We start from the raw sequence: 124,691 nt of genomic DNA on the forward strand, positions 1-124,691 counted from the left end.
ACCCTACTTTCGATCTATACTTTAATTTTTTTAAGCATAATAAAATGATTATATTAATTAAATCTTTTTAGTACACTAATATTCCACGCCGTAAACATTATACTGAGGCGCTAGATTCTCTGTGGCTACCTCCAGAAATTACATGGAAGGCACGGCGCATGAAAGACCAATTTTTTTTTCTTTTTTTAAAATTTTTTTAACTGTGGTAGTGTGTTTTTTTGCCTCTTTCTAAAAGCTCCTATCTTTTTAGCTTTCTTGATGATTTGAACTCATAATCTTCAAATTGAAAGTGAGCTTTGGGTGCAAGTGAGGATGCTTATCATCCGAACAACTCACTCTTATCTAACTATAATAGTCGAATTTGAAGTTCCAAGTTAATTACAATTAACAAAATATACTACTGGAAATAAAGGTTCTTCTATCACGAACCACTAAAAATTTGTGTTGTTGAATGCTCTCTGATTTTTTTACTTATTTCTAGTGAGCCAATTTACTAAAAAATGCATGAATGAGAATTGATTCTTATTGCAATAGTGAAAAACTTCCTAATTTTTTCCGTATGAAATATTACATTTTTTTAATTTTAATATCTATAAGAATATACACCAAACATTTTCCAGTAATAACTTTTAAGTAAAATAGTGATTATGTCTATGTCTAGGATTTGTTTGGTCCCTAGAATACTTGGAAAAAACATGGGGAAAACTTGTGAAAAATTTGGGAAAAACTTGAAAAGTGGTGTTTGGTTATATAACTAGACAAATATATTTAGGCCAAGTTCAATATTTGGGAATTTTATAAAATTCAAAAATCACCCCAAACTTTAATATTTTATAAAAATTATCCATTATTTATTAATTCCAACTAATATTTGTTACTACCACCTCCGAAAAAGTTTGAGTTTTAATTTAAGTGATAAAATTTAGAAAAAAGAACAATTTGTGTTTAATGAGTTATAATTATAACTGAATTAGTGACAAGTTTGAGTATGTGATTAATGTATTGTCTTGCCTATATTGTTATTTTGTTATCAATTGTATTATAGAATTATTTTTAACGAAACACATTCATTATAAAATGATAATATAAATTTATGTGTATTTTTAATAATTTTTAAAACTTATGGATATAAGTCATATTTTTTCGAAATAGTCAAATATTTAGGAAAAAATTTGGGGCCAAACACATGATGAAACTTCATCAAAAACTTCTCCAAAATATAATTTACCAAGAATATTTGAGAACGTAGGGCCAAATCGGACAAAAGTAAGTAGCTTCCAGCTCATTTATTGTCCATGTCCCAACACCCAACTCTCACCTATCATACTCCTCTCGATGAGAAGATAGAAAAAGAGAAAAAGAATCAGCAAATCATCATGTCCAAACAAATCTCTTTTTCTCAACATCTGCCAAACACATTCATTTGTACGTAGTTTGATATTTGCTTCAGCCATAAAATCTCACAAATAAAGTAATGTTCAACTATTTCATATTCGAGGTGGTATTTTAATCAGAATTTATATAAAACTTTCAGTATTAGTAAATAACATATTAGCGACCAACAACATTTTGATCATGTTAATCTCATTAAGCTATGGATTAATAATAAATTATACGAAAATTAAATTAGCTATAAATTATTTAGCAACGAATTATCTAGGAACTATCAATTAAATTCCATCATTTTTTGTACTGTTTCATTTGTAAAGAAATACTCCTAACAAGCAAACTTAAACTTAAAGTGAGTTAGTTACGTGCCATACAACTATATAAGAAATCTTAGTAGCTCAGTTGATTGTCTATCTAAACTCGTTAAGGGTTCAATTCCTGTGAAAGAAAAAAAAAAACTTAATTTACCTTACCATAATTAGGGCAAGCATCAATTCGAGTCTAGAAACATGTTTTGTTAGATAAAAGAGATGAGTCATGAACAGCTAGCACATTTCTGATGTGTCACAAACTCAGCAGTCAGCAAATATTATCAACACAATTACATGCATTAAAAAGTTTGGCAGTGAATGACTCATTATTGTCTTCTGCCAAAACGTGGAAAGAGCCGTTTATATTTTAATTTTTAAAAGAAAAAACTATATGAAATCTTAGCCGTTATTTTTGTTCACGGTCAAATTTATTCTAAATACTGTTTTACTTGAGTCATCCAAAAATATATATATATATATATACTACTTTTCTTTTAACTAAGGTATAGGTTAACGATTATATTTATGTCAATCCAATAGCTTTTGTTGAGATTTTTTATTTTTAGTAAAAAATTACATGATTGGTTATTATTATATATTAACGTAAAATCATTATAGGAATCCGCCTTTTAACTTGAGTTAAGTTTCCTTTTTGGGAAAATTAGCAATTAAGTCATAATACCTAACATAATTAGTTAAAATAACAACACTTTAAAATATTTATTTAAAATGGCAGAATGACAATATTTTTATAAAATAATATGTATTCAGATTTTAGTATTTAAAATTAATTTTATTTATGGAAAGAGTCTTATATTGGGCTAAATTATGTACCAATAACTGTTTAAAAAGAAAAATAGAATTAAATCAATACCCATTAACCTTCTTCTTCACCATTCACGTTTCCTCCCCACCTTTCACGTTTCTTCCCCTCCTTCCACATTTCAAGATTATCTTTCTTCAAGGTGCTCAATTATTGTTCATCAAGAAATTTTCTCTATTGTTAAACGATATCTATTTATTAATTCAAGCAGATTTCTCGATTGGCAAGGTAGTTTCCATTATCTATTTTGATTTATTTTGATTTGATGTTTAAATCACCGATTCTATATATTACGAATTTACAGTCGAATTTTTCAATTTTTATGTGATTTTGTTTAGATATTCATCAAATAGTTATGATATTTTACATATTACGGAGTTATTGCTCTGTGTATTTGTGGCTACTTGCTGCTAGTGAACTTGAGGCATAAGTTCTTATAATATATATTTCAAACGTAGCTTTGGGCTTCCGTAATAGTCTATATGGACCTAATATATTAGTTGGGTTGTAACAGTTTTTTGGACGAATTGTACATTTAATCAAACATGTTGAGATACAAGAGTGGGAATTACGACAAGAGAATACAACATGACTCACAAAAAGTCTTACTTTATTCGGGAAAAAAGAGTTTGAATTACAACTTGTGTTATGGAGAATATAGCTGAAAAAAATAGTTTAAATTGAGTAGCTTATTGGGCTGACTGTATTCATTCTATCTATATATCAAAAAGTTTCACATTTTTTGTTTTTACATTGTATTTCAATCTCAATTAGTATACCAACATGTTTGTATTTCCTTCTTAATTTGTATTCATTCTAACGGTATGCTAACAATTTTGTATTTTATTGGGTATTCATTCTGTATTTCAATCTCAATTTATATGTGAACAAGTTTGTATTTCTCTTTTGTTTTGTATCCAATCTAATTGTATACCAACAAGTTTTGTATTTTATGTGCCTACTTTACCTTTCAAAGTCACTTTGTATTTCAAATGAAGAGAGTATTTCTTTTGTATTCACAACTTTATATTCAATCTCACTTTGTATTGTCATCTCACTTTTGTATTCATTTATTGTTTTATTCAACATATAGTTCATGATCGATTAGTTTGTATTTTACCTTTCAAAGTCACTTTGTATTTCAAATGGAGAAAGTATTTCTTTTGTATTCACAACTTTATATTCAATCTCACTTTGTATTGTCATCTCACTTTTGTATTCATTTATTGTTTTATTCAACATATAGTTCATGATCGATTAGTTTGTATTTTACCTTTCAAAGTCACTTTGTATTTCAAATGGAGAAAGTATTTCTTTTGTATTCACAACTTTATATTCAATCTCACTTTGTATTTTCATCTCACTTTTGTATTCATATATTGTTGTATTCAACATATAGTTCATGATTGATTAGTTTGTATTTTACCTTTCAAAGTCACTTTGTATTTCAAATGAAGAAAGTATTTCTTTTGTATTCACAACTTTATATTCAATCTTACTTTGTATTTATTACTTTGTATTTTCATCTCACTTTTGTATTCATATATTGTTGTATTCAACATATAGTTCATGATCGATTTACATTAACTTAATGGGATACAAATTATTGTATGCATTCAAACAGAAAAAAATAGCTACTAAACTAAAAAAAAAACAATTTCATTCGTTATACATCATAATTTGGATACAAAATGTCCGAAAAAAACTATAAATCCCAATACATACAAAGATTTCACTGATTCAATAAAAAAAAACTCTTGTACTCGACATATATGAATATCTCACCCAAACAAATAAAAAAATCAAAAAAATACTTGATTGTTTTTCGATTGTTCACTGGATGCGACAATTTTATATTCGTCCATTTTGAAAAATTATGTTTAAAAAATATGCCGTATTCGACTTGAAGAAGCTTTAGAAGTTATCAGATGAATGATTCGGAAGACAAACCAAATTATTTTAAAAAAAAAATTTGATCTTCTTAAGAAGAAAGCAAATAAACGCTCGACAGAAAGATGACTATTTATGCTCTTTTCAAAACGTAACTAATTTGTATTTAAAATCTTTTTAACCTTTTTTGAATTTTTTTGTTCCATGATTTTCTCTAGTCTGTTATTAATTATTTGTATTCTTTCAAATTAATCAAAATAAAATAAATACATAACTAATCCCTTAACAAACTAAAATAATGATATTTTTAATAAATAATGAAATTGTTGCTAAGGAATTAAAGCTAAAATATTGTTATTTTGAAAACTTTCCCTTTATTTTTTAGGTTAATAGAGACCAGGAGTACAGATTTGAGCTATTGTGGGCTTGGACTCTTTTGTTATTTTCAAGAGTTGAGCTATTACGGGCTTGGACTAAATCATCTATTGGGCATAGAAGTGGCAAAATGAGTAATTTATAAGGAAAATTACGAGGTTAAGCAAATTTATACTACATAATTACTTATCATAGCTATAGTTTGCTATAATTACCACTCACGACTAACATTATACATTAATTACGCGGGCTGACTTCGACTTTGTATAATTAGTCATTTTTGTATATGTATAATTCGTCAGAATATACAAATACATATGTATAATATACAATTATCTAACCTATATACATATACAATTCACCTCTCTCCCCACTCTCTGCCCTCTCTCGCTCGCCTCTCTCCTCTCTCTCCCAATCTCGCTCGCCTCTCTCCTCCCTCTCCCAATCTCGCTTGCTATATATACAATTGCATATGTATAATATACAATTATCTAACATATATACATATACAATTCACCTCTCTCCCCCTCTATGCCATCTCTCTCTCGTCTCTCTCCTCCCTCTCCCAATCTCACTCGCCTCTCTTTTCCCTCTCCCAATCTCGCTCGCCTCTCTCCTCCCTCTCCCAATCTCTCTTGCCATATATACAAATATATATGTATAATATACAATTATCTAACTTATATACATATACAATTCACCTTTCTCCACTCTTTGCCCCCTCTCTCTCGCCTCTCTCCTCTCTCTCCCAGTCTCGCTCGCCTCTCTCCTCCATATAACATGTAGCTACGAATTGTAATTATCAAACTATAACTATGGAGAGTAATTAGACTATTTTTGAGTGGCTATATGTGAAAGTTCCCCTAATTTATATGGGTATTCATTCATATTTATCTGAGTAAATTACATAAATTCTATAATTTAAATATGAAATTACAATATATCTCTAATAAGTTTTTAATTACATTAATCCCTTAAAGATTAAAAAAAAACGGATACAATAATTAAAGCTCTGATACATTACATTAAAAACTAGCTCGGATACATAATATGTAGCTTGGATACATTAATATATAGCTCGAATACATTAAATACTGGCTCGGATACATTAAACAAATAAGGGATTTTGGAGATTTTTAAAAGTAATAGGGTATAATGGAAATAAGTGAAACAAAATGTGTGTATTTCTGTAATTTGTGCTATTTATCTATTTTAAATGGGTTGGGTATCCAACTCATTTAAAAAATGGATAAAAACGAGTAATACTCATATTTACCCATTGAAAAGTGGATAGTTAAATGGGTAATATAGGTAAAAATTATTCATTCATAAAATTAAAAAAAAAAGTGATTAGAGGTGGGTGGTAAAAAAAGCTTTTTAATTTTGTTTTAAGATAGGGGGAAGGGGGGTGGGGTGGTAATTTTTATTTTTTTTATGTTTTTTAATAAAAAAAAATTAAAAAGATTTCACTTTTTTTTTTGGGATGGGGGTGTGGGGGGAGGGGGGGTAAAAAAGATTTTTTAATAATTTTTTTTAAAAACTTTTTAAATAAAAAATTTAAAATTTTCTTACATTTTTTTGGGATTGGGGGAGGGGGGCGTCGGGTTTGAGGCTGACTGGAGGAGGGTAAGTGGTGGTGGGGGGTGATCAAAGTAGTAAAAATAAATTCAATTTCTTTTAAAAATAACAAATAAAAAATAATAATTTTTTAGGCGTTGGGGTTGGGGGTGGGTGGTAGTGGTGGTGGGGTGATCAAAGAAGTAAAAAATAAATTTATTTTTTAAGCGTTGAGGTTGGGGGGTGGGTGAGTGGGTGGCAGAGTAGTAAAAAAATAATATTTTTTGAGGCGTTGGAGTTGGGGGTGGGCGTGGGCAAGTAAAATTTAAAAGTTATAAGTATTTTTTTCATGGGGATGGGTGGGGTGGGATGGGGGGCGTAGGTTGAAGAGTATTTTTTTTCTTTTGAAGTTTTTAACATGATCCCTATAATAATATGGGTAAATATGGATACCCATATTATTCATTGGGTAACTCGTTTTTACCCATTTGAAATATGAGTCGAGTCGAGTATTTTACCCATTTTTTATTGGAAAAATTGTATGAAATAACAAACAATTAATTCAAATTAAATGTTATAGCCATAGTTTATTTTAATTGTAATTCGCAGTAAACATCCCATTTTTCCCCATCTGATTCAGTAAACAATTAGCCATTTTATACATTTCGGTATAAAATGTGTTTGTGTTTGTATAAATCGAGAGAAAGTGTATATACAAATACAAATACAAATACATATATTTTCGTCATATACACTTATAATTATACAAATATAGATCTTATTATACAAATTACAATGTATAAATAAACTGAATAATTTGTATAAAACTGGATATTTGTAGCGAATTATACAAATCAAAAGCTCCATAACAAACAAAAAATTTGTTATGAAACGCAATTATTCAAATTGTAGCTATAATATACAAATATGATTTTTATATTTGCTATATGTGAAAGTTGCTCTTTTTTATTTAACTCATTTTCGATCGACTCATATTCGACTCGACTCGCTCGTTTGCCACTCCTAAATTTAGGCCTAACTGGTTCCTCGACAGTAATATCGATCACCAGCCCAAATAATTCAGTTGGGCCCTTGCCAAGCCCAAACAAATGCCTTAAGAAATTAGATGACTAATGATGTATCAAAATATAGTTTTGAAAGTAGCCTAAAAATGTTCGATAGTACAGTCAACCAATGGTTGTTATCTTATTTAAATATATATCATATTTTTTTTGTTCTTGATGAGCAAGTAAGTAATCTAATCAATTAGTATGACACGCTTGTATGTGTAATCTAATCTTCAATACTTTAGAAAAGAGACCATGCATCTTTATAGAAGTTTCAAACTTACAATTCTCTATCCCTTTATATACACCGTTGCTAGAGTTGTCACAATCTCTTTTTCAATTTTATTCCACTCGAATACCACTCGTTCATTTCTTTCTTTAGCTGCTCTAATACTAACAAAATATTATCATCCTTTTCCTTAAAAAGAAATCATCACATGGTCTCAATTTTTTATCCATCATATATTCAAAAATATTAATTAGAAAGAAAATGGACATCACCCACAAGGATGACTGAGTTGGTGCAATAAGTGGTATTCCATAAAAGAGTTGAGAAATCAATTCCTCTTATCAATGCATTTTTAGTCAAACTCATCGTTACGAACTTGTCTAATACAATTTACAATTCTGGTTTAATTTGTGTTGGTGTAATATACCACAAATATAATAAATTACAGTTGAAATAAAATGAACAAAAATGTATAAACAAATCTTTAGGATGAGGCACAAATATTTCGCTCTCTTTAAGGAGATTCAAGCCCACTGCAGTATAATCTACACCGATCCAGCAGTATCACTCTTGACTTGTCCCCTCCAGGATACAACAGCCCAACAACGTCGTACAACTCAAACAACTCCGAATTAGTTGAAGAGTCCAAAGCTCCACATAAGAACATCTTCCTTCAACATATAAATACTATCTTTTATATATAGTGAATATAGTTGAAGACTAAGAATATTTTCTTTTGTCTTAACTATTTCTTTCACTACACTAGCTCAATATACACAATATAACACTCTTTATTTTGTATCTCATATATTCTTAGCAATCCAAAGGAAGACATCACCATTTATAGGTGAAAATTCTTCCTTACAATGAATAGAAAGATACTGAGTAGTGAATTGGCTAAATGAATAGCCCAAATGTTATATAAGTTACAACGTATAATGAGATAGAATAATGGGTGAAATTAGTGGTAGTTCATGGTAATAGCGGTTATAAGAGTTACATCACAGTAATAACTACATTTTTATCAACTTATACCCACTAATATATACACTTAATATTTTAATGTTAATATTAAAATACATAAACACCAATAATTTGCAAACGAACGAGTTTATCCGATGTCCATATGAAAGATGATGTATTTCTTGGAGTTCTAAAAAATGAAATAAAATGAGTGTCTTTGGAAGAAGCCATCTGGTAGAGGCCAATAAGTACAATAACATTGTCAGTTTTTTTTTTTTGGTATAAAAAGAATTGTCTGGAAAGATAAGTAGTCTCGTGAATGGTAGGTAGAGAAGAAAAAGGAAAGGGGTAGAAGATGCTTATGATAAACGTACACGTAACTCAGAAAATAGGCATTAGGAGAAGAATTTTCAAAAGGTCGATAAACGCCCACTAAAAAACAGAAAATTTAAGACACTTGAAATCCCAATTTGAACAAACCTATTTACTATTAATCATTCATAGATTCTAATTTTACTTCTTATGCTATTTACTAATAATATTTAATTTTGAATTAATTAAAATATATACTTTAATCCCATTAAATATGAATTACGCTATATATAAATCACATTTTCAATTATATAATTCAAACCTTCTTATTTTGTTGATCTTTATTTGATTCTCAAGAAGAATTCGATCATAACTTTATCTTTTTATGAATATTTCAAGAATTTGTGAGATTAAATACTTTTTCAAGAATATATATTACTCTTTATTACAAACTCTTTATATAAACCTGATTAAGATTTAAAGTTGTATAGTCTTCAAGAACTCTAATTGAAATTGGACTCGTCCTACAAAAGTTGAATAACTATACTAACCTTCAAAAATCTAATTAAAATTAAACGTGTCTTTAGAGTCCCACGAAATAGATAATCTTATTTAACTTGAATAAAGTTTTACTAGCCAGTGATGATAAATAATTATAATAGTATTATTCACTAATATAATATAGTATTAAAATAAATATAATAAAGTTGTTTGGAAGTGAGTGGTAGAGTCCGAATGCAAGATACAGGTGGTACCGAGTCCTGCGTTGTCACCACGCTTCTTACTCACCACACGAAATATCTCTGGTTCACATTCGTCACAATTTTCGAGATAAAAACGAGAGGCCACAAATTTTTCTAAATTACACGTGTCAATATCTCATTAAACGCGTTTCGGCTCTAGCTCTATATAAATAAGATCAACACCCCTTGATAAAATTATGTGCTTCGTTCCTTGAAGAAACAAAATTCTAGACCTAATAATAATTCTCTCTTCCCACTTTTGCCGATTAATTCACAAATTCAAAGCTTTCTTCTGAAATCTCTTTTTCCTTTCGAAATCTTCTCCTTCTATTTGCATCGTCAATCGAATTAAACAGTAAGATTTTATTTTTTCTTTCATTGATTTTTGTTTGTTTCTTGAATTTTCAGATATGGTTTTGAATTTTGATTTGTGTTTTCTAGGGTTCGGTTGAAGAAGCATTAATTCATCTAAGGAGGTCTCTCATATCACCAATTTTTGTACGTATCTTGCTTTATATTTATCTTCTTGCTCTGTTGTTTCTGATTTTGATAATGCATGGCGTTGTTGTGATTAAAGTTCTATTTTCCCCAATTTTTCGCTGCTTTGTGTACATCCAACTTCTTTGTCATTGTTTATAGAATTGGTTTCTTGATACGAACTCACCGGCCTGTCAACTTTCATAGGTTTTCTATGGATTCTTTGACCATCCCCTTTAATAATTTGGTTTTTCTTTTGATGTTACTGAAGCCCTTTCTTGTTCTTGTTTTAAAGAAAATAGGTATTAGTGTTTGTTTGGTCTTTGAGGTGTTATTTTATTCATTTATAGGTGCTGATCTATTTGCTGATTGTGCATAGGGATCCATAGAACAATCAAGTCCATAATACTTATTTATTCTGACCATCTGCTCTATTTTCAATGTTTTAAGCAGGTAGGAATCCATGAACTAATGGAGTCTAAAGGTGGGAAGAAGAAGTCTAGTAGTAGTTCCTTATGTTACGAAGCTCCCCTAGGTTACACTATTGAAGACGTTCGACCAAACGGTGGAATCAAGAAATTCAGATCAGCTGCATACTCCAACGTGAGTTTATTTATCCTTTACCTTATGGCATTCAAGTTGTTTGTATCTTCATTTTTATATATACTGACTGTTTGCTCTATTATTATGTCTTTTTCATATGCAGTGCACTCGCAAGCCATCCTGAGATTTCCCGTGATTTAGAATAAACCACCAGAGGTGGTTCCAGTAAAAAGTAGTTTAAATTTAGAATTCTGTTCTTCTCAACTCTTTTTCTTCATCCCTCATCCTCGTTACGCTCTCCAAAAAATTATCCTTCCTGAACACACTCTTTCAAGCAAGATGGAATTGCCGGTTTCTGCCATCGGATTTGAAGGTTATGAAAAGCGACTTGAGATTTGCTTTTTCGAGTTAGGAAATTCTTATGGCCCTGGATGTGGCCTACGGTCCCTCTCCAAAGATCAATTGGATGAAATTCTGACACCTGCTGCATGCACCATAGTGTCTTCATTGGCTAATGATGAAGTCGACTCTTATGTCCTTTCAGAGTCCAGCCTCTTTGTCTACGCTTACAAGATCATAATCAAAACTTGTGGCACCACAAAACTGCTGCTCTCGATCCCGCCCATTCTTAAGTTGGCTGATGCACTTAACCTGAAAGTGAAGTCTGTGAGGTACACACGAGGTTGTTTCATCTTTCCTGGAGCTCAGCCATACCCACATCGCCACTTCTCCGAAGAAGTGGCCGTACTTGACACCTATTTCGGCAAGCTTGGTGCAGGCAGCAATGCATATGTGATGGGCAATGCTGATAAACAACAGAACTGGCATGTCTATTCTGCTTCAGCTGAATCTGCCGATGCCAATAATGTGAATCCAGTTTATACACTGGAGATGTGCATGACTAACTTGAACAAGAAGAAGGCATCCGTATTTTTCAAGACTCAATCTAGCACTGCTGCTGAGATGACTGAAGTTTCAGGCATTCAGAAGATTCTTCCAGAATCGAACATATGTGATTTCGACTTTGACCCATGTGGTTACTCTATGAATGCTGTTGAAGGCCCCGCAATCTCCACAATTCACATAACCCCTGAGGATGGTTTCAGCTATGCAAGTTTTGAAGCAGTGGGTTACGATTTCAGAGCTGTAGACTTGTCTGCAATGATCGAAAGGGTGTTGTCCTGCTTTGGACCTGCTGAGTTCTCCGTGGCATTACACTGTGACATTCCCGGGAAGGAACTTTACACCGAGTCTGGCCTGGATATTATTGGATACGTCTCTGGAGAAAAGACCACTGAAGTGCTTGGTAAGGGAGGATCGCTTACGTACCTCACATTCAGCAGCGGTGGTAGCTGCGGATCCCCGAGGTCAATCCTTAATAACTGTTGGAGTGAGAACGAGGATGAGGAAATTGAGAAGATATATTAATGAGAAATATGTCTAATTCTCCTTTTTAGTATGCTAAGCTATACTATAGTAGTAATATCTGTTTTTGGTATTTTAATTCAGTTCTGTGGTGTGGTTATGAAAAAAACTCTCTGTTGAGTCATAGCTTTATTACGTTTGGTTTTTTTAAATATTCAGTTGTCTGGGTGTATTGCAATAAACCTTTTGGGAGACTATATATAAAATATTGTCATTTTGAATATATTTTTACTCTTTATGTTCTTCTGGTGTGTAAACTCTTTGAACATTCATTCACCTTCCGTATTTCTTTCCCTTGATAAATCTTCCATTTGAAGGTCCGTCCAGATACCGGTGAACTAAATCTCTGTTGTGTATTTAAACACTCTTTACAACTTATGCTTTGCTCTGCTTCAATCGATTGTAATACTTTTCTTCCGACTTGGTTCTTTGATTTTATTATTAGTATTTGTTTTTTCTTTATTTCAGTTAACATTCAGTATTCCTTGATACTTCTTTTAGCATGTGTTTCACTATTATATTTTATTTTCGTACTTATATAATAGTTACAAGCCATTGTTGTTCTTTGTTCTATTGATTAGTATAACCAGGATATAGTTTGCAGTCTGTTACGAAAAACAAACGTGCATCACTGTCTTTAAAAGTGGTTGCATTTGCCATTATTAATTTGTCCATTGTTTGCACACACTACTTTGCCACGAAAAATACAAAATTCAAATATATCATATGGTCGAAAAGAAAAAAGATATGCTAATTTCCACTTCCCTATTCTTTATGCAAAAACTGAACTCTCTCACAGAGAAACAATATGTCCAACTATATTATCATAATACTATTGAATCTGGAAACTCACAGGCTTTAATGATCAAACTCTCTAGGAAATACTGTCATTAAGATAAATAGAACATAGAATGCTACAACAGAAAAGATGCAAGTCTTTAATTTCCCCGGCAACAAGCTTGGGATTCAACTATGAGAGAATCAGACGATCAATCTGAGTTGTAACTGAAATTCCTACCATTAGAAACATAAAGCATAAGCTTCAGTGAAAAAAGATTTGGCATCTACTCAACTACAACCAAATTGGGGACTACATGCAAGAACAATAGTTCATTTCACTCATCTCACGCGTATCATATAATCTTATCAATCACCCTCTGTTGTTAGCTAAGACGATTCTCAAGGAAGCAGAATTTGAACTGAACAATCTTGACACCGGTTCTCTGTAAAATTTGTGCAGCCATAACTCTCTTATGGAGAACTTCTCTTCGTTCAGTAAGGTCGAAACTTCCTTGCAGCCCTCAACTGTTGTATCCGCTTCTTATCCTGCTCAAACTTGCTCTGCAGCACCATGATCTCTGTACACAATACACAAGTCCACAATGATAAGTTACAAACAGAAGAACCAGAAAATAACCATATTGAAATTCAATCTAGGAATTTATTGGCAGTCAAACCAATGAGAATTCAATTAGTAAGATAGATAGTTGTCAAAGCATGGCATGTACTTTAGTCAAGAAAAATTTAACATTATTGGGCATAAACTACAAGTATAATTACAGAAGAGAAACCATTGCTTTTAAAACCAACAAATATAAGCTACTGAAGCAGTCCAACTTTTATGCAATTGAAAGATGGGCCACAGTTCCATGATAAAAGGGAAAAGTTCACAATCGCCATCACACACTGCATATACACAAGTAAGAAGAAGAGAGTGCTGGGACAACTCAATCTTGAAAATAGAAGATTCCAAGAACAAACATGTGTGAAGGTAACTCTTTTTCTCTCTCCAATAAATTCTTTCTCCATAAAAAAGGGGTGAACTCTTTAAAACTTAAACAAATTGAAGCTGCTTTTTGAGGCGTTTTTCAAGAGATCAAATATACTGCTGTTTCAGGATTATCTGAGGCTCATTTTGGCTATCTACCATGAATGACACAAAATTTTGCTACACTAATGATATAACAAATAACCAAAAACACGTCAACCCTTTCAAGCATATCCTATATTGACTAACTTATCTATGACCTTATCATTTTTGATTGATTGATTAGATAAATTTAAACTTTCGAGATTTCAAATTTACCTTTTAGAAAAATTTTAATTGAGGAAAACAAAGTCAATTGGATACATATGGAGGCAGAAAGTATTAACAAAGGCAAAGATACAATAAACAGACCGTTTCTCTTTGCTTCTCTTTTCTGAAACCGGTAGAAATCTAATCCCACGTCTTTATTTTTCTTTTTGGCCACATTATCCATAACTGCAGCCTGAGAAACAGAACCGACTGCAATTCCAGTTTCAGAATCTGTGGTCTTTTTCCTGCCTTTGTGATGTACAACAACAGTCCATCCATCTTCAGCAGCAAGGGCTTCTTTTTCTTTCTTTTCCTGTATGTACCAAATAGAAAAATATGAAAAGGTAAACAATATTTGAATATATACAACATGATTAGAAGAATATGATTAGTAAGTTTCTTATTGCTCTAGTTCGAGAGTCCAAAAGAACTAATCTTGTACTTGCTATACTTGGTTCAATACATATTTATTGTTTGACCAAAAAAAGAACATGATTAGTTGTCGGAAAATAAACAAACTTTTATGACATCAGTATGAGGGGTGGCCACGAGATACGGGGAGAACTCTTTAAAGACTAAGTCCAGCAGTTTTTTTTCAAAATTAAAAATAACCTACGAAGTACTACAATGAGAATTTTTCCCAACCACAAATATGAAAAGGTTCATCAACATACAAGCATTTACACATACTCCAAAAAGGATCATTAACATCAATAAATGGCATGATAATCTGGAAACTAATGTACCTGTTCCTTTTTCGCCTCGTAGTCAATTATAAACTCATCAATCCTTTCTTGCAACACATCTAACCCTGGCCTATTCTGATAATAATCAGCAACCCATTCTGCACCCAGAAAAAAAGAGGAAATTTTCTATTTATCAATGTATACTTGTGTTCTCATATACAACATTTCGCACTGCAGTCTATCCAAAAAAATCATTTCTTTGGTGTGTGCGAGCTAGCCTGGACACCAATATTATCCCCGTAAAAAAAATGAACATTTCAATTCATCATGTCTATGAAAATAACTGGCCAAACATTAAAGTAAAACCAGGCATGTGTTAATCAGGTCTCAAAATAAGAAAAAGAAATATTCAACAGCAAGAACTATTAATATGTTGTGAGTAATTTGAACGAGTTTCTTTGGAATATTTGACGAGGCAAATCTCATATCAAAATCACAACGAATATAACACTAGAAGCAACAAGTATCGTTATCTTTTTCTTTTTGAAATAATATTATATTTTTTGAATTAACAAGGTAACAGGTATTTCGTATATATATATAGAGAGAGAAGATCATACTTCTCATTCCGTTGGAGTAATCCTCATCCCCTGAAGATAGTTCATAAATCTCTTCTTCTTCAACTTGTTCTCTCTCCACTGGAAAATTATCCTTAGCGATTGATAATGGATGATCCTTCTCTACAATGTCATTGGTCTCTTTTAAATTGCCTATAGGAATTAGACAGCATTGAAGGGAAAAAAATTCAAATATAGATCTTAAACATAAATTGTTGTTTTTTCACGATCATACGCATCAAAAGACTGTCGGTAAATCAAAGTGCATGATGGCCATTGGGTATAACTGTTATTACGACACCACATGCTTGTACAATAAGTATGTTGCATTTAACTGGAGCAATGAAATTCATTTCAATTGATAGAAGTGTCATGTCACTACCTTTTAACATTTAGAGTCTTAAACTATATGGTTTAAAGTCTATATCTTCTACCGCGATTTCCTAAAATAATTCATAGTTTCCTAGGAAAAGTACGAATTTCTTACTGTTTCCTGGAAATAAATATTTTAGGAACTGCAATCAGGATTCACTTCATTGTGTTCAAAAGTGAAACTTTCCAGTAGTTTCAATGCTGTATGATTATAGACATAAGGGCATGCTAGCAAGTGCTATAGACTGCCCCCTAACAAGATTTTTTTTTTTTTGAGACATCAATTGCTTAACATTTTTCAAAACCTTAGATATTTTAAATTTGAATACATGATCAAGAAATAATAGACTGAAATATTGCAACTCAATAATCTTTCTCTCTAACCTCTTTGTCGTTTGGGGACACCGTCAACTTCAGCTTTGCCAGCTTTCTTGTCACTTTTTCTCTTCTTTCTCTTGGATTTTCTTGTCTCCTGATTATCAGGCTCACTTGATATGGTATTTTCTCGACCAATTTCATCCTCTATTTCATTAGATTGATTAACTCCACCACTTTCAGCAAGTGTGTTACTTTTCCTCTTCTGCTTTGATGATTTGCTCTTTTTCTTTTCCCCATCTGCATTATTTGATTCATCTGCTAAAAACCTTAAATAAATCATCCATATAAACCAACAATTGATGCTCAACATAAATTATTACTTAACTTTACCAATTCATTACCTTTATGATATGCGATATGACATTCATCTATATCATCTTTGCTTCTTCTATTTTGCATATTCAAGTTCTTCTTCTTCCTTTTCTTTTCTTTGGTTACCTTGGGAATATTTTCCTCTACAAAGAAGGCATCAATCAACATCTATATTCAGGAAACATATAGAAAAAGTAAGAAGTATTGGCTGAGTGAAGAAGTCCAGAAGATCTTGGTAAGCACATTTTTCTTCCAGTTTACCCAACTTTCAGGATCCTTTCCTGTCACATCTTTTTTTGAGACAAGTAACAATTCTATTCCGTCAATACTTAGCCACCCCAGATAAAGGTGCTAAGTTGGAAACTTTACAAGCATCGAAGGGTGCTTAAACCCGTGCCCAAAACCCCATGCCAATTCAATATACTAATTCTCCTACTCCCCCCTACATATTTTGTTTACACCAAAAAAAGAAAAAGCTAAAGACAATTCATCCTAATTTACTCGATAGAACTGCTAGTGCCTTCAAAATGTCTATCATTCCTTTCTTTACATATTATCCACCAAATGCAAGCAGGAATGATCTTCCACCAGTCCTTCTCCCCACCTCTATTCCCAATACTCCACCAATTATTCCATGCCAAAGTAGAACTATAATATTATAGACAATGTTGAACCCTAGATCTAAAATTGTCCTTTTGGGGTATCAAGTGTGCTGATAATTTTGCATAAAATACATTATCTTGATTGACATTCATGTATTTTGAGTGCCAACAAAAAGACATTGAGAGATATTCATTAAAATGAAAAGAGAAGCCCCCTCTAAAAGGAGATAGGCCCAGATTGCAGCTGAATGAGTGAATCACCTATTTCTCCATAAGACGACCTCAATCAATATGAAGAGCTGAATTAAGTAAATAGATAAACTTCACAGCAATGGATAACTCCCAAAGAATAACTGATGTGAGCAAGGAATAATTCATTGTTATGGTCAGTGCATTGGCATAATGTTTCTCAGTTTGCTGTTTCTGGCTCCTTGCTCTTATAATAGCTAACTTATTATGGCAGTTGACAATTCTAAGGGAACGCGGATTGCTAATGATGAGATGGTTGCTAAGCATTACATTTAATGAGTTTAATACTCTGTTTGAAATATAAGGCCCGTCTACTGATGGAGTTTGCTATGAAAAATCAAAAGCAATTAATTTATGCTTTCAACATATACAACAAGATACAGATCATTTAAGCACTAAACTGTTAAACCTGTTAGAAGGTGGCTATAACTCTGCAAAAACAGCCAAGAATAGAATAATTCTCAACAAACTTAAACAAGATTATTTTTTTTCACAGACATGGCTGAATATGTATCAATTGTTCCCTTTTCTATTTGTACACATATGGGCTGATATGAGTGAGATTCAAACTCAAAATGTATCCTTTTTGCCACTTGAGATTGATTTATTAGTTGGAAGAAAAAAATAGAGGGGTGTATTGCAATGAAAAGTAGGGCAGTTAAAGAGAGAAACATTGAGGCAACAATAATATACCATTTTGAACAAAGTTAGAGTTCATTGTTTGTGATTCTCCATCTTTATTCTTCTTTTTCTTTTGCTTCCTCTCCAAGCCCTTAGCGCCCATCTTCCTCTCGAGACCTCTGTTAATGGAAAACACAACAAACAGGGGAAACAATATATTTGTATGTTTTAAAAAAAAAAAAACAGAAACAGATATTTTAGCCTAGAAAACAATTTCAAGTATAAATTGTGCGTCAATATTAATCAAAAACCGTACCAAAAACAGTGTAAGTAGAAGATGAAGTATTTGAGCACTAAATTCAACTACAATATTGGATAGAGGCGGCGAAGCAGTTAACGGAGGAAGCAATTGCGGCCTCTTACAGCCGCCAAGGAGCGGCGAGGTCTCTGAAAGTATAAAGTTTACTTGTTTGGCGACTGGAGACGAAAGAGACGATACAAACGGACAGGGTATTGGAAATAAAAAACAGAAAATACTAAACGTACCTCTAAAGTTTTAATTGCTACACTTTAACCCCTCATTTTTTAACATACCCTACATTTTGCTTTTGAGTTTCGGCTGTGTTTGGTATGGATAAAAATATTTTTTATTATTTACGTGTTTGATTGATTGAACAAATTACTTTTAAATTTTTTTTAATTTCTATAGAATAAAAGAAAATATAAATTACATTTTATATTAGTTGTCTCTTCTTCATTTTCAAACACATCATATTTTGTTTTTACGGTCTTTTATCTTAATTAACATCAAATTCTTTGGAAATAATATATTTTTTTTGCAAAAAAACAAATATCTAAAATAAGTTAATAAGTAATCAAATAAAATATACCCTTCTCCCTTTTCTTTATTCTTTTTGTTTTGTCTTCAACTAGCGAAGAGTATCTAGGGTTAGAAATGCATTTTTTTTTATAGAAATACATTTCTGTGTAATGAATCTAGTAGTGTTAAAGAAACATACTTTATATTCATATAGAAAAATAATTTTACAAAAAAAATTATATCTATATAGACATAGAGATGTCGAAAGCTTTGTTAGTATATCTTACACTAGTCACCTAATGGAAAGAGCAAAATGCACTCTCTTACGGTTAACACGTCTATTACAATCAACATGTAAGTTAATAATTTATATTTTCTCCATTTTAAATAATTTTCATTTTTTTTAAGAGTCAATTTGACTAAATTCTCAAAGCTAAATAAGATAGATTAATTTGATATTCTAAAATTAAAATTTAGATATTAAAAAACTATACGAAAAATATTATAAATTACATTTTTTTTCATATCTTAAAAGATATATTAATCAAAGTTCATATATTTTAACTAATGCAGAAAAATTGTTACGAGTATATGGGATAATGGGAACGAATGGAGTGTTAAATAATACTTTATGATTCTCACAACATAAATTTATAACCATCAAACAAATGCTTTTAGTATTTGAAACTTATTTATATGCAATTCAAACGTAGTGATACTAATTATTACTACTATAAATGGTTCTAAATGTATTGATGAAAAATTACAAACTTATTCCGAGTCTTAAGTTTCTTTTTTGTGTTTTTAACCTCATAATAGACTAAGTTTATGCAATTTCTTCCTCATAATTGAGGTCTAGAATGTGTCTTACCCTTCAACAAAAATTAACAAATGTCAATCACTGAATGGGTATCAAGATTTATAAATACCCCAATCTTCCTAAAACAATACATCAACAAACAATTTCAAGTTCTTTCAAGAATAATTTGATTTCTCTAAGTTTGTAACATTATTTGCTCAATTTTAATCAGAAAATCATGGATAACTCCCAGAACACAAGCTACAAAGCTGGCCAAGCCAAGGGCCAAGTCCAGGTAATCTATGTGCGATAAATTATAATCATATGCATATTCATTTCAACTTTAACATGCTGATAGATAATTGGCGGAATTGAAATTTTTAATAAGTGAATTTTAATAAAATATATGTAATGCAAATTAAATAGGATTGTCATATTAATATGTATGACTCGAACGTGTAACATAAAGCAACTGTCGAGTCACCTTTGTGGCTACTCTAAAACCTTTTCTTAAGTCAAAAGGGATTCAATAAGTTTAGCATGTTTGTGTTACAATTCTCACATAAATAGAACTAGTCTTATATATTGTGATCATATAGCTTTGCCTCTGATGACACTTGATATGTATTGTTATGTGACAGGAAAAGGGTAATCAGATGATGGACAGGGCTGCCAATGCTGCACAATCTGCTAAGGAATCATTACAGGAGGTTTGACCATTGATATCTCATTATACATACACATCACTAAATTTATTTCGTTTTTCAGCTATTGATAAGGCCAGAAAATAATGTGTTTGTGTTGTATTTGATTGATATATATAGGCGGGGCAACAAGTGCAGGCCAAGGCACAAGGGGCGGCAGATGCAGTTAAGAATGCCACTGGCTTGAACAAATGAAATTCTATTCTTGATTACAGCCAGACGGGCTCATTTTTTTTATCCCCTCTTGAATAATTTGAAGTTTTTGTTTTCATTTCAAATTAAGAAAGCATTTTCGGTTACTTAGGTTGAGATTTTTTTTTTCTGAATTAAAGACAAATAAGAAGTTGTGTGTAGGTCATATTGTCACAACTTTTTTTAATGTCATCTTTCTTTCAATCTAATAATTATAGTGTTTGGTTCTGTTGAATTTTTGAACTTTGCATTGTTGAGATGATATGATTACAATTTTGTTTATTTAAATTTTTTTAAACAATTTTAACTTATCGAAGTTAACTTTTATAAATTCTTTCAGGCGAAAATAAAGTACTAACAATTAAAAAAAATTCTTTTAAAATCCAACAAAGAATTATAGTTATACTATATTATATGATTATAAAGTTAGTGTGATCAGTCGCAAACTAATTTTATTTTTTTTAAAAAAAAAAACACATATCAGCAGCACATTGTTCATCATCCTGAAAATTTTATTGATCATACTTGCTAAAAAGATGATGGTACATACCCCAAAAAAATGCTAAAATTAAGAAAGTGAAGCCAGGTACATAGAAAAGAAAAGTAACACTTGAGAACGGAATATTTCTTGCATTTATATTTTTTTTCATGTTATATGTTAGTTAATTTATAAGCCAAAAATGACGAAGAATAAAAATGATAATCTTAAATGAGAGCCTCCATTAACAAACTATGAATTTATATATGTAAAGTAGAGGAATACAATAAAATTTCACAAACTTACAATTTAAAATTTAAATTTGAGGGTTATGAATATGAAAATTATGGGAGTTATTAATATTATTAAAAGTAGAAATTAAAGATGTGAATTATGGATAATTACTTCTTGAAATACATTAAATAATAAAAAAATACTTAAAATATTAAAAATATTGTATTTTATAATTAAGATAGGGTCAAAAAATTAGAAGAACAAAGAAATTTTTTTTTATAAAGAGCAAAAATTACAGAGGTGTGAGTCACAGATAGTAGTTACTCATTGTAAATATTAACATGTGAAGAGTTTTTGTTTTAAATGTTCTTTCACAAATAAAATAAGTATTTTACTTTTATAATAAATAATTAATTTGAATATGAGCAAGGCCAAAAGAAGAAGAAAAACGATACATGAAATTGTAGGCCATAAAAAAGTGTCACAACATCTTAATTAAATAGAAGTTTATACTATATATATAAATATAAATATAGGTGTTTATTGAAAATTTGAAGTTAGACGTTAGTAAACCATATGATAAATATTGTGACATATTGAGGTTAAAACTAAGTGCTTATAAGCACTTTTTAAATTTACTCAACCACTCTAAAAATGTTTAAAAGCTATTTTAACTTAAAAGCACTTAAAATAAGTCAATTAAATAACCTTTAGATCTAAAGATATTAATCAAAGCTCAATCAATTTGAAGCCATGGACTTCAAAAAAGAAAAAATATTAAAAGTGGGTAAGAAATATTATCATTTTTCAATATACCTGAAATCATAAATAATCTTTCAACCTCCATAAGATGGTGTGATAATATTTGTGTGAATTCTACTACTTTCAGATCCAGATTTTATTAAATATACTATTGTTATAATATACACAAAATAATTAACCTCAAAATAGACTAAGTTTATGCAACTTCTTCCCCATATTGAGGCCTGAAATATGTCTTACCCTTCGACCAAGATTAACAAATGTCAAGCACTGAATGGATTTCAAGATCTATAAATACCCCAATTTTTCTAAAACAATACATCAACAAGCAATTCCAACTTCTTTCAAAAATAGTTTGATTTCTGAGTTTATAACACTAATTGCTAAATTTTAATCATAAAACCATGGATAACTCTCAGAATTTGAGCTACCAAGCTGGTCAAGCCAAGGGCCAAGCCCAGGTAATCTATATGCTATAATTATTTGCACATTCACTTTTTCTTTAACATGTTTGTACATAATTGTCGAAATTAGATATTTCAATGAGTGGATTTGAAAAAAAAATAATTATCATAGCAATATGTATGACTTGAACCTACGACATATAAAAGCAATTTTCGGATCACCTTTGCGCATTTTCCTTATGTAAAAAGGGACTCAACAATTTATGTATATATAAACAAAATTATTTATAGTCTATTTGTGTTACAATTCTCAAACAAGTAGAATTCGTTCTCTATATAATGATTATGTACCTTTGCCCATAGTGACACTTAATATATATTGTTATATGACAGGAAAAGAGTAACCAAATGATGGACAGGGCTGCCAATGCTGCACAGTCTGCTAAGGAATCATTACAAGAGGTTTGGTCCACTGAAATTTCATTATATATGTACATGTCAGTAAAGTTTTATTCTTATATATTTTTAGCTATTCTTAAGATTAAAAAAAAAATGTGTTTGTGTTATATTTGATTGATAATTTTGTAGGCGGGACAACAAGTGCAGGCCAAGGCACAAGGAGCGGCAGATGCAGTTAAAAATGCTACTGGCTTAAACAAATGAAATTCTGATCTCCATTGCAGAGCCAGATGGGCTTATTTTTTTTAATCCCCTCTAAAATAATTAGAAATTTTGTTGTTATTTCAAATTAGGAAAGCAATTTCTCTTATTTGGGATTTTAGTATTCTTGAGAGGATTCTTATTTCTGAATTAAAGAAGAAAAAGAAAAGGTTGTGTATAGGTAACATTGTCACAACTTTCTTAATTTCTTCTTTCTTTTAATCTAATAAAAGTGTTTGATTTTGTTGAATCTCCAAATTTTGGATTGCTGAGATAATATGGTTATAACTTTGTTGTTTTAATTTTTTTAATGCTTTAATTTATCGAAATTAAATTTTATCAATCTTTTCAGCTATAAAGTTTAGGTTAGACATTCAAATTGAAACGCAATTTGTCTCCTATTAAATTAAATTATGAAAAGGCTAAATATACGAATGATTAATCAAAGTTCAGTCAATTTGAAGTTTTGAACATCAGAAAATGAAAGAATATTAAATATTTGGATAAAAAATATCATTATATCGCAATATATATGAAATAATTAATGTAGAATATTTCAACCATTATCAAACCTTGCTCTCATCACTTTATCGTATAAAGATAATTAGAGTTCCCCTTTATATCAAACAAGTTTTTTTTCCAATAGTAATTTTTCTTTCTAGAAAACTGTTTTTCAATTCTTCAAACATTGAGTAAATGTAGATTCTTTTTAGTTGCAACTTCAACACCATATTAAAAAAAATGTTTTTTAAGTTTTGCAAATATTTTAAATTACGTTAAAATGCTTTTCATTTTTGCAAAATAAATTAATACTTGAAATTTGATATATTTGGATTGAACACTATAAAGAATCACTAGAATAGTTTTAGCACTCAACTATTTTAAAAGGTTATTTGACAAATTTAATTAGCTATATATGACGTGAAGTGCTTTTATAAAGAGAAAAAGTTAAAAGAGGTATAAATTATTACTCATTATAAATATTGACATGTGAAAAGTTTTTTTTATAAATATTTTTTCATTAATAAAATAATTATTTATAATAAATTAAGTAATTTATTTTTATATAATCCAATAGCTCTATAGCATATGTAGAAACTACTAACAATATCCTATCAATGGTCACTGGAGAGAGGAGACGCTACTAGAACAGGACAATTTTATTTTTTTTAATGCAATTGGATTAGTTCCTAACCCAAATGTAAGAATTAGTTAATTTGAATATGAGAAAGGCCGAAAGAACAAAAAAGAATAATGCAGTTGAAAGCCTTAGAAAAATATTACATCATTTTATTTATATATAACTTTATATATTATATATATATTGAAAATTTGAAGTTAGACATTCCTAAATCACGGAATTTGTCTCCTATTAAATTATGGAAGGACTAGATATATAAATAATTAATCAAAGTTTAATCAATTTGAAGTCTTGCACATCAGAAAATGAAAAAATATTAAACATTTGGATATGTTATATTATCATATTACAATATACACACACAAAACAAACCTCTCTATCTCCATAAAATAGTACTAATAAAATTTGTGTGTGTGTGTTTTTTTTTTTTTTTATCATTTTCAGATCCATATTTCATTGAATATATTTTTGTTGTAATATACACAAAATAATTAACCTCAAAATAAACTAAGTTTATGCAACTTCTTCCCCATATTGAGGCCTAGATGTCTTACCCTTCAACCAAAATTAACAAATGTCAAGCACTGAATGGATTTCAAGATCTATAAATACCCCAAACTTTCTAAAACAAGTACATCAACAAGCAATTTTAAGTTCTTTGAAAAATAGTTTAATTTTTCTGAGTTTGTAACACTAGTTACTCAATTTTAATCACAAAATCATGGATAACTCCCAGAATTTGAGCTACCAAGCTGGTCAAGCCAAGGGTCAAGCCCAGGTAATCTATATGCTATAAATATTTACACATTTACTTTTTCATTAGCATACTTGTAGATAATTGCAAAAAATATAAATTTTTATGAGTGAGTTTGAAGAGAGAAAAAAAGAAGAAGATTGCCATATCAACATGTATGACTCAAACAAGTAGAATTCATTCTCTATGTTTGGATCGTGTAGCTTTGTCTCTGATGACACGTGATATATATTATTATGTGATAGGAAAAAGGTAATCACATGATGAACAGTGCTGCCAATATTGCACAGTCTGCTAAGGAATCACTTCAAGAGGTTTGATCATTAATATATCGTTATATATATACACATCACTAAAGTCTTATTCTTATAATTTATTTAGCTATTCATAAGATCAAAAAGTAATGTGTTTGTGTTATATTTGATTGATAATTTTGTAGGCGGGACAACAAGTGCAGGCCAAAGCACAAGGAGCGGCAGAGGCAGTTAAAAATGCCACTGGCTTGAACAAATGAAATCCTAATTTCAATTGCAGCCATATTGGCTCTTTTTCTAAATCCCCTCTAAAATAATTTGAAATTTTATTGTTATTTCAAATTAGGAAAGCAATTTTTCTTATTTAGGATTGAGTATTTTTTTTAGAGGATTCTTATTTGTGAATTAAAGAAGAATAAAAAAAAAGTTGTGTATAGGTCACATTGCCACAACTTTCTTAGTATTTCTTTTCTTCTTTTAATTTAATAAAAGTGTTTAATTTTGTTGAATCTCTAAACTTTTCAATTCCGAGATGATATGATAATAATTTTATTGTTTTAATTTATTTAATGCTTTCAATTTATCGAAGTCAAATTTTATCAATCTTTCAAGCTACATCGCATCAAAGAAATATAATTTAGCTCCTAAATTTTAAGTTAGACGTTCATGAATCATGTGATAATATTGAAAATTAAAATGCAATTTGTCTCCTAAATTATGGAAAGACTAGATATAAGATGATTAATCAAAGTTCAATTAAATTAAAGTTTTGGACACCAAAAAATGAAAAAATATTTAATATTTTGGATTAAAAAAATATTATCATATCGTAATGTACATGAAATAATTAATATAGAATATTTCAACAATTATCAAACCTTGCTCACATCATATTGTAGCATAAAGATAACTAAAGTTTCCTTTTATGTCAAACAAGTGTTTTTTTTTCGAAGGTAATTTTTTCTTTCTAAAATTCTGTTTTTAATTCTACAAACATTGGGTGAATGTATTTTTTAAAGTTGCAACTTCAACACCATTTTTAAAATTGTTTTTTAAATTTTGCAATTATTTTAAGTTACCTAAAAAGTGCTTTTCATATTTGCAAAATAAATACTACAAAGCTAATATCCTTTACATCGATGGTTAACTTATCCATGGTCAATTTTTACAAACTCTATTTGTTAATAAGAAATAATGTATTTCAACCGAAATAATTTGTTTTGGTAGCATTTTTTTGTAAAATTATTTATTTCTATTTTTTATAACGAGCATGAACGCTAAGATTATAATTGATGAAAAGCTTGTTAGCACACAATTATATCAGCTTAAATGAAAAAAAAGAAATGGAAGAATTGATATTTCTGATTTTAAAAAATATCCGAATAACAAAATCAGGATCAAAGCAAAATATAATTCAATAATTTTATACAATAATTTCTTGATAATTGTTTGAATGGTTTGAAGCCATAAAAATCATTACTAATAAAACATTAGAATTTGCATGTGGACTTATGCATAGTTGAAAAATCAAAGGAAAGAGAAAAAAAAATGCATTTTCTTATGTTTACTTGAATGAAAATCTGAAATTGTACATAAATAAGACTTTATTATAAATTAGAATAATTCATATAAGCTTTTGGGTAAATGTTTATCAAAATTGATTAATAATTTACACTCTCATTTGTATTATTAATAAAATAATTTGCGTTGATCTAACTCAATAATAAGTGACAAAATTAATCGACATAACTCATTTAAAAGTAAAATTATTATAAAATCAAATTTGATAGGATGTCTCTAAATTATACTTGTATTAAAATATCGGTAAAAATTGTTAACGTTGGTATTTGTATATATGTGTCGATTTCCAATTTAAAAGAAATCAATTTTCTAGGACCATAACCCTAATTAATCCAAATCTAAAAAACAACATTTCGGATCTTGGATACACTCCATTTGACCCGAATCTGTTCGAACTCATTCCATCTGAGTTTTCTCTTCTCATCCCTAAAACCCTACCAAAATCCTCTTTGTTCATTCCCAAAAAACCAGCCGAAACTCTCTTCAGTTTTGATCAATTAAGCAATCGGAATCTACCAAGAAGAATGCGAAATCAACAGCGATGGCTTCTCCTTCTTCTCCGGCACCATTCTCTAGCTCAGCCTCACATTTCCAGGCACCTCATCAATCAATCTCCGTTTCAGGTAAATCGATCTGTTAGTTCTATCGCTTCTTCAACTATCTACTCACGTGCATCTCACATGCTCCCTTACCAATCACTCACCGTTCGTAGTTTCTCCACATCTGAATTGGCTGTCGAACCCAAAGATTCAGATCAAATCGCTGTATTAACTGGTATTTTCTCTAAACCAAACCGGAGTAATGAAGAAATTAAGCTTGATTTAGTGTCTAATAATGTTACTGTCACGCATGATTTGGTTATAAGGGCGTTAAGGAGCTTTAATACCGCCCCTGATGCGGCACGTAAGTTTTTTAACTGGGTTAAGGAGAATGAGAGCGATAGGTTGAGTTCAAAGGTGTATAATTATATGTTGGGGATATTGGGGTCTAATGGGTTTGTCAAGGAGTTTTGGATTATGGTTGAAATCATGAAAAGTAAAGGGTATGGAGTGTCCAGGGGTACGTTTAATCGGGCTATTGAGAGATTTGAGAAGGAGAAGCTGAGCGGCAACCTGGAGAAGCTAAAAAAGTTGTATAGTTCTGAGCTGGCCAACAATTCGAGTGAGGAAGTTTGTTCTAGGGTTTGCAAATTGATTCGAGGAAATGTATGGGGAGATGATGTGGAAAAGCAGCTGCGAGAGTCAAAATTCGAGTTCTCGAGTGAATTGATCAGTATGGTTTTAGAGAAGCTTGAATGTGAAACTAATAAGGCTTTGATATACTTTAGGTGGATTGAAGAGAGTGGTCTATTTAAACACAATGAGCAGACATTTAATGCTATCGCAAGGGTCTTAGGTAGGGAAGAGTTCTGTGAGAAGTTCTGGAAGTTAGTTGATGAAATGAGAACTGCAGGATTTGAAATGGAAAAAGAAACATATATTAGGGTTCTGGATAACTTTGTTAAGAGGAAAATGATTAAGGATGCCGCAGACTTATATGAGTTTGCAATGGTTGGCATAAACAAGCCATCCTCGGAGGACTGCACTTTTCTATTGAAGAAAATAGTTGTTAGCAAGGAGCTTGATTTGGAATTGTTCTCAAAAGTTTTAAGGGTCTTCACAGAAAGTGGCAATTCATTGACTAGTGCTAACCTCGATGCCATTCTCAAGTCTTTGACCAGTGTTGATAGATTTGGCGAATGTAACAAGATATTGAAAGCAATGGGGGATGCTGGTTTCACACCTAGTCATAATCAGCAGAGGAAAATTGCTTTTAATTTGGGTAGTGGTGGGAAGGATAAGGAATCCAATGAGTTTATGAATTATATAGAATCAACTGTCTCTACTCCAAATTCTAAAACATGGACATCTTTAATTGAAGGATACTGTGAAGCGGGTGATCTGGCTAAAGCTTCAGAAGCATTTGAAATGATGATCGAAAAGGAAGGGTCATCCCATGCTGGGTATGCTTTAGAGCTCTTAGTGTCCTTGCACTGCCGCAAGAGAAGAGCGATTCATGCATTCAATCTTGTTGAGAAGATGGTCAATGAGAAAGAACTACATGTGTGGCATACCACATATAAGTTCTTGATAGGAAAATTATTGGCCCAACGAGGTTTTGAGGAAGCTCTGGATGTTCTACATTTGATGAAAAGTCAAGATTACCCACCTTTTCTGGATCCCTTCATCAAGTACCTTTCGAAGACTGGAAGTGCTGATGATGCACTTGAATTTACTGCAGCAGTGACCCTGAAGAAACTTCCATCAACTTCTGTGTTTCTTAATTTGTTTGAAGCATACTTTAAAGCAGGAAGGCGAAGTGAAGCACAGGACTTCCTTGCAATATGTCCGAGATACATTAGGAACCATGCAGATGTTTTGAATCTTTTTTGTTCCAAGAAACCCCAGAAAGCAACTGCCACTATTCCTGTGACTGCATAGGCTCAGATGGATACGTCGTCTAGTTTTTTTGTGCTGCAACATGTTTGGACATTTTTTCCTAATGTTTTCTTATGAAAGTTTGCAACCGTCTCTGCTTTCTTTAAATATTGGGGCTTAATCCCTTAGAAACCATTTTCCAATTAGAGTTCACTTGGTGAATTTAATCGACACAATAAAACATAGTTGCATTGGACTCATCAAAGTTATGGGTGAACACTTCATCATGTTACCTTCATAAAAGTTACTGACTCCACTGAGTTGTTCATTTTATGGTTCTCTGAGTAGGCTTGAGGAAAAAGGGACCTGTAATTGGTCTAGTCTATTGGATCCATCATACATATTGTCTTAATTCTGACTTTACTGGATTATGTAAACTACCTTGGAGAATTTCATGTTCCTTCAACTCGTAGCCATGCTCTTAAAGTTAAATGTCTGTTGAAGTTTATTATTGTCTTCACTTTGTAAATTTTTGTTTGATGACCTTGGAGAATTTCATGATTACAAGGGTTTGCTATTTCAATTGAATCCAACTCTGAAGTTTTTCATTTCTTTCATCTCTAGATACTTTTGGATCACTGCAATTATTGTGCTACATTAACAAACCCAAGTTTTTGTTGGCCCTATTCTTATAATTCATCTAAATTTTTTTTGTTCCAACATGGGAATGTCTATTTGGTCCATCTTGAAGAGGAATATGATAAAAATCTTAGTTCTTCTCTGCTATTGCACATGTCTCTTCTTCGAACATAACTGCTTCAGCGAGGGGTATTTTTGTCTTTCCATGTGTATCTACAAGTGCCCTTTGTTGCGTTGCTTGATTTCATCGGAATTTCTCAGCTTGAGCTTCTCCTCATCCCCTGCATGAAGCTTTTCTGTAGTGGCTTTGGAAATGGGCTTCTGGGCTTGGTGTAATAATTTATTTTCCTTTCTTTGGTAGGAATGGCACCAGGTATCCGCTTGTGATGACACTGTTTAAAACATGGCCCATTTTATAACTTATTTGAAGTTTAGCCATACTTCACAGTTTACAACCTCCCCCGCTTCTTCTTCTGAAGTTATAACTTCAAACCCATCTTTACAACTTTGATTCTGAGGCGACTAAATTTAAAACGTTGTAAATTTAGGCTATTCAGGGAATACTATTTCGTGTTTTCTCCTTGGGTCAATTATCAAAGAGAGATGGCGTCAGTTGACATTTATAGCCATGTTGATGACTTATTCTACTATTATACTCATTGGTTCGACTAATTTAGATATACATTATGTTGGACCCATTAAAAGAGAACATTCTTTACTATAAGTTTATTTGTTTTCAAAGTCATTAAAATTCGAGATCTCTAATTTCATCCTTTGTTTTTTAATGTGTCGCATATTCACTTGAACATTATTTTTCCCTCTAAATTGGAGACGTCATCATTATTTCACTATTCTAAGTTCATGAATCTCGTGATATTTCTAAGGAACTTTAGACTACTTTGTGGTCTTCTGTACCGGTATTTCACATTACAGAAGAAATTAAAGTCCCCACCAACATGAGTTGTACAAGAAAAAGAAAAAAATATTAATCAGCAGTTAAAAAGAAGGGAAGAAAAAGATTTTTAATATATAGAAATAGTAGTAGTATTTGTTTGTTGGATAAAGGTGGACAGAGATTGAGATTAGTCTATACACCGCATTAAAGATGTTTGGGAGTATTGTACCAAGAAGGAAAATGATGCATCAATACTCTACCAGACAAATCTCCTTATGGACCTTATTGTCACTTTGTGCCTTTTTTCTATTTTCCTTCTTTAAATTATTATAGTGTACTCAAGATATTGCTATTAAAATTTGAATTTAATTACCTTGATATATTCTTTCCAATTATATATCAACTTATTTACATAGACAATTTTTTCCCATTCTGATTCTAGTTGGGAGTGAATGGGACATTTCAATGAGCAAAACGCGATGAGAATGACCTAACAAAACATATTAATGAATTTTGTTCTTTTTTCATCTCATCAATATTTCAAATATATATTTGAGCTGCGTATATTAATACTTTATAGTGTAATTTAATTTATATACAAGAATATATGACGGTGAAAATAAATCTCAGTTGGAGGCTTCTATTTGTCATATTACAAATGGAGTTTTGGAATTTAGCTTCACAAATTTGTAGACACTAGACAAGTGAGGTTCTTACACTACATAAGACAATTTTGTCACCAACTTGTCATGATTAATAGCTGTTACATTTACCTACTCCTCCACCTTTGCTACTATTATTTGGAACATTTAGGGCAAAGTAAGTTTAATTAAGAATATTAAAGATGCAATTTTCTAGCCAAGTTTAGTTTAGTATACAAGACCAATCCCCTATAAGGTGAATTGCTTGTAGTACCTCTTCTCTAATACAGAAAATTTAATTTAGTGGGACATATCCTTTCGTTTATTCATTACTCATCTAATTAATTATTAATATATATACTTTGGTCTAAACATACACTGATTTTTTTTTTGAGTAATAATTTTCAGCAGAAATATAATTGAGCACCACATGAGGTATTAAGTTAAACTCATTGATCTTGAAGTTTGTTAGCAAATTAATTTTAGTAGTAAGATAAAAGTGATATTTGTCCTAATTTCGATCTCTATCTTATATTTAATTAAAGACATCAATTTATTATTTTTATTGATGCTTTCATTTTCTTTTTGTTGGTGAAACATCAACAAATAAAGGAAGAGGAAAGAGCAACGACGACGATAAGCCTTTTGTGTAAGGGACATATATGTACGATTTTGTGTAAGCTAAGGGACATACACGTTTTTGTGTACCTAAAAAAACTTGAGGGACATGCATGCTTTTGCAATTTATTGGTACCATCTTAATAATTCATGTAGCTATATAGCCATCTTGGGTTGCTTGCATTTTCCGTCAATTATGAAATTTATGTACAACAGATCAAACGTGATTTGACACAAGTGGAGTCTGAAGAGAGTAAAGTGTACGTATAATTTACCCTCATCTTATGTAGGGTAGATAGACTGCTTTTGATAGATCTCGACGTGTGTGAAAAATACTAGAGTATGATTAATCAAGAAAAACATTTTCAAAACCAGTGAAGACGTGTTGGTGCCTGTGCAAATTCAAGTAATTTGAATCATGATCATCATGACTTCACCCATTAAACATATAATGTTAAGACTAATTAATCAATCTAACATAACTCTAATTATATGTTTAATTTTCTTTAGTTTGTCAGTTGTTTCTTTATTTACGTCTTGTATTCAAAAAACAGAAGAAGGGAATTTAAGGATAAAAAGATAAAGCCAAAAAGAAAAGTTCATTAATTTTGCTAAAGTGAAATTTCCACTTAGGTATGGTTCAAATTGAGAAGGCGGAAGCTTCGAAGAAGAAGGACCACTACTTACTAACGTTCCAAGCCTTTAGTTTCGGGAGATTTAGTTTTATAGCCTTTTATAAATTTATTTTTAATTTTATGTATTGTTTGAGATATTCATTTTTACTTCTAAGAAATAGAAAATGCCATTTTCTTTCCTTAAGAATATATTCGATCGACCACTTTAGTACCAAAGGCAAAAGAATTAATGAATTCGAAAATTAAAAATTAATATGAAAGCAGAGGAGTAGAAATCAGAGTGCAAGTTTTAAATTGTCTGGCGTGTAAATTTTTATATACTCATTATATCTTTTTGACAAATTATATGGTGCTATTATACATACATATTTTTGGCAGCTGAGGTGCAGCAAAGGTTACTTATATATATCGTGATTATAATTCTATTAAGTTATTGAGTTATAAACTAATGTAATTTGTGTATATAGAGTGAATAATTCTTAAGATCACAAATATAGAGTTCGGACCAAAGCTATTAGATTCGATCAAACCCGTAAAGTTTTGATCCTTAGCTTTGCCCCTGTTTTTTTTTGGTATGTGTGTACTTGAATATATATTTATATCTGATCAAACCTAGGTAATTACGTATTTGTATTTACGGATTTTTTTTAAAAAAAAATTGTTGCGATTACAAAGCCTTAACAATTTGTAATCAACACTAGTGTATATATATTAAGTGTATCACATGTATTATAATTATTTTTATTTATGGATTTTGTTCGAGATGAAGTATGTTTTGAGAAGAATATGAAAATGTTTGATTAGAATGCTAAATATAATGGTCCCAACTTTGAAGCAAGCAAGTAAGAATATAGTAGTGAACAAAGAAAGAGACAATAGATCCAGCTGTGATTCAAATTCCTCTTAATTCATATCTATTTTCCTTTTGTCGACTATATAGTATAGTATTATATGTTTTTTCTTCTTCACACGTTTAGTCAATTCATATTCCTATTGTTACAATGCTGTTGGTCCATTTCCTTGCATGTGTTTCTATCCATTTCATAAAATTGGCTCTTGCTTATACACTTCTTCTCTTCACATACACCTAATTATACCAAAAGGGAATGAATAAAACTTGCCATCAATATGCCTTTCTTAATATTATTATTTTTCTATGTTATGTCTCGTGAACCTTTTCAATATAGTACGAATTGCTAGTTTCCGTTCATAATTTTGTTAGCTTGTTTTATTGTTACATAACAAATATGGCTAGCTAGAAGCATGCATGTTATGAGGCTACAATGACACTTTTTTGCCCTCTCTTCGTTCGGGACAGGAGGGCTAGTGAACACGGGGAAGAAACAGGTGAAAAGTGTTGTTCATAATGGAAATTAAGATATCATTACTTTGCCTCTTTGTTGGACTACTAACACGAATACAATAGTCTTGGTCTCCCTGATCAGGCATAGAAACCAATTTGAATTTGAATTTGAATCTTGCTATGACAGTGATTTTCAATCGTAGGCATTTTGTTAGAAAGTTGATGTGCTAGTCAAGAATTAGGTCGAGGTGGTCTGTTTGGGTGGACTTAAAAAAAGTAACTTATAAGTCAAAAGGTAAAAGTCATAAGTAGATGGTACCCGATTTTTGACTTATTTTAAAATTATTTTGGCCCAAAAAATGAATGCTTAAAAACACTTTATAACTTTTCCAAACACTTCCAAAACTAAAAACTACTCAAAAGTCAAAAACACCTAAAAATAAATTAATCCAAACGGCACTTAATCCCATAAGAGAATGCTTTTTTTATGCCTTGAGTTTGGGTGTTAGCCACAACTCATATTCTTTCAGTAATTCTTCCCCTTGTTCATTCTTGGACGTACCCACATCTTTTCTTTAGTGTCCAAACGAAAAAAGAAAGTAAACGGTTGAAAGTATCTATTCTTTTATTGGTTCATTTAAATTTGTGATCATCACATTAGAATACAGTGTAGGTTCTCATTTTCCATTAATTAAAACAAAATTCTGACAAATAAACTATAAGGAAAAAGGAAAAACTAGAATAAATAAAAGAAATAAATTCTTTGAGTAATAGTTCTCACAGTCTGTTTGGATAATGTAGGAGGGAAAAAAAAGTAGCTAGGAAAAATGCATTATTCTTCATATTTACTTTTCCTCCACTTTCACCATGACTTCTACAACTTTTATTTTGAATCAATAGGGTAAAGTAAAGGGAAATAAAAGAAAAAAAGTGAAAAGGGTAAAAAAGAAAAGTAAAAAAATATACAAGTTTACAAACTTTAGGTTCCAATTATGTGCATGGAAGCAGACAAAAAATAAGAATCTTGATGAAAAAGAAAAACAACATAGTAAGAAAGAACAAGCAAAGTATATATATATGTACTACTACTTTAATTTGAGTACCAATTAGGTAAGGTTAACAAAAGAGTACAGTGAACTCAATTGAATTATTTTAATTATATGATATTTAATCTATTAACTTTATATTTTATTTTAGCATTATTAACATAGTAATACCTAAATCAAACGAAAAAATGTGAAAGATAGGAACATGTTTTACCCTCAGCAAATATTGACTGGTCCAATTAACGAAGCAATACGTACAAGCAGCAGTATACAAAACGATCACGTCAGCAGTGTACAGACTCCCATTACATAATTTGCACTTTCCCTTTGTTTCTTTGTTAAGAATATTAATAAGACCATTCACAAATGTCTCTAGTTTGGGGTGGGGTGGTTATTAATTATTTCCCTTCAGTATTTTAAATAAAAAGTAAGTGATAGAAAATATCTTTGCTACCAAAATAACAGATAATTTTAGTTGAACATTTATATTTTCGTATCATATGATATAAATTATGCTTTTAAAATATATCACGTTTTATGCTTAATCCTAGTTAAAGAACTTATGTTGATAAAGGCAAAAGTTCAAGTAAATACCCACAACTTAAACTTTTATGTTCAAAACTTATATATATGATCAACAAGACAAATTTTTTTCTAAACTAATGCCTAGCGAAATTATAATTAGTTCATAGAAATACTACACATTTTATGCCGCAGAACTTAATTTCTGCAAAACTTGTATCGAGCGCGAGATAAAATTTCTCTAAACTTATGTCTAGCGAAATTAGATCATAGATCAATAAAAGTAATTTGATCCACAAATTTTTATTAAATGAGTAGCAGAGACAAAAAATTTAAAATATCATATTTATGGGCAAAATCATGCAAAAACTTCTATTAAATAAAATAATGCCAAAACCAAATAATGGTTACCTAGTACCCCAAAACACACACGTTATCCTTTTGGCAACTAATATTTTCAAATATGCATATATGGAGAAAATACTCAAAAGGTGAGAAAAGTAATTTGATTATTATTGTTTAATTTTTTAAAATTGGAAAGAAAAGGAAAAGGTAAGCAAGAAAAGGAGAGATGCATGATATTGTCCACCCACAACAAATTGAAATTCTTATCAATGATGTTTAGGGAGCATGAAAGGATGGAGGTGGGCAGCTTTAGCTTTATCAACTATTATAGTACTACTTTTCTCTTTTATATAAAATATATATAAGTTTGTTTCTTTGGAATGACAGTCTCATGAAGCGTGTAAAATCATGTTATTTTTAACTACTCCAAACAACATATTATAGTGTGCTACTCCATAGTGGAATCAATTAAAGTACATTCATAATGCCCCTCTTCCCCAAGCAATCAATCATAAAAGTAGTAAAAAATGTTGTGTGGGTAAAAAAATATACTTTTACATAAACAAAGTTAACTATATATAGCTATCCATAATAATAAGTAGAAATAATGTTCTTATGAAATAATTATTTTAAGGTTGAATATATTGCCAATCCTTTATATTTGTAATTAAATTTTATTTAGACACAATTCAAATTATATTATTTTTCATTCAGTATTTAAACATAAGATAAAGTGTTTTTATGAGACATTTTTTACTCATATTTTGAAGAAGTGTTTGCGCCTGTTCACAAACCTCTAAGTTAATCACATTAAACATTCCTTCTATTTTAAATTATACACATCAACATTAATAGGAACATGTACGAGGTCTTACAACTTATTATGTCTAATGTGTATAATTGAAGTGTGTAACATATTTTAAATGATTAATGTGTCTATGAAATGGGTACTTGAGAATATACACAAAAGCTTCTTTAGAAATTTGAATCGGGAATATCTAATATGAACATTTTATCATGTGTACTTCATGTGCTCTATTGAAACACATCACACTAATTTACCTATAAATTTTAAAAATCTTGAAATATTATTTCTTATTTAAAATAGATAACGTGTTATAACATGTTAAATTACATTTGTAATAACGCAAAATATATTTATCTGGTAAAAATAATTGTTATAACCAACAAAGATACCCCTCATCATGGGCGTGGTCTAGGGTCCCTAGCCTATGTGACTGGTCAGTTCACCAAACCCATTATCAATCTCTAGCCTAATTTTCTTGAGATTCCCACATTCTTAGCCTCTTTTTAAAACAGAGAATTTTTAAAAACAGATAAGTTTTTGGGATTTTGTTGAATGGCCAAACTCAGGGAATGTTGGATTCCCTTGCAAATCCAACTCCCATAGCCATTACTTGCACTCTTACACATCCCAAATGTTTGTTCCCAATTTTTTTTATAAATAAAATATTACTACTATTGCACATAATAAAGCTCATATGATAATGACAAAAAATAACTTATTTCTAAGCCATAAGTTAGCTAGTGACTGACTCACCCATGAGGAATTTTTGGTCTTATTATAGCTGCACATTAGACTAATGCTTTTGCTTATTTGTCTTCAAAGAGTGATTTTGATTTAAGCTTAAAAGAACGGTCCATTAGAAAACTTGTCATTTCTATGTCTATACTTCAAGACAAAGTTCTTGATTAAGATAGTAGCAATTAGATTTCCATTTAGACTAATGGTAAAACTTAAAAGTATATTCTTTTTATTAATGTGGTTTTCTTAACCCCTCCCTGACGAGTTACTATCTTTGTTTCCTTGATGACTCGAAATCACAATCTTATGAAAATAGTTACTATCCAAACAACTCCCTCTAATTTGTTTTATTAATGTTTAAATTTTTTTAATATATTCTTTTCCTCACTAAGGGTCTGTGTCCCCAGTGACAGGCATGCTAAGTTCTCCTTTTTACAAAGACTGTTTTTCTTTTCTTTCCATGGAGACTGACAAGACAGTAATAAAATGATTTTCTGGCATACAAAAGCTATAGTTTTGTTCTCAATCAAAAAGACTATTAGAAGAAAGAAAATCCAATAGAGGGGTTTGTCTCTCTGGTATTCATTTGAGTTTCTGTTTCTTTCTTGAAATTTAATGGAAAAGAAAAGAGAGATAAAGGTTGCATTCTTGTATGTGGCTACATTCTTGGCTCTTTGGAGTTCTGCAGCAGGATTGCTTTCTCCTAAAGGTGTCAACTTTGAAGGTAATTAGTGTTATTTTGATAAAATTCTTCATAATGTATACTGAAAATACTAAAATTTCATCTGGGATGTTCCTCTTTTTTTTTTTTCCCCTCAGTGCAAGCTTTAATGGCCATAAAAGTTGCTTTGAAGGATCCTCATGGGGTTCTTGATAATTGGGATAGTACTTCTGTTGATCCATGTAGTTGGGCTATGGTTACTTGTTCTTCTGAGAGTTTGGTTATTGGCTTGTAAGTATTTCTTGCAAAGATGAAATCTTTTTCTTTGTTTGTGTCTTTGCAATTCAAAAGTTGAATTATTTTTTTTACCTTTCTGTATTATGCAGAGGGGCACCAAGCCAGAATCTGTCTGGTACTTTTTCTCCTAGCATTGGCAATTTGACAAATCTTCAGATTATGTGAGTTACTAAAATCAGTGATTTCAACCTTTCTTGATTGTTTCTGTTACTTTCTTGAATAACCATTTTTTTTTTCTTTTGAAACAGATTGCTGCAGAATAACAATATAACAGGACCAATCCCAAAAGAAATTGGAAGGCTCTCCAAACTTCAGACTCTTGATCTTTCTGATAACTTCTTCACTGGTGATATTCCTGTTTCTTTGGGACACTTGAGTGACCTCAAGTACATGTAAGAATCTTAACAGAGAGCCAATTCTCATACTAAACTTCAATTTTTATGCTTCATTTTTCTATCTTCCAACAGTTCCAATATCAGTTTCCCTATAATAATTTGTTCAGGAGGCTCAACAATAACAGTCTATCAGGAGAAATTCCAGTCTCATTAGCCAACATGTCACAGCTTACTCTAGTGTAAATCCTTATTGCTTTACTTATCTTTTTCCTTTTATCCTTTTCAAAACTTGAGATTGATTTTGGTATTTAACCTTTTGATTCAGGGACTTATCCTTCAATAACTTGAGTGGACCGGTACCTAGGTTCCCTGCTAAGAAATTCAAGTAAGCTAATTAACAGTTTATTCATGTCTTGTTAATAGAAAGCTGGAATGTTAAGAATAATTTATGTTGTTCTGTGATTGTAGCATTGTTGGAAATCCATTGATCTGCGAGACGGGGTCTGAGCCAGACTGCTATGGAATGCAATTGCTGCCAATGTCAATGACATTGAATGGTTCAGAATGTATGCATTATAGAATGTCATTTTCCAAATCTAACCATTTTTTCTTACCTGTAATTTCTGATTTTGCATTTCTTCTGTTTCACCTCACTTTATTGCTCCGTGTTTGTTATCCAGCTTCGCCTTCTGGGAAGCAAAAAGGTCATAAAATCGCGCTTGTATTTGGCTCGACTCTTGGTTGCATTTTTTTGCTCGTTCTTGGAATTGGACTCTTTCTATGGTCAAGGCATAGACACAATCAACAAGCCTTTTTTGATGTTAAAGGTTGGTCATCTGTTCTAAACTCAAGCTCAATGTTCTCATGAAAGTTATGATCATTGCTTCATACTCATTTGTATAATTTGCTATTATTAGATCGGCATCATGAAGAAGTTTCCCTTGGAAATTTAAGAAGATTTCAATTCAAGGATCTCCAAATTGCAACCAACAACTTCAGCAACAAAAACATTTTAGGAAAAGGTGGTTTTGGTAATGTTTATAAAGGCCATCTCCCAGACGGTACTCCTGTGGCTGTTAAGAGGCTAAATGATGGCAATGCAATTGGTGGTGAGAAACAATTCCAAACAGAAGTCGAAATGATAAGCTTAGCAGTGCATCGTAACCTCCTCAGGCTCTATGGATTTTGTATGACACAGTCGGAGAAGCTTTTGGTTTACCCTTTTATGTCCAATGGTAGTGTAGCTTTGCGTCTAAGAGGTAAAAAAAACATATGAAATTAGCAAAGTGGCATTTCAGATATCTTATTTGTCTTTTGCTGAAATATAGTCCATGTTACTTTCTATAGTAAAACCTGTGTTGGATTGGGGAACAAGGAAGCGAATTGCTATAGGAGCTGCTCGAGGACTGTTATATCTTCACGAACAATGTGATCCAAAGATAATTCATAGAGATGTTAAAGCAGCAAATATATTGCTTGATGACTTTTGTGAGGCGGTTGTGGGAGATTTTGGGCTGGCAAAGCTTTTGGATCACCAGGATTCACATGTCACAACTGCTGTGCGCGGTACAGTAGGGCATATAGCCCCTGAATACCTGTCAACAGGACAATCATCTGAGAAAACAGATGTGTTTGGATTTGGGATCCTTCTACTTGAGCTGATCACAGGAATGAGAGCTATAGAATTTGGAAAAGCAGCTAACCAAAAGGGAGTAATGCTTGATTGGGTAAGTATCAATTTGACAAGCCTCAAATAAGTTTAACACTTTCTATATTTGAAAACTATTTAACTTTAGACTTCTCATTTTACCCTTAACAACATGCTCTTATAGTCAGATGGCATGTTTTGCGACATTGTATATATCCTGTAAAGTGTAACATTTGGTTTACATTACATTATATCAGGTTAGGAAAATTCATCAAGAGAAGAAACTTGATGTCCTTGTTGATAAAGATTTGAGAACCAACTATGATCGAATCGAGCTAGAGGAAATGGTTCAAGTTGCTCTGCTTTGCACACAATATCTTCCAGGACACAGACCAAAAATGTCTGAAATCGTTCGAATGCTTGAAGGTGATGGACTTGCAGAGAGGTGGGAAGCATCCCAAAAATTTGATGGTAGTAACAAGTACAAAACTAAAGAGCTATCCTCATCCGAGAGATTTTCAGATCTCACCGATGATTCTTTGTTACTTGTACAAGCCATGGAGCTGTCTGGTCCTAGGTGAGCAAGTTAATTACACATATTTATAACTACAAAACGTAAAATTTCACACGTAGAGAGGTAATTTATTAAACTATGTGGTAATGTATAGTAATGAACCATCAAAGATTCAAAGAACTTTGATGTGTTCTGTTATTTTTTCGTTTCTTTATTGTATATGTTCATCTAATTTCAATCGAGAGTTCGATTTTTTTCACCTGTATTTGTAGTTTAGACAATGTTGTAATTTGAAAAATCTGAAATGAACTTTTAAGCATTATAGTGTGCTTTTTACGTCATTTGACTTAGTAATTAGTAGTACTAATTAGCATGCCATAATAATGATTAGCAACGCCTATTGAAGATGTAATGGAATTGCTGGTGGAGAAGCTAATGATTTTTGAAGCTTATTCTTTAAGAAAAAGTTGCTAGCTACCTAAGGTAGAACTATAGTTTATATTTTAGTGCAACGCACGAAGCCACACTAAAGACATAATAGATGTAAATATTCATAATAGCAAGGAATCCAAGAAAACACAGTGGTCCACCATAGAAATTTCTTATTGATGTATTAGCCAATCGCAAAAATGTGTTATCAAGTTGTAATAAACAAATGAAATACATAAAACTAAACAACTATCGTCTATGATAACAATGAGACCTCTCTATAACAACTATTGTCTACAATAACATTTCACTGTAACAACCAATGCCTTTTCAGAATCATTTTTTGATCTTATGTTAGGAGTCTATTACATTTTCAGTATAATAGCTTTTTTCGCAACCAATTTTTAATCTTGTGTTATATTATATGTTTTTCAATATATAAAATAATATTTTATCATAACAATTAAAAATATTGGGAGAAACAACGTCATTATATTTAATTTAGATGTATTCCATAAAAGACTAACTCCATATGGCCTATGGGTGTTTAAAATTAGAAGATACATATTGCGGTCAAAATCACATAATCACCATGACTATGAGGTTTCTTTAGGATTCAATTTGTTTAAACAAAAAAGGAAATTGTATGAAATAGAAAATTATTAATTCAAATTAAATGCTATAGCCATAGTTTATTTTAATTGTAATTCGCAGCAAACATTCCATTTTTTGCCATCTGATTCGGTATACAATTAACCATTTTCGGTATATAATTAGTCATTTTATACATTTCGATATAAGTGTATAAAATGCATTTGTGTTTGTATAAAGCGAGAGAAGAGTGTATATACAAATACAAATTCATATATTTTCATCCTATACACTTATAGTTATACAAATACAAATCTTATTATACAAATTACAATGTATAAATGAATTTATACAAAACTGAACAATTCGTATAAAATTGAATGCTTGCAGCGAACTATACAAATCAAAAGCTCCATAGCAAACATATAATATGTTATGAAGCACAATTATGCAAACTATAGATATAACATACAAATATGATTTTTATGTTTGCTATATGTGAAAGTTCCACAAAAAGGGCCTAGAATTATATAGTATTGGGCTACAAGAGAATTCAAAGCCAAAGCCCAGGTCTGGACTCAAATGGCCCATAGTACGTTCGACCCAACCAATTTCACCTCTCATTTCTCTCCAACGGCCTGCTCTCAAAAATCACACAATCAAACCCCCAAACCCCAATACTCAATGAAGCAATTAGATGCCTACGCACGCTAGACTCATTGCTTAGCTTAATCATACTCCTTTTGTCCTATATATATATATATAATTTTTTTTTTATTTTTTATTTTTTATTTTTTATTTTTTATTTTTTGTCGAATTATACACAAATTTCATAATATTAAGAGCTAAAACGTCCCGATACATCGCCTACCAATTTCGAATACATCCCTCAACGTTTTGATAAATCGCGTTTCGATTTAGTAGACATCACTCAACATCCTGATACATCACGTACTAGTTTCAAATACATCCCTCAACGTTCCGATACATCACGTCTCAATTTCGTACACATCACTCAACGTCTAGATACATCGCATAAAATAATGTATCTCATAATAGGAGACACATAAGAATTTTTTGTAATTTTTTTCAAATGATATCGGATTTTAAAGAATATGGTAAAATAAATTGTATATTTAGATAATTTTTTCTTTTTAATTTGTCCCAAAAAAATCACCTTTCTATGTTTAAATTTATTAAGTTCCCTCTTACTTTTAATTAAATAACCAAATGTGTAAAATTTATGATAGACTACAAATTTTAAAGAACTGTCTTTCTTGTAAAATTCTACTTCCAATAACATAGTGAGTAGTATAATGTGAAAGCGCTGCTGGTTAAAATAAAGTATATAGACTAAAGCAAGCGTGGAATCATTGTTTACCAACTTTGGATTATTTCAAGCCCTATACATATTTGACTATTACCACTGGTATAAATTTTCTTCATCACGCATTGAAAAAACATAGCACGAGTCACGAGGCTTGTGTAAATGTAAAAATAAAAGTTGGTACATTAATTATTTGGGTTAATATCTCAGATGATCACTCAACTATCCAGTATTTCCTCAGAAAGTCACTCACATGGTGACTTTTTAGTGAAAATTAAAAGTTGAGTGACTTTCTGAGGCAAAAGTGGATAGTTGAGTGACCATCTGATGTATTAACCCTAATTATTTGTTACTGGGCGGTGCCAGTAACGCCCAAGTCTTGCTTGGTCTCATCCTTGCCAGCACCAAAAACAGGGCCTCCTAAGCCAGCCTGTCCTCAAGTTTCTCAATTTGAATACCACATTCATCTTCACTTGAATGGAGATCCGTTCTAGGCTTCTTCTCTCCCTCTTTCTCAACTGATTCATATGTAGTTGGTGTTAAACATCCCTTTGGCTGTGCTCCTTGTTCCCCTGACATTCCTTTTTTACTCTGCTTCGTTTTAATTTACGTGATATAATTTGATTTGTTATAGAATTTAAAATAATAATAAAAAATTGTAATCTTCACAGATGTGAACAAGGAGTAATATATGTTCCTAGCTCTCAAGTGCCTATCTAACTTTGAGTAAACATGGACGCTTCAATTGTCATCATGGAATGACTGAAAAGGCTGCCACGTATCGTACATGAAACTCCATGTGCCTAATGTAGACAAGCTCCATTTGTACTACTCCATAGATATGCACTGTCGGTTAGGGGCAGACTTAGAACGTTAGGTTCATCCCAACTTCTCTTTATCAAAATTTCTGACTCTACTATTAGTATAACCATTTCATAAAATGGGACATGACCGAGTTCTGCAGGCTGTCACTCGCTGTGAAAAAATAGAAGATGAGTAATTACTTTACTTAGAGCCTGATTGACTTTAAAAAAATAAAAATTTCTCTTGGTTTTTGACCTTGTCAAACACTTCTTAACTTGTTATTTTAAGTTAATTTTTTTATATTTTTCAAACACTTTCAAAAAAGACCTACTTTTAAGCCAATCTAAAGACCTCTTAGTTTTTTTTTAACCCTTCCTAGGAGCTCCCACCCCTTTTGCTCTCTTGATGACTCGAACTCGCAACCTTAGGATTGGAAGTGAGGGGTGCTTACCATCCGAGCAACTCTCTCTCGTCAAAGACCCTCATAGTTATACTCTGTTGTTACAATGATTTTATGTTTTTTCGCTAGATTTAAGATAATTTGGACTAATTAAAAGTATTGAATGGTAGTTTTATTGTCCAAATAATTTAAATTATGTGAAATTATTATCATAATTATCTATATACATTTAAAAATCGCAATCAAATAATACTATTAATTACTTGTCGAAAGCCAGTTTGAGCAAGAGAAAGTATAGTATTTTACACGGTATCTCAATGAAAGATTTATTGAACTAATTACTCAGAAAGCTACAACTACGTATAAAGATAGCTACACATTATAACTCCTTAAAATTTTAGAGAAGAAAACAATGATGCATGTTTAACGCAAGCTTTTGAAAAGTTAAAAATGCCTATTTCTCCGAGTTTTACTATGCTGCCAGTGTCACTGGTCAACAATAAGAAGGATAATGGTCAAAACATTGGTCATTGACTGACTGACTTACTCTAGGTGTGCTGGTCATCAATTGATTTACGCAAAGCTATCGATAACTGACAAATGAAAATGCAAGTCATTTTGAGGCCAATTGAGATGAAAGGCTGGGGATGAAGATAAATACTATCTCCCCTCCCATCTTATTATATTAGTTGATCATTTCATATTAATTGTCTAACTTATTAAATTAAAAAATATTAATTAAACTTTTTCTATATTACTCTCACAATCAGTTCTTTTTCAAGTGTTCACATTTTATTTATAAAATTTCCAAGAAATTTTATAGAGAGTGAATTAGTAAAAAAAAAAATTGATCGACTAATATAAAACGGAAGGATAGCTTTTAATTTTTCATGTCTATCAACATTGTGAAGACAGCAAATCGAAATCTAATAAATGCAAAGCTAAGGATATTAGAGTAGTGGCCAGTAATGTTTGGGGTTAGGAAGGCCATTATATTGTCAAGTTTTTGATTGCGGCTTTACCTTTCAACTGGGCCCAAAATCCATGTGAATTAGTCCCTGACTTCTAACCCACTAAAACTTGTGGTTAAGGGTGGATCTCAATCCAGTTCCAATTGGCAGCAACCCATTGGGTGAAATTCTTACACAAAACCCTCATCTGACTCAGCTTTACTAATTGTGTTAATGTCTGACTGAGCAGCAGCCACGAGGTCTCTCAACAGAATACATTTTTGGGTTTATCCTAAACAATAGTATGAGTATTTGAAAGGACAAGAAAAATGAATAAGTTGACGCTGACGTTTTTTTTCCTGTGCATTAGGAATTGGTAACAGAACACACGTACGTAGCATTTGTAGTCGGTATCCTGGGAATGTGCTCTCAAAATAATTTGAATTAAACTTCTCTCGTAAAAAAAAAAAAAAAGTTGTAAAGTTTAAGAAGAATTATAACTGGACTACAAAATCAATTCTCTTTAATAAATAAATAAGTGTGCATTACTGACTATTTCGAATTCAAGAATGACAACTTCCATGTAACACTAAACAGAACTTTTTCACACGTAAAAAATTCAATCTCTAGAACAATGTTTTGAAGAAGAAAAATAAACGGGTGCTATGACTATTTTTCAATTATTTTATATTAATTAGCAGTCTTAAAAGTGGCTACCACTATTAAGATCTCCTTCCAAATATGATCGAAACACTTAGTCATGGGTGGTGTTTGAGGAGACAAGGTGCTGCTAAATGCTAATGGTGGAAGAAGTGAGTGGAGAGGATTTGCACAAATAATTAACGGAGGATAAAATTAATCCATTTCACATAGTAATAAGGCAAAATTGAACCTTATCCCTTCCGAAGATCGGATGGCTTTTAAAAGTAAAAAGGGAAATCAAGAATCCACCTTTCAGTTTCAAACTTTTCGAAATGGATGTCTCATTCCTTAAATGATACTTCCTCCGTCCACTTTTATTTGTCATGTTACGTTTTTTCAAAAGTCAAATTAGATTACATTAATTTAATATTTTAAACAAAAAAAAAATCAGATATTCAAAAACTATACAAATGGTACTATAAATTGCATTTTTTTGCATATCAATATCACAAAAAAATACATCGTAAAATGTTAACCAAAGTTCTTATAGTTTGACTCTAAAAAAGGAAACCGTGGACCACTCTAAATTTTGAACTGTAAATTTATATACAGTCTCGTAATTAACGTTCCCAATCAAACTATACAAAACGTTCTGGCAAAGTCTCCCAGTAAAAATAAACAAGGTGAATTTCTCAAAATATTACTGCTTCCATGAATTAATGATTGACTTGGATTGTTTATATCAATGGAGCATTACTCTTTCTTTTATGATCAAAATCTTACACGAGGGCATTGAAAATAGAACAAGGTGTATTGGCTTATTAAGCTTGTATTCTTAATTGTCAGATAAAAAACATATTTGGAAGATGTAATTAATCCTTAAATCATCACGTCTCAAATACAAAAATCACTTGCAAGCTGAATTGTGACATTACGCTAGTACTATCTGAACAAAATCTTGCATACACCACTATGCATCAGAGTGCACCAATGTTATGTGTGAACAGATTTATACACATACAGTGAGACCTGATAAACAATGGAAAGTGTGTCAATAAAGTCTCGAGAAATTTTTCGATATACATGAAAATAGGATCATATTTGCTATGTTGAATAAAATATGAAAAATATTATTGACATAAATTATAATAAAAATGCTTAAATAGAGTTATATGGGTGTGATTATCTCTCTAGTCTCCCCCTAAAAGGCAATCTCTTGGACAAAGCTCTCCCACCTCAATTGATTCCAAAAGCCAAAGGCCCCTGGACCCACTTGTTCAACCTCCCTGTTGCTTGACTCCACCAGAATCATCAGCCACCACAAGATAATGAAACAACTTTTCCTACCCATTAACTTGTCTCCACGTGTCACCTGTGGATTCTCTCCCCACTTGGTAGTTGCCTAGTTGTCATTTTCCCTCCTTTGCCCCTTCACATTTCACAGTGCCCCATAAGTCTCCAGCATTCTTGCTCAACTTCACTACTCCAACTACAAGTTTTACAACACAAAATAGAGAGTAAGAAAGAAAAGAAAAGAGAAACCAAAATTAGTCGGTCCAATGTTGAAAAAAGAGAAGAGTGGGGGGTTTGATGGAAGTAGCAACAATTGGGCAAGGGTGTGTGACAGTTGCCATTCCGCAACATGTACTGTTTACTGTCGGGCGGATTCCGCCTATTTGTGTGCGGGCTGTGATTCCCGCATACATGCAGCAAGTCTCATGGCTTCTCGCCACGAGCGTGTATGGGTTTGCGAAGCCTGCGAGCGTGCCCCTGCTGCCTTTCTTTGCAAAGCGGATGCTGCCTCACTTTGTGCCTCTTGCGATGCTGACATCCATTCTGCAAACCCCTTGGCACGTCGTCACCACCGTGTCCCAATTATGCCCATTCCAGGTAGCCACCATTTCTTTTTTCACACACAACATATATACTCCTACATGTTAAAAATTTCAATAAATATGACTTCTAAACCATAATTTCAAAAATGTAAAATTGAATCCATCAAACTTAAATTCTAAATTAGTCTCTGATTCAAATATCCAGAAACCCTCTATGGTCCTCCAGCTGTTCACACCGTTAGCGGTGGTTCTATGATGATCGGTGGGACCACAGGGGAAGGCACGGAGGATGATGGATTCTTGAGTTTGACTCAAGATGCAGATGATACAACCATAGATGAAGAAGATGAAAATGAAGCAGCTTCATGGTTATTGTTGAATCCTCCTGTTAAAAATAACAATAAGAACAACATTAACAATAACAACAACAATCAAAATAACAACTATGGGATGTTGTTTGGTGGGGAAGTAGTGGATGATTACTTGGATCTTGCAGAGTATGGAGGGGATAGTCAATTTAACGATCAGTACAGTGTTAATCAGCAGCAGCAACATTACTCTGTTCCTCAGAAGAGCTATGTTGAAGATAGTGTTGTGCCAGTTCAGAACGGACAGCGAAAATCTCTGATTCTTTACCACCAACCGCAACAACAACAACAACAACAACAACAAAGTCACCACCTGAATTTTCAGCTTGGAATGGAGTATGACAATTCTAACACTGGATATGGTTACCCTGCTTCTTTGAGTCACAGTGTAAGTTTTCTTCACTTTATCGATATACCTCACTTTGTGAGTTGTCTTACGAAGCTACTACTCTGTGCAACCTCAGTTTTTTTAACATTTCTTTTTAGCTTCCGAATTACTTTTTCCAGCACTTCGTCCTTTTTCAACAGAGGATTTGTCATTTTAGGTGCTCATTTGCTATTATGATTACCTTTACATACCTAAACTGACCCTTGAACTTTTGTCGTATTAAACTTTACCTAAGATTATGCTCTTTCCCAAATAAACAAAGATGTTTAGATTCTTCTTCACCTTCCTTGACATTGAAATAACGTGTAATTAGCAACTCTTAACAATTATCCTTTATATTCAAGTTATAAATAGTAATTCACTATAATGTTTAAACTGCTCCAATTCATGTATGCTACTGTTTAACCGTGTTCTCAAGATTCTTTGATAAAACTTATCCTCAAGGGTGGAAATTCTAAGAATCTTTACCTTTTCAGCTTCTCCATTGGGTTTCTTTTGACACTTGATTTAACACAAGGTTACCATGTTTATGTTAATAATCAGCGACATGCTACACAGATGTTGCTGTTGCTTTATGTGCAGATCCTTAGGATAAATCTTGTAGTCTAGCTAGTCTGTTTTCTTGAATGGACCAAGGAATTTTTATGGATCTAACTTATATATACTAATATTATAAATAATTACACTTAAATGTATTTTAACATGTTTTTTCACATAGCTAATTTCACTTTCTATGGACAGTTAACTATAATTATCTTTTTAAGTGATACATGAATAGGGAAGTTGACCACTCATGTTTTTGTTGTCTTTATGTATCATCAGGCTTCCATTTCGTCGATGGATGTCAGTGTTGTTCCAGAATCTGCACTAAGTGAAACTTCAAACTCCCATCCACGACCTCCAAAAGGGACCATCGATCTGTTCTCAGGCCCTCCAATTCAGATACCTCCCCAGCTTACTCCAATGGACAGAGAAGCCAGAGTCCTAAGGTACAGAGAGAAGAAGAAGAACCGTAAATTTGAGAAAACCATAAGGTATGCTTCAAGAAAAGCCTATGCAGAAACAAGGCCAAGAATCAAAGGCCGATTTGCAAAGAGAACGGACGTAGAGGCTGAAGTAGACCAGATGTTCTCCACACAATTAATGACAGACAGCAGTTATGGAATTGTCCCTTCATTCTGAATGCAACAAAGAGAAGATCAACTACAAGCCCCTAAACCTAGAATTAATATTGTATCTCTTACGTCATTATCGATCTAAGGCTATTGGATAATGAGAAATGTACTACAGCAGTTTTCCACAGAGGATTTGTTAAATTCTCTGCTTTGTTGTATATGTAAAAAGAGTTCTTCCTTGTAGACCACGTTGCAGTCAATACGTACAATTTTCTCAGAAAGAAGTAAAGAAACAGCTCCTCCAGTGTGAAGGGGTTGACCCAACAAGACAAAAAGTACTAGTTCCGCAAGAAGCAAAGAGTTGACTGCAGTAACAAGGAGTATGGTGGGATGGATGAGACATCAACAACCTTAACCAGAAGTCTCGGGTTAATGGAAAAACTTTTAGTAAGAAATGCTTACCTCCTTAGTGGACCTACCTGACACATAGATAGATACTGGATGCCTAAAGGGAAAAAGAAAAAAGAAAAGAAGAATTGACTGCATATAACTTTTCCACATTAAAAGAACTCAGTACAGCCACAAGTAATGGGAAAAGCAAAATTACCGACGACCTCTGAATGCTCAGTGGCTGTATATGACATTGTGTGCTGGTGCAATATAATTGAAGCTGAGTTCTGCTGTCTGCTTTCTGCTTTCCCCTGTGGTCATCTTATTGTTGGAACATACTCTTTTTGGATGACATATAATGTTCATCAATACCTGCTTTTGGTCCAGGACCTCTTCCCAAATTCTCCTTCAATACAATGAATATCCCATCACTGAAGATAAAGAATAAAAGGTCCACTTCTCCAAGGATAGGAAAGCACAATATTTTTGCCGAAAATGGTACTGCATAAGCGTAAGCAAAATACTGCTATGATCATCAAACTTTTTGTTGTAATGACAGAATCAAGGTACACGATATCCCTAAAACAGCTAACATACAGCTTCTAATTTGTAATGAGCAAGGAAATAGGTAATTTGCTCAAGAAAAAGAAGCACTTTAGTGGGTGGTGAAAGGAAAACTAAAGGCGATAGAAGCAAGGGGACTGGGGAACGACATCTGTTAAGCTAATGAAAAATCTCTAAGACCAATCATCTGTATTTACCCTTGCATCAAGTCAAACAACTACTAAAGTGATCCTCCTATCTTGGAATCTAAAGAGTTCTCACTTCTATGTATCATTTATTTCATTAACTGTTTATATATAATCAACTAAAAGCACTTGGCAGTAGGAAAATTACTTGATTCAACAAACTGGTGTTGTCAAAAGCAAAAGGTAAGAAGAGCAACCAGGGTATGGTCGGGTTTTAAGTGCAAAGTGCAATTAAAAAGCACACGTTAATGAAGGAGACGAAGATGATGAAGTATGTAAAAATAAACACAAACAAGCATTTATATGGACTAAGGAATTGAGAATAAAATTGCAAACATAATAAAAACATGTCAATAAAGTTCAAAGTCATTTTTTTATTCCGTTGCAAAGATGCAAATTTAAGTTTCTAATTCAATTTTATTGACTAATTTGCTTTGATAAAGTATTTTATTGACCTATTTTGAATCACTAACATTTTTCCTTAATGTTTTCTTAACAAGTGATGTATCACTTCGCTTTGTAATTATTTTTTAGCTTGCCCACTTCAAAATCATTATAAATTACTTAAACTTATTAAGAAGCAATTAGTTGGCTGTCTTTCTAAGGCACAGACCTCACACTGCCTTAGCGACGCAGAACACCAAGTCTGCGATGCATCTAGCTTCAAGGTTTATGCATTTTTTTTTTTTGAAACTGGTAACATTGTATTCCTCAGCATTAAGGGCTATGCTGGCCACCTCCAAAAGTGTTAGTTACATAGAAAAACCAACAAAAAGACAGGACTACTTACAAAGCTCCTATGAAATCCACTAGTTGAATTTCTTCTTCTATGTTCATTTCTTTACACCAAAAACCTAAAGTGGTAATTACTTTCCACTTAATCTTCTCTATAGTGCATTCTTTCCCTACAAAAATTCTTTGATTTCTCTCCTTCCAAATGATCCACCAGATACAAGCAGGTACTGTTCTCCACCACCTCCGCTGGCTCTAACTACCTCCCCTTCTGACCCAACTACTTTCCTCATGCGCACTTCTAACAAATTGCCTCATAATCCAACTTCAAAAGGAAAGAGGTGTGCTTAGAATAGAATCTTCTCCATCTACATCAAGCATACATGACTTATTAGGCTCAGTTATTTCTGAACTACTCTACTTACTACCAAAACAGTTTACCACTAAAAAGGAGGTATTTCATGGCCTCAAAAGTATCAATAATCAAAAGACAATGTCCTTTTATCAGTCTTAAGCTGAAGGAAAGCATATTGCACTTTAGCCTTTTTTTGATGTGAAGTAGTCACTGAAAAAGTAACAAGCCAAGTTCCAGCTTATCTAGGAATAAGGTGAAAGTGTAAGGAGGTAAGAACTTTGTGGCTAAGAAATTTCATCCAAGAATGGCTTGGACGTTCACTTTTAGGTCTTTTTTGATCATTGGGTACTTTTAGTATCCAATTCTGCACTGCTATTCGTTGAACAGAAGAACCTTTATCCACCTCACAACTCACTAGCAAAGAAAAAGAATACTCATTAATGTGTCACGACCAATATTATTTTGCTCAGTTACTCCTGCACTACTCTATTTACTACCAAAACAGTTTACCACTAAGAACTACTATCAATAAAGATAGTTGCTGCTCTCTTCATACTTGTTTGCAGGTTAATAAGTTGCTCATCTATCTTTAGCAATGCATGTGATCCAATTCATTGGATTTCAAGTCACAGTAAACCGTGAAGCATACTATTAGGAGGTATTCATGGCCTCAAGCCCTCAACAGAAATTAGTAATCAAATTATGCAACTGATTGAACAAAACGCATAAGGAAAGCATATTAAACCTTTTTTGATGTGAAGTAGTCATTGAAAAAGTAACAAGGCAAGTTTCAGCTTATCGAGGAATAAGATGAAAGTGTAAGGAGGTAAGAACTTTGTGGCTAAGAAATTTCATCCTAAAATGGCTTCGACATTCACTTTTAGGTCCTTTTTGATAATTGGGTACTTTTCGTATCCAATTCTGCACTGCTATTCGTTGAAGAGAAGAACCTTTAACCACCTCACAACTCACTAGCAAAGAGAGAGAATACTCATCAATGTGTCACGGCCAATATTATTCCCACCCAGAATAAACGGACAAACAACTCAGATTGTTTGAGTTATTCCTGAGTCTTTCAAGTTGGATCAGGTCCCTCTGATTCCATGGGTACTTTAGCTATCTATTTATGCCATGCCATTTGCTGAACACCAGCACTTTTTCCGCAGCTCATAAGAGCCAAGCAATCCATCATGGAGCAATTCTAGTGATTCCAATGCAATAAAATTATTAAAACAACAAAACAACCTTTAATGATTTTTCTAATTCAATGTGAAAATATCAAACTGCATTGCTGGTTGACTCCACAACAAAATCCAGATTTAGTAATCTTATTTCTTGTCTGTGAATAACTAATTTCGTGCAAATTTGCTGCTCGAGATTATATTGTACACACACACAAGGTGGTGTCCAAAATGTTCAACTCAGTGGCGAAGCCAGGATTTTCATTAAGAGGGTTAAAAAATATGACGAAATAAATACACAAGTCAAGAGAATTCAACATCCACTATATATACTTAAAAATAATTTTAACCGTGTACATACAAAATAATTTTCCAGCGAAGGGGATTCGAACCCTCTTTCCCTTTCCTGGCTCGACTCCCTCGCTACCTCCCACCAGCACGGTTTTCAAATTATTCCGCTCACCAAGATTTAGGCAAATCGGAAAAATCTGTGTAATGTCGTCTCTGCTGGAATTTGAACCTTGGTTTCCAAGGTTTTTATCCCAACTCCTCAACGTCAAGGGAGAGAACAAAACCATATTACCTAAAGATAATTTTATTGGTCGTTTTACATATTATGTGAAGGTGTGAACCAAGGAAACCCACACATAAGGCTTCCTCATTTTAGATTGTATCAGTTGAGGGTCAAAGTTTGCACCTGGAGGATAATCCTAACAAATATTCTATAGATATGGTTTAAAAGAGAATGTAGCACTTTACTTTATTCTTTTGTGGATCAAGAATCTTAAGAAAAAATGAAAAGAGCATATTCCATCTCACAAGAACATTGAAGTTATCCTGGACCTGTTGTGTTCCACAGAAGTAACCAGAGAAAGGCTAAACTTTCAAGTTTGAGATCCCTCCTATTCCATGGGTACTTTATGTATCTATTTCTGCTCTGCCATTTGCTGAGTCACAGCACTTTTTCTACAGCTCATAAATGCCAAGCAATCCACTTGTGATTCCTATGCTTATAAAATTACTAGTTTTTGGAGGTAGAGTCCTGAGAAAAAGTGAAAAGAGTAGGTTCCACTTAAGTCACCTGAGCACAGCTAAGCCTTTAAGCTTTGAGGTCCCTAAGATTACAAGGGAACTTTAGCTATCTATTTCTGCTCTGCCATTTGCTGAGCTGCAGGTTTTTTTTCCCACAACTCATAAATGCTAAGCAATCCACCATGGAGCAATTCTTGTGATAGCTATGCTTAAAAAATTATTAAACAAAACAAAACAATTTCCAGTGATTTTCTAATTAATGCGAAAATATCGAACTTCATTTCTGGTTGATTACACAACAATGTCCAGATACAACAATCTTATTATTGTGAATGAACAACTAATTTCGAGCAAGTTTGCTAGTCGAGATTGTGCCTTACAGAAACATATAGTGAGGCCAGGCTACGCAGCTTGATTAAGTCACCAGGTACCTACTACCTCCAACCGGCTCTACAAGTATCGAATAATTATTTCCACCAAGATTTAGGCAAATGCGAAAAATTCTAGTAGCGTCACCTCTATTGGGATTTGTACCTTGGTACCCAAGGCTATTATTCCAAGTCCTCAACTGCTAGGGGACACAGGCAAATCATATTGACTAAAGATAATTTTACTAGCCGTTATTTTTCATAATGTGCGAACGAAAGAAGCACACACACAGACGTAGGCAAGATTTCAACAAAAATGTTTCATCTTAGATTGTATCAGTTGACTGTCAAAGAATGCATACAGAGGCTAATCCAGGCTAATATTTTAAAGCATATAATTTAAAAGACAATGTAGAGCTTCTTTCTTTTAACTTTTGTGGATAAGAGTCCTACCATAAAGGTGAAAAGAGTAGATTCTATTCAGCGAGAACATTGAAGTTGTTCCACAGAAGTCATTAGAGCCTGGCAAAGCCTTTCAAGTTTGAGGTCCCTCTTGATCCATGACACTTTAGTACCTATTTCTTCTCTTCCATTCGCTGAAAACCTGAAACTCAGCACTTTTTACAAACTCATATCTCAGTTTTTTGTGGGTGTGAGGTCCTTTCAGATCCTTAGGACTTTATGTATCTATTTCCGCAATGCCATTTGCCAAACATCATTACTTTTTTTATCTGGTTGACAGCCACAACAAAGATTCTTTCGTGCCATATCATCAATTTTATCCAATAATAGCATTAAGAGGTAAAATTGTATAAGCATTTCAAATTTGTGTATTTAGTGGGGAAAAATCTGAAAAATGCATTTGTCCTCTTTTTTATATACCAAGATGCATTTGTATGTAGAGTAATCCCTTTGTATATACCAAACAAAGATTCTTTCATGCCATACCGAGATGCTCTACCTTAGAGGCAATTGTCCCTTTATAGATATCAAAAAACAATGAGAACAAACCTAGTTTAATCCCACAAGTGAGGTCTGGAGGGAGACAGATGTATGCAGAAATACCTTTGTGGGATAGAGAGATTGTTTCTGACAGACCTCGGCTAAAAAAGTGAAGTTATTTGGAAAAGGATTGCAGGAAGAAAAGAAATGACAGCAAAATATCAAGCTACATGCAAAATAGAACAACAGATAGCAAAAACATTGACAAAAAAAAACTGTGATAACTAAATTAATACTAATAAATAGGGACAAAAGGATATGAGGTTAGCCCCTGCCACTCCCAACTAATGAGCGACCACATTCAGCTACCTACTAACCTTCTACCCTAATCCTCGATCGCCATACCCTCTTATCTAGGGACATGTCCTCAATAAGCTGAAGTGGTGTCATGTTTTGTCTTGTCTAATCAACTCCCCCCATTTCGTTTTTGGTCACCACTACCTCTCCTAACTCCTGCTACAACCAACCTCCTAACTAGCGTATCCGCACACCTCCTCTTCACATGCCCGAACCATCTCAGTCTCACTTCCCTCATCTTGTCCGTCACGAATGTCATTCCCATCTTACCCCATATAGCTTTGTTCCTGATAATGTTTCTCCCTTTATATACCATTTCTAAAATTATGTGTACCTATATGAAGCTTGTATTCTTTATCAGAAAAAGACATATTTGGAAAAAGAAATAAATCCTTAAACCATCACGTCTCAAATTCAAACAGACTTATAAGTTGAACCATAACAAACCGTAACAATAGATGTTAGTATCATATGTTCAAAACAATAAAGCAGAAGATACGAAATAATCAGGAAAGAAAAATTTAACGAAAAATACAGAACTGTGAATTAATTATCCGAGCCCACAGAATTCGCTATGTGTCCTTAATAAGCCCTAGCCCCATATAAGAGATCTAAAAAGGTCATTTTCTTCTTTTCAATTTGTACGTGGTCATAAGAGACCATTTCCTCTCTATCATTAGATAAAAGATACATGTCAATATTCAGACACCAAATCAGTTGCCCAACATACATTTTTTCAATTTTGAAACAAGAACTTTTATCGTGTCTGTTGCAGCACCAATTATTTTCTTTTGATGTGGTGCTGAGTTTCTTTTCCTAATGTTAGTAGAGCATCAAAGTCTCAAGTCTTTCAAATGAGGTTTTCTATGACAAAGTTCCTCTATATTTTCTCAACTGCTATTTTCTTCTCCTTCCTACACCACTATTTTGAAATCATAGAAAGGGAAAACGTCAATATTATAGATGCTTATCAAAGTACTGAACTCTGAAGGGATCTTCCAAACAGTATAAATTCAACATGTGAAGTAAGCCTACGTATGCCAAACTCAGCAATTCTTACAATGAAACAAAAATAATCTTGCTCTCCAAGAACAAGACTTCCTAATTCTTCCACTCCACTACTATATATGACCTTTAAAGTATTCTTCCCATTTAACCTGCTTAGGCATATGTTTTGATCATTTGGATTCTATTATGAGATTCAACGAGAATCACATCACGAGAGTATTCTAAAAACCGAAATTACAAAATCAATGTTTTCAATACCATACCATACAGGTCCGTACCATGCCCACCCCTAACAGTGAAAACCTAATAAACTATGGGAAGTGTGTCGGTATAGTCCACCCCATAAAGGCAATCTCTTGAACAAAGCTCTCCCACCTCAATTGATTCCAAAAGCCCAAGGCCCCTGGACCCACTTGTTTCAACCTCCTTGTGGCCTGACCCCACCTTCCGGCCCCACCAGAATCACCAGCCACCACAAGATAATGAAAAAACTTTTCCTACCCATTAACTTCCCTCCACATGTTGCCCTTGGATTCTCTCCCCACTTGATAGTTGCCTACTGTTATTCTCCCTACTTTCCCCCTTCATATTCCACAGTGCCCCATAAGTCTGCAGCATACCTGCTAAACTTCAGTATTCGAAGTACAACAGAAAATAGAGAGCAAGAAGAAAAAATAGGCTAAAAATAGTTCAATGTTGAAAAAGGAGAACAATGGGGGTTTTGATGGCAGCAGCAATTACTGGGCAAGGGTGTGTGACAGTTGCCGTTCAGTTACCTGTACCATTTACTGCCAGGCGGATTCTGCCTATTTGTGTGCAGGCTGTGACGCCCGCATACATGCAGCAAGTCTGGTGGCTTCTCGTCACAAGCGTGTGTGGGTTTGTGAGGCCTGCGAGTGTGCCCCTGCAGCCTTTCTTTGCAAGGCGGATGCTGCCTCACTTTGTGCCTCCTGCGATGCTGACATCCATTCTGCCAACCCCTTGGCACATCGTCACCACCGTATCCCAATTATTCCCATTCCAGGTAGCCACCATTTTTCTTCACACAGACCATATATACTCCTACATGAGAAAAATAACAAAAAATTCATTATATATGGCTTCTAAACCATAATATCAAAAGTGTAATGTTTTAAATAATAAAAAACATAAAAATTGAACTCATCAAACTTAAATTCTAAATTTGGCTCTGATTCCAATCTCCAGGAACCCTTTATGGTCCTCCAGCTGTTGACACTGTTGGCAGTGATTCTATGATGATTGGTGGGTCCACGGGGGAAGGAACGGAGGATGATGGGTTCTTGAGTTTAACACAAGATGCAGATGATACGACTATAGATGAAGAAGATGAAGATGAAGCAGCTTCATGGTTGTTGCTGAATCATCCTGCTAAGGACAACAATAAGAACAACGTTCACAATAACAACAATCAAACTAGCAACTATGGTATGTTGTTTGGTGGGGAAGTAGTCGATGACTACTTGGATCTTGCAGAATATGGAGAGGATAGTCAGTTCAATGATCAGTACAATGTTAACCAACAGCAACAACATTACTCTGTTCCTCGGAAGAGCTATGGTGGAGATAGTGTGGTGCCCGTTCAGGACGGTCAGGGAAAATCTCTATTTTTTTACCACCAACAACAACAAAGTCACCACCTGAATTTTCAGCTGGGGATGGATTATGACAATTCTAACACTCGACTCGGTTACCCTGCTTCTATGAGTCACAGTGTATGTTTTCTTCACTTTATTCATATATCTCAATTCAAGCAATATGCACTTTCAATTCATGAGTTGTCTTAAAGAATCTTCACCTTTTTTGCTTTTCCTTCGGCTTTCTTTTGAAACTTGATTTAACACAACGTTACAACGTTCATGTTGTTAATCAGCGACATTCTACACGGATGTTGCTGTAGTTTTATGTCCTGATCATCAAGATAAATCCTGCAGTCTTGCTAGTCTGTTTTCTTGAATGAACCAAGGAAATTTTCTTGGATCTAAACTTTTATGCCTTATTTTTCAGATAACTGATTTCAATTTTCATGGACAATCAACTTTAGTTATCATTTAAGTGATAGTTAACCGGAGCGATAACCCCTTTTGTTTTCTTTATCAGGTTTCTGTTTCGTCGATGGATGTCAGTGTAGTCCCAGAATCTGCACTAAGTGAAACTTCAAACTCCCACCCACGACCTCAAAAAGGGACCATTGACCTTTTCTCAGGCCCTCCAATTCAGATACCTCCCCAGCTTACTCCAATGGACAGAGAAGCCAGAGTCCTACGGTACAGAGAGAAGAAGAAGAATCGTAAATTTGAGAAAACCATAAGGTATGCTTCAAGAAAAGCCTATGCAGAAACAAGGCCAAGAATCAAAGGTCGATTTGCAAAGAGAACGGACGTAGAGGCTGAAGTAGACCAGATGTTCTCCACACAATTAATGGCAGATAACAGTTATAGAATTGTCCCTTCATTCTGAATGCAACATAGAGAAGATTAACTAGAAGTCTCTAAACCTAGTATTACTAGTGTAACTCTTACATGATTATCAATATAACTAGCTCTTGAATAATTAAAAATGTTACTAAAGTAGTTCTCCGAAGAGAACTTATTAAATTCTCTGCATTGTTGTATATGCAAAAGGAGTTCTTCCTTGTAGATCATGTTGCAGTCAGTACGTACAATTTTTCTGAGGAGAAAGCAAACAAAGAGCCCCTCCAGTGTAAATGGATTGACCTAACAAGACAAAAAGTAGTAGTTCTGCAAGAGCAAAGGATTGACTGCAGAATCAAGGTGGGGGTGGTGTGGATGAGAAATCTGTACCCTAAAACCTTTTGGTACAAAATTTTACCTCCTTAGTGGACCTACCCGGCACAAATTCAGATACCAGATGCCTAAAGGGAAAAGAAAAAAGAAAAGAAGAATTGACCGCAGTTACCTTTTCCAAATAAAAAGAACTCAGTGCAACCACAAGTAATAGGAAAAGCACTATTACCAACGACCTCTGGATGCTCAGTGGCGGTATATGACATTGTGAGCTGGTGCAATATAATTGAAGCTCAATTCTGCTTTCTGCTTTCTGCTTTCCACTGTGGTCATCCTTTTGTTGGAACATACTCTTTTGGTCCAGGGCCTCTCCCTCATCTAGTGTTTGTCCCAGATTCTCTTTCAGCACAATAAATGACCCATCACTGAAGATAAAGAATAAAAGGTCCACTTCTCAAAGGATAGGAAAGCACTGATGCAATACTTTTTCCTAAAAATGGTAGTTCATAAGCACCATGTAAGCAAAATACTGCAATGATCAGCAAAAGTTTAATATTAAAATACAGTTTTTATTCTTTAATCAGCAAGGACATAGGTACTTTCCCTTCACCTTTACTGAAACTTAAAAGTGGAAAGTGCATCAAGGCAATTGACTACTAAAGTGATCATCCTATCTTGGGATCTAAAGGTTCTTTTTTTAATCCATTTCATTAACCGTTTATATATAATTAACCAAAAAAAAAAAAAACATGGCAGTATGAACATTACTGGATGCTGGACTGTGGACTCTAGTTCCTCCAACAGAGTCAAAAGCAAAAGGGAAGAAGAGCACCCCCAGGGTATGGTCGGGTTTTAAGTGCAAAGAACGATTAAAAAACACATGTCAGTGAAGGAAGACGAATATGAAGATGAAGAAATAAAAATAACCACAAACAAGCCATTATATGGACAAATGAACTGACAAAAAAATTGCAAGTGAAACATAAATAAAGAATAAAACATGTCAATCCAAGTTCAAAATCCGTTGCAAAGATGCAAATTTAAGTTTCTAATTCAATTTTATTGACTAATTTTGTTCACTAAGTTTCTAACTACCTGTTTTTAATCATTAACATTTTTTCCATAACGTTTTCTTAACAAGTGATAAATGACTTTGCTTTATAATTATTTGTTCTTTGACTCTGTCAATGTGAGCTTGTTGAAATTATCGTCCTAAGCCTAGATAAAGAGAGGAGGGTTGCCGAAGCCCGAAGGTCAATCGGAAACAGCTTCTATACCACATAAAGTTAGGGGTAAGATTGCATACATCTTACCCACTCCAGACCCCACTTGTGGGATTACATTGGATTTTTGTTGTTTTATAATTATTGTATATTATCGCCCTCTTCAAAACAAAACTTACAGGCATTATAAATTACTACTTACACTTATTAAGAAGCAATTAGTTGGCTGTCTTTCTAGGCACAGACTTACACTTAAGCACTGCCTAAACAACGCAATGTACTCTTTAACAAAATGCTACATAATCCAACAAGTTCTGTCGCAGCTACATAAATTGATAATCTTCTATCTTTTAGCAATCCATGTGATCCAGTTCATTGGATTTCCAGTCACAGTAAACCATGAGGCATAAAATGAGTAGGTATTCCATGGCTCCAACAGTATCAGTAATCAAACCACAATATCCTTTTATCACTTGTAAGCTGATACGGGGGACTCAAAGTATGCAACTGCCTGAACAAGACGCAGAAGGACAGCATATTGCACTTTTACCTTTTCTGATGTGAAGTAATTGTCCTGCATATCAAGGAATAAAATGGAAATGTAGGTAAGAACTTTGTGGCTAAGAAATTTCATCCAAGATGGCTTGGATGTCCACTTTTAGGTCCTTTTTGATCATTGAGTACTTTTAATATCCTATTCGGCACTGCTATTCGTTGGACAGAAGAACTTTTATCCACCTCACAACTCACTAGCAAAGGAAAAGAATACGCATCAATGTGTCACGGCCAATATTATTCGTGCCAGAATAAAGGACAAACAAGTCAAATTCTTTGAGATATTCCTGATCCAGACAACAGCATATTCAAGGTGCTCTACTATCTTATCCCTTTTAAATCTTGTCCAATTACTTTTCAGGACTTCAACAAAGATGTCTCATTTTAAAAAGTATCAGTGGACTGTTAAAGGACCTGGAGGCTAATCTAAATCAGCATTTAAAAGCATATAGTTTATAAACAAATGTAGCACTTTCTACTTTTGTGGAGGTAGAGTCCTGAGAAAAAGTGAAAAGTGTAGGTTCCACGTAAGTCACCTGAGCACAGCTAAGCCATTCAAGTTTTAGGTCCATCAGATTCCAAGGGAACTTTAGCTATCTATTTCTGCTCTGCCATTTGCTGAGCCTTAGCACTTTTTCCACAGTTCATAAATGCCAAGAAATCCACCATGGAGCAATTCTTGTGATACCCATATGCTTATAAAATTACTAGGTTTTGGGCAGACATTTATCGCTCATCAATGTGAAGTAATCTTCTTAAAACAACATACTTATATGTGTTCCATTATAAAATTAAAATTTTAAAAAGTTTCAAGTTCATGAATATAATGAATGTTAATTATCTTTTGCAATTTAATTAAACCCACTTCAGTGATTCTTCTACCAGTTCGCTCCAAATTTGCTTTAGATCTTCATAACATCATAATAAGATTGAAGGGTTGCAACTCGTTGTCACTAAAATTAAAAGCGACTTCCACTACTTTTTTCTTCCACTACTCTTCTTTGAAGAAATTCCTTGATTTACCTCGCAATTTCTTAATGTAGTCTACTTTGCAGAAGTTCCTGGTGTTAGTAAAATGTACTCAGTTACAGAATCAAGCTTAAAGTTGATATTAAAAAAAATTCATAAAGAAGTCCATTGAATAATAACTCTGATTAAAACCTTTCTAATCCTTGGGTTACAAAGCAAAGGAAAATGAAGCATTAAGAAGAAAAACGCATATTTAAGGTTCAAGGTCTATCATTACTTCTGTTAAATGAAATTCCAGACTTGGTGTAAATTAATTTCATTTCATAGTAAATTGAGAAGCAAATTACAATTTTGCTTTTTAAAAGATAGTTAAGTTATTTCAATTCCCTAAAATGACTTTTCCCCTGCAAATTTATTTGCATTAGAACTTTTAACTAACTTAAGGGAATATTTAATGAAAACTGACAAAAATATTTTATAATTGTGTTCCTATATTTTATAGGGACATCCAATTTTTTCAGTTGGAGAAAATATTGAACCTGAATCTTTAAACTCTTAAGATGCGAATACAGGAAAAGTGAATTAGAGGTAAGAGACTTGAGTAAAGCAGTTAAGACAAAAGGAGACCAATTTCTATACTAAATTGATCTTATAAAACTCTTTTCCTGGAAAATTCCTATTTCTTGTCATTGCTAGACTTTATTTAGGGCAAAAGATTTATTGATGGTTCATTCCATTCCGAAGTTAGTAATGTTCATGAAGTTGGTGAACTTTCCTCTAAATAGCTTGTTTGGATGGTTGTTACCTATTGTATTGTAGTGTATTATGTTGTTAGTTTAAATATACTGTTGTTTTAGTGGTTTCTTAAATTTTAGAGTTAATGGTTAAAAAAACACCTGAACTATCACTTTTTTCGCGAGTTTCACACCCAAATTATGAGTTGTTCCCTTTTCCTACCTGAAATATCACCATAAATGTATTAAAATACACCTCAGCGCTGATTAAACTAGCTATTAGTTGTTCCCGGTGTGCACTTTCTGTTATCACCCTCTTTCATTGCCATTTTTGAAGCCAATAGAAAAAATCTTTCCCACCTGAACTATCACTATCTACTCAAGAAGATGTTTTATTTATGAAACAATGTTATATGCATTCGGAGGCTAATCCAGATCAATATTTTAAAACATACAGTAAAGACAATGTAGAGCTTCCTAACTTTTTTGGATGAAGAGTCATACCATAAAGGTGAAAAGAGTAGATTCTATCTCAACAAGAACATTGAAGTTGTGGACCTGTGGATTCTCTTCCCACTTTGTAGTTGCCTACTGTTATTTTTCCTTCTACTCCACTTTCACATTTCACAGCACCCCATAAGTTTACAGCATACCTGCTCAAGTTCAGTATTCAAAGTACAATAGAAAATAGAGAGCAAGAAGGGAAAAAAAAAGTCAGTTCAATGTTGAAAAAGGAGAACAGTGGGGGTTTTGATGGCAGTAGCAACAACTGGTCAAGGGTGTGTGACAGTTGCCGTTCCACCGCATGTACCGTTTACTGCAGGGAAGATTCCACCTTCTTGTGTGCCGGCTGTGACTCCCGCATGCATGCAGCAAATCTGTTGGCTTCTCGTCACGAGCGTGTGTGGGTTTGCGAGGCCTGCGGACGTGCCCCTGCAGCCTTTCTTTGCAAGGCAGATGCTGCCTCACTCTGTGCCTCCTGCGACGCTGGCATCCACTCTGCCAACCCCTTGGCGCGCCGTCACCACCGTGTCCCAATTATGCCCATTTTAGGTAGCCACACAAAAATTATACTCCTACATGTAAAAAATAACAAATATTTCAAGAAATATGATTTTTGAACCATAATTCCAAAATGTATAGCATTAAGTAGCAAGAACATTTAAAGATTGAACCCATCAAACTTAAATTCTAAATTCGTCTTGATTCCACTTTCCAGGAACCCTTTATGGTCCTCCAGCTGTCGAAACTGTTGGCAGTGGTTCTATGATGATTGGTGGGCCCACAGGGGAAAGCACGGAGGATTATGGGTTCTTGTGTTTTACTCAAAATGCAGATGATATGACTGTAGATGAAGATGATGAAGATGAAGCAGCTTCATGGTTGTTGCTGAATCCTCCTGTTAAGAAGAACAATAAGAACTTTGACAATGACCACAATAATCAAAATAACAACTATGGGATGTTGTTTGGTAGGGAAGTAGTGGATGACTACTTGGATCTAGCGGAGTATGGAGGGGTTAGTCAATTTAACGATCAGTACAGTGTTAATCAGCAGCAACAACATTACTCTGTTCCTCAGAAGAGCTACCGTGGAGATAGTGTTGTGCCAGTTCAGGAAGGACAGGGAAAATCTCTGATTCTCTACCACCAACAGCAGCAACAACAAAGTCACCACCTAAATTTTCAGCTGGGAATGGAGTATGACAATTATAACACTAGATATGGTTACCCTGCTACTATGAGTCACAGTGTGAGTTTTCTAATCTGTATCCATATATCTCACTTCAGGCAACATGCACTTTGACGAAATTCATGGACCAAGAAAATTTTTATGGATCTAAATTTGTATTCCTTATTTTTCAGATCACTGATTTCACTTTTTATGGACGAATAACTGTAGGTACCTTTTAAGTGATAGTTAATTGGAGCGATGACCACTTTTGTTTTATTTATCTTGATGTATTCTCAGGTTTCCATTTCGTCGATGGATGTCAGTGTTGTCCCAGAATCTGCACTAAGTGAAACTTCAAACTCCCACCCACGACCTCCAAAAGGGAACATTGACCTTTTCTCAGGCCCTCCAATTCAGATACCTCCCCAGCTTACTCCAATGGACAGAGAAGCCAGAGTCCTGAGGTACAGAGAGAAGAAGAAGAACCGTAAATTCGAGAAAACCATAAGGTATGCTTCAAGAAAAGTCTATGCAGAAACAAGGCCAAGAATCAAAGGCCGATTCGCGAAAAGAACAGACGTCACTGAAGCAGACCAGATGCTTTCCACACAATTAATGGCAGATAGAATTTATGGAATTGTTCCTTCATAGCAATGAGTAGATCAACTATAAGTCCCTAAACCTAGAATTAATATTGTATCTTCAATCATTATCGATCGACTAGCTATTGAATAATGAGAATGTACTAAAATAGTTTTCCACAGAGGATTTACTAAATTCTCTGCATTGTTGTATATGTACAAAAAGAGTTCTTCCTTGTAGACCGCATTGCAGTCAATACGTACAATTTTCCTGAGGAGAAAGAAAAGAAAAAGGCCCTCCAGTGTAAAGGAATTGACTGCAATATCAAGGAGTGTGGTGGAATGAATGAGAAATTTGCATCCTAAACCAAAGGTCTTGGGTTAATGCAGGACCTTTTGGTATGAAGTGTTTACCTTCTTAGTGGACCTACCCAGCACAAACATAGATACTAGATGCCTAAAGGGAAAAGAAAAAACAAAAGAAGAATTGATTGCAGTTAACTTTTCCAAGTTAAAAAAGAACTGAGTCCAGCCACAAGTAATGGGAAAAGCACTATTACCAACAACTTCAGGTTGCCCAGTTGTATATGACAATGTGTGCTGGTGCAATATAATTGAAGCTCGCTTCTGCTTTCCACTGTGGTCATCTTTTTGTTGGAACATATCTTTTTGAATTTGATACATAATGTTCATCAATAACTGCTTTTGGTCCAGAGCCTTCCCAGATTCTCCTTCAGTACAATGAATGTCCCATCACAGCTAAAGAATAAAAGGACCACTTCTCCAAGGATAGGAAAGCACGGATGCAATATTTTTGCCTAAAAATGGTAGTCCATACGCACCGTGTAAGCAGGATATCACAATGATCATCAAAAAATTTAGTTTAATGACGGAATCAAGGTACATGATATCCCCAAAACAGATAAAAATACAGCTTCTAATTTGAAATCGGCAAGGAAATAGGTAATTTCCTCAAGATATATAAGAAGCACTTTAGTCAGTTGTGAAAGGAAAATTTAAGGCAATAGAAGTAAGGGGAACAACATGGGATAGATGGATAAAACTATTGAATTAAGCTAGTGAATTTATCTAAGACCAATCATCTGGATTTTCCCTTCACTTCTACTGAAACTTAAAAAGTGGAAAGTGCATCAAGACGATCAACTACTAAAGTGATCCTCCTATCTTGAAATCTTAAGTGTTCTCTGTTTCATTTATTTCATTAATTGTTCATATATAATCAACTTAAAATACTTGGCAGTATGAACCTTACTGGATTCCACTGGGTTCTAGGTCCTGCAACAGAATGGTGTTGTCAAAAGCAAAAGGGAAGAGCACCCCCAGGGTATGGTTGGAATTTAAGTGCAAAGAAGGGTTAAAAAGCACAAGCTAGTGAAGGGAGATGGAGATGAAGAAACACAAATAAAAATAAACAGATATGAAGAATAAAATCATTTTAAAGTTTATTCAGTTGCACAAATGCAAACTTAAGTTTCTAATTATCTACTGAATTTCTAACTCACTGTTTTTAATTTTTTAATAAGTGATATATGAATTGCTTTTTAATTATTGTTTAGTGTCACCCACTTCAAAATAGAATTTACAGGCCTTATAAATTACTTAAATTTTTTAAGAAGCAATTAGTTGGCTGTGTTTTTGTAGGCACACGCCTTACACTTGAGCACTGCCTGAGAAACAAAAAGAAGCTAGCCTGCGATGCATCTAGATTCGAGGTTTAAGCATGCCTCATGAGCACTTCTAACATATTGCTACGTAATCCAACATCACCCTGGTATTAACAAGTTCTATCTAGTTCAATTACTGAATACTTTTGTTTAGCAGAAATCAAAAGGGCAAAACGTATTTATAAATACAGCTGCTTTACAAACAAGCCCCAAAAAGATGTAGCTTACATAAATGACTTGGGTTGCTTTAATAGATTCTCAGCCATTATTTGGCTCATTTATTTCTGCACTAATCTATTTACTACCAAAACAGCTTAACACTAAGAAATATCAATAAAGATACTTGCTCATCTCCTCATACTTGTTTGCAGGCTAATAAATTGTTAATCTATCTTTAGCAATCCCTGTGATCCAGTTCATTCAATTTCCAGTTACAGTAAACTGTGAAGCATAAGACGAGGAGGTATTCCATGGCCTCAACAGTATCAGTAATCAAAACAGAGTGTACTTTTATCAGTCTTGAGCTAATACCAGGTTTACAACATATGCAACTGATTGAACAAGACGCAAAAGGAAAGCATATTGCACTTTTACCTTTTTTTGATGTGAAGTAGTCATTGATAAAGTAACACGGCAAGTTCCAGCTTATCGAAGAATACGATGAAAATGTAAGGAGGTAAGAACTTTGTGGCTAAGAAATTTCATCCAAGAATGGCTTGGACATTCACTTTTAGGTCCTTTTTGATCATTGGGTACTTTTAGTATCCAATTCTGCACTGCTATTAGTTGAACAAAGAACCTTTATCCACCCCACAACTCACTAGCAAAGAAAAAGAATACTCATCAATGTGTCACTGCCAATATTATTCCTGCCAGAGTAACGGACAAACAACTCATTGTTTGAGATATTCCTGATCCAGATATAGTTGATATAATTTAATTAACAACAGGATATTCAAGGTGCTCTACTATCTTATACTCCCTTTTAAATCATGTTCAATTTTTCAGTGCCTCAACAAAGATGTCACATTTTAAAAGGCGTCAGTTGACTGTCAAAGGACCTGAGGCTAATCTAAACCAGCATTTAAAAGCATATAGTACTATAGTAGTAGTTTATACAAAAATGTAGCACTTTTTGCTTTTGTGGAGGTAGAGTCCTGAGAAAAAGTGAAAAGAGTAGGTTCCACTTAAGTCACCTGAGCACAGCTAAGCTTTCAAGTTTGAGGTCCCTCAGATTCCAAGGGAATTTTAGCAATCTATTTCTGGTCTACCATTTGTCTGAACGTCAGCACTTTTTCTGCAACTCATAAAAGCCAAGCAATCCACCGTGGAGCAATTTTAGTGATTCCAACTCAATAAAATTATTAAAGCGATAAAACAACCTTTAGTGATTTCCTAATTCAATGTGAAAACACAAACTACATTGCTGGTTCATTCGACAACAAAATCCAGATATAGTAATCTTATTTCTTGTATATGAACAACTAACTTTGTACAAGTTTGCTGCTCGAGATTATATCGTATACACACACAAGGTGTTGTCCAAAATGCTCGACTCCCTCAACTACCTCTCAAAAGCACAGGTGTCAAATTATTCTGCCCACCAACATTTAGGCAAATGAGAAGAATTTGTGTCATATCCATAATAACTAATGATAATTTTACTTGCTTTACGTATTATGCCTCATTAAAGATTGTATCATTGTTTCGGAGGATAATCCTAACCAATATTCTAAAGTTATGGTTTAAAAGAAAATGTAGCATTGTAGATTCTATCTCAGCAAGAACATTGAAGTTGTGGTCCTGAATTTTGGAAAGAAGTTACCAGAGCCTGGCTAAGCCTTTCAACTTTGAGGTCCCTCTTGATCCATGGGCACTTTAGTACCTATTTCTGCCCTGCCATTCGCTGAAACTCAGCACTTTTAACACAGCCCACAAACACCAAGCATTCCATAATGGAGCAATTCTTGTTATTCCGACGTTCATAAAATCATTAAAGCAATAAAACATCTTTCAGATCCTTAGGACTTTATGTATCTATTTCTGCAATGCCATTTGCCAAACATCATTACCTTTTTTTTATCTGATTGACAGCCATAACAAAGATTCTTTCGTGTCATATCATCAATGTAGAATTAAGAGGTAGCATACGCGGAATCAAGGCGGCTCAACCCTAAAACTCAAAAAAAATACAAATCCTCCAAAGAACCAAAAACCCCAAATTCAGTTCAAAAAAGGAAATTCAAATACGAAAACATGTATAAAATGCACAAAACAGAAATAAATAATCGAGCAAGAGGCGAGATTAAACGAAGAACCAAAAGCACTGGATAGAAGACGCAGACAAAAGATAAAGGAGCAATCTATCTGTATTTATAATGAGAAGCACCGTAATAAGCACGCTAATTAAATAAAGTGTTAGAAGCACCGCTATAAGTACGCTAAGAAAAATGTTACTAGTAATATCGTATTGTGAGAAGCACCGTAATAAGTAGAATATAAAAAAATTATGTATTTAGTGTTACTATTAATTTTTTTAAAAATTATAGTTTGTTGCTAATTATTATGCATATATATTTTTGAAATGTTATTATTGATGTAATTATAATGTAAAATAGTAGATAATTATTGATGTAATTAAAATTAAAAATAGATGATAATTTACTATGTTCCATATTATTTGATCATTTTCCTTTTTACATGTATATTAAAAAATCATAAATAATTAGATAAAGTTACTACTTCATTTGTCCAATAATATTTGTCCATTATTGATTTTGCACAATTTTTAAGAAACTATAAATAGAATGATAATTTTACTATATCACCTTTTGAATATGCTTCCTCCATTCACTTTTATCCCTAAAATAGATTTTCATTTTTATTTGTCACAAAGACAAAAAAAAAATCATGTTTTACCCTCAACATCAAATATTTATTTTTTAAATCATTTTTCAAGACATCATTTAATAGGGGATAATTTGGTAAAATACTTAAAGCTTTCTTGATTTAGTAAGGTGACAACTAATTGGGACACCTATTTTTAGTTAGATGATCAACTACTCTAATATGGGGCAGAGAGAGTAATTATTATGCACATATTTTTGAAATTTTACTATTGATATAATTATATTAAATTCATAAATAATTAAATTTATCGTTAATTTTGTTGACACCCAATTTTGGGCCTCCACAATATAGATTAATCATCGAGCTTCTTTAATTTCAAACGATTTCGAATAATTAGTTTTAGAAAATTAAAAAAAAAATAAAATAAAATAAAATAATATGTATAGATATATATATATATATATATATATATATATATATCACTTATTTATAATTCTTAAATAATATACGTGTTATGCATATAATTACCATATTTCATGAATGTTCGAAAATTGTCTCAAAACGATTTTAGTTTTATTTAAATATTTGGCTATTTGGTTTAAATTAATTAATAACTTATATTTCGAGTTAACTAGTTTATAATTAAGTTAATTATTATATAATTATGTGTCTAATTAGTATATTTTATAAATATTTGAAAATCATATCAAAAGATTTTTATTTCTTTTAGCTAAGTGTTTTACTAACTTAGTTTAATTTAAATCATAATTACGATTTTGAATTAATTAGTTCATGTTTAAATTAATTATATTATTATCAAGTTAATTATTTTATTTCGTTAAGAGTAAGAAACTCGTTAATTAATTAATATTAAATTCATCTTATTTATTTATTTATTTATATTTTTCGGCCACTTTCTCCAAGTAAATCTGATTTGGTTACTTTTGTAATCCTAATCGGTTATAATTGCAATTCTTTTGGCCAAATCCTCAATTCAAAACCTAGCCATTTTATTACAATTCTAACCCTTTTCCCACCTTGCATTCAAATTTTTTTTTAAAGACCAAAGTTGGGCCAACCTTTAGCCCAACTTCAGTCAGCCCATATCCACTCTGACCCAGCCCAAAGCAAAGAAAACTATGCCCCATATAATTACAATACATACATCAAATAGACAACACCAAATGGACCCCACCCATATACCCTTTGTTCTTTTTTTTCTTCCAGCAAAAACCAAGCAACGTGAATAACAGAGCAATACACGGAAAGCAATCGACGACGTCAATCCAAATAGACGGAAAGCGATTCACGGCGTCTATGTAAAGCACATGTAATTTTGTCCTTGTAGCAGGCGGCAGACACGTTTTCCTTCCATTCCCTCTTCCGGAATGAGTAAAAACCTCAAGAGAAAAGGTGTTTATCCGAATTGGTGCAAGAAATTTATGGCGTTTGAATTTCGAATTCCCACTCGAATTCATCCATTTTCCCCCTCGAATTCATCCATTTTCCCCCCTATTTGGAACCCTAATTTCTCCCCTATAAAGACTTTACCTTCTTCACTGTGTTAGGGGGCCGAATTTATTTATTTTTTAGCTGGGGGAACATATTAGAGAAAGAGGTTGGAAAAATAAAAAAGTCAGCTTGAATTAGGAAACAATACTGTGAGCTACTAGGTATATAGTTGGATACAAATATTTAGGAAATAGGTTTCGAGGTTATAGAGATTGGAAATCAAACTTCTGCTCCCGTTTGACTCTGCTCTGTTCATCGAGGCTCTCGGAGTCATATTCCAGCGGTGGTGAAGTCGTCTCCTCTTCGTCTTGTTCTAGTTCGCTGCCCCGAAAAAAGTATACTTCCTCACTTTCTTTGTTAGTTCTCTTGCGTGTTTTATCTTCAGCCTATTGTTGGAGTAGTTAATTTGGCTCAATGTTTCTTTGTCTTGTTTGGAATTTCAGTTTTTCCAATCTTAGTATAGTTGAGATTTTTTTTTTTTTCTAATGATAGTATAGTCGTTTACTTGGTATTTGCTCAACATTTTTTTTTCTCTATGGATGTTATTTTTATGCCTATTTGTGCCGGTGCGTAGCATGGAATAGCAATATTTCTATGATTAGTTATTTGGAGGCCGCTATTTTCTTCCTTTGCTTAAAATGATTTAGTTGGCTATTGCCTCCAATATTTTGACCCTCTAGTATAACAAGTTGTCCTCTTTAGTCCCCCATGGATAAAATTTAGTTTTGTTATTGCTTGAAATGGAATATTTGTCTAATATGCAGCATGCTTTCCCTCTCTTCTTATTTTGAGCTATGTTGGTTGCTTATTATTTACTTATCATGGTGTAATCTATTCTTATTTTGTCCATGTGCAGCCTCTATTTTGTTGTTTTATTCGGTGATAGTTTTTCTTGAATATCATGCCTTTGAACAAAGTACAATCACTTCCTTGTTTACATTTCAAAGTTACCCAAGAAGTGTCCCTTTAGCATTTTGATTGGTTTGTTCAATTCTTATTTATTTAGGATTATTGTGATCTATTATCTTTAGAAAGCATGTTTTGGAGTTATGGTCTTTCCTTGAATTCTTGACATGTGATTTACAACGACCCATAATGTAACCTTTTTTTTATTTTTTATTTTTTTTATTTTTTGTTAAAGAGCTTGTTCTATACTTTGTTTGCTTGCACGAAGATCAATAACTCTTCTTATTCAATTTTTCTTATTTGTTCCATGATTTCTAATTTCTTATCCTCGTTTTCGTTGCATGTGAAATGCTATCCGAGCCTATTTTGGACTCTACTCTTGCATATCCTCGAATTGTCTCAAGTCACCCTCATATTCGGTGAAAAAGAAGCTGAAACAGGCCCCGGAAAAATCCCAAAAATAGGCTGTATACATATTGTATACAGCAGTATATATCGATATACATTGAAATACAGGTTGAAAACAGAGACGCAGGTGTCCGGGGGTCCAAAAATATATTACATACATTTGTATACATTAAGTTACAGGTTCTGGGCGCCGTATACAAGAATATACAGCCGTATATGGAAGTCGTATACGCTGCATAAAGGCAGTGGAAAATGGGCCAAGGGCCCAAAAAAAATTGAATTTGGGCCAAAAGCCCCCCAAATTTGGCCTAGCTTCTTTCTTTGTTTTATTTGTTTTCTAACTAACTTTTTTTTTATCTAATTTGGTTTAACTTAATTAATTCCCCAAAAAGATGAACATTCTTTATGTTAGTTTATTTTAATTTTTACCGACTCTCATGCTTTTATTGAATATTTAGTCAAAATTTTATATTGTCATTTTCAATTCATTTAAAAAGGTTTCATGCTTTAATTAATCAAGTTGGTTCAAATTATTTTTAAAATGATGTAAAAGGATAAACTCTTTTAAAAATTTTTCTTTTTTTTCTTTTTTTAAAATTCCATTCAAGTGCAATTTAATTCAATTGTTTCACTTCGGATCCTTTTCTCTAAACAAAAAATAAAAATAAAATGTGTCATTCATCTAATTGTTTTTCTCAAAATTAATTAAATATTGTAATTTATTTAATTACTCTCATGTTAAATCTCTCAAAATCAGTCAAAATCATTTTGGTCAAATCGCCGGTCAACCGCAAGTTAGCGGGCATTCCGAGGGCCTAACACCTTCTCGGAATGTACATTGAACTTCGAACCCCTTTTCAATTGATTTTATCTGTTTTAAATCTTTTGAAAAATCTTAAATTTTTTCTTGATTTTTTTTAATAAAAATTAAGTGGCGACTCTGTCCTTTTGGAAACCCGATTTCTCTTAAACCATAAGTTTAATCGGCTTTTCGAAAACTCAATCAGTTTTCCTTATTTATATTTTTAAATAAAACAAATTTTTATTTCTTAATTTGTTTTATTTTGTTTGAATTAATTAATGCCTGCAAAATGAGCCCATATTTTGGTAACCCGTCCATATTTTAATGGGTTGGGTGAGTGATTTTTTACACGGATAAAATATGGGTTGATACCCATATTTAACCCATAAAAATATGGGTAAACTATGGGTAAACTATGGGTAAAGTATGGACTAGCCAAGTGGGTTAAGCTTCCAACTTTTGTTTACTCAAAATTCATGATATCACTAAAATTGTTGTAACTTCTCTTCCTTTTTATGTCATAAAAACCAATTATTCTTCTCTATAATTGAAAAGATGAAGTATTTGGCCCTCCAAAATATATATATTTTAAATGTACAATTCCTTTGTTAATTATAATTATATTTTTTATTTGTTTAATTTTGTATTGGATAATAAACAATAGTGTAAAATAAGAAAATCATGTATTAGTATTGACATTGCTTAAAGTGCATTAAGCATGTTTTAGTTCTAAAATGTAAATACATTTACTTTGAAATTTAAAATATTTTCCCCTTGTTATTATATAAATTTATTTTATATTGAAAAGCTATAGGAGTTTTTTTTTTTTTTTTTACTTTTATGATACAATATGACTAAATAAAGTATTTTAAACAATTTTTATCTAAAAAAAAGACTCAAATATTTTCTCCATGTTGAATTCTTAAGTAGAGAACTATTTACTCATGAAAATATGGGTAAACTAGTCTTTTCCCCAACTCATTTGTTACCCAATCAATTTTTACCCATATCAAATATGGGCGGGTTGAATTATTACTCATTTTATGTTAACTCATTTTCAACCCGCCCAAATTTGAGCCCAACCCGCTCATTTGCCACCACTAGAATCAACCATGTTTCAATATTAGTTTTGTAAGATTGTCTTCAATTATTTGAATTGTTTTATTAGACATTTCAAGCTCAAACTAACTAGATTATCAACTAATTAAATTTTAAAAAAAATATTATCTTAACTTTGAATGTCTTCTAAAGTAACATTCATATAACATTGATTTTAATGTAACACAATATTTTTACAAGTAAAAAAATGATTCTCTAATTGGCATATTCATTCTAGTGAAGTCTTAATTTTATTTTAAAACACTTTTAGAATAACTTTGATATATTGTGTAACAATTGACTTTATTGAAAAGGTTTTCAAAATTATGATCAATAAGAGAAATTTAAATATTTGTGTTATTATGTAACGTACAACAATTTATATATGCGTATACTTGTCTTACAAAACACTACAAGAAATATTATACTTTCAATCGAAAAAAATAAAATAATTATCAAATTATAATTAATTTTAAAAAGCAAAAATAATATATATATTATATATATATATTATTATTATTATTATTATTATTATTTTAAATGTAAGATTTTTTTCTAAATTTTGGCTTTAGATCACCCTTTTTACTGAGCAACCCTGGCAATAGATTAAGAGTAGAATTAAGAAGTAAAATTGTCAAAGCAATTCAAATCAAAGAATGTAGCTTCTTGTTTAAGATTCTTAGTTATTATATTGGAAAGAAAATAAGAGTTGGTTTGTCCTCAATAATAATCAGCACAAGGACAAACAACCATACTTATTCAAGAAATCTTATAAAATTTGGTGACTTTTAAATAAAAAGAAAGTAATTCTTTTGAAAGTTTTGTTGACAAGAAAATTAAGACAAGGAACGTAAAGTTCGTATCGTAGGCTCCAGTAAACAGACAACATATATTACGTGGATGATGAATCTGAATCAAGATCTTTTATTTGTGAGTCAGAGCCAATATAACACAATGTCGCATATTTTATGTTTGGATTCAGGCCCTTGGATGTGAATTGCTTTGAGATAAAATCGGGCTTAAGTTCACATGATGAATTGGGCTACAAACGGGCTTTAGAAGCTTATATATATTGGACAATTAATCTCCCAATATAAATGTTTGTAAGGACATGTGCACAAATAACTTCTTCTTTTTTGTGGTCTTTAATTTTTATCTCTCAATTTGTGATCTCTAATTTAGTAAAAGTTGTATCAACTTTTTAAGATATAAAATTCTAAAACTGAATTTTGTTCCAAGGTACAAGTTATGCCCTAAAAACACAAGATCAATTTAAAAACATCATGTCTAAGAAGTTCATACACTGAAATATGCTTTGGACATAATTAAGGTCAACCCGTGCGGCCGTGCCTTATAGAGCATAACATATGCCTAGCATTTTATTGTTTTTTTCTAATATTAAAGGTAAAAGTTTGTTTTGTGAATTAGATAGCTCTAAATACGTTTCAAAGCAAACATTCTCTAAAAAAAAAAAAACTAGCGAAATTAAGTAATAATTAAGAATACTTTTGATAATAAATTTTAATTAAATGAATAGTACAAATAAAAATTAAAGACCACTATATACAACAAGGATTACTTAATCAACCTAGGGTTATCGTGAAATTTAGGATTAATTAGCTTGTTAATTAAGAGACCTTTTAAACACATTAATTTGATCATAAGAAAGCCATCTTATTCCTCTAGAACCTTGATTATATTTATCTATCACTTTTCTGTTAAAGCTACACTTCTTTTTTCCCTTCTTAATAAATTATTTATTAGCCTATCATGTGTATGACTTAAAATTCATGAACTGAATTGGATTCTTAATCCGAAAGAACACGTTTAGCGGGCCCTATAGGCCCATTTCAGAAGAACTTTCCCTCTAAAATATTCACACATTATTGTTCATGTTAGTTTTTTCACATGATCAAATTACGCATATACCCTTCCGTAACCCATTCCCAGTAGATTCAACTGAACATATTATTTTAAAGTCAGTTTAATTCTAATTTCAGCAATTTTAAATCTTCGTTCGTCTATAATGGAGACAACATGACAAATAATTAGCTTCAGGTAACGGTAGAGACATTAAAAGAAAACGTCACAAAAGTATAATCCACGCTATCTTTAGTTGATTTTAGATTAAATTAGAAAAAAGAAAATCAGGAAAGCGACCGATCAAAGAGCTAGGAAAAGATATAAGCTTTCTATACTTTAATTTCTTATTTCATATTAGATGATAGTGACACTAGATGAATGATTGTCACCTACAAGTCTCCTAATTCTAGTGTCTAATAAAGGATTGGATGACACGAAAAAATTCTTAGGTATACTAATTAGTACAATTGAGGTCATTCCATATTTAAGTTTAATCTCAAATTAATTGTTGAAAACGTGTATTGTTAATCGATTTACATAGTTGAATAATGATATATATAATTAAGAAAAGGTCACGAAGGCAAGTTAAAGTCCAAAAATAAAATACGACTGTGTTTGACGCATGGAGGGAAAAAAAACGAGTCTTAGTATAAGAAGATCTAATTTGTTGTAGACCTAAATATTATTAAGCAAAAAATTAAGTACTCCCTCAAATTATTTGTCTTTCATTCTGAAATAATTATCTCAAATTATTTGTCATTTTAAAAATTTAAGACAAAATTCATTATTCTATTCTCAAATTAATTATTCTTGAAAACTATAAGCATGCACCTTAATTATAAGAGATGACACATAGATAAAGTGAATATCAAATGAAAAGATATTATATATTAAGACACAAATAAGGGTAAAATAGTCACAATCTCACCTAATTAATATTTTCTAAGAGACATGTGTGAGAGAAACACGACAAATATTATGCTAGAGGGAGGAAGTTTTCCTCCCTATAGTCCAAATTAAGTGAATTGGTGAGATATAACAAACCTTTTAAGAAAAATATTATTTAAGGACATAAATCAAATAATACTTCCTACTATTATCCATTTGATTATTCCTAAAATTCTCTTAAAAGTAAACTAGTTTTTTAAAAAATCATTAAGTGAAAGGGTATATATGAAAAAAAATTCGAACAATTTTTTGGAATTTTGAATAATTTATTTATTTAAACTAAAAAATAATAATCTCACTAATTCACTTAATATGGACTAGAGTAATTAAAAAAAAACATAAATATGGTAAGTAGGGATAAATATGGAAATACAAAAAGTTAGACAAGACTTGGAAAGTGATGCACCGTCGAATTTTTGAGTGCATAGATCATCAAGGAATACAGTATACCCAAAGAAAGAATCCTAAACCTTTTTTGAGTAGAAAACGGTTCCATTATATTATATGTAACTATTTTCCCTTCCAATCTTATCAATGCACTATTAAAACCCATTATTTCCCCTCTTATAAATACAACAAAAAACAAATATAACATATCAAATATCAATCAATACCATAGGAGAGAAAAAAAAACATATGTCAATGTCAAGTAGTATGATGATGATGAAGCCATCACATAATGCAACTTCAACATTACTAGTAGACTCAGGTATTACCAGATGGAATTCACCAGTCCCTTATCTTTTTGGCGGGATAGCAATTATATTGGGATTAATCGCGTTAACGTTATTAGTCGTAACTTGTTCATACAAGAAACCTTCAACGGAAGAATCATCATCCCGTTCAATCAACGTTAACGATTCGGATCGCGGTCAAGCGGTAGAGTTGATGAAGCCGGAGATGGAACCAAAGTTTGTTGTGATCATGCCCGGAGATTACAACCCTACGTGGTTAGCCATGCCGACTTTGCCTATTCGCTACGGTCCTGACCAAGTCTAAGCCTGGATCAGCAGTTCAAAACGAACAATATCACATATTATGTTAAATGTATTTTTGGATTGACTATTTTTTTTTTTTGATAGCTTGATTTGTGAAAACGTGTACATAAGGGGTGGTATATTTTTTGTTTCAACTAATTAACAGCTAGTAGTATATTTTTTGTATCAACTTCTTGTCATTCAATTTTATTTTATTTTATTTTATAGCTAAAGAAAAGAATATGGATCAATTATTGTTTATTTGAATGTCAAGCAAATTAATTTAGGGCTTAATTTCTGCATTAATTAAAGCAACCGAAGCACCAATGTCCATAGTTAATTTGAGTAAATATATAATAATTGAAGCAACGAGACCCTGCCACAATAAATTAAGCCAAAGAACAACAAAACAGAGAACATTAATTCTTCCAATATTATTTTAAAGTTACATTACACTTCTTTTGAGGAGATAAACAATCAACTTGTAGAATAGAAAACATATATAATTAGGCTTTAGATGGAAATTTGATTGTAACTTTGGGTGGAAGTTTTATTGATTAAATTCTGGCGCTGCTTCTTTTCTTTAAAAAAATCCCTGTGAAACTAGTCAATAATTCTTTGAGATGTTTGCTTAGTTACGTAATTTATCCTTAAAATATTATATATGACATTTATGCTCCCTTTCTTTCAATTTACGTGACATAGTTTGAATTTTGAGAGTTAAAAAATTTAGGTTTGACCGTAAATTTAGGTATGAAATCTTCAAGTTTTTTAAAATAAATTTTATATATTTGAAAACTATATAAAAAATGTTATAAGTCACAACAATTAACAATTCAAAATATTAAAAAGAATATGAAAAATATACTATGGTTTGAATCTCGAAATTCAAAAAGTGTCACATAAATTGAAGAAATATTTCTTTAATCTTTTTTTGAGTTGCCTTATTGAAATTCTAGATTCAGCACACTAGAATACTATCCTCGAGTTAGATTTTTAGGTGGCTTATCTTTCTTTTCCCCTTTAATGTTGTTGAGGGAGAAGGGATATAATGTGAAAAGTTTTGATAGACATTAACGTGACGCAAAGCCTACCGCAAAACAAGGGAAAAGGAAAAATATACCTTCAAATTATCGTAAATGGTATGTAGATATCCTCTGTCATACTTTTGGGACATTAATGCCCCTGCCGTCTAAAAATTAAAGCATATATGCCCTTCACTCTAACAGAAGACTAAATAGGGACACGTGGCACAATCTTATCCGTCCATTCGATATTTAATAAATGTCGGATCGGTAGATAAGATTATGACGCGTGTATGTCCGTTAGTATAAAGGGTATATATGCTCTAGTTTTTGGACGGCAGGGGTACCAATGTCCCAAAAATATGACGGAGGATATTTGCGTACCATTTACAATAATTCGGAGATATTTATCCAAAATAATGTGAGGGAGTTTGGAATTGAGATTTTAATTAAGAGAAAGTTTGGTGCATTGAAAGAAGGAATAGGTAGAAGGGGGGACCAATAACTCATTTGTGTCATGAGAGACTCATGAGTCGTGATTAAAGGCTATTAGAGTCTTTCGAAAATAGATTCTCTATTTTCAGGGTTAAGGTAAGGTCGTATATTCAATTCTTTTCAAATTTTATTTATGAAATTTTACTGGGTATAATTTACTCTTTTTTTGGTTTTCCACCCGGTACTAAATTCAGATCGCGCACTGCAGGGCTCCTTCGGGGGTGGCTCTCCCAACATGATTTTCTTCATACCCAGGGCCTGAGCCCAAGACCTTTGGTTAAGGGTGACACACTCTCACCAGTGCACCACAACCTATGTTGGTATAATTTACTTTTGTTTGCCACAATGAAATTTCTACACCTCTAAGAAATGTGAAGTGCGCGCCTACAATAGTTAGGTTAATCAGTGTATAGTTTTTTATGGACTTGAAAAATAATTTGAATGAATAGTTAATATTAAGGGTAAAACAAAAAAAAAAAAATTTAAAAATTGATATGCTAAAATGTATATGTATAAGTGAAAACATATTTTTAGTATATCAAACAAGTAAAAATTTAGAGAAAGAAGGGAGTGTTATTTATTTTGATCTTAGCAAGAGGGTTAATTAGGTGAAATCGAGCTTTCCAGACAATTACTCCAACAATTAATTGCACCTTTTGTTATGCCCTGGCCATTTACTCGGACTAGCTAGATCATTTTTTTTTTGGAAGACATCAAATATTATATTTAGATCATATAATCCACTGATCTAGAATGATCGTCAAAAAATAAATTTTTGCTAAAAATACAAAGTAAAACTTCGATATATAGGCATTTACATGACCGCAAATTCTAAGCTAATTATAGGAATTAATCAAGGGTGGCCAATGAATAAATTGAAAATGAATTGGATTGCAATCCGTACATGAATATGGCGGGTAAAATTGAATTGAAATTGATTTATTAATATGGAAAATTGAAACGAAAAAGGCATGGTGGAGGGAAGAGGAATTATAACCGCACATAGTAATTTTTAGCCCAAAAACATCTAGGTCTAGCATCTTAATTATTGGACCAAATGGCAACATCTTTTGATCCAATTGGTAATGATCACTTCACCACCAATTGGATTAAGTTGATTTTATTTTATCCTTAAGACAATATTAATGTCATCTTAACTCATGAGTCGATAAGCACTTGTGATGTGAAGTAAATTATTGAAAGAATCAACTTAATCAAGAAATGACCAATGGGCAGGGAGGCATATGGATTAGGTATTGGAAAGACTACTAATTAGAGGTATAAGTAGAGATAATCAACGGATCATTTAGTTGAATTTAAGCGGATTAAAATAGATTAAGTCATAAAAATATAAGTTGTGTTATGTTAATTAGATTACCAAAACGATGAGTCTGTTACGCATGATTCAATTTGAGTTCCAACGAAAACAACGTGCTTGGAAAATGAATAAGGGAGTAACTAATTAAGTAAAAAGTATTTTCCTGCATTCATTTTATTTGTCTATTATTAAAAAAAAAATAGATTTTTTACTTTTAATATTTATCATTTTTAATATATTACTAATAAAAGATTATTATTATTATTTTCAATTTTTATCCTTAGAATAAGTTATTTATTTTTTAAAACCTAATACTAAACATCAACTAACAAGTGCATAATGATAAAATATTTATTACAACTATTATTTTTTAATGAATGCGTAAAATTCAAAATAAACTAGTAAAATTGAACCAACGAAGAGAGTATAATGTGAAATTTACTGTTAATGAAGCGGGAGAGGGACACTAAAGAGTCAATTAGAGGATGTTACATTTACACCACTACCACTTTAATTTGACATTAATATACTCCTATCACTTAATTCCACCCACTAATTTTTTTTTGGCTATGTTTATTTTAGTTATATCTGAAATTGATGGTAATTGACTTATTGACCTTATTAGTCTTTTCTGTTTTCCCTGGATCTTCCAGAAGTAATCATAAATGGAAAATGTAGTTCAGTTTCTCCTCGCAGAACAAAATTCTTGCTGTAGTCAAGCTTTTTTGATTAATTTTAGGTAGCGGTGGTAAAATCAAATCCAATCCGTTCAACTTGACCCAATCTATTTAGGTTTGAGTTGGTTATTGACCCGTCCATTTGTTAGCTCAATCCATTTTTAATGGGTTTATATGTAACTCAAATTGATTTATGAGAAATTTTGTCAAAATAATTTATTTTTTAAAAAACTTTTTATTTTATTTTATAGGTTATATATAGTTATATTGAAGAAAAAAAACAATTTTGTTAGGTCCTAAAAGCTTATAAAATAGCAAATAAAGCTATTAAAACTTAATAAAAATTGAACAAATTGGGTTATCCGTCACCTAACCTATTTTGACCCAACCTATTTTGGCCCAAATAAATTTGGGTTGGGTTGGGTCTTGACCCATTTATTGTTTTGATCCGTCTAAATTTAACCCAACCTGCCCAATTACCACCCCTAATTCTAGCTTATAAATTCTATAACCTCCATGATGGAGGTTTAACTACCCAAAAAAAAGTTCGATAAATTCTAAACTATTTATAAGTCAGTTTGATTAACTTAACCAAATACTTATTCTTTTTTTTCATTATCACATAAATTCGGTTAATTTAAGCGCATATTTTTCCTTTTAAGACTTCAAATATATGATGTATGATTACAATCTTTCACAAGTTTCTTCTCTTGTTGACAAAAGGAAAGAAAAGAATAAAGTAGAATAAAACTATTGGCAGACAATTTTTTGTTTGGGGTTGGTGGAACATACGCGGTGACTCAGAAACGTAATGTTTTAATTATGCGGAGTACTATTTATCCATTACATATTATTTTGTATAATCATTATATTGTACAACAAATTATCAAAAGGATCAGAAACCTTTTTAGAGCTAGGTAGCCAACTAATATTAATGGCATATTAGCCATTTCATATAGTGTAGTAGTGTACCACTTGCTTTAGTTTTTTTTTTTTTTTTTACAGAGAGTTATGAGACTATAACTAGTCAGAAATTGCATGAGAAATTTCTTCGATCTGGGATACCGCGCAATGAAACAGATTCAACGACCTCCATGGGTCCAAAGGAACTCCATTTTCCTCTATTCGGTGGTTTAGCATTAAACTTGGCACTTGTCCTCTTCGATTATTAGTATGGTAGAATAGTGTTCCGTTTTATTTTTGGAAGAATTAATTTAAGTCTTACACAATTGTGAGAAGATTAATTTTTTTTTAAAAAATGTAATTTTATATTGGCTCAAATCGAATTTTAACCTATCTATTTATTAAGTGACACATCGCAAATCGAAAAGGAGATTAGAGGAAATGGAGGGGAAGGAGCAATTGAAAAAAGGAGCCACTTCCAAAAATGTCATGGAAGTATTCCCTTCCAATTCCATATTAGTTGTAACAATACTAAAAAAATTGAATATCTACCACAAAATACTTGTCACTTTTAAAAATTATATTAGAATTATAACAATTCATATGGAGATGATCATTAAATATATTGCTTAATCAAACTATAATATTAATGGTAGAAAAGCCAGAGCCCAGAACAGAGTGCTTGCTACTGTCAAATTCATCTTCTTTTTATTTATATTTTTTATGCTCCACTGAAAGCAACGTGATTGAAATTGGACGAGGGAGTAAGTAAAAAGTACTTTTTATTTATATTTTTATGTCAATAATTGTTTTCTTAATAGGTGTGTCAATTCAAAAGTGAACAAGTAATTAAGGACAGATGGAGTATATAAGATTTTTAAAATTTGTGGTTTCATATCATTTAATCTTGTAGTCGTAAATATAACGAAGTATTCTTTTTAAAACGAACTTAAAAAGAAAAAGCAAAACAGATAAATTAAAATAAAAAGCAATAAATGCGATTTTTTTACTGTTAATTAAGGCGGAAAGGGTACAATGAGTCAATTAGAGAAAGTTACACCACAACAACTTAATTAACATTTTTTATTAAGTGGAAGACCTAAACTAATAATTCCACATTACCCACTTCCACTCATTATTTTTTTACTCAAATAACACATTTTTGGGGCTATGTTTATTTTAGTTATTTTTGAAGTTGATGGTAATTGACTTATTGACCTGGGTCTTTTCTGTTTTCCTTAGAGCTCCAATATTATGCAATCATAAGTGGAGAATGTAGTTCAATTTTTCCACTAGCTATATCTTTTTCATATTTTATGTTCCTTTTTTTAAAAAAATATATATTTTTTCTTATTTTCTTTTCCTGTGAGGCTCAAACATGCCATCAAATTTTGAAGAAAAAATTACTTATGTCATCCGTTAAAAGTTTGGCTTATCTATGTCAAACTTTTACGAATGGCATAGATGAGCCTTTTTTTCCTTTTAAAAAATAATTTAATTAATGACGTGGCTGAATAATAATTGACCATCTGTAAAATAATTTTGCAAAATCGAAACTGTTTTCCATTAACAAATAATGGCATGGATGACCTTTTTCTTAAACGAAAATAACATAAATGAGCCAAATTTTTAAATGAACATTTTCTCAAAATTCCATGACATATTTAAGCATTTTGCATTTCTTTTACTTATCACTTTTCCATATTTCACATCAATTCTTATGCCAACATCTAACTAAATAGTGCAACTGTTCTTTAATGTAACAATAAAACTTTGACAATCTTGTTGAGTAGCGAAGTAGTATTCTTTATTAGTCAAAGCATGTTGAAAAATAAAGCAAGCAACATTACGTATATAGATTAAAAATATATATACATATAATAATGAGCCGTTTGATATGCTTGATTTTTTTTAAAAATAATATATATATTTTTGTTGATAAATGACTTAGACTGAATTGTTTTTATTTTTTTATAAGAAAAATAATAGTACTTAAATTAAAAGTAACAAGGAACATGATGAATGACTTACATGAAATGGAAAGAAAGTTGGAGCCTTAGCCCTTAGAGGTTTTATTTGGAAATGACATTTTGAGAATTAAAAGTATAATACGGATAAAAAAAATTAAAATCAAATTAAAAGTACTTATAAGCTGGCAAATCATAAATTGAGATGACCAACTTATTAGATTTGATTAATTTAGCTTATAATAAGCACTTTAAGTCTAAAAATGTATATAAATCAATTTAACCAATTTATGAACTTAATTAAATACGCTCATAATATTCTTGTGCATTTTTGTTTCTTTTTTATTTATTTATTTATTTATTACAGAAGTTCGTTTAATTTAAACGCATATTTTCCTTTTAAGACTTAAGATGCATGAAGTATGATTACTATCTTTGACAAATTTCTTCTCTTGTTGACAAAAAGAGAAAAGAAAAAAAGTAGAATACAATTACCAGACGATTTTCTGTTTGGAGTTGATGGAACGTACGCGGTGGCTTGGAAACGTAATGTTTTGGCATCAATGAATTTATGATTCATTGTGTTCACACGAAATTGAAGAAAAAAATATTTTTTTGTTGTTTTAACTAAATTTAGTACAATATAGGAAAAATTACTTATGTTTTTCTTATTTCTAATATTCTCTTTTATTTCTAAAAATCTCTAAAATTCATTATTTCTCTCCTAATTTTAAATTATTTTATAATGTATCCGACCTACACATTATGTATCCGGTTTATTTTATAATGTAGCCGAACTAGTTTTTAATGTATCCGAGCTACATATTATGTATCTGGTTTGTTTTACTTTTTTAGGGATTAATTAATGTAATTACAAATTAAATAGGAATAGATTGTAATTTCATATTAAAACTCTGTGATTTCTAAAATTTATACCAATAATAGATCAAGACAAAAAAGTTAAATAAATTTATTTTATTTGGAAAATGTTGGAAAGAAGTGTACGGAAACAATGGTATGGCATGAATCATAGTTATGATGCTGATGCATAATGAGTTACAGTAATATTACAGCTAAATAATCCGTGACATTATGTACACATAAAAAAAATAGAACGCCTACTCTTTTCTCTCTTTTTTTTTGTGTGTCAATTATTTTTTCTCCTGTGCTACAAATAGGAAAAAAGATAAACATTTGGTAAATGGAAAAAAAGTAAAATTTCTAAACCATATCCGACTAATAAATCATTAAATTTTAGGACGAAAATTAATATATTCATTGAGAAACTTATTTAGAGCTAGTGGCATATTAGCCATTTCATAGAGTGTAGTGCTTGGGGCACAAGTTGTGTTACCTCTATAAGTTTTATCTTCCATTTCTCATCTGAGTTATTTCAATACTTTTGTTGTTGTTGTTGCAGAGTGAAAGTTATGAGAGACACACCAACAAATTCAACCATTTGCCTAGATCCAAATAATACTAGTTCATTTTGGCAATGGAAATCACCTCTTCCTTACCTATTTGGTGGTTTAGCATTAACATTGGCACTCATTATTGTGGCTCTTTTACTCCTCGTATTTTCCTTCTATCAACCGTGGTCTGACGAAGAAGAAGACAAATCTGCAAGTAGGGGGAACAACAGTACATCAATGGCGGAGATGTCTCCGAGGATCATCGTTATAATGGCCGGTGAACGGAAACCCACACACATCGGAGTTCCGATTTCTTCATCTGATAAATGTCCTCATTGACTAATTAATTAATACTAGTCGATCCATCGTCTCTTTCTGATCCTATATATCTAAAAGTTTTGTTATATATATAATATATTCTCCTAGAACCAATTGAATTTGGCGGGTTTGCATTTGTAATTTTCTTCTGGAGTTGTAGGATATATGTAAAAACAATCTCTCTCATAGTTTATATGAATCAAATCAAATTACGATTTCTGTGTTATAAATATGACTACTTAACTTTGATAAGAATTACTTCATGGGTTCATCTTTGATCAATTGGCAGAGGATTTTATGTTTAGGGTTGGTGGAACGTACGCGCGCGGTGGCTCGGAAACCTAATGAAGTAATTCTTCTCACTTTACATTGTTTGTTTGATTATAACTTGGCACGATTATTTTTTTTGAAAAAATATTGTGATATTAAATTAAAATTTTGACTCCAAACTCAATTTATGGGATTTCATTGGTATGTTATTGACCTTAAACTAAATAAATAACGTGAAATATACTAATATGTCCATTAATCATATAGTACTGTACATTTCAAAATAGAAAAGCTAACCAACAAAAAAAAGGAAAGAATTTATTAAAAGAAAAAAACAAACAAAAAAAAGTAAGATAAACAAATTTAAAGGAGTATATAGGTTAATTCAAATAAACTTGTTAAATTACTAATATAGGAAACAAGTAAATAAAATATAAAAGAAAAGGTAGATTTTTTTTTTTCCTATTTATTTTAATTGATCGAACATGTGAAATCAATGAAATAAAGGAATTGTGCAGTTGGAAAATGTTGGGAAGAAGTGTACGGAAAAGTTGGTATGGCATGAATCATAGTGATGATGACTAATGCATAATAAGTTACAGTAATATGCCAACTAAATAGTCCAATTCAAATGTGACATTGTGTACACAGTCTGTGCTAATTGTTTTTCCTATTGTGCTACAATATTAGAAAAAGAAAAAAAAAACACTTTTGGACATAAAGCTTTAAATGAAAAAAAAAAGAGTAAAATATTTAAACCATATCCACTAATGAACCATTATATTTTAGGACGAAAATTAATATAGTCATTGTACAAAATTAAAAGGAAAAATTACTGAAATACACGTTTTATATTTCTCTTATTTTCAATATCCCTTTCTATTTCTAAAAATCTTTAAAATCTCTTATTTTTTTAATGTATTCGAGCTACATATTAATGTATCCGAGCCAATATTTAATGTATCCGAGCTACATATTATGTATCCGGTTTATTTTATAATGTATCCGAGATAGTTTTTAATGTATCCGGTTTATGTTATAATGTATTCGAGATCCTTTTTAATGTATTCAAGCTACATATTATGTATCCAGTTTGTGTTACTTTTTAAGAGATTAATGTAATTACAAACTAAAGAAGGATAGATTGTAATTTCATATTAAAAATATGTGATTCCTAAAATTTATCTTTTTTTTATATTTACCATTCAATTAATGGAATTCTTAATTACTTTACATTTTTAGTAGAATAGGTTGAGAATAATAAAAAGGTAATAGTGAATTTATATCTATAAGTATTTTATTAAAAATATATCATACCCCTATAATTCACTTAGTAGGTACCGGGAGTACAAATTAAAAGAAAAAAAAATGCAGAGTGAGAAATGAGGAATAATGGAGTAATAATATTAATTACATATTGGATTGACAATAATGTATAGACAGACACACATCCCACAACAATATCCCTCTTCTACAGTTCTTTGTGAACACCAAACTTGATGACTTCACTAGTCATCCAAAAAGCTTCTTTTCTTTCTATTTTAATGGAATTATATTCTTGTTTCTTTTTATAATAAGATTTGTTATAGATAATTACCATATCTACTAAGTAAAATAGTTTGATAAGATGGTGTGTTGGAAGTATATCTAGAAGAGCTAGATGTTCTTTTCACTCTATTTTTGTTTTTATATAGTTTTATGCCTCATTGAAGTGATATATATGAAGTTACTTTAATTTGAAAGTGGTTTAAAATGGACAAAGGGAGCAAGTAAAAAGTAGTTTATGCTTCTTTTTTCCCGTGAAAAAGTAGTCTGCGTGAAATTCATTGTAAAATGAGGGGATAATAAGTCAATTAAGAGAGGAAGTTACAATACCACTTTTTCTTTTTTTAAGTGGAACGCATAGACTCATTATTCGATACCCTGGAACAATTTGAAGTTGATCCACTTTGTTAGTGTTTTTTAAATATTAGACACTTTTTTTGGCTGATTTAACTTTTGCAGTTGATGGTAATCGAATTGTATTGTCCCATTTTATATGTTTTATTTGAACAGATGATCTATCAGAAATAATTTTTGATTTTTATAAGATAGAAGCCAGAAGGTGAGATGACATATATTTTACCTTTTTCAGGCTTCGCTTGTGAAAATTACACTAAATAGATTATTCATAACTCATTTATTGACTCAAGTCTCTTATGTTTTACTATTTGTAATTTTGTAAACAATAAGTGTTGACACCACAGTTTAAACCATATTAATTCTAATTTTTAGAATTTGTTTAATTATAAACATATTTCTTTTCTTTTCTAGTTCTAGATATAACACAAATAAAAAGTATTTGACGATTTCTAGTATGGATCATTTTTTTTTTTTTTTTATTTTGGCATTGCAACAATTTTTAGTATGGATCATTTTGGAATTATATATTTAACTAAAATAATTAGTGAAACTGCTAGAGTTGCGGGCTTAACCTATGTCCAAATTGATTCTCAGTAAAAATATATGACCCGACCCGGTTGAGTTGGTAGAGTGCGGTGGCTCGGCAATGTCATCAAAATTGTAAAATAAGTATTGAGCACTAGAAAATGTTGGTTAGTCTAGAAACTTGGTATTGCATGAAGATTTATATTCCATTGAGTTACAGTAATTATATACCTTTTTCTTTTCCTCACTCGTTGGTATTCATTTTAAGATCCAACTAATTCAAATTTATGTCGAGAATTTTATTTATAACATAAATCATTATCTAACAAATACGATTTTATATTCATAATTCAAATTTAGTATCTAAAAAAAAAAAAAAAAACTTCTCACGTCACCGCAATTTTTGGCAGTAAGATAATCCGTTTCAAAAGCGACATTGTACTGTAATTTGTACCCACATAAAGAAGTCTCTTCTTCTTTCAGCGGCAGACACTTTTTTGCTAATTATTTTCTTGTCCTACAATATGGAAAATGTGTTTTAAGTTGATTATCAAATCTGCTTCTTCTTTCCATATCTCAACCCACCAAAATATTTTAAATAAAGTATTTTAAAAAAAATCAAAGCTAGGGGCGTTATCTATTAGATTCATGTGGTCAAAATACATATCTTTTAACTTAATTTTGTTGTCACCACTCACTACAGTCAGTTGTGGAACTACTGTATCGCAAGGGATTTATAAAAAAATTACATATATAAACATCGCATCAGAGGTTTAAAGTACTTCATTCGTTTCAATTTGTTTATCATGTTTTAATTCAATATGAAGTTTAAGAAATTTAAAAAAGGCCTTTTAATTTATGATATAAAGTTGAAAATATATCAAATGTATTAAAATATCTTTTAATTCTTTTATTAAAATAGAAATTAATAAGTTACCAAACAAAGGACAAAAATAATTTCTTTTAAAACAAACTAAAAAAATTAGGATAACCAAATTAAAACGAATGAAGTAATAAACTTTACTTTTTATTCACAGTGGGTTAGCTAATATCAGGGTTCAAAAGTTGCTGAAATCACAGGTTTAAACTTTAAACTTCATTTGTTAAATTTGACTAAATTTGCTATTTTAATTTGTTTGTGTGACTTTTATTTCAGTATGTTTTTAAAAAATACCTATTTCCATATTTAGTAACTTTATATCAAACATTCTACATTATATATTTGAAATTATAAAATTTTAAAAAAATATTTTTAAGAATTCAAATTTTATTTTTAAATTTTTTAAGTCGAGTTAAATTAAGATATATATTTTTACTCCTTCCTTTTAAAAGTGAGGGTGCTTACCATTTAAGTAACTCCCTTTTATCAAAGATAAATAAATAAAAACGAAGAAAGCATTTGAATTCGGCTCCACTATTGACTAAAATCTAGACGGGCACGAATGTAGACTTGAAAACAAGAGAGATCCATCAATAGTTGAAGTACTAATAAGTACCAAAAGGATGTAAAGACACGTAACGATGGTTGTTGACATAGGCAAAAAAATTGCCTTGTCTTGATCCAATTCTATGAGCTGGTTTATTCAAATACTACCATTTCTTCTGTCTTATTTTTATTTGCCTTAACTTGTAAAAAATAAAAAAAAATCAAATTGTTTAAATTCCTCAAAAAGCCACTTGGTAATCATGAGTCCATCTGTTTTTTTCTAGGGTGTGTTTGGCATGGATATTTTTTAGAAAAAAAAGTGTTTCAATTAATTTACGGTGGGTGATTAATCAAAGTATCTCAAAAATATTTTTTAAATAAAATAAAATCCTAAAAAATGACCTTCCTAATAGTAAAAACACAAGTTCCACGATTAATATTCCACATTGATTGTTTTTATTTACACTATCCAACACACACTCCACACCAGTCACCCCACCCCATAGACCCATGCCCACCACGTACCGCACACCCCTTACCCAAGACTCTTATACACCTATACTCTACTTTTGCGGTAATATGTCCTAAACCGAACATAAGAATATAAATATGAAAATTATCTATTTATCGGAAAATTTCTTTACCAAGCACATTCTAAATTTGAAATGGTACTCTTGGTTCATCTAATAAGGGATCGTTTGGTTGGTGGGATGAGTATAATATTCTATGAGATATTTTATATAACTTGCGTTTGGTAATGAGTATTGTTTGGTTCCAATCATCTGTTATTTCAATATAAATGATGGAATAAGTTATTTCATATGAAAAAATAAAATAAAATAATTTCATAAAATATCTTAATCGATAAAATATCATTATGTATTTGATCTCAACCATCCAAACAACCCCTTAAAAGTTTTACTAGTTAATTTCGTCCAATTAAGCCAACTACCAACTTTATGATGGAATGCTAATCTTTACAACTAAAAGTGGTGTGCACAAAAGGAAGTTGTAATTGGTACGCTCAACTCTAATGTCACTTCGTGTCGTGGAAAGTTGTCTTCGGCCCATCCCATCCCTTCTTTTAATTTGTTACTTACTTTTGTAACTTAATGGCAAAGAAAAATATATTTAACTTACTTTTTACGTACCATGAAACTACAATATGAGATTAGAACTTGAATACAGAGGAATTAACGAAAATATTTAACACCTGCTAAAACAAAATCAAAATCTGACATCATTAAAGGACGTAGGCAGTGGATATAAGTTGCTCATCCTTAAATCTAAATTAGTCGGTGCTTAGAAAAACAAAAAAAATCAAAGATATTTTTAACTATAGGATTCTCATTATATTTTTTGTAATACATCCTTTACGCGAATGACATGACATATTCAAAGTCGATAAAAAAATTAGAATTTTATTTTGATATATTTTTATACATAATTTTAATTTAAAAGCATAAGATTAAATTATTATATTTTAACATCCGATCTAGTCAAACAAACACATATAATGGGTGAAAACTTAAGTATTTATACAAGTGACGTATATACTTAAGCACGATAACAATTAATACCTGATACGAATAAAATAAGGGGAGAGAGAGTAGTATAAAGGTAAGTGGCAAATAAGCAATTTAATTGAGGGTGGGACTTTGAGTGGAAGTTGTTTACCTCTATAAAATAGCTAGAAATTTCCATCCTCTGCCTCAGCTCTTTTGTGTAACAGAGCAGAGAGAGAAAGAGAAAATAATGAGAGATTTAAGTAATACACCGAGCTCCTCCTCATTCTGGACATGGAGATCTCCACTTCCTTACCTTTTTGGAAGTTTGGGGATAATGTTGCTTCTAATTGTCGTTTCCCTCATCATCCTCGCTTGTTCCTTCCATAAACGTTTTTCCTCTAACTCCGACCCGGAGAAATCTGCATGTCCGCCGCCGAACAATACAATTGTCGAGATGTCTCCCAGTATTGTCGTCATCATGGCCGGAGATCACAAACCTACCCACATCGGAGTTCCTATTTCTGATAAACCTACTCACTCATCAGCTGCCTAATTTTGCTTCCCCTGAGTCTGAGCTAGCTTATTTTTGTAATTTTCCGGAATATGTAAAACAAACAACGTTGAGAAATAGATCTATCATGACTTATTTTTGCCATAATCAGAGTTTATGATTTGTTATATAATTACAGTTGAGTTCTTCACTTGTTTTTCCTTTTTTTTAGTATTGGTGTAATCAAAGTTGAGACTAACGAGAATTGGGTATTTAATTTATGAGCAAAATTAAAATCTATAGTGAAATATGAAGTCTGAGAATTTATTTATTTTTTCTTACAAGTGATCAGATTTCTGTCCTGGTGTGTGTTGTGGCGAAATTTGTTCCCAGGCGAGTCCATTTCTGATGAACCCTCTTCCGTCTTTGTAGCTCCCCTTTACTTGTGGGGTTAATGAAAATTAAAATTTTGAAATTTGGATTTACTAAAAAAAGGTTTTAGAGGAGGATTCCGTATTTGATTACTTTAATTAGGAGAACAGAGATTGGATTAGGAGTCTTCAACAAACACTATTTAGTGGGTGTTGTGATAAATGCCAAAACAAACTTTATGTGGATAGGGATGCGGCGAGCCGTTCACGCAAAAAAGAGTGAAAAGATAGATGAAACGAATAATGAGTAGATGATGACAATGAAAGAGAGATAACACAAAATTTTAAAATTTCTCCTTGGGAAAAGAAGCAAAAGAGCTATTGTCATGCGTGTCGCTACTGTCAATTATCAAAATACTTGTCAGTGATCGATGACGGTTGACGTGGAGTTATATGTACTTTTTTTATTCTTAATTAGAAGTTTTAAATTTGAGTTTTCAATGTGAGTTTTAAATACCAAATGAGAAATTGAGTTCCCTTAATTATGAAATCGCTATTGTTAGAATGTCACCCCCTAGGGTCTGAGTAAAGAAAGAGCTCGTAGCCGCATTATTGGGCTTGTCTTGTTGATAATCTTGAGATCGGCGAAGACCGTGCTCCAAGCTGGTGGTGAAGGAAAGGGGGAAGCGACTCGTTCCTTCCTTGCAGAGGAGTTAAAACAAACTATGACGGCTCCAGTCAGACTTCAATATGAATATCGAATATCAAATAAGAAATAAAAAAATTGAGAAATAAAAAAAGGAACTTGTCAATAATTGCTCTTTTTTTTTAATAGTACATGATCATTGATAAATTCAGAATTTCCTCCTATAATTTGAAATTGAAATCTCCAAATGAATTTTAAATTTCGTAAATCAATGCTCGTAAATTTAAATTTTTCTTCCTGAATTTGAAATTAAAATTTCAAAAGAATTCAGGTGAACAACCAGCTCAAAGATCCGCCCCTACATGTCACTCACAATTCACGAACGCAATACCTGAACTACTCAAAATTAGTACAACTTTTTTGCATATATTCGGTAGGATATTCCCCCTACACTTATGCGTTACTACTACTTCAACGAGGCGCCGCGGCACTACAATATTTCCCGGTCAACAACTGAAAAGCACCTGATATTGTTTATATAATATTCTGCATCCCATTTATTACCACCCTTTTATCTATAAATTAATTAAGGGAAAAGTATTGAGACACTCTTAAATTTAGCATAAATTATTAATTTTATCTTTGAATTATTGATAGTCTTAACAATATTATTCTATTTGATTGACTGAACTTAAATAGATTTTCGATCTTGTAACATGAGTGAAATACACCCTTACATTCTCTGCAAGTTTAGGGGTGTTTTAACACTTCTCTCGGCTTTTTAATAAGTCTCATGCTCCTACAAGAGTTCGAGACCATTTGTTATGTCATGGGGCAGATCAAGGGTATATCTAAGTTTAGTTAGTCAAGTAGATGAGTGTTCTAAGACTGTCACAAAATTAATAATTTACATCAAATTTAGAGATATTTCAATACTTCTCTATTTAATAAAATTCGAAGAATAAGTGACATCATTTCTGTAATTTACACCCACATTAACAGGATCCGAGAAAAGGTTGCACCCAAAGGGATGTTGCTACCAGACCTCCCTTCCTGTTTTGTTTTTTTTTTTTTAAAAAAAAGAAACTATTTTAAATTAAAATTTAATGTTTTATCCATCAATTTTTTTGTTGAACTAATTTTCGGATATAATACTTTACATATAAAAATCATATTGACATTGTAGATTTTGTGTATAATGGAACACTATTATTATATATGAACGGCTGAACGGGGACGAATATATTAATCAAAAGCTATGAGACGCCTATAATTGACGCTGAACTTTAAAGCTCCATTATAATAGATTACGTATTGGCCCAGAAAGATAGTGTTTCATAATTAAATCAGATATTTTATACATTACCAGAAGGTCCATTATTAATGCTTTTACCATTGTTTTTAAGTTCAATCGAACCATTACAGAATGTCAAATGGTTCTTTTATTTTTTAAGTGGTGGCACATGGATATTATTATTCAAAGTGACTTGATGAAGTGATTTTCTGTGATATATATAATTATAGTAATTATATCTTGTTGAAGATATAGTTTTATAATTTGGACATAAACAAAAAATATATAGCTAATTACTACTAGTGTCAGATTTAGTTAATTGTTCTTGTATCGCGACAAACTTGGTAATTTCTTTCGTTTTTGTAGTGAAAAGTGAGAGTAATATATTGAGCACCTTTCCAACTAGATCCTGGCATACAAGTAGGTGTCAAAATATATCACTACGATCATTATTGTATAACTAATTCATATCGAAGAGATGCAATAAAATGTTTAAATTATTTTGTTAATGTATATCGTTCTGTGTATACACAACTCCTCCATATGCTAAAGTTTTACTATATGACTTTGTGACTAAGACAAATCACACATCGGAACTACTAGTCTACTAGCGCCTCTGTGTTCACTTTTACTATTTTAAGTGGGCTATTAATTTATAGTACTATCACTTTGATTTTCTCAAAACTTTACAGAGGAATCTAAAGGGCACATTCAGAATCTTCCTTCTCAATATACTCAATTTTCACCTTTAAAAGGAGCTGGTAATTAGTTTCCAAAACCATAACGTTACACCAAAATTCTACACATAAGAACGCACAAAGAGATCACAGATGAGCCTTTCAAACTGTAGTAGCCCATATTCTTGCTCTGTCTGGAGATGGAATTCTACGGTACCTTACCTTTTTGGAGGCCTAGCCTTTATATTTCTACTCATTTTTGTAGCACTGGTCATTCTTGCCTGTGTAAATTGCAGAAAGAAATCGCGTAATTCATCTATTTCACGGGGTGAGAACAATGGTGGGACGATGATTCCCACAAATGTACATAACCAAATTGACATGATAGTGACAATGAAACCGAAGATTGTGGTTATCATGGCTGGTGATGACAAGCCTAGCTACTTGGCCACTCCATCTCTTGCTTGACCTAATAAAATAAAGTCATTTTAATTCTTGCATTTTCAATAGTTCTATACTAAGCTAGTATGGTAGATAACTTGCACTACCATTACTCTGAATATTGGGGAATCTATCTATAGAGCCTAGTAGTTGTATGTTACAGTTTATCCCAACAGGGAGCAACTCTGATGAGACTCCACTTATGCCCTTCCTTTTCCCATTTCCTTTCTCTAGATACCTCATATTGTTTGCTCCAAATGGAAAAACATATTAATGAACTTGTAACAAATCAAGGGAACTCTTATATGATACTGAATGATTCTCACCTCGGGGCCGGCGGCTTTTGAGATGAGGCGAACCTGAAGTTAATTTGATTCATGTCATTTTTTTTAAATGTTGGACATCATGTCAGTTATTTGTGCTCTAAATGTTCAGTTGTGTGCATAGAGCAGGGGAAGCGAAAGTGTCTCACACCAATTGAGGGAATATGTTACTTTTTATATGGTTTTGAACAATCTTTACTTAACGAGCTACCTGTGGGATTTGAGTAAGGCCGAATGTTCATTGTCTTCACAAAAACTGTTACGCACTAGTAGGTTTTAAAGAAACGATATATGATAAATCCTTTTGGGTTAAACCCAAAGGTCCTTTTTTTCTATTTCTGAAGTTGCCGGTAGATGCTAAATGCAAATGGCCGTGGAAGTTGGGTAGATGCTTCCCTTCAGATGTCATGTTTTAAAAAATACTACTTCCTCCGTTTCACAAAGAATGACCTCCTTTTCTTTTTAATCAGTTTCAAAAAGAATGACCTCTTTCCTTTTTTGGTAACATTTTACTTTTTGTTTTCCACGTGGCGTGTTTAAGACCACAAGATTAAGGGCAATTTTGTACATTTGACATAACTTTAATTTAGGACCACAAGATTCAAAAGTCTTTTTTATTTACTTAAACTCCGTGCCAAGTCAAACCAAGTCATTCTTTATGAAACGGAGGGAGTAGTAGAAGTTAATTAAAAGATGTAAAACTAGTGATGAGAAGTGACACAAATATGCTTTACTAATGTATTTGGACGCAGCGGCTCGAAGTTCATGATCAATCATGTTATGGTGACTCAGATGGATCCCAATTTACTAGTTTAAGGAATGAGTCCTGAATAACTTTTCAAAAAGTAACAGCACCACTGCGAATGTACAATAGTGGCACACATTGAACGTTCCTCATTCCCCGACAGTACTCTTTTCTACCGCCTAATCTTTCATGTTTCATACTGTACTGTGTACAATGTTCTTGGGATATTCTAATTTCTACTATACGCTGTACAGTACACCAATCATGGGTGGTTTAATTAGTAACACCAGCAAAAGCAATATATAAGGCATAAATAATTCGCTTATCTTTGAATAAACAATTGTATATTTTCCAATAAAGTACTGCAGCATCCTTTTATATTCCGCTCTCTTATTGAGAGAAGAGGAGTTCCTATTCGCCCTATTATATTAGTATATAGGATTCTCTTAGATTTGACATCTCCATTGTTGCATGCCTAAAAGAATGGCTGGACCACGCAAATACTAACCGTTCAAATTTTCTTCACTCTCTGTTTAAAGCCACATTAAGACATCTAATTTGAAACGGGGATATGCATGTTGTTGAAGCAAAGACATAGGTAGCTACTTCACAAATTGAACCTTATGAAGGGATTAGGATAACGAAGTCCAACACATACTTCAGCACAAAATCATATCATTAGGAACCAAGAACTCTTAGCTTAGAACTCTATATTTGTTGGGGTAGGCAGACAATTTTTTTTTTATCAGAATGTCATGGAATCTATAGTGCATCTTGCATGATTCATTACTTACAACTAGTCCCTCTTCTCTTTTCTATTATTCATTTATTTGAAAGGAGACATACACAACGTTATGACATGATAACCCAACTCTATGAGAAATAGATTAAGATCAGATTGAAGGGAACATACCATTAAGCAGAGAAGGAGATGTAACATGTAAGAAGTGAGAGAATTACAAAACCTATAGTAACTGCAAACATTTGAGAAGATGAAGACATGGTAAGAGGATCCCCGAGTATGGCTGAGATCACCTTGTAAGCAGCAAATGGAACAATATTTTTTTTATAAACGTACAGCGATATTAGGGCAGGTGCAGAATGTCAAGAGGGCTAATACTGCCTTACTCGCTTATTAGTAATGATTTAACAAAAAAGGAAAATGATAAAAAGCTAAAGTAAAGCTAGTTCATTTATCTATTGACACAAGGCAACCTGCATAACTCTCATAAATGACACTATCCGAAAATACTCGAGAATTTAAGAACATTTTGGTGGTTGACTCCCACAAATACCATAAGCCTTGCAATCCTATCCAAACTTCTCATACGCAACTCAATTATTAAAAGCAATTAATTTATTGCAATCTTCACAGCAGACTAGAGCCAGTAAAAAGAAACTAGTAGCAGTTTATATAAGTGCATTTATGGTTTCATAATCTTTTAATTAATCACTGAACCCATTGTACGTGTTAAAAGTCCCTTACAAAAGAATCACTTCACTGTCTACAAAAGCTGATCGCTTGATTTCGAATTTTTAAAATTACAATAACTAACAAGAAAATTTGAGAGATACTGTAGACAGTATCAACAGCCTTAGCTTTGCTCTGGATGAAAATATTTTTTCAAGTATTCAGATGAACAATGAGTGTGCTTTAGTTTGATAGTTTCTGTTACCTCATTGTTGCTGAGGCATAACAGTGTGCTCCTCTACACGCCAAAATTGCACATCTGCACAAATTCCATTTCAGAATCAATATATTTAGTCCATAGCTCCTTGTATTGATTCAAGGCTATGTCCAGCCAAGGTTTCATATCCCCATTATAGTGAATCACAGCAGCCTTGTGGATTTCATCCATGCTTACACTCGGATTGAACCCAAGGCCAAGTACATGCCACGACTTATCCAGTGATTTGGTTTTCGAGAAGAAGGTCATCAGCCCAGCTGGAAGTGTTCCCAATTTCCACAATGTCCGATCCTCATTCTAATAAAAGAAATAAATTATAAGAATTAATTCCTTAATAGGATATATAATAAAAGAAAAGAAGTCCTAGCTCAATAGATTCTCTAATTCAGCCTATTGTTTTCTAAGCTATGATAAGCTGTCCAAAAAAATCGACCATAAAAAGATAGAAGGTACAGCATAAAACAACTCACCAAATTCTGCCAGTAGTGATACTGCTCAGTGCATTTTTCACGCCTCCAGGCGTCAAGATCAAAAATATTCATCCCAAATGCCCAGGCACACGCCTTAGGGCTGAACTTTTCCCTAACAAGAGGGTGAGAGAAATTCAAGTACTGAGAATAGCGATGAAAGGATCCAAAGCAGGTCTCAACTGCCCCATTGACCTTCCCATCCAAATCAATTGTCCACAATGCAGTCAAATCCTTCTGAACCACAACATCATCGTCCAGAAACAAAATCCGGTGTAGTGTTGGATACATCTCCGGCAAATAAAATCTTAAGTGATTTAACATAGACAAGTACTTTGGATTCTTAAATTTCATGTTGTTCACATCTTTCGTAGCATTCTCCGCACTGTTTTGGAAGTAAAAGTTCTGCAACTTTGCGGACTCAAGTTGCTTGAGCACTGGAACATAGGAAGAAGTTAAGAATGTAAAATCCTCAACAGATTTTATTTCAATGTGACCTTGTTGAATAGGCCTCATCTTAAACCACACTTTCATTGCAGCTAAATTCATCCTATCAGTAACAACATGGAACACATGTTTCCATGGCTCCTCAGCGTTCTTTATCACTGAATTCACAACCACGGATACTGCAATGACATTATCTGAAAATATGGCATAATGATACAAAGTAGGATCCTCATATTCAGGCTTTGGGTCCTCATCCCTATATTTTTCAGGATGTGAGATTCTCTCCTCCATAAGCCGCATAGCAAGACAATGCAAGCTCTTTGGAGTTGATTTAGCAGCAATTGAGCTGGCAAAAGCTCCATTCTTCTTTGCCTTCACGAACAACTCATTAACAGCAAATATTGTGTCCTTCAGCTTCTGTATTTTCAATTGATTATCATAAGACTCTTTTGAGTCAGCAATCAATAACCTCGCAAACTTGACCTTATCCTTAACCTCCTTCTCAAACTGTTTCAAGGAGTCGTCATCCAGGGGTCCATCAGTATCAAACAAATTTGAGCGGTAATTTTGCTTTGACTGAAGATCAGAAAAATTCTGGGCCAAATCTTCAAACATCTTAAGCTGCTTAGCAATCTCCAACTTCAGCTTCCTTGCATAAGCGGCGTAGGCATTCACAAGTGCTACATGATCATTTGCTTGTTTATGTATTAAATCTAGCCTAGTCTTCAATGGATCTGAACTTAGTGACACCAATGACCGATGCAAGTATGCATTCCCAATAGTCTGTTGCGCATGATCAAATGTTAGTCAATTTCTCTGTTTACATACTTCAGTGTACCTAAATCTTTCCTAAATGTAAGCTGATTGAATCTCAGCAAACATATTATGTACAGAAGATATAAAGCATGCCATATCAGAATGAAACATTTATGAGGGAAAGTTAAAATAAATTACCTCATCAAAACGCAAATCTAGATATAATAATAAACAACTACTACTACTTGTTAAGGAAAAAGATTAATCTTCAAGCTTGAGAAGAGAAAAATGCACAATCCGTTAGAGAACACATTGCAAACAATATGCATAAGCAAATAAGGTAAAATTTGAAAATTAAAGTAATAAGCGGAGAGTGAAAACGTACGGAATCGTGATGAGAGGAGAAGAGGACGGAGAGAGTGGCGAGAAACAGTAAAGTAAACATAGCCGAGACGAAGATTCGATATGAGAAGAAATTCCGAAGTGCCGATCCGCCGCCACGGCCTCCTCGGACTGCAACCGCCATTTGTTCAGATCTCTCTCCGACGGATCTAATTGATAATGTGAAAACACCAAACGATTCTGCTCTGAATATGTAAAACTACATATGCAATCCGGAGTGTAGATTGAGTTCAATTTATGTGGAAGAATAATTGGGAATTAATGTGGAATTGGTATTATGTAGAATTGTATGAGTGGAGTTGATTAATGAGATCTGAAGCTGGGAGTTGAAGATGGAGACTGATCTCTCTCCCGCGTCGGTGGTTTTCCTTTCCTGATTGGGAAATTTCAATCAACTCGGGATCTAACGCGATTGATTACTCGTAGTAAAGATGAAAAAGCATGTCCAGTGAAAAGGAAATAAACAGATGAAGGCCTTCCTTAATTATGTTTTTCAGAAATAACCCCCCCGACTTTCTTTTATGATTTATTTCCGCTTTTTATTAATTTATATGTATGTTTTGCCCCATCTATTTTGCTCCAGAACTTTGGTAGAGTTAGAATATGAAGAAGTCTAAGGAGATTCAATATCTATTATATTTATATTAAAAGTAATTTTAATTGTATATAATGTGATTTTTCGTCAAATAAAGTTCGAATAACCCCAAATTCTTACTAGCTCAAACTCTACCTCTAATATTGTCCATGTGCAAACAACTTCATATGTTCTAGACGTCTAAACTATAAACTAATCCTGGACTACCTAACTTCATTTATGTAAATTGGAAGCGCAACCACCACTAGTAATAGGTTAGGAGACCAATTAAATTTAGATTTAATTTTAGTTGAATGCTCTCTCTATCTCTTTCTATATATATGTTATAGTCATCGTAACATTACTCTAGAAGTTCTAATTATTTTTTCATTCTCTATTAATATTTGCTATTTCTTAAAATTTGATTATTGTATTATTCTGTATTACACAATTATTATGTAGAAAACTTTATCTCTTCACATTCGTTATTTCCTTTTTTGTCATGCTTTGAACTATTTTTTCTTTAGTGAGAATTTTATCAAAAATAACTTTTTTTATTTCTACGATAGGGATAGGACTTGCATAAACTCTATCTTCCTGGGATCACTATGATATATATGTTATTGTTTAACTAGGTACAAAAATGTTAAAGTAAATTACTAAGAGCCTATTTGACATTATTGTTAGGAGGTCAAAAGTGTTTTTTGTTTTTTTTTATAGAAAAAATCACTTTTTTTTTTGAAAAATCAAGTGTTTGACAAACCCTCAAAAGTGCTTTTAAATAAAAGCAAAAGCAGTTTATCTACGGTTGAGAAGAAACTAAAAAATTCTGCTTCTTAAAAAAAGCAGAAGCATAAAATTATTTTTCTGAAGACTAAAATATCCCTTACATATTTACGTATTTACCAATATATCTCTTATTAATTAATTAGCATATTTCATAAGTTTTGTTAAGTTTCATTCAAGAATTTTATTTTTTATTTTTTAATTTTATTTATGTTTATATATTATTATCTATATTTTATATATTATTTTACGTATTATTAGAAATAGGTAATAATAATATTAAAATTTATTTTGTTTGATATTTTTAAGTATATTTAACTCATCATGTCAATATTATATTAATATTTTATTTATTATTTATCTATGTATAATATTGATTAATAATTTGAATATGTATATTTTAATTTAATTAAAAGAAAATTTTAATTAAAGTTATGTATTAAATATTTAAAATAGTTTCTCTCTACAAAATAATCTTAAAAGCACATTGACACTTGTTCTTTTTCGTAATTTGACTCTCAAAAACACTTTTAAAAAAAATAGCCAAACACAAATTGCTTATCAAAAGCATTTTTCAAATGAATTTGTCAAACATAAATTGTTTTTTTTTAAAAAACATTTTTTCAAAAAAGTTATTTTAAAAAAAACACTTCTATCAATAAACAAATTTTAGCAACAATGTCAAACAGGCTCTAAGCTTATGATATAAAACAAGACATATATTTGTTGGACTATAACTTTACATGCCCCTTAAGAAATTCACCTCTTAATTGTTTTTGTTGAAACTTTACAAATTTGTCCAAAACTTAAAAAATAATAACCAATTTCAAGGGTAAAATGGAAACATGAAATTAATTTTATTTTAATTTTGTAAATTGACAAGTAATTTAGAATAATTATTTTAGTAATCTGAATAATTAATATTGGGACAGATCTTGACAATATAAATTATACTTTCACTAATTGAATGTTTTTTAAAAATTGTGTTTAAGAAAACATAAATTCTTTCTTAATTTCCTGTACTTTTAAAGATGTTAAATTATACTTTTAAAGGTGCATTGAAAATCATATAATAAATATAATAATTACATAATATAGTAATTAAGAAAACATTTTTTGTTGCTATAATACAAACTCAGAGTAGGTTTTGGTGAACAAGTGTAATTAGACAACTAGATATTTTTTAAATCGTAATTTTTTAAAATAAATTTTTAATATGTGCATTTTAAATAAGGAGTGAATAAACTTTAATGCATGACAAATATGCAGTGTTTATAGGAAAATACTAAATATTATTTATAACTATAACTACATATTGTTCCTTAAAATAAATATTATTAAATTAATAACTAATATTTGAAAAAATAACGGGTATCTTGACTATATTCCAAATAAGAAATATCTTAACTTAATTATTCCAAATAAGTGATATGTTAACTTGAAATAATTTAAGTTAAAATTAAAAACCGGCAAAAAGGTTTGAATTTTGGTTTATTAAGCCCGGGAAACCGCCACCGGGAAAGTTCAAATAAGCGGGACGAGGTTTTCTAATTTTTACTCCTATTCTTTTGGATCGACTCTTAAGATAATCTCAAGCACGAAGCTTCTTCTCATCAACACCTCATCGTCTTCCATTTGAGTTCCATCGGATTCCGATCACAGGTAATTCCCGACTAATCTGTCCGTCGCCTTAGATACATCTCCTGAAATTTCAAATGCTCAGCTATCGTATAATGCTCTGTTTCCATTGAAATTGATAAACATGAAAACCGCAGACGATTTCATCAAACTTTCCAATTTTTATTAGGAGCTAGATACGCTGATTTATCTTTTATATTAGTGTAATTTACAGTAATTAATTACATTTTGTGTGTTCTTCGTTGAAGTGATAAAGCTGACATACTTGTAGTATCCGCGTGAAAAATTAGGTCATGTTGATTTGATCTGGTAGCATTAGTAGTTTGCATTTTATAACTTATTGCAATAATGAAGTTGATCGTTTTCATGAAAACACTGAGTTCAAACCGCCTATTTTGGATATAGTCGTGCCTTTATTATTCATTTTTGGAGTTAAACAACTAATAATTACTTTGTTTAAATTGAGTTATGTTATACCAGGAATGAGGAATGCTGAAAATTTATATAACAAATCCAATACCTTTTCGTTGAAGATGTCAAGTTTTGCCAAATTATTTCAGTTTTTTTTTTCTGAACAGTAGAAGTCAGATGTCAACTTATTCAATCTCATCAAAAGGTTTAAGCCATTAGAAAATGAGCACTTATATTTATTTATTAAGTAGCATCTGTAACCATTCACGTGCGGGCTTAGTTATTTTCTTGGCCAAACATTTGGAAATATTATTTTGAGGAGTAGCAGTGAGGTACAACCAAAAATTCAGCACATAGAATTGTGTAAGCTTGTCTTATCTAAAAGAAATGCATTAGAGAAGAGACTCTTTTTTTCTTTACTATTTACATCTACCAAATGTAGACATAGGTCTGTTGCCCCTCAAGCCTTTTAGAGGATGTAAACTTCGTTTTATATTTCATTAGGACTATGGCCTTGCTTATAGAAGATGATGATTCCTGTAAAGCAACAACATGATTCTATTATCTAATTAACGAGAAAAGATCCGAACTTACTGATCATCTGCTTCTTTCTTCTTTCAATTAACAAAGAAATGAGATCAAACCAATTACGTTGAGCTCCCTAGGATCTAACTGCAGCGCTAAAGGAGGAAAAGTGGTTTTACTTCTCAAGTATGGCATTCCAATTGAAATACTATTTTAATTTTTGATAAGATTGAACAGTGATTTTTCTTGCAAGAACAGCCAGACTATAAAGAACAGCAATTACTGGGTGATTGAATGTTATTATTATTTGCTGTTTCATGCTGTCATGCATAGACAAACTTTGGATTATTGGAAACATATTTTAAGAAAAATACGAAAATTTGGCTTTCTGCAGTCTACTTATGTGGTGGTGCTGAATCAGTAAGACGTTAGCATAGTTCATTCGCAAACAACATCAAGAGAAAGACATCGGTTGCCTAAGAACTATGCTGTTGCTGAATACTGTGCCAAACTAATCTACCCGTGAATTAGTTTCAACACTACAAAGAAGGTACGCCACAACAATACGATGTGTAATATCATCACTGAACTTCCCACTTCCCTAGATTACAGACTCAAGATATTTGAAATTATCTTTCTTGGGATAGCCTGTGTGTCAAGCCCCACTTGTGGGATTTCACCGGTATATTGTTGTAGATAGGCTAGCAAAATAAGTTTTGACACTTGTATTGTGATATACCTAGGAAGTGAATGTTAAATATGATATATTTACATTTTTTCAAAAGTTCAGGTTTTAATTGAGAGGAGGAACCAGTGCAAATCACTAAAAAGGGAGGTGATACCTGTACTACAAAAACATGACGGAAAATATTCATAAGAAATTGTAGAATGGGAGTTCACACTGTTGTTGGACTTTGTTGATTAGTGTTACTGGTAATTGTTGATTGCCCCATGAATGTGCTCTTTTTCATCTTTTGCATAAGGAAGAAGTAGGATTGAGTCACATTTACTATAGTTGTGCTTGTATGCGAGTAGGTTGTGATAAAATGACATACTTGAATAAACTCTGAAACTCTGAAGATAACAATTAAAGCTAGGAACAGTGAATTCTGGAATCAGTGGACTGCTTTATGACATGTTTCTCGTGTTCAGGGTATGCTTGCCGTAAACAACCTGACAGGCACAACCCTCTCTCTTGTCGTCCTGTTTAACTATCTTAGGCATGCAACTTTCAAAGGAAAAAAAAATCTCCCACTGTACTTGGCCAATTCCATTGACTAAGCTGCTTTAGTGGAAGGTTCCTGGTGTTTCTCTTCCCATTTTTTCTGTTGCAGATTCATTACTGATTTTAAAAAATCAATCCGGTAGACTTGCATAGGTCACTTGCTATCTCATTGTTTCTTACCATTTCTTCTTTATGAATAGAGATGGATTTTCTTCTTTATCTGTTAATGTATGTATAGTGAAACTAGCATCATGAACAGCATAAGGAAGGGGATTTTTATTGAATAGCATATCAGCACAAGAAGAAAGGAGATACAGTAAAAACTAAATTCATTGCCTTCATCTTGTCAACATAGAGATAAGAGGGAAAACTCAAATTGTGGCCACCATCCCAACAACAAATATATAACAAGGAAATCAAAACCACGGCCTTATCCCAACCAGCATAACTTCCATTTTAATCTAATTAGTTATTCATTTTGAGGTAAACCACTGCAAGGTTCATTCTCAAGAGCTCTTGAGCTAGGACAAGGACTACTAAACTGCATGCCAGCGATCATTTGGCGAAGTTCTGAAGCTTCGTTTTTCAGTTGAGCATTTTCTTGAAGTACTTGATCATGGCGCTCAGAAGCATGATTTAGTTTGTCCAGGAGCTGGTGATTCTCATTTCGGAGCCAAACAACCTGTGCCCAAAGCTCATCTAGGTGCCTCTGCTTGCGCATGCGTGATCTCCGTGCAGACTCTCTATTAGATATCATTCTCCTCTGTTTGCGTTCATTTATAAGAGTCCACTGTTGTTCATCAGCTTCATCAGATGTAGAGTTACTGTTGAAACATGTTAGTTGTGGATTGAGGTCTTGAACTTGAGGAGTGATCTGAAGATGATACAAAGGATTCAAGAGCGTATTTAGCTGAAATGTGGATGGGTTATAGTTCACACAAGATTGAGATGGGAATTGAGTTGGGTTAGAAGGAAGTAGGTAATAGAAGTCTGTGACATCAGTGGGTTGCATGGCTTAAAATTATATTAGTTTACAAGGACAATTTTTTGATTTAGATCTTAATGGAGGGTCAAGCAAAAGAAATTGGCTTTGAAGTGCGAATGGTAACGTGAGCAGGAGGGGGGCTACTTAAAGGATTAGGAAAAAGTTAGACGGTCCCATATCAATTAGATACAGTAAAGTTTCTTGAATATGAAATCATCATAATATAATGCTGAACATGTGCATGTGCGCATGATAACATCTGAGGGTCATACGGAGAAAATATTTACTCCATGAACATATGTTTTACTTAATCTGCTACATGGACATATACTCGACATGAAGGGCAATCCAGGTAGACCAACTCAGCATTATTGCCAGGCCAATACAATCCATGATGTTTTCGCTCTATGATGGTTTTTGACAACAATGGTAACTGCCGTAAAAGAGGAGTTTATGAGGTTTGTGAAGGCAAGCCATATTCTGTAAGTGGAAAGATCACACACTTAATAAGTTGATGACTCAACAACCACAACATGATTTAAAAAATATACATAATATGTGTATAGCTCCTCCTATGCATAGCAGTACTGACTTACAATCACTTATGGCAATTTAGTCGTGAATATGAGGTGCTTCATATTCATGCTACTTGCATTATTCACCACAAACTCTAGATTGTCATCAAGGAAAGGTGATTTTCTGCAGAGCTTGTTGTAATTAGTCACCATACACTTTCTTTATCATAGGTGATAAAGCTGGAGTAAAGTTCAGTAAATGTGATTGTATTTCCAACCTAATGGACCGAATGAAAGTGATTTTTCCATTTTTTTTTGTAATTTAGGAAAATTAACTCATCATCAACTAGATTCAATATTTCATAGCATTCATGAAATCAGATTGGCAGTATCAAGCTGCTTGATTAGTTTAAAATAACTAGGGACTCCTTACTGATTTGTGCTTCATTCTTGTTTAAAAACACCCGTTCAGGATTGATTAATCTGAAGAAACACGCTGAGCTTCTCCCAGCTTTGTAAAACAAAAGTTCTCTTAAGATCAGTAAGATGATTAATAATTTTCCCGAAATAGGAAAATAAGAATAACTTAAGCTTATTAAAGTCAAGATAGATTCAATGTTTTCCTCCGAGTTTCTTATAGGGTTCCTTATTGTCTCAGCAAGAACTTGCCTTTATGCTTTTGCAGCAATTGTTCACTGCATTTTCCTCTGGCTTCTGTTTCTTAGAGGTCAAAATTTCTTAGCTGTACACAGTGTCGAGATTTACTCATATGATTAAAGTCATGTTTTTCGGTTGGTGGTGGAAGGAAGAGGTGGTAAGATATGGATGGGATTTGAAATCCAGTCTTCCACTATGAGATTTTTTTTTGCAATGCATCCAAAACCAGAACTTCCTCAGTACTTAGGGATAATGCTCTTCCCCCTTTCAGGTGGGTCTGTTGAGTGGACTGAATGGTCAAGAATATAATTACACAAATATTGACTCCTCTTTCTATTCCTGTCTTCGAATTGTTTTGCCTTTGTTGCATTTCTTTCCGTCCTATACTTTATATGCTTTAGCTTTTAAATGAACGTCTTTTCCTATATGACCAATTCTGGTGTTTGGGTGATTGATATAGATCACTGTGGAGTGTACTTATACATATACGGTACGTTTGGATTTCTCTTGTATTGAGGACTGTTTGAGCTGGACCTTGTACATTTTAGTATTTTGCCATCAAGTTCAGTTAGTAAGGTCCCAATTAATTCTCTGATCTTCTTGTTTTACTCTCTTTTGGCTGTGTTTTACATACATAGACTCGAAATTGGTTAAATTTTCTAATATTCAAGTAAAACAACAACATTTCCACTTGCTCGGCAATCAACTAAGGTGGGAGATACAACACACTTGGAAAGTGAGAAAGATCGCTAGTTTCTTTTCATGTTTATTCCTTCATATCTTTAATTGATGTCCTTGCGGAAAATTCATGCATCAGATGTCGAAATCCGTTTGGTGTCGAAATTTGTTTGGTGTCCTCTCATTTGGTACACTTTTGAAACGCCTGTGTTTCGAAAAAAAAATACAGTGAAAAAGGTGTACTTTATGTGTTCTTGTCGTCTTCAGAAGAAAAGCTTGCTAGGTTGGAAACTCCTTGCAACAGTAAAATGTATGATTATTAGGGTGTTTTTCTATGTTATTGGTCAAAATGTTAGAAAAATATTTTCTCTAAGAAAATAAATTATTTAAAAATATGGAAAATAACTTTCCGAATAGAAGTAGGAAAAATATGTTACATAAGTGGTCATTGTCTCCTCTCCACCCACCTAATCCTCCAACCCCTACCCCTTGATCATCCCACCCACCACCACCCCGATCCCCCACTCACCATTCCATCTCGCCTCATAGTGTTTTGCTAGATAACATATGAATATTGTTGGGATTATATTTTCTTGCTTAACTTACCCAACACTCGTACTCCCTCCGTCCCTATTTACTTGTCCATATTTCCTTTTTTAGTTGTCCCTATTTAGTTGTCCATTTTGACAAATCAAGAAAGGACAACAATTTTTTTCCTATTATACCCTTATTTACACTTCTTGAAAATTGTAAAAGTGTATGTTGTTTCCCTCCAATTTATTTCACTTGAATTCAAATAAGTGGTTGTAATTTTGAATTGAAAAGTTGTCATAAGGGTAAAATTGTAACTTCACTGTGCTAATCATTGTTGCCTTAATCTGTGTGCCATTTCTAAAGTGGACAACTAAAAAGGGACGGAGGGAGTAATAAGCAAGAAATCTATTTATTTTTCAAGAAATCATTTTCCGTGGAAAACATTACCAAACACACCACAATACTGAAAGATATTGCCCACTTAAGAAGCTGGTGCATGTCAGCATATCTTATCTATCTTCCCGTAATTATGGCCATGTCCCGCTATTTTACCGCTTATGCCCTTCAGATAGCAAATCTTTCTCATCAAAATTCATAAAAAAATAGGAAATTGGGAATGCAGGAATACAAGTAATTGGGACAGTGCCCTAAACTATCGGCCAAGGTCTTGCACGAAGGGGTACTTGATTTAACATCTGCCTCATTTGATATCAAATTCTCTAGATTATCTGCTAAAAAGGTACAAAAGCTGGTAGACAAAGAAAACAGAGATGCACGGTAGGTTTCTGCAGGGGGACCCTGCTAATAAGGCGCGCGTGGCTGTCGTGTGCAATTCTATGGCCAATTGGCTACCAATCACATCAACAGAAGCCATAGTTTTTTAATGCTTCAGGTGCCGTGGTCATCATGACGGGGAACTCAATTTGTGGTACTGTCACTTGTACCTGATATGCCCATTATTGCACCCCACTGACGTACCTTATTCAACTTCCCTTTCTTTTCCTCTTTCAAAAGGTAGTGAGAGCACATAAGTTCTTCACAACAATCATGTGTTCAACCCAATCAAGTTTTTGTCCCGACTAGGTGGGAATTGTGGCTTAGTTTTACTTCCCTATTGGTCATTTTTCTTCATCCTTAAGCCTCAATAATTGATTATCTTTTAATCAAGTATTAGCTTTATAATTTATTTGACTGGTTGATCTTTATCATCATAAAATTAATCTGCATGACGGGTACTCCATTTGAGTTCTTATTAAAGGTTGGCTCTCCAAAAAATTGAACTGGGACGAAAGTCCCTGGATCTTCTAATGGGCAGAAAGTGACTTTAGAAAGAGACAATTTTTGATAATTTTGTTATATACTACTTAAAAGTTGTGGTTGTGTTAGTGTAACTGTTTTGGCCTTTTTGGTGATGCAAATCAAGTTTTAAAATCAGGAATGGATAAGAATGGGTTTGTGTTGTATAAAAGCAGAGAGCAAATTAAAGTTGCTTGATGATCTATTTCGTCACGCATGAGACCTACCTGCTACCTTAGTACATCTGTTAGCGCGATTCTGGACCCAATTGATAATTTTTTAGCTTTAAATATAGGGCCACTTTGAAATATGGTACAAAGACAAGTTAATTTCGTTATTGCTAGTAGTATTAAAACAATTTTATTTCTGGATTACATGCTTTGTTAATTGATTGTTGGTTGTTATAGACTTCTCTGTAGTCTGTACTATTCATTGCCTGTTTTATAAGAATTGCTGTTAACCTTTTTGTTATGGCTTTATTTTACTCTGCATGCATAATCAATCTATTTAATTGTGAAGAAAGTTCACCAACCTAAGAATTTCCTTACTGGGACTGTTCCAGCTTTTATGTTTAACACCATAAATAGTTGATCCAAAAAGATAGATGATTAATTGTTATCATTAATTAGGTCGTTGACTATAAATAGATTGGTCAGGACAGGATAAGTTCTTCATGTGCTTACCCTTTTTCATCTCCTTTTTTTTCCAGCTTAAAGTAACGTTAGAATGGACTATTAAACTATTCCCAAGTTGAATGCTTGTATCTTTTGTTGCTTAACATGTTTAATAACATTGACACCTCAAGGTGCAAAGCATAAAGTTTGATAAGTTGTGTGATGGTGCTACATTTCATTACTATTTACTTGGAGTTTTGGGAATATCATTGAAGTTTGCTTACGTACTTGTTAAGGTCTAAATATAATCCACTATGAATTGTGGAGAATAAAGGTGTTTTAATTTTTCTTTAAGCAAATGGATTTTCTTTTTAATTATCCTCATGGTTTTGATTACTGTTGCTGTTGTCGTAAAGCTCATCATTTTAAATTGTTCTGAAAACATTGTTCTTAGCCGTTTATGTAAGTACTAGTCTCTGAAAACATACGTTGTACATTATTCTAGACAATGACATATTCATCACATCTTCCACACAATCAAATATGCAACCATATTGAAATAAACATCTTAACTATCCATTGAGGATATTGATCTCTATGATATTATAGATGGAGAAACTCACAAATATTGTGAAAGAAAAGCAACTACTATATGATAAATGCTTGTACATTTTGATTTAGTAATCTACTGAATAAAAATAGATCAAATAAAATAATAATAAATTATTGTAATTGATTAAGAAAAATATAGAGAACTTTCACATATGTAAGAGATATTAGGCAAGACAAAACATTAGTTAATTATCTCAATTTTTCTTTTCAAGGAAATCAACAAGACCTTTCTTTTGTAATGGAAGATTATGTAGTTTTTTCTTGTAAAGATGGGTTTTAAATAGGAGAAAATAATTAATTAAATTGGAGAATTGCAACTTAAATTTTATGTAAGAAATTAAATGAAAGAAAGTGAATGAAAAGAAATAAAGTCTAAAACGTATGTCTTTACTTATTTCACCAATAGCTAGAGGCCTTAGTAGATGAATATGGTCAATAACTCAATTTATTAAAGTTCGTGGAGTTTTGGCTAAAATCATTCCTCAACTATGACTCAAGTCTAATGTACATCCTTATATTATCTAAGTGAGCAAAATGCATTCTTATACTATTCAAAAAGTAACAAGTATCATCCTTCAGATTATTTTTGTTATGAAACTGATTAAACCAATTAAAAAAAAGATATGTTTTAATTTGTTCATCATGTCTTAGCCACGACAAGAAGATCAAAGGTATCTAAAAAGAATAAGGATATTGGATAGAAATGAATCTTTCATTCTCAGAATTTAAATTTTGTGTGTTGTTAGTTTATATGTTTTTTGCATTATCAAGTAAATTGACTTGCAACAATACACAAGTCTTGAAATATTTATACAGTAGGTTTCGATGTTTAGAAAGATTCTGTAAAAAAAATTCATTTTACAATGCAATTCACAATTTATATAATGTACAGAAATGTTGGAAATTTAGTGAAATTACGTAGCCATTTAGTTATGAAAAAAAATATATAATTACTTTTATTTGAATTTTTTGAAGTTGGAGTTGTATTTGGTCATACTATTTACAAAGAATATTTAAAATTTGAATATATTTTATCTAAATATGATTTAAACACTCAATTTTTAAAAATTAGAAAAATCACCCAACTTGACTAGCTTAACCATGTGTACATTTATTCATTCGACTTGACACATTCTTTTGTTGTTGGCGTGAGTTTCTTAAAAAAATAGACAGAAGTATGAATCTTGCAACTTTTTGAATAGTACAAGGATGATTTTTGTTCATTTATATAACACAAGGATGTACTTTAGATTTAAGTCATAATTATTAAGTTACCCTTCAAATTCTTCAGATTTTCTATTTTCAAAAGGTGTTGTCAATAAAGATTTTATAGGATTATTTTAGTAATCTAACTTTTTTACTTTGTTGTTTCACACTTTTAATATAATATGATATGATTAATGAAACTTAGAACTATCAGAACCAATTATTCTGTTTCTTAACCCTGTTTTCTTGATTTTGTTGTTTGGTTGAGAACAAATTATCCTAGGATTATATCCCACCATGTATATGAAATTACTTATTTTATCACTATGATATAAATGGTGGATAAATAACCCAATAACTAAGGTAGCAGAATACATAACTTAATCTGTAAGGTGGAAAGGAAAAGCAATAAAGAAAAGGAAGTTAATAAACACTTCGAATACATACGTAGGCACAAATATGACTGATTTTTGTGTCAATTTTGTCAAGTTGTACTGTGACAAACAGCTCAATCAATTGCCGACATGTTTTATCTGAAAAGTATTCAGATGAAAAATCTTGGAATTATATTTACCCTATTGAGATTTCTAGTCTACTGGAAATTTAGTTGCAGTAGCATCAAAGTGAATTTGATGTGCACCCAATTCCAGAGACATTGTTGATATTGTGGCTGCTTCTAATGTAGCTTTGTTTTTAGTGCTGCTTACTCTACTCTATTTGGTAATTTTAGAGTATTTTTATTTCCTTTACTTTGATGATAGAAATATTAGAATAGAATTATACTCAACATGACAATGATGAAAATATCTTTTATTGATATTTTTGCAATTTCTTGAGATCTTGGAATGAATCTTCATACTACTAGACATTCTTAGGCTACCCTAAGAGACGTGTTGGAATGAAGCTACACTATCTTTTTTATGTTTAGCTGAGGCCTACCTTCGTAACTAGGGTCATGAAGTTGCTACTTGATTAATAGTTGAACATGTTTGATAAACTTGGGGCTTATATTATGCAAAACCTTGAAGTACAAGGACAAAAATGACAAATTTATGTTGTGTTGTTCTGATCTACTGACCACTAAAATGAACCAAGGGGTCTGGATTTTGACTCTACTCTAATGATTTTTTACTTTTTTCCGTTGGTATGTTCTATATTAATTGTCAAGTTTTACTTTTCGAGAGTCTAATTGATTATTTTTTAGTGTTGAATTGCATAAATTAATTCTATATCTTAAAACCACAATTTACATATCTAAAATTATATGAAAAGTACTATCAATTATAATATGATAAAAAAAATTAATTATTAATTAAAGTTCATATAGTTTAATCTTTGAAAAATAAAACATAACAAGTATTTTGAGATTGAACAAGTAGCACTTAAAAAGACTGCCCACGCATACAAAAATTCAATCCCACAATGATTGAAAAAATAATTTTCAGTGCCCCACTGTTTTGAAAAATACACTAGTGACAAAAATAGAGGGGTAGAATGTTGAACCAGAGGCCACTTGCAAGAGAGCCCATACCATATACTATTAGGTTTCTAGAGGATTTTACTTGGTTTGCTTTGCCTCTGTGGGTATTTGAAGAGCCAGACTTTACCTCTAGTATTTTTAAATGACGGCTTGGGATATATTATTACTTCTTTTTCTTTCTTATCCCTTTCTAATCTAAAACTAAATTTTATTTATTGGGGACAGTGGTATATGACTATAACTACAGTACTAACGGGCAAAAACGTTGCCAAGTTATTTAAGTGGAAAATATCTTGACTTAGAAAAAAAATTAGTTTAGTAACCAAAAAGTCATTAAGCTAGATCAAAAGTAATGAGAAGCAGGATTAATTCCTGAACATATTACTCTTGTCAGTGACTTTCTTTGTCTTCTACTTGTGCCTGACAAAGATTTAGAGTAGCTAGGTATAGCCTCGACTATCATCAAATAGGAAACAAGAAAAATTAGATCAACCCTAATTAGACTAACTAAGGTTGTGGTGGAACAGTGACTACTCTTTCATTCTTAATCAAAATCTTGGTTTCGACTCCACTTTCCCAGAATGAATTCAAATTTAGTTGGCTCGAATGTAGAACTTGGTCCAAACATCAAAGACAGATAATTTGTTTTCCCTTACTATATTGAAACACAAGTTAGACGAGTAAAGTTGTAATACTCTCCATAATTATTCTTATATAAACGTTGAATGAGTTGTGTCATGACTCACTTTTCGGATCAGTTTATTTTGATGGATTCAAAATTGACCCAAATTCATGCATTATCTCAATAAAGAAGCAGTCGTATCTGAGAAGAAATAAACTTCAGCAAACATGTTGGTTGATGTTAAGAAAAACGTTTAAAGCAAAATAAAGTAGCCAGAAAGTGTTTTTCTTCAATAAAGCTCTCGTATACTGTAATTTGAAAAACATTTTGCTTTTTCGACTCTCTTTTCTTTTTAAAATACTTTTCTTTTTCTTCTTATCTTTGCTTCTTCTTCTTTCTTTCTTTTTTCCCACCCTTTTGGCAATATCCGAATCACATACTAATATAGTAAATGATACAGAAGTTTAACCAACAATTCGGCATATATTAGATTATTATCCGTATGATTATATATTTCCGTGTAAAGCTACTCTATAATATTAATCTCTTTTATTACAATTCATTTTATACATTGATTAATAAATTAATTTGCATCAGAGAGCGGTTTTAATATTTGAATTCACAAAAAAGACGGATGATTTCGGCTTCCAAAATGGTCTCTCAAGAGTCAAGATGTTGAGAAATCCACCCAAAATATGAAAACATAAATAAATCGCAAAACAGTACCGAAATTATCACCGGGAGAGCATATAAATAACTTACGAGAACAAAATATCTAATTAAATTCTCGGATAAATTAGATTGGCATAATATGTCTTTTAACTTGACATTATTTCATAAATATGCCCTCCAACTTTGGGTGTGTTATAAAATTGAACAAGTAGACACACAAGTCCTATGTGACATAATACACGTAAGACACCATGTTGGACATGACTTTATACAAGTTTAATTGTCTACTTGCTCACACACAAAGTTGGAGAACATAAATATAAAATGACTCCAAGTTAAACGGGCATATTATGTATTATGCCAATTAGATTTGACAGAAAACAAGTATGGCTACTTTAGGTACTTCAACTTTTGATTAGGTTAACTCAAAATGTATTTGATCAAGGGAAGGAAGGAATCAGTAACGTACAGCCTGAAAATTGCAAATTTACATCCAAAAGTTCATTCACCAGAGTCACCCAGCAACCACAATCTGAATAGCTTGGCCAAAAAAGAACTTGGGTGTTGAATGCAGCTAACCGTAATTTAGCTTACCTTTTATGAAAATGAAATAAAAAATGTTCTAATGTTGGTCATTGGTCCAGTAAGATGCGAGTAACACTATTACGTTCATCAATATGAGACTCCTTTCGTCAAGGTTAGGCAATGGTCAAGTAAGATTACAAATGCAGGTCTTCTAAAATTGAATTTAGAAAAGGCACTTGATCATATGGGGCTTCCTCCTAAACCAAAGAAGAGATGGCCTTTGAAAGAAGATGGCTTAACTGGATAAAATTTTATCAATGGAGCCACTGAGAGCTTCTTTTCTTCCCAAAAGGAAATTCAGATGAACTTGCTATTTATTTTTATGATGTTGGACCACTAAAGATCTGATTTTTCTTGGATTGGGGCAAAGGAGGCCTGCCTCACTAAAGATAACCTTCATAAAAGAGGGTTACCCTTATGAACAGATGTTATTTATGAGGAGGCCAAACGGAAACCACTAATACTACTCATCTTTTTTTTTTTTTTGGCACCCCATAACTGACTATGGCAGCCATTTCTCAACTTTGCCGGAATCAAATGGTCAATGTCCAGGAATATACATAAACTCTTTGGAGTCATTGGTATAGATAAGGTTGGACAAAGTAAGAAATAGCTGGTGGCATATGATTCCAGCTTGTATCTGGTTGGTGTTTTGCAGATAAAGGAACTCCTCTTCTTTTTTCCCCACCCCACCCCACTAGGAGGGGATCAATAGTGTTCCCACTTACCCTCCACTGACTTGAATCCTCAGCCTAACGGTTGATGGTGAAGGTACTCAACCATTTGAACAACCCTCACTTACCCAGATAAAGGAACTTGATATTTTGAAGGCAAACAAAAACCAGTACAGAGGATTAAGTTACATTATATCTTTTATTATTTCGCTTTCAATTCTTGTATAAAAAGGAATATGCAAATGAGGCATAAACTTCATTAGATTTCACATAGCCCCTCTAAAGATTAGAAGAGCGCTATACTTTTGATTCTTCGCTCACTTGATCAGAAAATTACAGCACCTTTGTGTCGTTTACTAATACAATTATTACCATTTTATTTAAAAGGACGGAGGACTTCAAAGTAAGACACAATAGTGAACTACCAAGTTAGCACATCCCACATTTTTATGGTCAATTTCCTTCTAGATCTCTTCCTATACCTTAAAAAATGTTTGAGAAAAGAAACTATTTGATTGGAGAAGGTGGTACTTGTCCATAGGTGGATAAGCTGATCTGATTATCATTCCCAAGACACCTAATCACCTGCCTTTTAATTATTTCGAAAAAATAACTAAGTATGCTGTCAAACAAGACCAATCTACCTCCCATCGATAAGTACTGCCTTCTCAATTTGTCCAACTTCTTCATAATCACAGCTATGATTTAGGGTAGATACATAATGCAGGCGACTACGATTGGAAATTGAGACAAAGTAGGTGAAGAGTAGAAAGAAATCACACAAACTGAAAGTAACATCTCATGGGAAGTAAAGAGTGAGCAACATAACCTCTACCAAGTTATATGGGAGAAGGTAACTCTGGAAACTGTGAAAATTAGAGTGAAATATACCTAAAAGAACCCCTTATGTTGGATTTGTTATGAGAAAAGCCAAAATCAAGAAGTTTAGAAGACAATGATTACTGCAAAATAAGGTAGGCTTAATCTCTGGGTAGAAAGATTTCACGAACTGTGTTCTTGACAGCATACTTAACTACTTTTTTATATTAATCGAAAAAGAAATGGACAAACATCCACCTACTTTGTGTCTCAACTCCCAGTAGTAGATGTGGTTGTGAAGTTGTAAAAACTAAGAACGACTCTCCTATTTCAAGAAAAGAGCGAGCAGAACAATTTCCACCGGGTCAGATAGGAAAAGAACTTCCAGGCAACTGCTGAGGCAGGTTTCTCCCATGGTAAAAACACTTGTATTTCCTTTATTTCCGACCTAGAGGTTTGGCAGTTCTAGTCGCCCAGGAGGATGTGAGAAAGAAGCACCCTGTGTCCTTGAAAATATATATCAGGAGCTTCTTGTTCAAATGATAATGGACATGTACCTAAGATCATGAGATGATTTTTCCTTTTCATTCTAAAAGTTAAGGAGGTTGCAATAGCTCAACACCAAACACATCATGACACAATAAAAAATTGAGAAACTGTTATAATTGGAAATTTGATACCCTATCATCTTAGTTATTGATAATTTGATATTGTATAAGTGGTACAAGAGACAACATATGAGTGTCACTCTTTGAGATGGGGGTAAGTAAATGTGGATCTTCCTTCATCAAGCAATGCTACAGCCTACAATGCATTAAAAATAGCTAAGAGTACCAGCATAAACTGGTCCGGGAAGATCTGAATAAACAAAGTATCATTTAAGGTGGTTCGCTTCAGCTGGACTGCTATTCATGATATTTGTTTGGCTTGGTTTTATCTCCAGATAAGGGGTATGGTTATGTTTAACAGCTGCTAATGTGTGCCAGAGAGTTGGAAGATGCTAATCATTTATTTAGTTGTGTGTCTCTTGACACAGTTATCGAATATGCTCCTTTATATACACAAAGTTGATGATGCCCCATGCCTCTAAAGGGAACTTATTTCAGCTGGTAAGGAAGGATACTGGCAAGCAGCACCAAAAGGGTTGGACCATGATTCCAGCTTGCATTTTTATGAATTGTTCGGAAAGAGAGAAACAACAAATGCTTCAACCCAAGGTTTTAACAGTAATATATAAAATAGAAATGCTTATATCTGTTAGCTTAAATTGAAATATATACACAATATAGACAATTAATTTGTACTCTTTAGCTCCTTACAGGAAGTATAGGGAGCTGGTGTATTTTGTATCCACTTTGTAGAGGTAGCACCCTCTTGGTGCTAATTTAGCCAATGTGATGAAATTCTTTTACTTGTCAAAAGAAAGCAGAAACTAAATGGCTCTAGAAGTTTTGATAAGAAAGTAGATATATATGATAAACACATGTGAAGACAACATGCTGCAAGTTACAAATCCAGAGATTTGATAATTATGTGAATATTGCATCACTATATGATGCAAAATCTTTAGTACAACTAGATATATTAGAAATATTAGAACACACTAAGGTCAAGATTCTGAAAAGCTTCCCCACCATATTACCAAGATAATGATTCAGCAACCAATATTTTCAAGCTGGAGAAGAAAAAAATCTCATAATTCTATGGTGTACACTTTCACCATCTCATTGAGAAAACAAAACCAACTCTAAATTTCCAAATAGTACTAAACTACTAACCTTTGAATATACAGAGATTTAGAGTTTTCATCATTTTTCAGTGGTAATCCAACTAGTTGTCTATGTGATACTCACAGAATAAAATTGGCAACTTTACATATATAGTACCAAAACTAAAAAGGTAAGGAAGAAAAAGGAAAATGATATGAAAAGATTTTCAACATGCTCAGCTAAAATGAGATTTGTACTACGTCCAGGAAATCTGTCAACAGAACAGAATTTGCAATGTTAGAGCACAGGTTCAAAATTGTATCTAACCTGAAAATCATTAACATGTCCTGGACCAGCACTCCTTCCATTTTCCCTCTCATAATCAGCATCATCCGTGGGCAACTCGTGGCGACAAACAGGACATGTATTACGGATATTTAGCCATGGCACAATACAATCACAATGGTAATAGTGAGAACAAGGCAACCTAGTCACTTTCTCCGTTGACAAAATCTCATCTTTGCAAACTGCACAAGCTGCATTGCTTCCTTTCAAATTTTCATCACTCACGACCAGCAAAGGAAGATTTTCCAGTACAGATTTAGCTGCTGGTGGACTACCCTTTAACCTCTCTTGGCTTCCAACAAAATCAAAAGTACCAAACCCACCGTCATCTTGAAGTATAACAGCATTGTGAAATTCAAGGCTCCTTTCGAGATCATTAACCGCCACCAGAAATTCCCATTCTAAATTCCTCACTTGCCCCTCTTCTCCGTCTTCACCCAAACCCAAATTTCCTTCTTCGGAAGAGAAATCAGAAGAAACAGAAATTTCTTCCATTCGTCCAATCAGATAACTCAGATTGTCCCCCCTCCCTTCAACCCTCTCAACTTCTTCCCACTCTGAATCTTCATCCAAAACCCCCTCATCACCAACCCGAAAACAGCTCCACAAATCCGGCACTCTCGAATCACCAATTTGGTGAATAACCCCCGAAATTACCTCCACATCTTCTGAATCGGACTCGGAGTCTACCCCAACGACCCGAAGTCCATCAAATTCAAACTCAAGCTCTACTTCTTCACCGTCTGTCAAAACCCTAACATTGGAATTGCTGTGAACAACACGGGGATGATCCGTAACGTAGTCATTTCGGGAGTCGAACAAATCGGTTACAAGGTCCACTTGGTCTTCATTGCCATAGAAGAAGGAACTAGGGTTTGCAATCAAGTCGGAGCGGTCGGACTCCGAATCAACGGATTCGGATTCGGGGCCCGAGTCAAAATCGTCAAAAGAGGGAATAAAGAAGGTAAGGTTAGAAGGAGAAAAGGAGTATGTGGGGTCCTCCTGTTCGACTTCGTTCTCGCTGAAATTGGTTGTCTGTACATGGAAACTATGTAGGCTATAATTCTCCGCCATTGAATTGGAAAACAAGTAAACAAAACAAAAGGGGAGCTCAAATTAAGTTTAAGCTCCATTGTTTTGCTCATTCATATATAAAGTATAATACATAAACATGATTTCCGCCCCTGAGTTGATAACTATGATCTTTAATTTGAATGTGCACAAGTAGTTATTTAAATTTATATAACATCGAACAAAAAGACACATCTATTTTACATGACACCCTACATGAAAATTTTGTGTCATACGTAGTGTCCTATATGTATTATGTTATGTAAAACATGTGTGTTTACTTATCCAATTTTATACCAATTTAAGTGTCTACTTGTGCATACTTAAAATTGGAGGACATAGTAGTCCGCTAAAATCAAGTTAAGAATCATGTTTATTTATTATGCCTCATATAAACAAGTCAGAAGATACAGGATATTTGCTGTCCTTTTGTAATCTTTTTACAAATTTATATTTGGATAGTTTCAAATATATATTATAAAATAATTAATATATGATAAATATAATTATATTTTTGTTTATATAAAAATAGCCAAAATTATAAGGAAAAAATGGTATGAAAAATACTTTAACTTTGGCCGAAATTGTTGTTACGATACCATACTTTATGGAGGACTTTTTACCCCTGCACTATTTAATAGTGTATTTTAAAAGTATATATGTGTCCACGTGGACACATTATAATCCTGAAATATTTATGATATCCACGTGAGCATATATATACCTTTAAAATACACTATAAAATAATGCAGGAGGTAAAAGGTTATTCCCAAAGTTCGATATCGTAACAACAATTTCGGTCAAAGTTTGAATAAATATTTCAAACTTTTTTCCCAATCAGAGATATATTGTGATCATATAATATAGTTTGTCAAAAATTATAGAAAGTACGCTATACAGTATAACTTACCTATATGTGAGTTATATATTGATTATAGGGTAAAATGACAAATATACCCCCAAACTATCGTAAATTATATGCAGATACCTTCCGTCATACTTTTTGGACATAGGTGCCCATACCGGCCAAAAATTAGAGTATATATGTCATTCACTCTAATGGAAGACTAAATAGGGACACGTGACACAATCTTATCCGTCGATTCGATATTTAATAAATGTTGAATCGGTGGATAAGATTATGACACGTGCCCATACCGTCCAAAAACTAGAGCAATATGATTTTTTTTATGTTTCGAGCCTATTGATACATAATTTTCTAAAAACTATTCATATTCATGGTATATTGAATTTTTACAAAGAAGAAGAATAGGAAAAAAAATCTAAAAGAAGAAACTAGTAGCAGAAGACGATGACAATAAAGGTGGAGAAGAATCTACCTTTTTTTAGGGATAATTGTACAGAATGACAAACTAATAATGTTAATTAAATGTACTAACTATAGTTTCAGTTATTTCCTTTAATAAGCAAAATCTCGATCACTTTGCTATTATAGGACCCCACCGATTTGTATAATTTATTAAAAAAATAAAACAGACGTTTTTTCTTTTCCCTTTCTTTTATACAATCTCTTCTCCTATTTCCTTCAAATTCTCCCAAATCTTCTCCCCAAATACAATTTCAAATTGCAAATTTCTCCAGCACGTCCTCATCTCGTTTTCAAAAGAGAAACATTACTTCAAAAATTTCAGGTAACACCAAAACTCATCTCATTCTATTGATTTTTGTTAATTTTTTTCAATTTAAATGTATATGTATATATAACTTATTTTTTTCAGTCATTTACTGTATAATCATTATTTTTTACATTTTTTGTGTTGATTCATATCTTATACTATTTGCTTATACAATTGTGGTTGTATAAATGTATAATATTAGTAGTTATTGTATAATGTTCCTTTAAACATACACATTTGCTCACACTTATACACTTATTTCTGGGTCAAGTAAAAAAAGGAAAGATAAAACTGATGTTTATACTGATCACAATGATAAAACTGAAGTTGTTGTTTGTGGGTCATTGGACTGTATAATTATGTGGGTCATTGGATTGTATAATTATGTGGGTCATTGGACTGTATAATCATTATTTTTATATTTTTTGTGTTGATTCATGTCGTCTATTGTTTGCTTATACAATTGTGGTTGTATAAATGTATAATATTAGTAGTTATTGTATAATGTTCCTTTAAACATACAACTTTGCTCACACTTATACACTTGTGTCTATTTTAATATGTGAATCAACATTGATGTTTTGTTTTCTTTAACCTTATACTCAATTTTCAGCTTAATCACATTCGTATCAACACCGAGTTGCATTGCAATAACATTATACAACTCTTTATACGATGAACTTTCTTTAAAAATCATCCCCTCAATTGTATAATCAATGTAACAATTGTCATTGTCCCATCTACCGGAATGCATAACCAAAATAGCTAATGAAGCCATTTTCAAAAATTTTGTATAAAAAAATAAGTTATATATACATATACATTTATACGATTAAGAATTTCAACAACAAACAGAACATATATTTATACAAATTCTAGCAACTTTAGTTATTCACATATATACATATTTCCATTATATACTCATATAAACGTTTATATACACATTTTGCATATACATTTATATATAAATAATTATATACACAAATTAAATTAACGCACCTTTTTATTTATTTTTTAAAACAATCAAAATGTATATAAAAAAAGACTGACTAGTGAATATACAGAAAGACACATCCGTAGCAAACTAAAATTTTGTTACAGACTGTAATTTTATAAAATTTGCTATAGCATACAATTAGCAATTTTTAATTTGCTATACTAAGATTTTCTTTTTTTTTTTAATAATTAAATTGACTGAATAATCATTTGATATAATTATCCAAAAAAATGGTCTCTATTTTATTTAGTAAGTGTTAAGGTGATATTATTCTATGGTCTATGAACATAGTGCCTTAAATTTGATCCAAGAAGAAGAAGAGATTGAAGGAAATGTACTTATGACTCTTTATGTTTTTAAATTATGAACGTTGCAATTTAAGAAATGACTGATTATTTTAAATATATAGCATCTAAACATTTAAAATGATTGTAATACTTTTGGTTGTTTATCGTTATGGTTGAAAAATCAAATCGTATCGTAAAATAAATCAGACATATTAAAATTTAATATTTGATTTGATTTTAGATTATGAAAATCAATAGATTTTATTTTAAAATAAATCAAATTGAATCGAATTACCATAAACTTTATAATTATTTATATATGAGAAAAGACATAAAGTGACGCCTGAAGTTGTTCCGAATTTTTAAAAAAACACTTTAACTATGTGGGAGTCCTATTACCCCCCCTAAACAATTTCGAACTTATATTATTACATCATTTTTCGATCAATTTCAGATTTTAAAAAGCAAGTGTTATCGCACACCAATCATTATGTGACACGTGTTAATTTAATTTGAAATATAATTTTTCTTTTCATTTTAAGTTTTTCTTTATTTCTCTCTCTTGCTTTTTGACTTATTTTAATTTTAATTTCATTTTAAATTATACTTCATCTTCCACCCTACTTTCAAGCTACCCCTCCCTCCATTTTCTTGTTTTCTTCTTCTTC

The 124,691-nt window shown here is 32.2% G+C and overlaps 13 protein-coding genes, 2 long non-coding RNA genes and 1 pseudogene across 16 annotated transcripts; 9 read left to right on the forward strand and 7 right to left on the reverse strand.

Annotated features, from left to right (window-relative positions):
* The first annotated feature begins 9,856 nt into the window (after nucleotides 1-9,856).
* On the forward strand, nucleotides 9,857-12,327 carry LOC125810677 (S-adenosylmethionine decarboxylase proenzyme-like). Its single transcript, XM_049490145.1, has 4 exons — nucleotides 9,857-10,014; nucleotides 10,101-10,157; nucleotides 10,590-10,739; nucleotides 10,843-12,327. The coding sequence occupies exon 4, from the start codon at nucleotides 11,019-11,021 to the stop codon at nucleotides 12,105-12,107; it is 1,089 nt and encodes a 362-aa protein (XP_049346102.1). The 5' UTR covers nucleotides 9,857-10,014; nucleotides 10,101-10,157; nucleotides 10,590-10,739; nucleotides 10,843-11,018; the 3' UTR covers nucleotides 12,108-12,327.
* A 634-nt stretch (nucleotides 12,328-12,961) lies between these two features.
* On the reverse strand, nucleotides 12,962-18,531 carry LOC125811132 (uncharacterized). 2 transcript variants are annotated; one of them, XM_049490627.1, is made up of 8 exons: nucleotides 18,335-18,531; nucleotides 18,091-18,197; nucleotides 16,576-16,689; nucleotides 16,241-16,489; nucleotides 15,488-15,637; nucleotides 14,928-15,025; nucleotides 14,284-14,494; nucleotides 12,962-13,462 (listed from the first exon to the last, which is right to left on the reverse strand). In XM_049490627.1, the coding sequence occupies exons 2-8, from the start codon at nucleotides 18,179-18,181 to the stop codon at nucleotides 13,377-13,379; spliced, it is 999 nt and encodes a 332-aa protein (XP_049346584.1). In that variant the 5' UTR covers nucleotides 18,182-18,197; nucleotides 18,335-18,531; the 3' UTR covers nucleotides 12,962-13,376. The 2 variants fall into 2 exon arrangements, with proteins under 2 accessions (XP_049346584.1, XP_049346585.1); XM_049490628.1 differs by having other exon boundaries at nucleotides 16,241-16,471; nucleotides 18,335-18,502.
* Nucleotides 18,532-19,811: 1,280 nt separating this feature from the next.
* LOC125811103 (stress-induced protein KIN2-like) lies at nucleotides 19,812-20,578 on the forward strand. The gene is made up of 3 exons (XM_049490596.1): nucleotides 19,812-19,932; nucleotides 20,279-20,347; nucleotides 20,462-20,578. The coding sequence occupies exons 1-3, from the start codon at nucleotides 19,876-19,878 to the stop codon at nucleotides 20,534-20,536; spliced, it is 201 nt and encodes a 66-aa protein (XP_049346553.1). The 5' UTR covers nucleotides 19,812-19,875; the 3' UTR covers nucleotides 20,537-20,578.
* A 1,625-nt stretch (nucleotides 20,579-22,203) lies between these two features.
* Nucleotides 22,204-23,321, forward strand: LOC125811078 (stress-induced protein KIN2-like). The gene is made up of 3 exons (XM_049490571.1): nucleotides 22,204-22,468; nucleotides 22,805-22,873; nucleotides 23,000-23,321. Exons 1-3 carry the CDS (start codon nucleotides 22,412-22,414, stop codon nucleotides 23,072-23,074), a joined length of 201 nt encoding a protein of 66 aa, XP_049346528.1. The 5' UTR covers nucleotides 22,204-22,411; the 3' UTR covers nucleotides 23,075-23,321.
* A 1,612-nt stretch (nucleotides 23,322-24,933) lies between these two features.
* On the forward strand, nucleotides 24,934-25,480 carry LOC125811079 (stress-induced protein KIN2-like). Its single transcript, XM_049490572.1, has 3 exons — nucleotides 24,934-24,990; nucleotides 25,212-25,280; nucleotides 25,406-25,480. The coding sequence occupies exons 1-3, from the start codon at nucleotides 24,934-24,936 to the stop codon at nucleotides 25,478-25,480; spliced, it is 201 nt and encodes a 66-aa protein (XP_049346529.1).
* Nucleotides 25,481-27,181: 1,701 nt separating this feature from the next.
* LOC125810926 (pentatricopeptide repeat-containing protein At3g02490, mitochondrial-like) lies at nucleotides 27,182-29,386 on the forward strand. The gene has a single exon (XM_049490428.1). It carries the CDS (start codon nucleotides 27,326-27,328, stop codon nucleotides 29,279-29,281), a length of 1,956 nt encoding a protein of 651 aa, XP_049346385.1. The 5' UTR covers nucleotides 27,182-27,325; the 3' UTR covers nucleotides 29,282-29,386.
* Nucleotides 29,387-37,839: 8,453 nt separating this feature from the next.
* On the forward strand, nucleotides 37,840-41,182 carry LOC125811090 (protein NSP-INTERACTING KINASE 1-like). The gene is made up of 11 exons (XM_049490583.1): nucleotides 37,840-38,132; nucleotides 38,228-38,360; nucleotides 38,456-38,527; nucleotides 38,615-38,758; nucleotides 38,869-38,940; nucleotides 39,027-39,086; nucleotides 39,170-39,267; nucleotides 39,382-39,528; nucleotides 39,619-39,960; nucleotides 40,049-40,428; nucleotides 40,607-41,182. The coding sequence occupies exons 1-11, from the start codon at nucleotides 38,024-38,026 to the stop codon at nucleotides 40,928-40,930; spliced, it is 1,881 nt and encodes a 626-aa protein (XP_049346540.1). The 5' UTR covers nucleotides 37,840-38,023; the 3' UTR covers nucleotides 40,931-41,182.
* A 2,377-nt stretch (nucleotides 41,183-43,559) lies between these two features.
* On the reverse strand, nucleotides 43,560-43,789 carry LOC125811124 (uncharacterized; annotated as a pseudogene).
* A 3,664-nt stretch (nucleotides 43,790-47,453) lies between these two features.
* Nucleotides 47,454-50,404, forward strand: LOC125810690 (zinc finger protein CONSTANS-LIKE 2-like). Its single transcript, XM_049490164.1, has 3 exons — nucleotides 47,454-47,896; nucleotides 48,047-48,597; nucleotides 49,420-50,404. The coding sequence occupies exons 1-3, from the start codon at nucleotides 47,566-47,568 to the stop codon at nucleotides 49,777-49,779; spliced, it is 1,242 nt and encodes a 413-aa protein (XP_049346121.1). The 5' UTR covers nucleotides 47,454-47,565; the 3' UTR covers nucleotides 49,780-50,404.
* Nucleotides 50,405-57,291: 6,887 nt separating this feature from the next.
* On the reverse strand, nucleotides 57,292-61,693 carry LOC125810693 (uncharacterized). Its single transcript, XR_007441884.1, has 4 exons — nucleotides 61,365-61,693; nucleotides 59,821-60,120; nucleotides 57,603-58,212; nucleotides 57,292-57,435 (listed from the first exon to the last, which is right to left on the reverse strand). It is a non-coding gene; the product is annotated as an uncharacterized LOC125810693 (long non-coding RNA).
* On the forward strand, nucleotides 57,505-59,304 carry LOC125810692 (zinc finger protein CONSTANS-LIKE 2-like). Its single transcript, XM_049490166.1, has 3 exons — nucleotides 57,505-57,850; nucleotides 58,033-58,559; nucleotides 58,945-59,304. The coding sequence occupies exons 1-3, from the start codon at nucleotides 57,520-57,522 to the stop codon at nucleotides 59,302-59,304; spliced, it is 1,218 nt and encodes a 405-aa protein (XP_049346123.1). The 5' UTR covers nucleotides 57,505-57,519.
* Nucleotides 61,694-63,794: 2,101 nt separating the features above from the next.
* Nucleotides 63,795-65,397, forward strand: LOC125810691 (zinc finger protein CONSTANS-LIKE 2-like). The gene is made up of 3 exons (XM_049490165.1): nucleotides 63,795-64,125; nucleotides 64,292-64,824; nucleotides 65,044-65,397. The coding sequence occupies exons 1-3, from the start codon at nucleotides 63,795-63,797 to the stop codon at nucleotides 65,395-65,397; spliced, it is 1,218 nt and encodes a 405-aa protein (XP_049346122.1).
* Nucleotides 65,106-69,338, reverse strand: LOC125810694 (uncharacterized). Its single transcript, XR_007441885.1, has 5 exons — nucleotides 68,838-69,338; nucleotides 68,209-68,407; nucleotides 67,607-67,832; nucleotides 65,888-66,145; nucleotides 65,106-65,205 (listed from the first exon to the last, which is right to left on the reverse strand). It is a non-coding gene; the product is annotated as an uncharacterized LOC125810694 (long non-coding RNA).
* A 29,160-nt stretch (nucleotides 69,339-98,498) lies between these two features.
* Nucleotides 98,499-101,344, reverse strand: LOC125810704 (probable galacturonosyltransferase 9). Its single transcript, XM_049490177.1, has 3 exons — nucleotides 100,853-101,344; nucleotides 99,268-100,494; nucleotides 98,499-99,094 (listed from the first exon to the last, which is right to left on the reverse strand). Exons 1-3 carry the CDS (start codon nucleotides 100,991-100,993, stop codon nucleotides 98,819-98,821), a joined length of 1,644 nt encoding a protein of 547 aa, XP_049346134.1. The 5' UTR covers nucleotides 100,994-101,344; the 3' UTR covers nucleotides 98,499-98,818.
* A 4,936-nt stretch (nucleotides 101,345-106,280) lies between these two features.
* On the reverse strand, nucleotides 106,281-107,135 carry LOC125810944 (basic leucine zipper 43-like). The gene has a single exon (XM_049490448.1). The coding sequence runs from the start codon at nucleotides 107,038-107,040 to the stop codon at nucleotides 106,498-106,500; it is 543 nt and encodes a 180-aa protein (XP_049346405.1). The 5' UTR covers nucleotides 107,041-107,135; the 3' UTR covers nucleotides 106,281-106,497.
* An 11,797-nt stretch (nucleotides 107,136-118,932) lies between these two features.
* Nucleotides 118,933-121,105, reverse strand: LOC125810964 (uncharacterized). The gene is made up of 2 exons (XM_049490462.1): nucleotides 120,014-121,105; nucleotides 118,933-119,138 (listed from the first exon to the last, which is right to left on the reverse strand). The coding sequence occupies exons 1-2, from the start codon at nucleotides 121,103-121,105 to the stop codon at nucleotides 119,064-119,066; spliced, it is 1,167 nt and encodes a 388-aa protein (XP_049346419.1). The 3' UTR covers nucleotides 118,933-119,063.
* Nucleotides 121,106-124,691: the final 3,586 nt, after the last annotated feature.

The sequence above is a fragment of the Solanum verrucosum genome, unplaced genomic scaffold (assembly GCF_900185275.1).
Source record: "Solanum verrucosum unplaced genomic scaffold, falcon-dt-bn FXZP01000032.1, whole genome shotgun sequence".
Classification (NCBI taxonomy): domain Eukaryota; kingdom Viridiplantae; phylum Streptophyta; class Magnoliopsida; order Solanales; family Solanaceae; genus Solanum; species Solanum verrucosum.

What these genes read in the sequence shown, in the direction of transcription:
- LOC125811132 (XM_049490627.1), bottom strand. Translation starts at nt 18,181, where the DNA reads ATGGGCGCTAAGGGCTTGGAGAGGAAGCAAAAGAAAAAGAAGAATAAA. An exon ending in CTCTAACTTTGTTCAAAATG is followed by an intron (nt 16,690 to 18,090) that starts GTATATTATTGT and finishes CCTTCTTTGTAG; the next exon opens with AGGAAAATATTCCCAAGGTA. An exon ending in TCATATCGCATATCATAAAG is followed by an intron (nt 16,490 to 16,575) that starts GTAATGAATTGG and finishes GGTTTTTAGCAG; the next exon opens with ATGAATCAAATAATGCAGAT.
- LOC125810692 (XM_049490166.1), top strand. Translation starts at nt 57,520, where the DNA reads ATGTTGAAAAAGGAGAACAATGGGGGTTTTGATGGCAGCAGCAATTAC. An exon ending in CCCAATTATTCCCATTCCAG is followed by an intron (nt 57,851 to 58,032) that starts GTAGCCACCATT and finishes TCCAATCTCCAG; the next exon opens with GAACCCTTTATGGTCCTCCA. An exon ending in CTGCTTCTATGAGTCACAGT is followed by an intron (nt 58,560 to 58,944) that starts GTATGTTTTCTT and finishes TTTCTTTATCAG; the next exon opens with GTTTCTGTTTCGTCGATGGA.
- LOC125810944 (XM_049490448.1), bottom strand. Translation starts at nt 107,040, where the DNA reads ATGCAACCCACTGATGTCACAGACTTCTATTACCTACTTCCTTCTAAC.
- LOC125811078 (XM_049490571.1), top strand. Translation starts at nt 22,412, where the DNA reads ATGGATAACTCTCAGAATTTGAGCTACCAAGCTGGTCAAGCCAAGGGC. An exon ending in AAGCCAAGGGCCAAGCCCAG is followed by an intron (nt 22,469 to 22,804) that starts GTAATCTATATG and finishes GTTATATGACAG; the next exon opens with GAAAAGAGTAACCAAATGAT. An exon ending in CTAAGGAATCATTACAAGAG is followed by an intron (nt 22,874 to 22,999) that starts GTTTGGTCCACT and finishes ATAATTTTGTAG; the next exon opens with GCGGGACAACAAGTGCAGGC.
- LOC125811103 (XM_049490596.1), top strand. Translation starts at nt 19,876, where the DNA reads ATGGATAACTCCCAGAACACAAGCTACAAAGCTGGCCAAGCCAAGGGC. An exon ending in AAGCCAAGGGCCAAGTCCAG is followed by an intron (nt 19,933 to 20,278) that starts GTAATCTATGTG and finishes GTTATGTGACAG; the next exon opens with GAAAAGGGTAATCAGATGAT. An exon ending in CTAAGGAATCATTACAGGAG is followed by an intron (nt 20,348 to 20,461) that starts GTTTGACCATTG and finishes TGATATATATAG; the next exon opens with GCGGGGCAACAAGTGCAGGC.
- LOC125810690 (XM_049490164.1), top strand. Translation starts at nt 47,566, where the DNA reads ATGTTGAAAAAAGAGAAGAGTGGGGGGTTTGATGGAAGTAGCAACAAT. An exon ending in CCCAATTATGCCCATTCCAG is followed by an intron (nt 47,897 to 48,046) that starts GTAGCCACCATT and finishes TCAAATATCCAG; the next exon opens with AAACCCTCTATGGTCCTCCA. An exon ending in CTGCTTCTTTGAGTCACAGT is followed by an intron (nt 48,598 to 49,419) that starts GTAAGTTTTCTT and finishes ATGTATCATCAG; the next exon opens with GCTTCCATTTCGTCGATGGA.
- LOC125810704 (XM_049490177.1), bottom strand. Translation starts at nt 100,993, where the DNA reads ATGGCGGTTGCAGTCCGAGGAGGCCGTGGCGGCGGATCGGCACTTCGG. An exon ending in TCTCCTCTCATCACGATTCC is followed by an intron (nt 100,495 to 100,852) that starts GTACGTTTTCAC and finishes CATGCGCAACAG; the next exon opens with ACTATTGGGAATGCATACTT. An exon ending in ATCACTACTGGCAGAATTTG is followed by an intron (nt 99,095 to 99,267) that starts GTGAGTTGTTTT and finishes TTCTTTTATTAG; the next exon opens with AATGAGGATCGGACATTGTG.
- LOC125810677 (XM_049490145.1), top strand. Translation starts at nt 11,019, where the DNA reads ATGGAATTGCCGGTTTCTGCCATCGGATTTGAAGGTTATGAAAAGCGA.
- LOC125811079 (XM_049490572.1), top strand. Translation starts at nt 24,934, where the DNA reads ATGGATAACTCCCAGAATTTGAGCTACCAAGCTGGTCAAGCCAAGGGT. An exon ending in AAGCCAAGGGTCAAGCCCAG is followed by an intron (nt 24,991 to 25,211) that starts GTAATCTATATG and finishes ATTATGTGATAG; the next exon opens with GAAAAAGGTAATCACATGAT. An exon ending in CTAAGGAATCACTTCAAGAG is followed by an intron (nt 25,281 to 25,405) that starts GTTTGATCATTA and finishes ATAATTTTGTAG; the next exon opens with GCGGGACAACAAGTGCAGGC.
- LOC125810926 (XM_049490428.1), top strand. Translation starts at nt 27,326, where the DNA reads ATGCGAAATCAACAGCGATGGCTTCTCCTTCTTCTCCGGCACCATTCT.
- LOC125810691 (XM_049490165.1), top strand. Translation starts at nt 63,795, where the DNA reads ATGTTGAAAAAGGAGAACAGTGGGGGTTTTGATGGCAGTAGCAACAAC. An exon ending in CCCAATTATGCCCATTTTAG is followed by an intron (nt 64,126 to 64,291) that starts GTAGCCACACAA and finishes TCCACTTTCCAG; the next exon opens with GAACCCTTTATGGTCCTCCA. An exon ending in CTGCTACTATGAGTCACAGT is followed by an intron (nt 64,825 to 65,043) that starts GTGAGTTTTCTA and finishes ATGTATTCTCAG; the next exon opens with GTTTCCATTTCGTCGATGGA.
- LOC125811090 (XM_049490583.1), top strand. Translation starts at nt 38,024, where the DNA reads ATGGAAAAGAAAAGAGAGATAAAGGTTGCATTCTTGTATGTGGCTACA. An exon ending in GAGAGTTTGGTTATTGGCTT is followed by an intron (nt 38,361 to 38,455) that starts GTAAGTATTTCT and finishes TGTATTATGCAG; the next exon opens with AGGGGCACCAAGCCAGAATC. An exon ending in TTGAGTGACCTCAAGTACAT is followed by an intron (nt 38,759 to 38,868) that starts GTAAGAATCTTA and finishes TAATTTGTTCAG; the next exon opens with GAGGCTCAACAATAACAGTC.
- LOC125810964 (XM_049490462.1), bottom strand. Translation starts at nt 121,105, where the DNA reads ATGGCGGAGAATTATAGCCTACATAGTTTCCATGTACAGACAACCAAT. An exon ending in GACATGTTAATGATTTTCAG is followed by an intron (nt 119,139 to 120,013) that starts GTTAGATACAAT and finishes TAAAAATGCAAG; the next exon opens with CTGGAATCATGGTCCAACCC.